General features: G+C 37.4%; 10 protein-coding genes and 1 pseudogene across 17 annotated transcripts; 6 read left to right on the top strand and 5 right to left on the bottom strand.

The window, feature by feature from the left end:
- Positions 1–12,725: 12,725 nt before the first annotated feature.
- On the bottom strand, positions 12,726–16,610 carry LOC137725791 (zinc finger protein GIS2-like). 4 transcript variants are annotated; one of them, XM_068464579.1, is made up of 4 exons: positions 16,482–16,610; positions 15,022–15,229; positions 14,292–14,384; positions 12,726–13,494 (listed from the first exon to the last, which is right to left on the bottom strand). In XM_068464579.1, the coding sequence occupies exons 2-4, from the start codon at positions 15,141–15,143 to the stop codon at positions 12,936–12,938; spliced, it is 774 nt and encodes a 257-aa protein (XP_068320680.1). In that variant the 5' UTR covers positions 15,144–15,229; positions 16,482–16,610; the 3' UTR covers positions 12,726–12,935. The 4 variants fall into 4 exon arrangements, with proteins under 4 accessions (XP_068320680.1, XP_068320681.1, XP_068320683.1 ...); XM_068464580.1 differs by having other exon boundaries at positions 16,499–16,610; XM_068464582.1 differs by having other exon boundaries at positions 16,505–16,608.
- An 8,206-nt stretch (positions 16,611–24,816) lies between these two features.
- Positions 24,817–26,893, top strand: LOC137726133 (uncharacterized). 4 transcript variants are annotated; one of them, XM_068465009.1, is made up of 3 exons: positions 24,817–24,973; positions 26,091–26,168; positions 26,262–26,893. In XM_068465009.1, exons 1-3 carry the CDS (start codon positions 24,865–24,867, stop codon positions 26,846–26,848), a joined length of 774 nt encoding a protein of 257 aa, XP_068321110.1. In that variant the 5' UTR covers positions 24,817–24,864; the 3' UTR covers positions 26,849–26,893. The 4 variants fall into 4 exon arrangements, with proteins under 4 accessions (XP_068321110.1, XP_068321109.1, XP_068321112.1 ...); XM_068465011.1 differs by having other exon boundaries at positions 24,858–25,051; XM_068465008.1 differs by having other exon boundaries at positions 26,091–26,893.
- Positions 26,894–27,485: 592 nt separating this feature from the next.
- Positions 27,486–29,758, top strand: LOC137726134 (fructose-bisphosphate aldolase 1, chloroplastic-like). Its single transcript, XM_068465012.1, has 6 exons — positions 27,486–27,760; positions 28,086–28,355; positions 28,477–28,586; positions 28,695–28,785; positions 28,933–29,202; positions 29,298–29,758. The coding sequence occupies exons 1-6, from the start codon at positions 27,587–27,589 to the stop codon at positions 29,574–29,576; spliced, it is 1,194 nt and encodes a 397-aa protein (XP_068321113.1). The 5' UTR covers positions 27,486–27,586; the 3' UTR covers positions 29,577–29,758.
- A 2,171-nt stretch (positions 29,759–31,929) lies between these two features.
- LOC137725010 (B-box zinc finger protein 19-like) lies at positions 31,930–36,561 on the bottom strand (annotated as a pseudogene).
- A 35,443-nt stretch (positions 36,562–72,004) lies between these two features.
- LOC137725986 (kinesin-like protein KIN-7E) lies at positions 72,005–78,438 on the top strand. Its single transcript, XM_068464834.1, has 15 exons — positions 72,005–72,176; positions 72,425–72,495; positions 73,191–73,494; positions 73,709–73,798; positions 73,888–73,988; positions 74,130–74,243; positions 74,333–74,414; positions 74,487–74,554; positions 74,650–74,715; positions 74,844–74,968; positions 75,146–75,482; positions 75,899–76,000; positions 76,089–76,940; positions 77,413–77,720; positions 77,874–78,438. The coding sequence occupies exons 3-15, from the start codon at positions 73,275–73,277 to the stop codon at positions 78,193–78,195; spliced, it is 2,787 nt and encodes a 928-aa protein (XP_068320935.1). The 5' UTR covers positions 72,005–72,176; positions 72,425–72,495; positions 73,191–73,274; the 3' UTR covers positions 78,196–78,438.
- Positions 78,439–79,071: 633 nt separating this feature from the next.
- LOC137725466 (NADH dehydrogenase [ubiquinone] 1 beta subcomplex subunit 9-like) lies at positions 79,072–82,314 on the top strand. Its single transcript, XM_068464155.1, has 6 exons — positions 79,072–79,269; positions 79,383–79,424; positions 79,653–79,734; positions 80,370–80,425; positions 81,149–81,222; positions 82,091–82,314. Exons 1-5 carry the CDS (start codon positions 79,138–79,140, stop codon positions 81,188–81,190), a joined length of 354 nt encoding a protein of 117 aa, XP_068320256.1. The 5' UTR covers positions 79,072–79,137; the 3' UTR covers positions 81,191–81,222; positions 82,091–82,314.
- Positions 82,315–83,140: 826 nt separating this feature from the next.
- On the top strand, positions 83,141–85,138 carry LOC137722177 (uncharacterized). Of its 2 annotated transcripts, none has more exons than XM_068461150.1 (2): positions 83,141–83,838; positions 84,103–85,138. In XM_068461150.1, the coding sequence occupies exons 1-2, from the start codon at positions 83,517–83,519 to the stop codon at positions 84,405–84,407; spliced, it is 627 nt and encodes a 208-aa protein (XP_068317251.1). In that variant the 5' UTR covers positions 83,141–83,516; the 3' UTR covers positions 84,408–85,138. The 2 variants fall into 2 exon arrangements, with proteins under 2 accessions (XP_068317251.1, XP_068317246.1); XM_068461145.1 differs by having other exon boundaries at positions 84,100–85,138.
- Positions 85,139–86,526: 1,388 nt separating this feature from the next.
- Positions 86,527–87,055, bottom strand: LOC137726725 (small ribosomal subunit protein bTHXm-like). Its single transcript, XM_068465681.1, has one exon. It carries the CDS (start codon positions 86,978–86,980, stop codon positions 86,681–86,683), a length of 300 nt encoding a protein of 99 aa, XP_068321782.1. The 5' UTR covers positions 86,981–87,055; the 3' UTR covers positions 86,527–86,680.
- A 4,582-nt stretch (positions 87,056–91,637) lies between these two features.
- Positions 91,638–97,430, top strand: LOC137726602 (epimerase family protein SDR39U1 homolog, chloroplastic-like). The gene is made up of 13 exons (XM_068465540.1): positions 91,638–91,791; positions 91,868–91,921; positions 92,390–92,465; positions 92,849–92,908; positions 93,743–93,861; positions 94,028–94,072; positions 94,202–94,280; positions 94,741–94,802; positions 95,617–95,719; positions 96,155–96,215; positions 96,507–96,577; positions 96,816–96,955; positions 97,022–97,430. The coding sequence occupies exons 1-13, from the start codon at positions 91,714–91,716 to the stop codon at positions 97,133–97,135; spliced, it is 1,062 nt and encodes a 353-aa protein (XP_068321641.1). The 5' UTR covers positions 91,638–91,713; the 3' UTR covers positions 97,136–97,430.
- A 383-nt stretch (positions 97,431–97,813) lies between these two features.
- On the bottom strand, positions 97,814–102,392 carry LOC137725465 (uncharacterized). The gene is made up of 10 exons (XM_068464154.1): positions 102,278–102,392; positions 101,891–101,942; positions 101,245–101,322; positions 100,930–100,954; positions 100,802–100,834; positions 100,569–100,690; positions 100,299–100,429; positions 99,264–99,487; positions 98,237–98,490; positions 97,814–98,117 (listed from the first exon to the last, which is right to left on the bottom strand). The coding sequence occupies exons 2-10, from the start codon at positions 101,891–101,893 to the stop codon at positions 98,019–98,021; spliced, it is 969 nt and encodes a 322-aa protein (XP_068320255.1). The 5' UTR covers positions 101,894–101,942; positions 102,278–102,392; the 3' UTR covers positions 97,814–98,018.
- Positions 102,393–126,554: 24,162 nt separating this feature from the next.
- On the bottom strand, positions 126,555–129,587 carry LOC137724462 (arginine decarboxylase-like). The gene has a single exon (XM_068463202.1). The coding sequence runs from the start codon at positions 129,011–129,013 to the stop codon at positions 126,827–126,829; it is 2,187 nt and encodes a 728-aa protein (XP_068319303.1). The 5' UTR covers positions 129,014–129,587; the 3' UTR covers positions 126,555–126,826.
- Positions 129,588–129,805: the final 218 nt, after the last annotated feature.

The raw sequence follows: 129,805 nt of genomic DNA, 5'->3' as shown, positions 1-129,805 counted from the left end.
ACATTCTTGCAATGCGTACTAATTTGCAACGCTATGGTGTTCGTTTGGAGACATTGTGTCCTCATTGTGAGGAAGATATGGAAACGCAAGTACATTTATTTTTCCATTGTCCATTTGCCCGTGTTTTTTGGTTTAGATCTCCAATCCAATTAGATTTGGTAATGGTGGAGGGTGGTGACTTCTTGGAGTGTTGGAAGTGGCTTTGTCGTAAATATGACGATACTGAAGATGTCGAAAAACTAATGTGTTGGATTGTATGTGGTCTTTGGCGAATATGGAAGCGTAGAAATAGTGTGATTTTTGACAAGCTTGATGTGGAGCCTCATGTTGCTTTGGAGCTCTTGCATCAACAATGGCGTGAGATTGAGGATGGTGGGGACAAAGTGAAGCAGCCATGCCGACAGGTTCAATGAGGTGGGGAGATCAGGGGCGGGTGGATTCAGCCTCTGTTTCGAACAATTAAATTAAATTGTGATGGGGCTTGGTGTAAACAAATTGGACAAGGTGGCTTTGGTTGGATTACCAGAGATTTTGCTAGTATATTCAAGCCCTCATAAGCCTTTTATACATTTGTTTGATTTTTTCTTGGTCCTCATCTTATGACCTTTTTTTCATGGCCTTTTTACCACCAATATTGCACAATTATTTGTTTGGTATATAAAAGTTTCAAAGGTCAATACTTCATACTTACTAGAAATTGTATACATGATATGCTTGTGCTTATTAATATTTTGAAACTAAAATTTACAAAGAAAGAAAATATAAGATAGTCGTTAAATCTTTTTGGTAACGACCTTGAAACGACTTTGAGTCGCTGAAGAGGTTGTTCATATCTTTAGCGATTGGCTTTGAATAACTAGTTCGTCGCTAAAAGTTTATTTTATATGGGAGAAAACGTGGAAGAGAAAATGGGGGCAACTAATATGGTCTTTTCTTTTCTTTTTTTAAATGACAAGAAAATATATTAAAGGGAAAACTTCCGACAAAAATCGTTCCCTACAAAATCAAATTGTAGAGCATAAAGAGCAAATAAAGGAATACAGTGATCCCAAAATATGACATCAGCAACAAGAAGGCTTTGGCAAGAGAAGGCATCCTCCACAGAGTTAGCTTTTCTAAAAATATGTTTCCAATCAATGCAAGCAAATTTGGTCATCGTCTACTTTATATCTTTAATAATAAGAACCAGACTCCAAGGCGTCACATCCTGGTCAAACACTGACTGAATGACCAACTTAGAGTCTCATTTTACCATAATCTTTGTATAGCCCTTCCTCCGAGCAAAAAGAAGGCCCTTTGAGAGCCCTAGCCTCCACTTTAGAAATAGTGACACTGTCAAGATTTAAAGCTCCACCGGCAATAAGGTGCCCATTAGGATTCCTTAAGACAAATCTCATTGCCGCCTTGTCCCCAACCACTAAGCCGTCAAAATTTAGCTTAATATAACTCTAATTTAGAGGGTGCCATTTAATAATCGTGGAAATATCATCAGTATTTCTTCTTAAACCTTTACAATTGGCTTTAAGATATTGCACACCCATAGATATAGCTAGTAACTTAGATCTCGCTAAAATGGGCATAACATTTAAGAACACCATGTTATTACGGTCATTTCAAATCTGCCAACAAAGGAGCAAACACAAGCTTAATTCACTATGAACTTCTTTATCAATGTGCTTTAAAGAATTAACCAGTTTATGACCGCAGCAAAGTTAGCATTAGTGAAATTGCTCGGTTTAATTGAGCAAAGGTCCTAAATCAATTTGATGACACCGCAATTAAAGAATAAATGCATTTGATCCTCCTCTTCGAAATTACGAGAAGGACACGTCTTATCATTATTAATCACAATATGACTTCATCTTTTTCTAGTCTAAAGTGTATTACGAATGAACAACCATGCAAACATCTTAACTTTAGGAGGAATATTAAGTTTTCACATCTTATTAATTAACTTAAGCTTTGTAGTTTGAGTCAATGTCCCATTTTGAATCCAAGTAGCCGATTTAATAGAGAACTTACCATTTGTATTTGAACCCCAAACTAGCACATCTTTGGAATCATACAAGGGAATTGTAATATTACAAATTTTCTCACAATTTCATTACTAACCACTTGCAAAAGCTTTCCCCCATCCCAACAATTATTATCAATAAAGTCACTAACTTTCAACTCCCAATTAATGTTTTGATTGTCAATCTTAAGTAAGAGATGGAACACATGGTAAGGAAAAACCCAATTGTGGGCCTAGAACAAAATGTCCTTACCATTACCCACTCTCTATCTCATACTCTTAAGAACAACATCCCTACTTTTCAAGATACATTTCCAAGCAAAAGAATGATTTAGTCTAATTTATTATCCAAACTATTTTCCTTTCTAAGATACTTACTCTTGACTAACTTCACCCACCAATTATCATCCTCAGTCAACACTTTCTAACCCAATTTAGCAAGACATGCGTTATTAAAATGATCCAATCTTCTAACTTTCAGACTGCCCACTTTCTTCAAAGCACAAATCAACAAATCTTGTTAGGACACTTAAAGTAAGACATAGCATGATGGGACATACCCATTAGATTAGAGTTAATTAAAGTAAGACTCCCCGCTTTCAAAAGAGTTCTCACTTTCCAACCAACTAATTTTTGCTTGACCCTCTTAAGTAACTCATTTCCATTAACTTGGTCTTTCTAGAAAACAATATTTTGGATACCAAGATACTTACTTATAGTAGTTTTATATTGAATTTGCAAGATATTAACAATATTAATTCTAATTTGAGAATTAGTATGGTTGTGAAGCTTGGAAAAAAAAAAAAAAACAGTAAAATTATTTTGTGTTTAATTTACTATATTACCCAAAACTTTTATTTTAGTCTTTTTACTTTAGTTTTGTTGACAAGGTTAATTTGGTATTTTCACCTTCTTTTGGTTGACAAAGAAGGTTTTATTAATAGGTAGTTTAAAAAAGAGAAATTTGTTAATAAGTAATTTAGGTGTCATTTTAGTGATGCATCTTTTTGCTCATTTACTTGTGGTCGAAATACGCTCAGGAGGGTCCCCGGCAAATTTTACAAAAAGTCAACAGAAAAGTCAATGGTCAATCTTAAAAGGTCAACTGAGTCGTCCCAGCGGTCAACTATATTAAAACTTTAAAATTTCACTAAATGGATGTTAAAAATGGACTCGTGGCGTTGAAATTAGCCTATGAGGGTTTCCGAGAACTTTTGAAAAAGTCAACTAATAGTCAACGGTTAACTTTAACAGAATATTCCATTCTTAGACGGAATATTCTATTAAAATTAACAGAATATTCCAAAAGAATATTCCCTCCAGATTTTGAAATGGCAATGGGCCGGATCTGGGTTAAGGGTTTATGGGCCTAAGGCTTGGATTTGGGCTTAAGGCCCTTTTTTTTTTTTCTTTTTATGTGCCAGATCGGGTTGACTCATTTTGACTTGCGGGTCGCTAGACCCAACGAAGAAGAACACCTATATTTTGGCCATGAAACTTCCACGGCTCTGAAATATGTACTTGAAGCTAGGAATGTAAGGGATTGGTTTATACCTAAGTCGAGACCTAGGAGTGCCGAAGCAGGCTGGAAAATGGCCTGGAACATCGCTACTTCACTTGCTGGAAAACTGGAAAACTGGAAAATGAAGGACAAACACGAACAAAGTTAAACCCTCGGTTTTCAACTAAAAAACACTCAGATATCTAGAAAAAAGTCATTAAAAACTGAGATAAAATCCTAATCAAGTCACGCTCACCTCGTCGTCGGGTTCCACGTTAACTCATTAGAGTGAATGGTGGTGGCTAGCCTCGGCCTAGCCGTTGTTGCAGGGAAAAAGACAGAAGGTCCAGAGTGTGGTCTCAACTTCTAGTGTTCACATAGAGGATAGTAGTCTGGTGATGTGAGGGTATGGAGTTCGCAGGGGATGGCGTGGTGGTGCAGCTGTGTATTGATGTACAGGGACAGAAATGACGATATATGGAGTTTGAGAGATGAGATGAGATTGAGTGGTAATAGCCGTAGGTGGCATGGTGGTGAAGCCCTGCATTTGTAGAGAAGAATGAAGCGTTTAAGTGAAATGAAGAAAAGAGAGAATTTAGGTAAGAGAAAGTGAGAGTGAAAGAGAGAGAGAGAAAGTGAGAGATAGTGACAAATGAGTGAAGGGTTGAGAAGATGAGAAACACGGAAGAGAGGGAGGAGTATGGGGTGTGGGCCCCACGTGGCTCACAAAACAAGCCACAAAATATCTCCCGTATGAAATTATCAAATTGCCCTTCACGTTCGTAAGTCCGTAAAATATCAATTGTAGCTCCAAATTCGATTCCACTTGCGCCTATGTGTTTGTAATGATGAGCACTACAAGGATACACTAAAAGAATGTTTCATATATCTCATAATACACTGGTCAACGAAAGTCAACATACTTGCCTCTTAGGGTATTTTCGTCAATTCACTCTTTTAAAATTAATAAAAGCGTAAAATTAGGGACGGGTTATCACAATCTACCCATCTTAAAAAAAATTTGTCCCCAAAATTTGAAATAAGTTGCTAACATAAAATACTCAAAGATAGATAGAAGATACATAAAGAAGAAATCAAGCTAGAGTGGTTGCATGAAAGAGAATGTCATTTCATCAGGATCGGATTGCAATGATTCCTCTTTCATGCCTCCAAACTCAAACTTTCCTTCTCCTTCAATACAATACTAAAGTATAAAACCTTTAGAAAAGCATAAGGTCAAAAATATATACATAATAACGTAACGTCAAAAATACATATGTGGTGAAGTAAAGTTAAAATAGTTGTACTGAAATCAAAACCGAACATAGAAAGATTTCGCATACGCACTCGTAGCGTAACGTACTCCGAGAATAAGTGTAGTATCTTTGAGTCTGACCCAAACAATAATTAAATGATATATTAAATAAATGAATACAAATACTAACGTAGACGGCCTATTTATTCACTTGCTTAACGAACCCAATGAATAAGTTATTGATACTATGGTCTGCATCCTGCAATACCAACAACTCATTATTGTCTCAATAAACAAATGATAAATTTCTGAGGGTGAAATATTATCATCATGCCCCTCATTGGGAAATACGCCTAAATCATTTGATTAACGCCTCGATTGCGCTCACGTACTACACTTACTGGCGACATCATCAATAGCACAATTTTTGCTACATCGTAATCTCGATCATTCAAATACCTATTTGCAATACTCACCTGCCAATTATGTATTATGTATAGAGTTTCTATACTACGTCTCAAATGGTGACATATCCAAAAACTGAAAGCGTAACTGTAGTTACACACAACTCTAACAAAGATAAGTATCTACTACAATCATGTTAAAACTATAGAACGGATAAACGCAACATGCCACGAAGGTCTGGATAGTTCGTTCAGACTAGCCGTTAGTCTGAGGGTGAAGTGTGGTATCAGACAACACCTTAGTACTCATAGCTTTCAAGAAGACTTCCTAAGGCTTAGAAGTGAGACATGTGTCACGGCGAAATACAGTAGTGACACACATTCCATATAGCTGAACAATACAGCTCACAACACCATAGTGAGCAAATTCATATTGAATTTCTCTCGAGTTTAGCGAAAAAAATTATGTCCAGAAGGCTAAAAAAACACTCAAGAAATTTTGAGGGTCAAAACAAGTCCATCAAATCTAGGATACAAGGTAAATGAAGTGAATGTATAACATCTCGCTAAAACGATAGCTTCCAGAAGATTTAATCACCAACAGTAAAATTTGTTCAGCAGAGTATTTGTTGGGTGATTGAAGCATTAATGCTCAAAACTAAAAATTAGATATCCGAGCGATTTTTCTTAACGATTTGTCTGCTTCAGAACAATACGAAGTTCAGTAGGGTAGACATGTATTCAAGTTGACTAGAATGCCTTCCATCACCAAGAGGTGAATATGGAATCACAATCAGAGTAGATGCTGATCAAAACGCTAGAAAATCCGATAAATTCAAGAATGAGCAATTTTACTAAGAGATCTAAAATGTTGTCCATCTGGACCAACGAAAAGTGAATTGACTTGTCAAGTCGGTCTATAATCATCGAAACATCATCATAATCTCCACGAGTACAAGATACCTCATACCGAGAGTTTATGATGATATTTCCCAACTCTATTCATATAGATGAATTGATTATAACCACTCGAACAATTTCTTGAGAATTTGAAAGTAACATCAAATCAATGCTTGTGGACTCTAACTGGAATGGGATAAGGAAGGCTGGAAGTGTTTGAGGGTAGACATGTCTTTTGTTGTGGTAAACAGTAATTACGTTTGCATAACCGGGCAATATACGATAATACAGAAATTTAGCTTATTTCAAATGAGGATGTATTTGAGAAGTCTAAGGTTGATAAAGATTTTGGATACGTTTCTCCACAAAGAAGTGTCATCCGGTTTTCAAGTAAAGATGGTAACTGTTGACTCTAAGTCATGAGTAAGATGGTTCATTTTGTACGATTCCAACGATTGGGAACATAAGCAATACTTGTAATGCTGCATCAGTACGCATCCAAATCACTCAAAAGAAACGTCATCATGGATTTCGTAATTATCAATGTCCTTGAAAGGTGTAAGAATAATGTTCGGGAAAGAAAACTCTTCAGTTGTCAGAAATTTTATTAACATTTAACGTCTAAAAATAAACTAACTTTCCTCGGTCAATTTGTGAAAAACAGAGCTATAGCTGAAAAATTGTTGATGAACTATCGATAGAAATCGACAAAACCTAGGGTATCTTGTATATCACAATAATTTGTAAAGAATATCGTTAGCCAAGATTACGTATCCCAAGAAAAGTACCAATCTAAACAAGGCTAACACTTGAGAAATTTGGTATAAGGCTGATTCTTTGTGTTTAGAGGATTTAATCTCATTGCTAGGATAGATGGGAAAGTCATTGGTAAAACTACTATGAATTCCTCAGGTTACGAAAGAAAACTCGGCTAAAAAAGGTTGGTCGAGTAGACCATCAATTCAAAGTTGGGGTTAATGATTTTAATCGTCACCCGATGGAGTTGCTAAAATCTAGATACGATCCTAAGGTTCAGTCTATTGTCTAAGTGAATAGGTTTAAGGTTCCCTAAGACAAAGTGTTTGGTTGGGTAAATTCCTAATCGGTAAGCTTTCGTAACTAAGTTTCCTCAATGTCAAAGGAGTCGTTCGAAAAGGAGTAAGGAAAATTGATGTAGTACAAGAAAATGGATCGATGGTGTACTCAACTTCCCGCTTCAGTGGTATCTCAGGTAAAATTTTGAGAAATGACGTCAGAGATATACGTCCTCAAAACCTACCATACTACTTCATTTCACTACACCACATGCTAATAGGTCTTCACAGCTTTCTCAATACTCTTACAGCGGGAATTCAACTCGTGCTTTAGTTATAATGTTTGTCTGTGGAAGTGATCAGAAAAGTGATTGGTTGAAGAGGTTTTGGTTACATAAATGGGTAATATGGTTAACACAACTGTAAGTTTACGGTCCTCCTACAAGGCTTGTTCCTAAGTTTCCACGATTTTACTTTCTTCAGCTCAGGTTGTCACTGTTAATCAGTCTATCAGTCGCGCCGCTAATTAACACATTTATGATATTTTTAATAGTTTTGATATTGTTAGTTACCCTGAAACTATGAACCGGCGTTCTGGCATGAAGGTATCACTCCCAGATACTAGTACCTGTGTCCGATATCAGAAATCATACCGCCTGAATACAAGTTGACAACTTCTGGATATCGGACAATATCATCAATTAGTAGCGCCACAATAGGCTGATTACATATTAGAGCCTGCTCAAATGGATAGTTTCGGATGATTGGTAAGGAACTGGTTTTGTGAGGTGGTTCTGTTGATTCTAAGGAAAATACTTGCTACACAGGGATTTCTACTAACTGTAGGTATAACAACTCATACTCACAAGCCTATACTCATCGAAATGATGAGTACAACATCGAAAGGAAATCTGGGAACTAGTATTGGTTGAAATGTCCTAAGGCTGGAAAAAGGAATTTGCAAATAATCCACTTTAGAACGGACTTAAACGGAAGTCAATCTTCCTCCTGAAGATCTAGAATGATCACTAGTGCATTTGAAAAGATTAGTGTTATCGTGGACAAAAAGTGGTTGTCCCCCAAATGTTTTTTCGTCGAGTGCTACCACTTTAGCACCAGGTTGTCACTCAAGAAATTTCTAGAATCTCAACAAAAGTAAACTTTGTAGGAATTCTGATAGATGGTATACTAAAAGATACTGCCAAGGAATCAAAACTATTAAATAGCCCTGCTTCAGGGCCACAAACTCGTCTCCGAATCAGGATTTTCCTTAGCAGTAAGGTTCTTTGTATAAAGTCTAGAGGTGGTTGTCGAAACGTTCTTCCAAGCGTCGATAAGTCATCTAAAATGCCCAAAACTTAGGAAAAAGCTAACACGTTTTTCATATTCGATGCGGTGGCAAGATTCGACACTTAGGTTCAAGAACCAAGAATACTTACATCACGAGTGTGATGAGCGCAATACTGCCCAAACTTATGCTCTAATACCAAACTGACACACCCCGACCCAGAATATCCACCTAAACTCCGAATCAAGCTGTACTGGGCGACACCAGAAATGTGACAAGGCCATAAAGTGTAGTGATCTGGAAAATGTGAATAAATTTAAACCTAAAAAGTGCCTAAATATAAGAGTGCGTTTGTGAGTAGGAATGAACTCATTTCACACTTAATGTCAGAGCATAAGTAAAGTACAGTAAAGTAGGATGAGAATTATATCATCAAAGGTAATCTCCAATACCAAGATTTGCTAAAAATCTTCGTCGACACAAAAGCTTAGCAACTAAAACCTGGAGGGGCGAAAAATAAGGGTGAGTGGGCATAAAAAATAAAGTTTTATAAAAATCATTTTGAAAACTTTATAAACCCTCGCAGTAAAACAAGTATATTTTCCAAAATATACATACTACGTATAGTATAAAAATACTTACCGTAGCCTGCAATATTTCAAGAATTCAGTACATCACAAAATGTGTAAATAGGCATATAACTACCAGTAATTACAATATTTCCCATGAATGAACATATAATATTGAGTGCTCATCGACATATGCTGACACATGAGTTCATGTAGAGGTATTATGACATGAACAAGATTGGGTGTAATAATGATTTACGCTTTAGTACTACAATCACATGAAGACTGGTTCTATGCGCATCACATACGAGTCCTAATTGCCTATAGCAATCTAGGACAAGACTGGCACCTACAATGGATCCAAAGTGAGCATATGGTACAATGTGAACATACACGTGAAAGACTGACTCTGGCCCGAGCAAGTACTAACACCAGTGCAGCAACGATGAGCAGATAACGTAAATAAAATTATATAGTGGTAAATTGATAATTCATGTCACCATAATACTATTCAAAGCCATAAATATAATTAAGGCATCAATAATAATATGCATACCTGTTCATCCCGTAAGACGTAGCATAACTTCATAATTTCTATCAATGCGTTAAATCTTATAAACGTCACGCTAATTTAGGCGTATTGTAGAAAGCTCTTTATGAAATGTATAAATGGAAACTAACAATTATTTATACACTATATAAGAGTAAAGACCCACTCATAGTTACTTGTGATGTCATATCTGTTCAAGCTAGGAAGCCGAAGTCTCCGATAGTAATTACACCTAAGCATAATATTGGGACCCATTAGTAAAACTCAACTAAAATGACTAAATTTGGGAAAATGTAGTGCAGATTTGGAATCAGAGCCTCGAAATACGCTCAGGAGGGTCCCCGACAAATTTTACAAAAAGTCAACGAAAAAGTCAATGGTCAATCTTAAAAGGTCAATAGAGTCGCCCTGGCGGTCAACTATATTAAAATTTTAAAATTTCACTAAATGGATGTTAAAAACGGACTTAGGGCGTCGAAATTAGCCTATGAAGGTTTCCGAGAACCTTTGAAAAAGTCAACTAATAGTCAATGGTTAACTTTAACAGAATATTCCATTCTCAGACCAAATATTCTGTTAAAGTTAACGAAATATTCCAAAAGAATATTCCCTTTAGATTTTGAAATGGGAATGGGCATGATCTGGGTTAAAGGGTTTATAGGCCGAAGGCTTGGATTAGGTTTTGGGCCGGGTTTGGGCTTAAGGCCCTTTTTTTTTTCTTTTTTTGTATCAGGTCGGGTTGACCCGTTTTGAATCTCGGGTCATCGAACCCAGCGAAGAAGAACACTAGTATTTTGACTGGGAAACTTCCACGGCTCCGATTAGCTTCAAATCTCAATTAATTTCAATGTTCTAAATATGTACTTGAAGCTAGGAATGTAAATGATTGGTTTATACCTAAGCCGAAACTCAGGAGTGGTGGAGAAGGCTAGAAAATGGGTTAGAACATCAGTACTTCACTCGCTGGAAAATTGGAAAACGCAGGATAGACACGAACAGGGTTAAAACCCTCAATTTTCAACTTAAAAACCACTCAGGTATCTAGAAAAAGTCATTAAAAACTGAGATAAAATCCTAATCAAGTCATGCTCACCTCATTGTCCGGTTCCACGTTAACTCACCAGAGAGAATGGTGGTGGCTAGCCTCGGCCTAACCGTTGTTGCGCAGAGAAGAAGACAGAAGGTCTAGAGTGTGGTCTTAACTTCTAGTGTTCTCACAGATGATGGTAGTCTGGTGATGTGAGGGTATGGAGTTCGCCGAGGACGGCGAGGTGGTGCAGTTGTGTATCGATGTACAGCGAGGGAAATGACGAGAGATGGAGTTTGAGAGATAAAATTTGAGGTGTATGTGAGAGAGATGAGATGAGACACATTGTAGGTGGCCTGAGAACTCGGCGGAGTGGCGATAGCCATAAGTGGCGTGGTGGTGAAGCCCTCGATTTGTAGAGAAGAAGAAAGAGTTTTAGAGTTTAAAGTGAAATGAAGAAGAGAGAGAGTTTAAGTGAGAGAAAGTGGAAGTGAAAGAAATAGAGAGAGAGAGAGAGAGAGAGAGATAGTGACAAATGAGTGAAGGTCCAGGAAGATGGGAGACACGGAAAAGAGGGAGGAGTATGGGGTGTGGGCCCCATGTGGCTCACAAAATAAGCCACAAAATATCTCCCACATGAAATTATCAAATCGCCCTTCACGTTCGTAAGTCCGTAAAATCTCTATCGTAGCTCCAAATTCTATTCTGTTTGCACCTACACTTTCATAGTGACAAGCACTACAAGAATACACTAAAAGAACGTTTCATACATCTCACAATACGCTGGTCAATGAAAGTCAACATCCTAGCCTTTAAGGGCATTTTTGTCAATTCACTCTTTTTAAATTAATAAAAACGTAAAATTAGGGACGGGTTATCATATAAAATATCATCACAAAAATTCCTGAACTCTCTCTTTTCTCTATGCTGCCGTACTCTCTTTCTCCCTTCAGTAAACTAGATCGCACATGTTATCAAGCAAGCTTATGATCTACGCTAAGGAACCGAAAGTTATTCTGCTACAAACTTGTTTACAAGATTCATCATCGCAATTCAAGTAACTTTTAAAACACGTTCTAATGTCAATATCTTTTCAGTCTTGATTGTATGAACATTCACCATTGATCGTGAATTCTAGTTTTTGTTTATAAAATTACAAATTCTACATAAATTATTGTTTGCAATTATATTATTATATTTATGTTAATTGTAGTGACTAGAATATGACGGCATGGGTTCGAATTATGTCAGTGGCTAATTTAACATTTAACTTACTAACACTATCATTTCTCTAAAAAAAAACAAAAAAAAAACAAAAAAAAAACAAAAAACAAAGAAAGAAAGAAAGAAAAAAGGGTTTTTCAAACCCTAAATCGCGTGTGAGCCGCAGCATGAAGCAGCCGAGCCGTGCCGTCGAGTCGAGCCATTAGTGTTGAAAAACCCTTCTTCATCGTTTTCTGGTGAACCGACCACCACAGAAGACCTGCAGTCGTCTTTCCTGGTGAAATCTAAGTCGTCCCAAATGACAATTTTGTCATTTTAATGGATGTTATACGATACGACTCATTAACATATTAAGTAGGTCAAGCAAACGACTGAACATGAAAGACACGACATGCCAGGTCTAGCCCCCCTTCTATCTCTCGCCTCACTCGATAGCTAAGCTCTGTTCTCTACCATTCCATGCCGCCGAAGCTCGAGGTCGTCCAAAAATGCTCATCATCGTGGTAAGATGTTTTTTCCTTTTTGGTGGTGTTCTCGTTTCTGTTTATGGATGAAATGGAATTTAGATTTTCCTTGTTTTTCTGCTACTTTCCATTTTATTTTTTGAGCTTATTTGCTTACAATTTCAGGAGTTTAATGTTAATAATATAATTTGGGGGCAAGGGTTTTGTAATCCTAGACCTGAAGTTCTGTTCGAACTCTGACAGCCTGGTATCACTGGTATAAAAAACATCATGGTTAAAACAGTAGTTGGCTAAAAAAAATAAAAATGGCTTCGCGGACCTGTAGAAACCGGCTCATTTCAAGCACGGGTTAGTCCGGTTATGTTGTTAAAAAATTAGAATTAACCCCACCCCGTTTCATTTTCCGACAAATCCAGTCCGGTCCCTCCAATTTGGGGGCTGGCACGGCACTTATTGACCAGAAAAAGAACAACAAATTACTGTACTAACGAGAGGAAAACAAAAATACGCAGGCATCACAACATAAAACGTAATTACATACAGTTATATTTGCAGTAATTGCCAAAAATTCAAAAATAATCTTCTAAAATAAAATCTCAATTCAACTCCTCATACTGTTTAAAGTTTCAACCTTCAATCTAAAACCTAAACAAGAAATGCTTGCTCGAGACGAAAGGTAAATGCCGGAGGGCACTCTGCCACCTCTCAGTACCTCCTGGGGTAGCGATCCATGAATCTTCCCGAAGGGCACTCGTATGCCAAGTGTCCTCGTCCCCCACAGTTGTGACAGATCATCAGGGGGCCCATGCAATCCCTGCTCATGTGGCCAAGTTGCTGGCAGTTCCTACATACAACGTCACGGTAACTGCCTCCGCGTCCCCCCATTCCACCACCTACACCTCCTCCACCTCCCCGCTCTCCCAAAACATTGGCTCTGGGGCACTGTCTCGCCACATGCCCCGATACATTGCATAAGTTGCAGATGGGTTCGTTTGGGCAATCACGTGCCAGGTGACCCGTCTTCCTACAGTTGTTACATGCCTTATCATTTGTGCAGTCAGCTGCAATATGACCCTGCTTGTAGCAGTTGTTGCACAACCTCAAGTCCCCAGGTGGCATTGGGGGAGCTGTGCAGTCTCGGGCGCGATGTCCAGTCTTACTACAAGTGTGGCAGATGCCTTCATTTGGGCAGTTACCGGCCATGTGACCAGGTTCCCGGCAGTTCCAACATAGTGACTTTGTTGTACACTCTGAAGCAATGTGCCTAGTAGAATATTCGAATCACATAATTAGAAATGAAACCCACTTTCCATTTTTGAAATAAACAGCAAACAAAAAAAATATCTGCAGGGCGCAGGTCCATGATTCCGTGAATAAGAAACTACGTAACCTTATAAAGTGGTCGCTCTGGTTATCTCAAAATGGTTATAACATCAGTTTAGTGACAGTTCTGAATGGTGGCAATAGTGGTTTAATCATTGAAGACTCAGAGGAGAAGATGCTGTTATTACTAAGAACACAAACTGTTTTTTATTACGAAGGTGAAAATAAAATTTTAACAGAAAAAGAGAGATAGAAACATCAGTTTTAAATTATTGGAGTAACTCTGATGGAAATGGACTGCTCGGTAGATGAAGCAGTAACATTTGTCTTGCTGCAAAGCAGTTCAGGCATAGACAGAAGAGGGATGCAGTTCAGGTAATAGACAGAAGAGGGATGCACTTCAGGTATAGACAGAAGAGGGATGCACTTCAGGTATAGACAGAAGAGGGATGTAGATGCGTTAAAAGAAAAATATACATACTCAGGACATGTATCCCTAGACTATAGTATTAACTAGCTAAATTCTAACGTCACATTGGATTTTAACTCTAGAAATTCTGGAACCTTAAAACCTTGAAACCCTCTCCCAAAAAGCAAAGGTCCAAAAACAAAAAAAAAAGACCGTATTTTGATAAACAGTTACCTTTAATAGTAAAATAGAAACACTGTAATGAACAATGGAGATAAAAAATAATCATGCAACATCATGACGTTATGAGGCAGAATAAGTTTCCGTACCCAGGAAGACCACAATTATGACAAATTGCAACATTGGGGCATTCTCTAGCAAAATGGCCTGGCCGTTTGCAGTTCTTGCACAGATTGTCTCGGCTGGCAAAAAATAATGATGCATTTAGTTCTCGGCAGAATATAACAGCATTCCAAATTTCAAAACATAACTAGTTAAATGAAAGTCGCTTATTAAATTAACTCCATGATTTTGACTTATCATCAAGAAGAATCAGAGCCACAACCACAGAAAGAAACATTCAAACCCAAAAAATTCAAAAACGAGAGTATGCACTCTGAAGGTTTCAAAATTTTCTAACAAATTGCAAAAAAAGTGAAGGAGTTGCCACATGTACTGAGCTAAATTTATCTGACAAAACAAAAAGTACAATGTATACAACCTTTGTGCACCACTGGCAGTCTGTCTACAAGCAAAATGACTTACACTAAAGTGTGTCATTAATCAATCAATATGATTTGGCACTTGTAATTGACAACTTACAAAGCTCCAAATAATGTACAACAAAGCAAAGAAAATTATTATCCAGAGGCAAAATTATCATATATCAACTTCATAAGGTCTTCACAGGCATATTCAAGTAGAGGTCTCACTCAACAAATATGGTTAATCGTAACATTCGAGACCATCTCCAATGAAGACATGTTGGAAGATTACTTTCTCCTTACCCCAAATATATAAAGACGGGAAGAAAAGAAAAATAGTCAAAGGCCATAAAACCTGAAACCCCGACGTCCTCCATCTCTCCTGTAAGGTGCATCACGGTAGGAAAAACGATCAGAACGGATCTTCCGATCTGAAGGGCTCCTGCTCCTGCTCCGGCTCCTGCTGTCTGAACTCATGTTAATTAATTCTTATTAAGACCTAGTTTCACTGATTGAATGATAAACACCACCACAACCAACACCAAACAGCCGTTGCCTCCTCCCTGTCCACATCACAACCACATCCACATTACAACCACACCCAAGATCTTATCCATGAGTCAAAACCAAACCAACTACTTTCCCTTCATAATAGAAAACACCAAATCCCAACAAAGTACAGAAAATTATTTACTGCAACACTCAGAACCCAGATACTAAATACCTGGTTCCTCAACCACATCCTTCAAAAGAAAGTCATGCATCCTTAGCTAATAATCAAGCAATCCCATCAAACATCAAACTACATCAACAGTCAGACATTCCCTAAACTCCAACTTCTTGAGACCATCTAAACAGAATGATCATCAACAGTCAGACATTCCCTAAACTTCAAGGCCTTTCGAAGAGAAGCACAAGGAAAATCAGCAAGCTGGCAACATATTTCCACTGAAAAAATCTGCAGCCATTACTATTCTAACCCTTTTCTAATCAGAAGCCATCATCTAGACTTTATTACAAGTAGAAATCAAGAGAGCTTAAAAGTTCTATGAAAAATTCCCCTTTCAAACAAAACAACATTTAGCATTGGGGGTTTAGAATCTCCCCGGAAGAACAAATTTTCTTTGTAAAACATAGATATGTACAAAAATAACGTTAGCATTACTTATCCGCATGATCCTAAATATACAATCAATATATGATAGTGCACACTTAAGCTATCTTTCTTTGCCTATCGGTATTCGAGAAGAAAAGTTCTGTGTTCAAACTACTTGTAAGTTGTAACTTCCTCTCTCATCCACCAGCCATAAAAGCCTTCATTTTTGAAAAAAATACCTTCTGCAAATTACAACCCAAGATACTGTTTGAATTTCTTCAACTCCATACTCCCACCCTTGTATCAAACTTACGGTGGCCCTCACTTAGAAACTTCTGAATAAATGAAACGACACAAACAAGTTCCCAATACTTGCTAAAATAATTTAGTTAGGGTCATTGTTCATAAAATTTTCCATAACCTAGCCCAGCTCTCGGCCAAATCATCTATTGTTTGGTTCCACCAATTCCCTCTTTCCGAGCATGCATATTCAATTGATACTCTCACACAATTACAATTACGTGTAACATCAACAAAATATCGTCTGAGCGATTCAAAACGAAAGAGAAAAATTACAGCAGAAGAAAATCCAACTCAAATTAAACATTTAACCAAAGTAATTTAAATTAATTCGATTCAACGAATACATACACAGCGAGATTAGCCCTAACCCTAGAAATGGTAAACAAGGGAAAGTGCAATGAAGGAGAAGAAGGAACCTGAGCCAAAGAGTTACACAGACGGTGGCGCTACTGTGACTTGTGTGGCAGCAACGAAGTGAAGATATTTGCGGAGAGCGATAGACAGAGAGAGCGCGATTCGTAGACGGAAAGCCGCAGAGCTTCGATTGTGATTTGGGATTGTTGGTTGGGGCTCGACTGGATTTTATGTGATTCTGCCTCCAAGCCCATTCTCAAGTGTTGGGCTAAAGTCACTCTCCTTGGGCCTTATTACCCATATATGTTTCGGCCTGGCCACTCTCTCACTTTGGGTTTCCTTTTTCTTTTTTTTTTTAATATTTATTTTTAATTCCTTTTTTCCTAGAATATTCTGGAAAATTTTGGAAAGAACATAAGTGCCAGTTTGGTAAATCAACTTAAATTTAATTTCTAAAATTCAAAACAAGTGTTGAGACCAAAATTTCATTTTCTTCAGTGCTTCTTAGCTTTGAAAGCTACGAGAATTGGACGGCCTAGATCACTTGTCGTCAGTCAAAGGATTGGCATAAATAATGATGTTGGAAACATCAGAAACCGGAATGACATGAAGCTGGGAGTGACCCAAAGAACAAAATAGGTGGTTCACTCCACGTGGTTTTCCACATGCTTACTAAAAAATGATGGATTAACTAGTCAATAAAACTAGTCAAATAGTATAGATTCGTCAGTTAAGCAAATACAAGTTCAACGAATAAACTTAGTTCATTATAAGTTAACATAGTCAATAACAATACAATTTTTATCTCATGATAATGGAGTACAAACTTGAGCACAAATATATATCAATTAATGGATCATATAACGCATGAAATATGATAATAAACTAGATATGTTGACAAGTTTAACTAGAAAGAATGCAAGAAGTTTTGACCAGAAAAAGTCACCTCTAGGTTCAAAAACCAAGGACTCCATAGAGTCCAATCCACTAGAGCAAATAAGATTCATACAAGGTACCACATCAAGCTCATTTCCTAAATCTAATCTACGAAACAACTTTACCGTTGTGCAACCTTATTTTGCATGAGATGGAGATATCTTCAGTCTTCACAAGAGGGCAGCTCCATTCCTTGAGCTCATCTTTTTGTGGCACCGAGACCAACACGTTCAATGTATTGTGGTGTGTAGATGATGATGATATGTAATGTGGATTTAAATGACAAGTCAGTTTCTCCAGTAAAAAGATTGAAGGAAGAAATTAACGAGAATACAAAAATTAGTTCTAAGTGAAGATTTGAAACTTAAAGTTAGACCATGAAAACAAAAAAAACCTATTTCTCAATGATTAGAAGTATAATGCATGAAATACGATTTGACGGCTAGGTTACATAAATAAGGAAGAAAGGAGCTCAAGAGCTTTGAATGCACTCTATTTCTCAACAATATAATTTGGACAAGCAAATGCAAAATGGAACCTAGTTGGGGTTTTAAACAAAAAGAAGTTGTTTGTTTTCAGCCAACAAGGACAAGGAGACTTGTCAAGCCAAAAAACGATATGAGCAAATCAAGGGCTAGAAGCTGGCTTTCTGCAAATCAAGAGTTGATCGAGATTTAGAAACTCAAACTCAGAAATTTCGATGAACATGTAGATTTGATATATGTGGTTCGATATATGAGATTTGGGATCTGAGCTTTACATTTGGTTATGGTTTGAGATTTAGAGATTGGAGATCTGATATATGTGATTGGTTGTGGTATGAGATTTACAATTGGAAAAGTTGTGAAAGTAGAGTGGCATACTACTTGCTAATGGCGAGAAAAGGGTGGGCTCAGTGATTGGTCGATTGGAGGTAACGACAAAGCTAAAATTACGGACTGCATGAGTTAAATTTTATCAGGTTATGAGAAAGTGTGTGGTTGGTTGGGAAACGCAATTGCAGACGAAAAATCGACATTATTTGTGAGTAAATATTTTGTGGGGATATATCTAATAATGTGATTGATTACCCCCTTTGTATTGTTAATTTATATTTTATTAAATTGATTGTAAAACTTATCTTCAAGCTTACCTTATTATGATCGTTCATAGGGCGGTTGTAGAGTCACTGAGTGAAGTTCTTCGTTTCTTTCGGAAGTGCTGACTTACAGTGAATCAGAGATGACTAAGTGACATATGGAATATGTCCACGACAACAATATATTGTAAGAATATTTTAGTATTCTAAAGTGGTCCACATGGTACAGTCCATGTAACATATATTTTTATTTCTAAACAATCTTGTGGGCCAAATTATGAGAAATTGTTCCCTATCGTATTACTGTGATGGATGATAATTGATTATGGGCTTCAAAGGAGATAGGTCCTCTCTTTGCCTCTCTATATATATTGCATAGACCCATCTAGGGATGGGCAATGATTATGGCGGCCGTGTAATCGCGATTATTTACCTATAATCGTTTATGCTCATACCCGCATAATCGTTTATTTGTTGGTAATTGCTTAAACAATTATACATATACCCATAACCGTTTGTAAATGGTTAACCATATCCCATGACCGTAGACCCATTTAATCGTAACCGTATACCCGTTTATCCATTTTTTAACGGGTTTTTATCACAAATGGTCATTGAGATTGATCAAACTCATCATTTTGGTCTCTCACTTTTAAAATCAATCAATGTCGTCCTTGACATTCACTACCCCACATCAATTTGGTCATTCCATTAAGATTTCATCAACTATTATGTTAGTTTGTATGTGGTACCCACTAATCCAATGAAATAGTGACACGTGGATCACAAAATAAGGGTTTTATTGCAAATGGTTTCTAACATCAATCCAACTCCTCATTTTAGTTCCTGAGTTTCAAAAGTTGATCAATTTGGTCATTGACTTTTACTACTGCAAATCAATTTAGTCATTCCGTTAAAATTTCATCGATATTTTTCGTTTATGTGTTGATGTGGTCCCACTAGTCCAATCATATTGCTTCATGTGGATGAATTATAAGAAACTTTTTTTTTTTAAAGTTAACCAACAGACGAGTATTCCGCTCTGACATTTTTCTCGCATCCCACAACCCCAATTGGAAAAAAAAATCAATCTAAATTGGATAAAATCAAATCCAAATTCAATTCAAATTTGATAGGATTACAATCAACCAGAGAGAATGAGGAATGAGTTCAAGAGGCCAAGTAGTTTAATGGTATCATGGTGCCTTCCTTTTATTTGTGAACATACCCTGACGAAGATGACAATGACTTTTTTTCCTTTTAGTTTTAGTTTTAAGTTTCTTATTTTACTTTTAATTAGTTTTAAATCTTAAAAAAAAAAAAAAAAAAAAAAAAAAAAAAAGAGTTTCTTATAGTTTATCCACGTGGTGCCATATGATTGGATTAGTGGGACAAAAAATATTGACAAAACTTTAACGGAAAGATTAAATTGATGTGCGACATTGAAATCAGGGACCAAATTTATCGATTTTTGAAACTCAGGGACCAAACTGAGAAGTTGGATCAATGTCAAGGACCATTTGCGATAAAAACCCTTATTTTTTGTAGTCCACTTGTCACCATTTTATTGCATTTGTGGGTTCCATATACAAACTAATAGAATAGTTGATGAAATCTTAACGGAAAGATCAAATTGATGTGCGGTAGTGAATGTCAGAGACGACATTGATTGATTTTGAAAGTGAGGGACCAAAATGATGAATTTAATCAATCTCAGGGGCCATTTGTCATAAAAACCCTTTTTTAACCCATTTACCCATTTTTTCTCCTATTTACATGTTTTTTGTTTTTTGAACCGTAACCTTATACAACTCCAATAATTGAAGTAATAATTTATGAACTATTGTAGGCCTATTTGATTGAACTAATCTAAGGGATTAGAGAGAGAGAGGGGGCCGGCAATAGCAAAAGGGAAGAGAGAGATTTAATTGTGAGGTGTGTGTTGTATCACCCTATTGTGCTTTTATTTATGGTATTATGATAGGTAAAAACCTTACCCTTTTAGGATTACAACTCTTAATAGGTAATCAACTCCTAATATGAATATAAGAGATATTCCTAGATCTACTAGGATTTACACAATTACATTCCTATTTAAAATATGATTGCAACACAAACAATATTTTTAATTGTTATCAATCAAGGTAATATAATATCTTTGCTAAGAATTGATTTGTTACTAATAAAATACCTCTCATTACTTGAGCAAGCATATTGGAAAGAAAATTAATGTATTTTCGACATATTTTTCTTCTATACCTAAGCAAGTCTTCAATTATAACATCCATATGAGTACAAAATAAAGCTTCTAAAAGCTTAAGGCACTCATTATCTTAGATTGAGGATATTATAATCAATATGCATCACTGGATGTTATAAGCACCTGGATGTCATAATTGAAATGGATGTTATAATCAATATGAAATTTCTATAGAAAGTGGGTGTTGTGATTTAGCTTAGGTTTTTTGTTTTGCTTTTTTGTTTTTTTAATTTTTTATGTATATTAAAATAAATGGGTACCCATTTATAACAACGGTTAATACGCATAGTCATCCATTTAAATTTCACGAGTAAAGGTTATACCCATAATCATTTAATTATCTAAACGGTTACCCATAACCGTAACTGTAAAATTTAAATAGACAGGTAACCGCGTTACAGGTAACCGCGTTACCCATAACCTATGAGTATTTGCCCATCCCTAAACCCATCTAATATGCACGTGCAAATAGAGGCAAGAGAGAGAACAACTATTTCCTTAGCTGTTGACTGAAACCAATTGGTATCTCATAGCGTTTGCCATCATGAATCCAAGTACACTTGCATTTAATGCATTATATAAAAATCATGAAGTTCGATGATCATGGCTTATTTAATTTATAGTTTACATGTGGTATTAGTGCCACGGTTAAGAACTTTCATGGTTTTCCTAATGTTATCAGTTTTGATGAATGATAATTGAAATCAGCTTGAATGGAGAATGGGGTTTTCGTTTTGAAATAAATTACGATCCACTTTGCGATTTTGAAATAACCTAATTGTATAATTCATGACTGAAACTTATGAACTGCCAATGTAACATCCCACATTATCCAGGGGAGTGATCCTTAAATGTATATTCCCATCCCTACCTAGCACGAGACCTTTTGGGAGCTCACTAGCTTCGGGTTTCGTAGGAACTCCGAAGTTAAGCGAGAAGGGGACTAGAGCAATCCCATGATGGGTGACCCACTGGGAAGTTGCTCGTGAGTTCCCAAAAACAAAAACCGTGAAGGAATGGTAAGCCCAAAGCGGCCAATATTGTGCTACGATGGTGGAGCGGGTCCGGGAAGTGATTCATCCCAGACGGGGATGTGACTGCCAATGACTTTTTTATATATTGTAAATTGCCTGATCAAGGATGTGGGATTTTATTATATTGAAGCCGAAATTTCTTCTGTTTCATAATCTTTGGTTTGCCTCTTTGTATGAATTAATATTGGCATTTTTAGCCACTGCAATTTGGAATCTTTATGATGGCTTTCAATTTTTTGTAGTTATTTATTTAAATAAGATCATTTAATTTGTAATTCGTATTATGAAATTGTTTGTTAGTTGCCAAAGTGGCCAAACTAGAAAGATCACATAGATTCGAATTAAATGATGATTATCAGTTACTCATGGTATGATGATGCATATGAACGAATAAAACCTTATTAGGGTTTGTACATGAGTAATATGATTTTCATTAGTCATAAGTTCTTAAGGGTCACCCAAAGGTGGACTAATTGCTCATAGGATTAATGATATGAATCTGGTGAGAATTTGTATATTTTTCGTTTTTTTGTATTTGTTTGGATATCCAAAGAAAAAGAAACTAGTCTAGTTAGAGATGTACAAATTATCAATAAGGTATTATCCATCGATGATTATTTGTATTTTTTTAGTATCTACCCTGCCCAAAGGAGAATACGATAATGCAGTTAATGTTTTTACACGTGCTTCTTAGTATGCAAAACACTAATATTTTGAGCACTTTTGGATTGCAGTGTCAGTGCTTGTTTCTCTTCATTCGCTTGCTTCATCTATTCCCTCACTCAATGGAACAAATTTCTCATATTGGAGTTAACAAGTTCAGTTTCACGTTGGTGTCCTGGACCTTGATTTAGCACTGCGAATTGATAAACCTGATGTTCTTACGGATACAAGCAACACTGAGGAAAAATCTCTCTATAATGCCTGGGAGAGATCGAATAGATTGTGCATGCTATTTCTGTGAATGACTATAGCGAGCAACATAAAGACTAACCTTTCTTAGGCTGAAACTGCTAACATGTCTCTTGCTGGAACATTCTTGGCTGAGCTTACCGCTAAGAAATTTGATGGTATATGAAGCATGCATGACCATCTTGAAATAACTAATACCTATTTCGTCACTGAAGAGACTGTTCATATCTTTAACGACTATTTCTAAATAACTATTTCGTCATTAAAGGTTTATTATGAGAAAAACTTGAAAGAGAAAACAAAAGCAGCTAATATGGCTACCTAGCTATGAGGCTTTGAAAAAGAAAAAAAAAATAGTAAAACTTTTTTGTGTTTAATTTACTACGTAGCTCGTAACTTTTATTTTAGTTAATTTTCTTTTAGTTTTAGTGACAGGGTTAATTTGGTTTTGCACCCTTTTTTCTTGACAATGGGGCATAAGCTCAAAAGAAAAGGAAGATTACATAAAAATATCACAGGCTGTGAGACCCAACTATATGTGCAACTGGTAATCGATGACAAGAAGGAAGAGCTTGCTTAAAAAATGCTAAACCCAAACTGCATGACAAACCTAAACTAGCCAAATCATCAGCAACAAAAAAAAATTCATGATAGATATGATGAATTTCATAAGACCAACTTTGATGCATAAATGCACAACAATTCAATACTAAATTTTCTAGAGGGTGATTATCTACTTTTGCATTTGAAATCAATTGAACCGCAAGAGTAGAATCCGATTCTACCATTATTTTTTAAATTCCATTATTCCATGCATGTTGCAATCCATTATAAACATCCCAAACTTCAACATATAGAATCTCACCTCGACCAAGATTAACACAAGAACCAGAAATCCTTGCACTCGACGAGTTTCTAGGAACACTGCCAGCATCAATGAAATTGGCCTCTCCCTTTTAATTGACAAAGAAAATTTTGTTAATAGGTAGTTTAGATATAAATTAAAAATACTATATCACGTACAATCGATAATCAAATATGCTATAATCTTGAATTAAACTAATTACGAGTCAAATTGATTTAATTTCCTCTACTTAATTTCCCAATCGCACAAAAAGGGAAACCCCGAGCTTGAACGAACAAACCCGATTTTCTTGATGAGGCTGGATCAGACGCCGAACCGCATCGACCTCTACAAAGATTTTTTCTTTGAACAAACATATTGAGTTTGTTTGAATATGTTTTTAAAATAATTGAAAGCGTTTTTGTTAAAAATATTTTTAGAACTAATTTTTAGTAAAAATTCAAGTAAATATTCAAAAAGCATTTAAAATGCTTCCTGAAAGAAGCACATAACTAGTAAAAATGTTTTCAATTATTTTAAAAGCACATCCAAACGAGCCAATTATCTTTACTAAGAGAAAGAGAGTGGGTGTGACCTCACAATGAACTACCAATAATGTGGTTCAATCACATTTAACGAGAATCAAACCTAAGAGCACTTAGTAAGGTCTCCTAGGCAATAGACAACCCAATAACTGCCTTCAGTGAACAATAACTGTCCAAATGCATCTCTACTCATAAATTGAATAGCCTAGGTAATTGTATTAAAATATTAATATTTTTTATTTTATAAAATAATAAAAGATAACTTTATTTTTAATTTTAGATAATAATAAAAGATTTATTAAAAGTATTTGAAAATATTGAAATGTAATATACAGTAAAAAAACATGGTTAGGTATTTATGGAAAAAAAATTATAATTTTTTATATCTTTTATTAGTTTGCTTTAATAATTTTTTTAATAGTTTAAATTTTGGTTGCCTCACGTAGATATGGCGCTGGGACAGGCAATTGTTGCCTGACTTTTGCATCCCTGGGCGCAATTGCCCCAGTGGATTGAAGTGTTTTGTGGGGTAGGGGGAAATGAAGTGAATTGGGTTGTCTATCCCCAAGGTAATAAGCAACGGAGGAGTTGCTCTAAGACTTCTCACTTGTAATACAAGTGAAGAAGAATACCACTATACTGTAATACGACATACATAAATATTTTTTTAATAAACGATATTATCTATCCCAAAGAAAAATGATGAGCTTAGTCTCATAATAAACTAGTAATAATGTAGTTCAAATTCATATTTGACAAAAAATAAATATTTTAAATTCAAATGACTTTTTGAAATTTCAGGGAATGAAACCGTAGCCGATAGACTCGTAAACCGTATGAATCATTATTCGTTTCTTGGGTCGTCTTCTTCCTTCCAAAGTCTTCGTCTTTTCTTCTCCCTAATCCATAACTGCTTCTCCAAATTAGGGTTCTCAATGGCACAAGGTACGCTCCTCAAGCCCTGAAGCTTACTCCATCGTCGTCGTTAATTCATCTTCCATTACTGCGAGTCCCCTTCCCAAGGTTTAGGGTTTCTTTATTTTTTTAATCTGATTAGGTTTAGGGTTTATGTTTATTTTTGCTATTTTATTTCATTTTAATAAAGTGCATAAATATTTGAAATTTACTTTTTAATGTGAAATGTAAAGCAGAAAATGATGTATAGCAAAATCCTCATGTGTATCAATTGTCTATTTGTGAGTGTTTTGCTTTGGTGCTTTGACAAGGGTGAGTGGTTTCGTTGATATGTTTGAAAAACCTTCATCTCGGTTTCTTCCGAAACAGAGCATTATAGGTGAAACTTATGAGATAAAAGGAAATTTTGGAACATTATGGAGTTTAATCACTTGGATAATTAATGTGTTTCACTGCTACAGTTAGACACTATTGCTATACATAGTAAATGATTAGTTGGAAAATGTTTACTCCAAGTTGAATTCTCAGGAATTTAGCTTCTAATGTTTGAAACTCCATTCCTCTCCCTGTTTGGCTTGTTATGTTGCATCATTACAACAACAAAAATGGATTCAGATAATAGAAACAGAACAGACGAAGTCACTGATGTGGTTAAAGAACCCGAGTTCGCTACCATTCTAATGTATTTGTTGTTAATTAGTTGTTTCCATAATCTGTTTCCTGTATTAGTATGAACTTCCATGTCTGTTATATTGCTTGTATTTTCTTTTGGTATTACATGAATATGTGAATATCATGAATGAAGCCATGTTAGGTTTGATGGGTATGTTTTGAAAAGGCTGTCTCCAATGATGTCTAACCAACTGACTTCATCTGAAATGATTGGAAGCTAGGTTTTTTTTTTTTTTTTTTTGGTCATTCAACTTTTTGTGCAAGAAGCGTTTACATTTTTTTTTTGGGATTTTTATTTTGCTCTAAGTTTTCATGTCAGAATGGAAAACGAACACGAAATTTGTATGTGAACATTTAACTGAACGTGTATACTGACAGAATTTAATCACAATCACATGTCAGCATAAATTGTTTTGTATTTGCAAAAAGCATGGCTTGTACTTGCTTCTACTTACTGTTTCCCTTAAATTTGTAGCCATGGATGTTGGAGATGAAGTGATGGAAGGCACTATTCAGTCTCTTATCATGGATTCCCTAGAGTCTATTAAAAATGGTGAGGTACTTTCTCCAGAGGATAATGCTTGGGTTGATTCGTTCCTGATTAACGAATTTGATGTTTTTGATGACAACTGGGACTCTCTGAAAGGTGCCTTACAAGAAATCCTTGGTTCTCAGCCGCCTGAATCACTCAGCTCTTCTTCACTTGTAACTGATGGTTTAACCGGGGGAACTGACATTGTGATACTTGCATCTCGTGAGCGGGCAGAAACAAAACAACTCCGAAGAAGAATCCGAAATGCTGTTCTTAGTATTGGTGAAGAAGCAGAAAGAAGTGATGAAGATGATGATGATAATGATGATGATGATGACATGCCAACCGATGAGGATTCGAATAATTTGCAGTCATCAACTTTTACGGGAAATCCATTTTTGCCAGGATACAAAGATGACCCAAGAATGACGGAAAACCTCGAGTTAGGAGTCGATATCAGCTCTTCATTATCTGAGATGGAGCCTTCAACTAGGGATATTTTCAGGGTTTGGGATTTGGATCTTCCTGTGGAGGAAGACGACCTGGTAAGGCAGTTGAACAAGGCCCTCGAAGAAAGTTTGCCTCAACCGGTCCCATCAACTTTTGATGATTCTGATGTATGGAAAAGTATGAAAGTAGATTCGGTTGATGATCTAGTTTCTGGGATTGCAGATCTATCTTTGGATCTCAACTCTAGTTAAACATCTTATATATTAGAATAATAGAATTCTGCTTTAATTTCATTATTTGTTGCGGTGTGAATAATCGACTTCCTGTTGTTTCACAATTTCGCATGTCTCATTTATTTGTTGAATTCTTCTTATGTTATGTTCAACATCGTACCGAAAGGTTTTCTGGAGGCAAGAGCATTGTATTCAACCATGAATCTGCTACTTAGTGAGAGCCATTAGATTGAACCAACCTATCGCCGTGGTTTATGTGGCGTGAAAAATCACCAGCACGGTCGTAGAAGCTGACCTGTGATGCTATGTACCGTCCACGTGGTTTTCCGTCTCGTCGAACCTTAACGTTGAACCATAGCCGTTGGTCAGTAAGAAAGGGGGAAACAAAGCAAGAGAGATCATAACAACCTCATATTTACTTCCCCATTTGGAGAGGAATATCTTGACACAAGTCTGTTTTGGACGTTTCACATTGTGAGCGTCATGCATTTGTCTTTTTCTTCCAAGGTGAGAAAAAACCCCCATGCCTGAACCACGTACGCAGCCAGCCAAGTCAGCAGGTTATCATCCACATGGTGCGGCGGGATTGGCCGGAGCACACCAGCCTCAAATTAGACATCTTTGTTGTACACAAGACAGTTATAAATATAGAGAGCGAGTGCATGTGTGGCAAAGGGCAAGAGAGCTTTACCGGAGGAGATAAGATTATTTTACACTTGTTCTCTCTCACAAGGCTGCTACTCTTTACAGCTAACGATGGCTTCTGCATCTTTCCTCAAGTCTTCTCCGGTTCTCGACAAGTCTGAGTGGGTGAAGGGCCAGACCCTCCGCCAGCCTTCCGCCTCCTCGGTCGTCAGATGCCTACCCACTGCCCCAACCGGTCTAACCATTCGTGCCGGTTCCTATGCTGATGAGCTTGTTAAGACTGCTGTAAGTTTTACAACGTTTTAGTTACCATATATGACTTGAACTATTTACTTATGCTCTCTCGAAAATATACGCTCTCGAAGTATATTTTTTACGCGAGAAACTCTGAAAATGTTACTTGAATTGCTATCTTGTTATAGTAATTGAACATGTTTCTTACTATGGACCATTAATCTGAACTACTGATAAGGTTGATTCTTGTTTGAACATGTGGAACAAGTTGACAGTTTGATAACATAACATCCTAAACCGTTTAGTTATCTTTAACTTGCACCTTTGCCTGTTGAGGTTTGAATTTGATGAGGTGTGGGTTTGGTTGTCGGTACAGAAAACTGTTGCATCCCCAGGCCGTGGAATCTTGGCCATGGATGAGTCCAATGCAACCTGTGGCAAGCGTCTTGCCTCAATCGGGCTAGAGAACACTGAGGCCAACCGCCAAGCCTACCGTACCCTCCTTGTGAGCGCCCCTGGCCTTGGCCAGTACGTTTCAGGTGCCATTCTCTTTGAGGAGACTCTCTACCAATCCACTGTTGATGGAAAGAAGATCGTTGATGTGCTCGTTGAGCAAGGCATCGTCCCCGGGATTAAAGTCGACAAGGTCAGCTGACTGAAATGCAAAAATTTACATACCAAAGCAAGCTGCAAGCATACTCTTCTGTAAGCATAGTATTTGTACATAAAATTATGGTAGCTGCATGTTCTGATTATGACAAAAACAGGGTTTGGTGCCCCTAACTGGTTCCAACGATGAGTCCTGGTGCCAAGGTCTTGATGGTCTTGCCTCTCGCACAGCTGCCTACTACCAGCAGGGAGCTCGTTTCGCCAAATGGTACGGATCAAATCTGAATTCCCCATGTTATTTTGGCAACTAATTCTAGCTCCATAAGCTAGATTGATGACAGTAAAATGTAACGTAATTACCAACTTGATGAACTAGGCGTACCGTTGTGAGCATCCCCAATGGCCCATCAGCTCTTGCAGTAAAGGAAGCAGCATGGGGTCTCGCTCGCTACGCTTCCATTGCACAAGTAAGAGAACTGATATGCTATGCAAGTTGATTTCATATTTGATTGACTAATTGCTATTAAGTTGCTACTTAGACCGCAGGGGTTTGTTTTGTCTCTAGTTAGGATGTGTTTTTTGATTGAGAAAGTGCTTGCTTCTTGATTCTTTAGGACAGTGGTTTGGTCCCAATTGTTGAGCCAGAGATCTTGCTTGACGGTGAACACACCATTGAAAGGACTTTCGAAGTCGCCTTGAAGGTGTGGGCCGAGGTTTTCTTCTACCTAGCCGAGAACAATGTCTTGTTCGAGGGTATCCTCCTCAAGCCAAGTATGGTTACTCCTGGTGCAGAGGCCAAGGAAAGAGCCACCCCTCAACAGGTTGCGGACTACACCCTCAAGCTCCTCCACAGGAGAATCCCCCCAGCTGTGCCCGGGATCATGGCAAGTGTTCGAAAAACTTGATACTAATTGTTTTTTTTCTTTTTTGTGACGAGAATATATCATGTACTGATGATGAAATTGTGTTTGTTGCGCAGTTTTTGTCTGGTGGACAATCTGAGGTCGAGGCAACCCTGAACTTGAACGCGATGAACCAATCGCCAAACCCATGGCACGTGTCGTTCTCCTACGCCAGAGCTCTCCAAAACACCTGTTTGAAGATATGGGGAGGCAGACCCGAGAACGTGAAGGCAGCTCAGGATGCTCTGCTCATCCGTGCCAAGGCCAACTCACTCGCACAGCTTGGCAAGTACACTGGAGAAGGAGAGTCCGAGGAGGCAAAGAAGGAATTGTTCGTCAAGGGCTATGTGTACTAAGTAATTTGAACCGACGCTGTAGATGATGAAGAACAAATAGCAGATGGTGATGTTGTTGATGTTAATGGAGGAAGGAGACATGGATCTCTTATGTGTGTAATGCCTTATAACCATGAAAGACTATTTTTGTTGATGAACATTTTATGTACTTTTCAGCAACTTAATAAGCTTCTTGATGATGAGTTAGTTGGCCGGTAGTTATTCAATCAGATATTTTCATGCTTGAAGTTTGCATCTTCGGTTCATAAGTTAACCTGAACCCCGAAAATTTTGCTACTTTCAGGCATAAATTTTTCGGAAATCCGTCAGCTTGATCCTTCGAAGCATATAGCTATTTGTCTGGAAAAAACTTGGAAATGTTTCAGCGATTTCTCTCAATCTGATAACATGGTTCGAATCATTAGACTACATCAAAATCTATCAAGATGACCCGAGTTCGAATCAGTAGACTACATTAATACATCCCCACCATGTGTTTCTCAGGGATGTCTTCAACTACTGTTTCTTGAAAATGTTGTACGAAACGGGTGTTCCACATTCATGGTTATATGAGTAGCACCTGATGTAGAGAACATTAGACCCCCATTTCATGCAACGGGTATAGGAAAAGTTTTCTCCCTCCTTGGATCGCCTTTATGCATACACATAAACTATATAAGTAATCCTGATTAAGTTCTCATTTAAAAGCCAAATCACATGAGTTTTTGGGGAAGCATAAAAATTCAATTGAAACCAGTTCACATTTCCTTTCTAATATTTGATAAAAATGTCATCGAAGTGCAAGTAAGACGAATGTCAACAGCGGCATTGTATTTCGGTAACTTAACTTTGAACAAACTGTACAAATGACTCTTACTTTTCTCTCCTTCAAGCTAAACACATTGCTTGTGATAATACACAGTTAAAGAGTTTCATCTAATCTACTGTGCACGAGGAACGTGACAGACTGATGCTGATCCAAAGAAAGCGGAAGAAAGGTACAAATAAGAATACAAGTGCATAAGTCGTCAACCAAGATTCTGCAACGGTAGTTTGTCTAGAACATCTGCAGCCACAATGTAGAGGAAGAGAAGGGTTTGTAAATTTATTGGACAACGATGACAAAGAACAAAGATAATCTCATTAGATCAAAAACATGATCAGACAGAAAACAGAAATACAAATAGTTGGGGATCTTAAACAAGTTGTTTATGTCTACACTCGACCCATTTCAAAACAAGAACCGAAAAATATCAGCATATATGTGTTATTTGATAAACAGAGTTATTAACTTTCTCCCAACTATCTTTTCTTCGATTGAGTACACAGTATAATGGGAAGCCAATACAATCTCCACCTCTTTATTTCTAGAAAACCTTTAATGTAATGCTAAAATGCAAAGTGGAGGGAGAAGATGACCGCTCATATTCAGTTTCGGTTCGAAGATAGGCCATGAGCTCACATCACAGTTGAAATGAAGAAAAGAAATCCACGCAAAAAGGGTAATTCGATGAGAGATAGAGACATATGATTCAGCCATAAAGCCTATGTGTTACAGAAAATTTCTCCTATATCACACCAGACTACTAGCAGTCAGATATATATAAAGTCCTTTCCCCTCTAATTTATTTTATTTTTCTTCTTTCTCCTTGGGTTCCCTTATTAAGTTGACTTTTTTACAGCAAACATATGATCTATGTATATGTTACGTCATCATGAATAGCATAATTCATATCTTGTCATGTGAATCTTCCCGGTGAAGTATACAGCTGCACACGGGTTAAGGCTCACCACTCAAATAATACACCAACTTATGTGACCTTGCTTTGAAAACTATAGAAAGTTTGTAACTTTTTTTATGTCATTTGACTAAATGGAACCCTGCCCTTCCCACAAATGTACAACAGGTGCAATTTCCTTATAATGTCAACCATCTCTCAGTTCAAACTTATCATCCAAGTTCTTGGGGAAAAAAATACATTACCAAGAAGAAATTGCGGCTTTGCAAGTCTTAATTGTATCGTTTTCTGCTAGCAATTAAAGTTGCTGAAAACCAAATACGTTCTTTGGGACTGGTATCCAAATATCCCTCCTTGTTAGTGACCCAATATGAGAAAAGTTTCACTCATTTTCTAGCATTCTGAAAGCAAAAATCCAATGCAAATACCCATGTATTTTACATAAGCACGTGCTTGCAAACCATTGATTTGAACAATCCTTTTCATTTCTGAATTTAAACACATCAAAATCAATGCTAGAGAATTTTCCTGAGCTATAAGCAGCAATTTAACTTCATACAAGAAGATCTTGAAAACGTAAAACAAATGGATGAGGATAATATGATACGCAAATTGTACCTTTCTCCCTTTTCAGGCTATTTTTTGAAGGATCAAACTGGAACGACACTTACAGATTCGTCATTCACGCCATTTAGAACACCCACACCCTGTTCCTAAATATGAAGGCAAGATAAATGTTGTTTTGATTAGTCAAAATGCTTATAATTGCAAATAATTAAAGGAACAGAACTAGAGTTCACAACATTCAAACTGCATGTTTAGAAGACAAAGAATGCCTTGTTAATAAGAAGACAAGAATGCCTTATTAAAGAACCCAACCGGATAGTAAAATCAACATGGGGAAATATATTTTTACCTGGTTACTTGAAGCTTGCCCGCGTATTCTTTGGGGCCTGGTATTAAGATCAATCAATGTATTGTCTATCTTGTAGTCACCGTCAATATTGTTGTCTAGGACTGCAATTGGAGAGATATTGTGATTATGTTCACCCTCTTTTGGTTTTACATCGGGCAGCTGATTTTCGTCCCTTCGTACCTTCTTTTGGTCAAGTGGTTGAAGTCCTCGGCCAAGCTTATTCCCTGAAAACTATGGAGAAACGCCCCAAGAGAGAAAAGAAATTAATCCCTGGAGGCCTATATATATAACCTTAACCCGAACTTCCAGTAGAAAGACACAAACCTCAACTCTCTGCCTGAAGAGGAGATACCTCCCATGGGTTCTTTTCCCACCGACATGTACAATCATATCGCACTGCAGGCAAAGAGAACTACCATCTACCTCACAGTAAAAGAACGCTACATGTATGTTTTCCAAGGGAAAATAAGTCTTGAAATTTCTTCTACTTAAGTTTAACATAGCTCACAAAAACTAAAAGTTTAAAGCAGTGAAGTCTAGCATACCAGGTGCATTTTCGCAAATATCACAGCAAGGAACATCACTGGGTGTGGCTAGCCCAACCCGTACATGTCTATTGGCAAGTTTATTACACAGATGGACCTGCAATTCCAACACAGACGAACAAAATCATGCTTCTACTACAATTTGACAGGAGAGCTATGCAAAGCAAAGAAAAGACTAAGAATTCAAACATCTTCGGTAGTCATGATTTCCATACACATAAATGGCAGAAAGACTTCAAAATTAAGAAGCAAACGTCAGACTTGTGTATAACACATGATTTTCGAACCACACTACATTCAGATAGCAACCCATCGCCAATCACTTCTCTAACCAAACATCTCAAAATTCATCACTAATGTGAACTGTTGATTAAATTTACCAATCTCACTTTCACAATTCCAAATTGTATAGTATGACTTCCACATCATCTGGGTACTCATAGTTTGATACAAAACCTCGTATACTCGTCAGACAAGTTCAAGCAGTAAGCAATCATTCTTATGATTTGTCCGGCACCAATATAGCAGAAGTGGTGGATTGCCCTAGTGGTTAGGCCTTCCTCTTCAACCCACTACGTCCGGGGTTAAACCTCCCCCCTCCTTAATGTAGAGTATTGTTTGTACTAAAAAAAAACAACCACCTGTGACTTAGCTTGCAATAATCAAAATCAAGATTAACAATCAGAAAACAGACCCACAAAATTCAATTTCCCAAAAACTTGCAAATGTTAGTGCTAAAATCATTGGAAGGATCATATAACTAAAAGTCAATGTTTGCATAAATAAAAGCAAAGGGAAACAAGAAATGAAGAACCTTCTCGTCACAGGAACGGCAAAGGGCGGCCTCGTCGGCGGCACAGAAAAGGATGGCAGCGGCGCTCTCGCACACATCACAAAGCGTTCGTATACTGTATGCCCACTTCTTCTCATATACTCATCCGTCCTTCCTCCTGCAGAAAGCCATTGTTTTTCTGGTTTCCTCGGAGACAGGCAAAAGACAAAGGGGGTGAGGGAGGGAGGGAGGAGAAAATCGAGTCATTGTATATAGGTAGTGGGCCGGTGGTACTCTGTACACGTTACGTTGATGTGTATGACAGTTTGGTTTTTGTGTTTTCTTTTTCTTTGATTTCATTACTATTTATGGAAAATGATTCTTGTGGTGGCGACCCTTCAATTTTCACTTCAAATTAAATTCTTCCGCTACCAATTAATGAAAGTAGACATGTGGTTTTCATGTTTATTTATTTATTTTTCATGATTTAGAGCCAATCATTGAAATTAAATTTTATATTTGTTGTAAAAACAGTGTGAATGCCCTATATAAAAGCAGTACCCACTTGAAAATCAACTTTTATATTTAATATTATTGAAATTAAATTGTTTTATTCATGAATGGTAGGTTCATCACCTAACTTTTATACTTAATATTATTGACTAGTGGAAATGTGAGGTGGAATGAAGAAAAGATGGTTGGCTATCTGCTTATAAAACCAAGAGGAGAAGAAGCAGTAGATGTGGAGCCTAAAATAATTCCCAAAATTCTAGAGGCGGCGCGTGGATTTTTGCTCAAGAAAGACAAGACTGTCCTCATTAAATGGGCAAACTCCTCAGATACTCCCACGCGCAGCTCACACCTCTGAAGGTCCATGCAGCTGAATACGACTGCCCATAACTCACCTGCCCTTGGTAAGGAAAAGTCAAAGCATTAAAGATAGGTATTAATTACCCAAATCCTATCTTTAATACATTCTCAACTGAAGATTAACTTCATTTAAGTAAGTAATTCCTAATGTCCAATCAAACTGTTGAAGGAAGAACCTAACGAGAATTCTATTTTGAAGATTTGAAACTAGGAACATTTGACCACAAATTTAATGCAAAACCACAAAAATAATGCAACCCTATTCTTCAATGATTGGGTGTTTAATGCATGAAATAAGGTTTTGCAATTAAGGTTTCATAAATGAGGAGGAAAAAGAAAGTGGAAGCATAAATGCTTTCTCTCTCTAACTTTTCTCTCTAAACAATATATTATGAAAACCCCAAGGAAGAAGTGAAAACCTAGCCAAAATTATATGCAAAATGGACGTTTCATTTCAGCTAGCAAGGACAAGGAACACGTGTCACACCACAAAGCAATCTGGGCAAATCCATGGCTAAAAGCTAGTAACCGGCAAAAAGTTGTCAGTTAGTTCATGTGAGCATGTCCCAATTTGCATGCCCAACTTGCTAGAAATCTGCGTGCAAGCTTGACTAAACAACTAAGCTAGTCAAAATGAAGCATGAATGAAGACGTGAAATGCACATGCATGAACAAACCTTTTGAACATAAATGCGCCACATCCTTGAACATTTCTTCCCAGTGAACACAACCCATAAATAGAGAAAAGCCTAAAGCTAGATTGAGCATGAGATACAATTACAATGTTGACAAGGAAAGTCAAACCGAAAAGTCTAGACTTCACACCATACGATCATTATGTGTCAACATAACATGAATTAACATACTAGTTAGGTAATAGTGTAATACCGAATGATCATTACTCATTGACATAATGTACAAAGACATATCAAATAATTGTTACATTTCAAACGCACACTATATAATGTTTCATCAAATGAGTACGTTTCAAAATAAAAACTTTACGTACCAAATGTGTGTTAAATTCTAAATTAAAATTACTACATGAACTAAACAACCATTATGCGTCAATATAATATTAATTAACGTACCAAACTCATGGTACACTCTAAATTTGCAAACCTCAAGTATTTATATAGTAACTTATCAACTGGCAGTACAAAATGCTCATCACTTGTAAATACATAGTATTAGTCATGCACAAAACTCTAGTTGCTAAGGCAATGTTTTGTGAAGTTCTTGAATACCTATAACGACCAAATTAAAAAAAAAAAAAGTAACCAGGTATATTTCACTACATATACAAAGATTTATCTTGATGAACTACCATTTAATATCCATTTTTACGGTAGCCTTTTTCTTTACATTTCTCTAGCATTTTTTCCTCATTTGAGTAAATACTAGCCTCTTGTCACAACTCAGCGTGGCTTAGATTCTCTATCGATAATAGAAATAAAATAGCATAAATTCGACGTATATTCTTAACAGAGCAATCTTACAAATACATTTTAATCAAACTCTCTACTTACCAACAAAGCCGAAACACAACCTGTTACTAAATGTGGTTTATTAATGTGTACCAGCGATTTGTTCAAACACTCAGTCATCGCCATTGCCCAATTATATGTTTGAATTTGAATCAAGTTCTCACATATACCCACTATTTTCCACGAAATTTGGGTAGAACTTTTGCACAACAAGAGCGTGTTATAGAAATAAAGACACACCAAACTTTCAAAGTCTGCACGCTCTTCATTTGATCTTTGTGCAACTGCAGTTTTATGGATGCCTCAATTCTAGTCTTAGTAACACGGTCAACCACATATGAGAAATAGCTAGACATGAATGTTGTTTTCTTCGTTCTCTCTTTTGGTGGTACGTATTCCAAATATTTCCTCTCATTAGGATTGCCACATATACCAGCAATCAACACCTTTTTGATGTCACCAAATACAAAGCACCTTTGATCTTTTTCATATTGTTCAATTATCATCTTGCTATCACTGTCCAAAGTGCTACAGTGCTCGGTTGTTAACATATTCTTCAAAATGGTTGCCTTCATATGAAAATTGTGTCCGACTTTAACATATTCTTCAATTGCACTATACAAACCAACAAAGTGTAGAAGCTTTGATAGGTAGTTCATGGTCCCATTCTTAGTCATTGGTAGCGGCATCATGTACCTTGAACATTTTTAATTGGTAGTCAACATCTAGTATTTATGTTGATATGCTACAATAGAATAAAAGTAAGTATACAAACTAACAACTAACTGACTGGATCACCAAATTATTATTAGACCCGCACCTTTTCCGCCTTGGCTGCCACTCTTTACACCCGCCCCCAAATTATTATTAGATACCGTGCCACTCATCATATGACCGGTCCATCTTCAAATTTTTCGGCTTCTCAACCTTACAATGGTTTAACCAATGTTTACTTGGGTAATGGTAAGACGATGAATATTATTCATACTGGTTTCGTTTCTCTCACTCTTGGTCCTACTAAATTTCATTTTTGTAATGTCTTTCTTATTTCTGAAATTCGAAAAAATCTTGTATGTGTTGCTCGCTTTAATCAAGAAAATATTGTCTTTTTTGTTTTAGCTCCTAATTTTTATCAAATTTATGACTTAGATATTAGTTTCTTGCTCTTTCAAGGCCCAAGTAAGGATGGGCTTTATCCTCTATCCTTGTCGCTTACTGTCTCTGATGTCCCCCAAGCCCTTGCCACCATTTCATCATTCACTTGGCACCAAAGACTTGATCATCTTTCGTCACCAGTTATGTCCCGTTTATGTTCTCGTTTACCGTTCTATTGTCAAAATCAATAAATCTTTTTGTATGGGTTATGCCCTTAGCAAGTCAGAGCAACTTCCTTTTTATTCTAATAATAATAATAATAATAATAATAATTATTATTGTGCTTACTCTTTATTTTATATCATTCATTCTGATTTTATATCATTCATTCTGATGTGATATTTATTGGATCAATAAATCTTTCTGCTTCTCTTGGATCTATCTGATGAAGTGAAATTCAGAAGTCTTCGATCACTTTAAAATATGTGTGGCTATGGCTCGCAATATTTTTCATGCTACTGTTCAGGTTCTCCAAAGTAATAATGGTCCAAATTATGCTAATCAATCATTTTCTACTTTTTTTTTTCATAAGTTGGGCATTGAATAATAGTACTCTTGCTTTCATACGCCTCAACAAAATGGGATTGCCGAAGGTAAGCATTGCCATACAGTCACCTTAATACGGGCCTTACGCCACACTATGGGGCCATTATTGGTTGAAGCTGCCATTACAGACATCCGTCTTATCAATCTTCTTCCTACTCTATGTGTTGTACTTTTATGCGCAAATGGAAGCGAATTCTAACAAAATACCAATATCAATGTCGTAGGTGAAAGCTAAAACAAACAATCTCAAACTAACACAAGAGATTATGTGGATCGGCGTAAAATCTACATCCATGAGCGAAGCACGATGAGGAATTTCATTAAACAAACAGAGAATACAAAAGAGTGTTTAAACTCTCACAACCCAAATCCCACAAATTAACCCTAAACCAAACGAGTAGAGAACCCAAAACTAATGGAGAAGATTCTCCCAAGGTGCTCTCTAATTCACAAACTCATAAATTGACTCTCGCCAAATTGCCACACGAATGAGTCACACAAAATACACTAACCCTAAGGTTCTATTTATAGTGCATAGAACTTAGGTTACAACAAGAATCCTAATAGGAAGTAAATACAAATCCTAATCAAATAGGTAACTAACAAAATCTCTCCATCAAGGAAACCAACTAAGAAGTCAAAATCCAAACCCAAATAGGACACCAAAACCAAATGGGTAACACAAACCTAATTTTTTACATCATCCTAATTTTGAGCTGTAAAACCCAACATTATGCTTAATTGGAATTATCCTTATTTTGTTCTTTTTGGTTTTCCTCCCATTCTTACCTTCGTGTCTTCGGGTGTTTGTGTTTTCCTCATCTTAAACCTTTATGTCTTCGACAAATTAGAGAGTCGATCTAAGCCCTACGTCTTTATAGGTTATATAGGTGTCTTGTTCCCCAAACAGATCGTGTCTATGCACTGCGTCATGTTATTTTTAATCAAGTTCCCTTCTATATCATGAGTTGCAACTTGCATGTAAACGCTCTCCGGAGCATAGTGAGTTTCCTATCCAACCTTTCTGTTGCTCTTGTTAGCCCAGCATAGTTAGCTCTCATGGGCACTGTTCCACAAGATTCCCCAGCTCCCGCGTCTCAACCTTTGGCTCACGTGCACCCCTTGTAGAGGATCCCAACGATCCACTTTAGCATTCCACGACCACATGCTATAATTTTCTGATACAAACATGATGACTCGTCTCCGCGACGACATCTCCAAACCCGCGACTTGCACTGACGACATTGTCTGCTATCCTTTTCCTCACACTCTTATCGTCTATTAGTTCCGGTAAACTCACTTGTTTTTCTAGGGTTTCTAAGCAACCGAAATGGCGCAATGCCATGAATGAGGAAATTAACTCAATGCTTCGCACATGGTCATTTTGATTGCTCGATGTTTTCTTCTTTTACTTTTATTGCATGTAAAATAACCTAATTTCTGTCTTATATCATACAAGGACGTCCAGAAATATATTCCGATGACAATTGTCTATTTTTGACAAGATTTCCTGTCACTAAATAATAAATATAGTCACAAAAACCATATTTTCGACCAAGCATTCGTTGATGATAATATCTTACAATTCTTATCTATTTACAACAACTTTGCAACGACCGATCATGTTCAGACATATATATTTTTGGCAAAGTTTTCTATCACCAATATGTATTACCAACAAACCTCCAACATCAAAAGTATATATTTTTTTACGACACTTGATCATTGCAAATATATTATTGTGTGTATTTCTAACAAGTCATTATGTATTTTCAGCCACTTTTTATTATCGATATTGATGCTTTCAATGACTGTGCACTCTCGTAAATAAGATTTTTTTTGTTGTTGGAAAAAGTTTATCGAACACAATTTTTTTTATCAGGTCAAACACAATGTTTTGGTAGAAAAAATAATCGCAAAAAACATATGTCGTCATTCGGAATAAATTTTCGACAACGATATTAGTAATTATGACTATATCGACATGTCGAATATGAAATAAGTTTGCTAGTATGAAAATTTAATTTTGATGGAAGGATAATTAGTACTTAGAAATGAAGTATTTATAATGGTTGGTCTGGAAAAATAAGTTTTTCCAATGCAGAGTTTTCGAAAACCACCGAGTGCCTTTTCTCATCGGATATAAAGCTTTTTCAACAGCAATATGCCATTTTTAACAGCATTTGACCCTCGCTAACGACGATTTGTTTTGTAGAGAAGTATCCCCAAAGCCCTCAGTTTCCTTGCTAATCATTTAAGTTTAATTGGGATTAAAATTTTGATTCCATGGCCTATAATTATTTTTAATTGGTGTCAAACTCGTCATCTATAAGAGTCGAACCTAAGACCTTTTACTTACAAATAAAGTAGAGCCTTCATACTACGGTAGTGTATTCTATTGGGATTTTGAGGATTTTAATGGATTTATAAATTCCATAAATTTTGATGGATGCGCCTGGAGTGTTATAAACTTCTTTAAATCTTAATTGAATATTTCTAGATTTTTAAGGATTTTAATAAACTATCTTACAATTCTGATTAAAAATATTTTGAATTTTAGAAAATCACTTAAAATTTTGATTGAATACTCCTAAATTTATTATAAAAAAAAAATTAAAATCCCTTAAAATCCTAAATACACCCCTTCAAAATCTCAGTCAAATCGAAACCCAATTCAGAACCTGACCCAGCTCCCAACTCCCAACTCCCAACCTTTTCGCTGCCACCTATATCCCAGGACAGAGATGGAGAGAAGCAGAGATAGAGGTGGAGTTGTTTTGTAACAGCGGAAACAGAGACGGAGTGAACCCAAGATAGAGGTGGAAGGGAGAAGGAGATAAGGGTACTTTGGGTACCAAAATTTGATTCCGGATGGAGATTTCTCTCGGAATCTAAATACTACCTATTGTTTGGTAGTTTGATTCCAGAAAAATCAGAAGTCACTCTCACATATATTTTCAATCCCCAGTCGTTAGAAAACACTTGAATCACTTATGAGCAATTCCTATTGACTTGTAGACCCATACAATAATAGGTACGCGTGCAAAAGCAAAACTCTCATGTCAAATAGAAGCCTTGTCCTTGTCCTTGTCCTCGACTCAATTCTTCTACTTCTTTTTTCCCCTATGTCAGCATTTGCAATGCCTCAAATCATGCCACCAAGTGTGGAGGGGCGCAGGACTACAAATAGTTTCAGCTTTAGCAATTTTAGATTGATACACCAAAAAGTTAAAGTATAAAATGATATATTTGTTATTTATAAAATTCGAATTTAAGATCTCTTACTTATAAGTAAAGAGAAATATCATTAGTCATCTAAGTGGCTCCCAAATGGTACGATTAGAATTAATAAGTTTTCTTCATATTTAATCCATTACAAATTATTCACCTCCACTTTTAAATTTTTAATATCTCTTTAGTTTATGAGTTATTTAATCAATTTCAATCTTAATTAACAAACCAATATATATTTTTTATTAAACAAAAAGGGCTACTTTAACAACCCAAAATATTGGACTGAGCAACACATTACCATTAGAAAACTATTATTACTCTCTTCAGTACGCAAAAGAAAGAGATATATATAATTCTATTTTATTAATCAACAAACCTTTTTTTTTCTTTTGAGTTGAAATTGACAAACCTTTTTTATTACACATACAAAAGCACACGTTCTTTTCTCGATGGATGATCTTGAACTTCCTTAACGACCCAACTTTGCGAGGAAATTATAATAATGATTTCTCAATTTTAAGTTAATTGGAGTATGGTCTTTCAACTAAAAATCTGTGATCATTGGTTTTTTAACTCATCAAAAAGTACAACTATGATCATTTTCGTCAACTCTGTTAGAACATCCATCAATGAGTCATGTGCCATGCACGTGAGGCTGAATCAAAAAGAAAATATGAAAAACCAAATGAGAAAAAATTGTAGCAAGTCCCTCAACTTTAATCCAATTGGATCAATGATCATTCTAACATGACTCGTTTTGATGGAATGCTGACAAAGTTGACAAAACGACTATAGTTGCATGTTTTAATGAGTTAAGAAACCAATAATCATGAATTTTTAGTTAAGAGACCATTACTACAATTTTCTCCAACTTTGCCAATAGTAACAACGGTTGAAGTCATCTACCAAATAAACTATTTTTTATGCTCTGAGTAATAAATTAATAATTTGAAACTAAATAGGTGAATGTGCACTCTCCCACTCCGAGTCCCACTCCTAATCTTTCATTATTATTGGTAGTTTTTTTTTTTTTTTTTGGAAAACCATTATTATTGGTAGTTGGACAACCGATAAACCGGCTCAAAGCACTCAATGTCAAGGCTCATCTTTCTATCTTAATCAACTCCAATACTCGTCTTCTTCACTGTTAGATTAGATTAGTCGACAGCCAAAAAGTTGGTGATCCGTGATCCATGCTCTTAGACTTAGATCCCTCTACCATATTTCAACACATTCAAATATATTTTACAAAGAAAATATGTTGGACGGAGATATAAACCAAACATTTCAAACTGTGACGTAAGTAATATGACATGAGAAAAAGTATTCAATATGGTAGAGAACTTGCGCCATATTTTGGCAAAATCAAACATATACCAATATATTGATTTTTTATATTGGCAAAACCATCTCAACCATTTTGCTTCTTCGGTGAAAATGCGATCAAAAATTTGTTGTGACAAGTGCCAAATATCTTGATTAACTGATTCAATATGGTAGAGAACTTGCGTTTTATGTCGAAATACGTCAATTGAAATTTTGGAATTGTCGATGCAAATTTCTGCCATCTCTAGCTTAGACGAAAATACACCTGCAAAACAATCAACACCTTTGATCAAGGACCTAAGCCTCACGCTCCCACGAGGTACTAGGGGGGGGGGGTTAGGCCAATGGATCTCCAATGCCTAAGTTAGTTTCTCTGAGAAGAGTAAGTGTTTAGGAATTTTTAGGGTTGTCAAAGCTTACCGAAATTTGGTAGAATATGAGGTATATATAGGGGAGTGGCCAGCCATGGTGTTAGGGTTTTACCCTACACATGGCAGCATCTATTGGCCAAGGTTTTATGGAGAAATAGTCTCAAGATAATAAATAGGAAATAATATCTTGAGATAATAGAGCAATTATCCCTAATTGATTTAAATAGGGATTACTTACTTGAATAGAGTCAATCTTCAATTAGGAATGTATTAAAGATAGGATTTGGGTAATTAATCCTTATCTTTAATGCTTTGACTTTTCCTTGCCAATGACAGGTGAGTTGTGGGTAGTCGTATTCAGCTGCAGGGACCTTCAGGGGTGTGAGCTGCGCGTGGGAGTATTGGAGAAGCCTACCCATTTAATAAGGGTAATCTTGTCTTTCTTGGGCAAAAGTCCACGTCGCCTCCAGAATTTTAGACTCCACAAATGCCCTCACACCTACTAGGCTGCTTGTAGAAAAAGGCCAGTAGGTCTAGAAATTCTAAGCTGCATGGGCTTGTAGAGTTGTTTCCCAATTTAAACTAGATCTCCTTTCTTGATTTGGAGATAGACTTCTTCTAGGAAAATGAAACCAATTTCCCCCAATACCTATTTAATTCTGCCTTAAGTAGTGGATTAAATAAATTTGGAGAACAATCATAATTCTAACAAGGAAGAGAGAAGCCAGATGACATTTGTTCCTCCTCCCCTGGCTTTCTTCTTATCTTGCTCTTGTAAAGAGTCGTCTCTCGTTGTTGTTCTTTTTCTCCGTGCTGTAGTAAGAAAAAATTGAATTTTTCCTTCTTCTTGAATTTTTGGGAGTCTTGGGACTTGAAAAATTGGCTTGGCAAGGCCAAGGTGGCATGAGGGACATGGCAAGGGTGCCACGAGGCTGTTATGGACAGGTGGTGCGACGACAGAGCTCGACTGAAGTGGGTCAGGTGCTCGGCTCGACTCGGGCCTAGGTGACAAGTGCGCTGGGTGAGCCGTGAGGCTCTAGCCCTTCTGGGTTCAAGCTTGGCGCAAGCCAAGCATGGAGGAGCAGGCTCGAGCTTGTTATGGAAGGCGAAAGGGAGAGAGATACCGGTATGGACCTGGTCTTTCCTGCTGGCAGATTAAGCCGAGAGGCCTTGGGCTTTGTTAGGCCCGCTGAGTGTGAGAGAGAGGTGGCAGGGGTCCGGGCTGTGGGGCCTGGCATGCTACTGGGCTCCAGCGGTTTGGGCCCACGCTAGAAGAGAGAAAGAATAAGGGTTGGGCCTTTTATGGACTGGCTGTAGGGTTGAGCTGGGCCATAGGGTCTGGCGTTGGGCTCTGCAGTCTTATATATATATATATATATATATATATATATTTTTTTTTTTTTGTTTCTCTTCTCGTGAGCTTCGTTCTAAATATTTTTCTTTATACCTTTTTGCAGAAATTTTGAGATGTCTTCCTCCGATTGCAAAAGTGATGAATATCCTCCACCTTTGCACCATCAAGGTGTTTCTTCCGGCAAGGTGGGCTACTTTAAGTTTGCGCATGTCAAGATCAATTTCGATGAGCTATTTCAAGATTTTCTTAAGATGTATAAGCATGCGATTCCATAAGGGGTTCGCGTCAAGCGGGTAAAGGTTGATAGCAGCTATGAACCATGCGGCAAGGGTGCCATTGCTAGGAAGAGGGCTATCAAATTCCATCTGTATTACTTATTTATTAGGATTTACTTTTCCCATGGCACATCTCTTTCAAGACGTGATCTGCTCCATGAAATGTGCGCTTCTCCTGGAATGCAGTTTGTGCGATGGTGGGGTTCATAAACTTGGGCAGGTTCTTTGATCTTGGCTTAACCATAAATAAGTTATGGTAATTCTTTGAAATTAGCCATAAGGAAGGTGCGATGCAGCTGAAGTCTCACCAATAGCTGCTTGATGCTTTTTGCAAAGGTGATCATGAGTGGGTAAGAGATACCTTGGAGGTAACTAGAGAGTGAGAGTTTGACTCTTCTCCTAAGCTGCTTGTTCCGACTGTCTTTATCAGTGGTAAGTGAATTGCTTCATTCCTGGCCTGCTTGAATTTTTGTTTGAGCGGCTCCATGACTTCAGTTTATTGATCGTCCTTCTTACTTTGTGCATATTCAAAATTTGGCTCAACTTCAAGAACTTCGAAGGATATGAAGTAAGTGCAGATCGCCTTAGGCATTTCTAATGAGTACTGTGAGTGGCGTTGGCTGCTCAGTCCTATTCGTTGGGAAAAAAACGGGCTGCATCCGAATAAAGAGATAAATCAGATAAATGATGAGGCGTTTGCTTGTCCGATCGCTGTTGTAGAGCCTGCTGCCAATGAGGGTGGAAAGAAGAGACCTTCCTTACTTTCTTGTGAGCTTTCGGCCAAGAAGAAGCCAATGACTTATTCTGTTGCTCGAGGGGGCTCATGCTGAGAAGTTTGTCATCGATTTGATTACTCCCAATGGGATGAAAAAGACCGTTGAGTCTAACCTTGTGAAACCTGCTGCTCCAAATGTATCCACGACCATTGCTAAGATGATTGCTTAACGAAAAGGTTCAGTGGTGCCCCTGGTGTCTAGGTTTATGTCGAAGCGTGCATCGAGAGCTAAGTTCAGTTCGACTTCTAAGAGGCTCACCGCTATAAGGAGCGGGAAAGTGGATTTTGTTGCTAAGGTGACACTTGGGCTTAATCCTCATTTCATTATGACTTATTCGTCTGCTGAGAAAGGGAAGTCTGCTTACATGGGCAATTGTGAAATATCCATTGAGTCTGAAGCTGGGAGTTTCCCAAGTTTTGTGCGCTACTGAAGGCTGACCTACTTGAGGACATTGATGCATGCACCAAGTTTAATGATAGTGTTGGGAAAGTTGTCGTTCACTCAGACTCTTTTACGAAGCATCCTGCCTACTCGAGGAGGTCCTCCCTGATTGCTATATTGCATAAGCCTTTGATTCTGGCAGCTAAGTCTATACGCATCGATTAGAATACTGTCGAATGTGCTAAGGAGACCGAAGTGGTGTTGACAGCTCAACTTCGCTTGGCTGCTAAAAAGATCGAGAAGCTCGAATCTGAATTCACCATTTTGAAGGGGTCTAATGTTTCTACTCCCACTTCTATGCGGATGTAGACTGTTCATCAGGAAGTCATCCATTTTAAGGCCAAGCTTAGTGCGACTCAGGCGATGTTGGAAGCTGCAGAGAAGGAAATCAGTTGTGTTGCACCAGTGGTCAAAGACTTTGTGAGTGTCAATTTAGAGCTACGATCTGCTTGTTTCGCCAAGGACGAGGAATTTGTCTTCATGCATGATGAAGTGTCTCGTGTTAAGGATGTTGTCAGTAAGCTTGAGTCCAAGAAAATGGATCTGTAAGGTGCGCTGTCTGCTAGCGAGAACCTGAAGAAGGAACTGGGTAAGTTGCATGATGCTTACATTGGGCTTGTTGAGGAGAATGTGCAATCGAAGAATGAGAAGGTCGGTTATGATGTGGCGCTTGTTTCTTGTTAGGCCGATTTCTACAAGCTTGGCTATGTAGACCATCTTCTAGGTAGGACGTCAGATTATGAGTATTTTGAGAAAGACTTTGAGACTTTCTTCATTGCTCCAGTTGATTTGCTTGACTTCTCGTTTGAGGCTGCCTTTGGTAGAGCAGTTGAGGGTCAGGCAGTCTAGGTAAGGACGACTGAGGATGACCTGATGAAAAATTTGGCTGCTAAGAGTAGTGTGGCTGCTAAAGGCGTAGCAGTAAAAAAACTAGTGATTGTGCAAGCTGCCGATGAGTAGTTTTTTTGCTTAGACTTAGGAATTTTCTTCTTTTCCTTTTTGTTCTGCTTTATTTGAACATTGTTGGCCTTCGAGCCGGTTTATCAATTTGCTAGAAATTTAACAAACAATTTTCCTTGCTTTGCTTCATCCTTTTATTTCGCCATGTCTTTTGCAAAACTTTACCGTAGGATGAGCGGCTAGGTAAGCTGTTTAAATGAAGCAGTCGATCCCACATCGTTACTTAGGTTTTAGTTTCGACTTTGATACTCAATGAGCTTTACCTAGACGAGAAAAAAAATGCAAGATTTCTAACTTATAGAGCCGGCGGTCGAACTCGTAGCCTCCGTAGGAAGTAGGTAAGTTTGCATAGCTACTATAGTCGTGAATTTCAACTTTAGCAGCTTTACGAGCCTTGGTCCTCCTGGGGCATGTTGGGAAATTTTCAACTTATAGAGCCGGCTGTCGGTCATGTGCTTCTCGTAGAAAGCAGAGAAGTTTACGTAGCTGCTATAGTCGTGAATCTCGGCCTGAGTGGCTGCACGAGCCTTAGCATTCCCGGGCATGTTGCGAAATTTTTAACTTATAGAGTCAACGGTCTGACACATGTTTCTCGTAGAAAGCAAAGGAGTCCACATAGCTGCTATAGTAATACATTTCAGCTTCAGCGGTTGCACGAGCCATGGCCCTCCTAAAGCATGTTGCAAAAATTTTAACTTATAGAGCTGGCGGCCGAACACATATTTTTCTTAGAAAGCAAAAGAGTCTGCGTAACTGCTATAGTCGTAAATTTTAGCTTTAGCTCATGCAGGATTAAACCGTAAACCATCGACTGGAGGTGCTGTTTTAAATAAACAGACGGGTCCACGTAGTTATAATAAGTATAAGTCTCGGCTTCCAGATTACCTAGGGCCGCCAACCGTTGGGTCGTCGGTCGGGCGTCTCACTTACAGAAGCAGACAACCCACGTGACCATATTAGGCGTTGGTTCTGGCTCTTGGAGGTGTTTTAGGCTTAAGTTGTAGGCGAAATCGTGACTCAGAGGCCATATCCTTCTGAGCTGCTGGTCATTTGATCTTTTAAGTTGCATGCAGCTTGATGCGGATCTCTTGGGCAGCAAATGTAACTTGATTTCGTAGGTCGCTTAACTAGTATTGCAACATTTTAGAGTCGAGTCATGTTCATGAAGACTTGCACGTTAAGCATGTACCATCTAGTCACGTGAATTTTCTTATAGGCAGAGATCTTGCAGTTAGCGTCTCTTCCGATTAGAGACCCAGGCTCTGGCGGAATTGAATCCTTTGGTTGGCTAAGTCTTTTTAGGAAAAAAAAAAAAAATCTATTGTGGCTAATTCAAGGAGTAGTCTGACGTTGGTAGCGATGCATTTAGAGGAAACTGAGCAGTCGTAAAACCCATCCACATCTGGATATCCCGGATCAGTTTACCCTATCCTGATAGGAGAGCACATGCCATATCTGCAAGGGCAGAGGCGTCTTCTACTTTAGCAGGGGTGGTCAGCTTATTTATGCATTGAAAAATAAAGAAATGTATTAACTTTGCTTGTAGGCAGTAATATCATAACAACTGATGGTCCTCGGTATGCGAGGTCTTGTTCGTCGAGCTGTTTGAGTCTTCGAACGTTATTTATCTTGAACAGGGTCCAAGGAATGGTGGGAGGACACACGTAGTACTTTCTCAAGTTGTAGACATTCCACTAGTTTTCGATCTTTTTATCGCTCATAGTGGTGAGGGTGTAGCTGCCATTCTCGCCTACTTGGCTGATTCTGTACTGACTTTCCCAGATGGAAGCCATATTTTTGGAACCTTCTCGGTGCACGGTTATGAAGGCTTTTCTGAGGACTAAAATCTCTTGGCTGGAACTACCAGATCTTCGCCCTCTTGTTGTAGCTGGAGAGAATCTGCTACTGATAAATCGCAATGCGGGTGATTCCTCATCTATGCTCGGCTTCTCCAAGTACTCGACTAGGATGAAGCACTTGTGCTGATGGTCTAAGGTAGAGCCTAAGCCTGTTAATGCGTTTGTGTGGGCATTTTCTGCTTGTGGAACCTAAGTGAGTGTGTACGCTCAGAACATCGATAGCTGCTCTCATACTTTCTCAAGGTATCAGGCCATTCTTGGATGCTTTGCTGCGTATTCTCATGAGGTTTGGTTAGTGATCAACTGGGAATCAGAATAGATCGCGAGCTTCTTCACTAATAGGTATTTCGCCAATCGGAGACCTGCTAGTAGGGCTTTGAACTTTCCTTCGTTGTTTGATGCTTTGAAGCTTAGAGTGATCTCCTGCTCGAGCATATAACCGTTTGGGGCAGTGAGAACTAGGCCTTCTCTTGATCCCTGGAAGTTAGATGATCTGTTGGCGTGCAAGCAGCATAAATCTCCTCCAAGTAGGGCTTGTGTGGCTACGGTGTGCTTGGTTGCCTCCGGGGCATTTTTGGGCTAAGTTGCTGCGTATTTTAAGCTGAGGGTGAATTCTGCTACGAAGTCTGCCAATGTTTAGGCCTTTATTGCCGTGCAGGGTTGGTATGCTAATCCGTATTGGCCAAGTTCTAATGCCCACTTTATCACTCGTTGAGAAGCATCTGGACTATGCAAAACTTATCACAGTGGGTACTAGGTCGCAACGATAACCGGATGTCCCTAAAAGTAAGGTTTGAGCTTCCAAGCTACAATAACTAACGCCAAAATTAGCTTTTCAATCTTTGAGTATTTGGTTTCTGCATCGATGTGAATAAATTTAAACCTAAAAGTGCCTAATCAAAAGAGTGCGTGGGTGAGCAGGATTGAACCTTTTTCAAATGTGATGTCAGAGCATAAGACATTATAGTAAATAGGATGAGGGTTATACCACTGAAGATAACCATCTCCTGAGATTTTTTAGAATCCTCGTTTACACGTAATCACAGCTACTAAACCTAGAAAGGCGAAAAACAAAGTGAGTGGGTCAGAAAATAACGTTTTATAAAAACCTTTTCAAAAACATTATAACCCCTCACCATAAAACCAACTATAGTTTCCAAAAATATACATACTACGTATAATAAGAAAATACTTACTGTAACCTGCAAAGTCTCAAGAAAATCAATAAAGTACAACTATCAAGGTAAGCACAAGGTGACCACAATCACATAATCTTGAAATAGTAAACACATTATAAGGAATGCTCATCAACCTATGCTGACACACGAGTTCGTACATATAATTTCTTAAACAAACATGACTGGGTGTAATCAATGTGCTCTAGTACTACGATCACGTGAAGGCTAGTGCCGAAGCGCGGTCACATACGAGTTGGAATTGCCTAATGCAATATGTACAACATGACTGACACCTAACTTGGATCCAAGACGAGTGAATGGTGCAGATGTGAACATACACATGAAGGACTGGCCCTAGCCCTGGGGCGTGTACTAACATCGGGGTGCAGCAATGATAAGCAGAACATAAATATAACCATGCCACAATAATTCAATAATTCTAGCCAACAAAATAACTTACTTGCGCATCCCATGGGATTATTTTTGCATTTCACAACAGCACAACAGTTCTTGCAATACTAATTAATCATAGCTGTAAAATATAATCATGGTATCTCACATATACCTGTGAACCTATAGGGTTTAGAATAATTTCCTAAATTCCGTCATTTCGCTACTTCATGTAATTTTAGTCTAAGCAAGGCATACGTAGTAAATTCTCTTCAAGGTATAACTGGAAACTAGCAAGCATGCATATACTTATAAAAAGAAATGACCCACTCACAGTTACATAGTTGAAACGAAGCCTCTGAGCCTTGCTTTGCCTTATACGTCCTCAGGATACAATTCCCCTATATGTGAAATTACCAATTTAATTAGTTTAACAACACATATACGGAAGCTTAAATAAAACCTCCGTAGATTGCTCAAACATAGGGTTTGAATATACAAAATCGATATACTTAACATCATGGACCCACATATGTCGACCACACACTGGCCGGAGGTCGGATGCTCCGCCACAAATAGCTGCACTGGCAGCCACGCACCACACGCGCCGTGAGTACAACCATACTCGCCTTCCTTGTGAAAACATGCAATGTTTGCAGGTTTCTGGTCCAACTTCTAGAGCTCCTAACGAGCTCAATTCTCAACCAAAATCAATTCTACAAGGACCAATTTGAAGCTAGGAAAATAATGAATCGATCTATATTTACTAAAAGTTCAAAGGTGGTTCGTGTTGTCCAGGAATTAGGTCTAAAAGTGGTGAAATGGCCACGGCCAAACTTCTCTAGAAATTTGGGAATTTCTTCCCAACTTTTAGAGTTGATTTCTAACTCGATAGTTAACCAAACTCAGTGATTCAAAAGCCATTTTGAAGTATGAATATAAAGAACATGTCTATACCTATTAGGAGTCCAGTCGTGGTCGAGGTTGGCCGGAAAAATGAGCTGAAAGTGACCAAATGGTCATGGTTCCTTTGTTGGAAAACTGAGTAGTATCCCCCTCTTGAGTTTTCTGCACTAAAATGTTCAATCAAGACATGTACATGAGATCAAAATCAACCTAAAGGAATGAAATGAAGGTTTTTAGGATTTCCCGAGGCTTATCTAAGCTGTGAATGGTGAGAACTTGTCGGAATAACTCAAGAACAATGGTGGTTCCAAGGTGCAGGAAAGGAGAAAGGAGGAGAGACCTCTGCTAGGTCTGGTTTCGAGATGGAGGGGTCTTGAGGGTGGTGAGGCCACCGAAGAATGAACCATGGTGGTGGAGTTCACGATGATGGTGGTTCAGTGTGCATGTGTATGTGTGTATGTTACAGAGAATGAGATAAAGCTTTCGGGGAGATAGAGAGAAGAGAGAGAAGAGAGAAAGAGAGAAAGAGTCTTCTGAGTGCTTTGATTGGGTGATGGGTCTGTGGAGGGTGTTCACTGATTGGTGCTAGTTTTGAGGATGGCACTTGATTGGTGAATAGGAAAACAAGGGAAATGAATGGAGATAAGGAAATGGTGGAAATGTTGAAATTGATTGGTGGATGGAATGGGGGGCACAAATCCACCAATTAGGGAAGGGAAATGATTTTTCAGATTTTGTACAATTTCAAATGTACAAAATCTGTATCCTTAACAATGTTTCCGACACTGATATTTTGTACGCGCGTGTACAAAAATACCCATAATTAATGTACTGTAACGGAGCGTAACTTTTTTGTTAGGAATTCGTTTCGGGTTTAACACATGCTCATGCATTCGTAACAATGAGTGCTAATTAAGTATGGAACCAGGAAAAAGAAATAACTGTTGAAAGACCACGTCCACGTCAGATCCCACTTTTGTCCAAAAAGGGTAAAATCGTCAACTTACACCAATGGAAAAGAAATTACAGTGAAAAGTAGGGATGGTCGTCACAATCTACCCCCTGAAAATTTGGTTGGAAAGTTACAAGGCTGGAAGAGGAACTTGCTAATAATCTACTTTGGAACGAACTTACTCAGAAGTCGATCTTCCTCTTGATCCAGAACGGTCACTAGTACGTTTGAAGATATCACTTTAGCACCAAGTGATCTTCCGTCGAGTGCTACCACTTTAGCACCAGGTTGTCGCTCAAGACATTTCTAGAATCTTGACGAAGTAAACTTCGTAGGAATTATAAGAGATGGTAAACTAATAGGTGCTACCAAAGAAACAAAACCATTTATGGTTTCCTAACTCGAAGGGTTGGTAAAAACGGTGGAAGAAAAGTGATAGGATTTATCGGTAAATCCTTGGTGATACTCAACCAATGATGCATTAGTGATGCGAGAATTATACGCACACAAATTAAACCCTCTTTTTGACAATTGTAGTAAGTATGTAAGTAGGGATCGTTCTGGACCGGGGATTAGGAGGGATTGTTAATCACTTGGATTTGACTCAAAAACGCTAAAAACACAATCTAAAACACTATACTAGACTCAAAGAATGCAAAACTAAACTTTAAAACACTAAGACAAACCAAAGACTCAAAATGCTTTAAAGCATAAACTAAATTGATTTCTAACTAAATTGAACAATAAGGTAAAGGGGGATTTAGGTTTTGATTAAACTAAATGACAGATTGTAAATTAAAGCATAAGGAAATGAAGTAAATACAAAATGAATGAATCAACAGCTAATAAAAAGAGATAGCACAAATGGAGATGAAGCTAGAGATTCGATTTCACCATTGCTAAGCCAAGTCCATGCTTGTTAAGTCAGATTATACTCATCCCTCTACTTATTTCTTGGGTTTGTTTCACTTAGATATGATCAGCCATATGATGTGTGGATTTGATCAAATGTCTCTAATCATGAGCCTAATTGTGATGTGCAACTTTGGTTCCTAATCAAGACTATGTAGTGCACAAGAAACTTTCACAAAACCAAAGGGAACACTCGGCAGGATGTTTGCAAAACATTCCCTTCATTCATTCACATATCTACCAAGATTATGCATGATGTGTGCTTTAATCTTGGCTAAACAACCTGTGGTTAATTCAAATGATGATCAAGCATTAAAATCAACACACTAAGTCACAATTAAATCGGAGAATGAAACAAGAAATAGATAGATTAAATGAGAATTCCGAATTAACTACATGGCAATCTTGCAAGGCTACATCGAATCCCTAGAGAGAGATTAGTTACACTTCATGTTTACAAAAGGTTTGACATAAAAATATATAACATGAGTGAACATAGGATTAAGAAGAAAGAACCCTTGAAGCAAAACTGATGTCGAAATCCTTTAAGAAATGGGAGAGTGTATCTAATGGAATGAAGCCGAGAGGAAGTTCCTCATGGTACAAAACAAAGAGAATCAAAGAAACACCTAAACATTCCAACAACTCAAACTTGAATTGTATGAACGTTTAGGCCCTCTTATCTTCCTCTTCGTCGTAGCACAAGGTCTAAGGGATGTTGTTGGTGTGTTGAATGGATTGGGGAATTATGGAAATGGATGAGGAGTGGTGTTTGGATTATAAGGGAATGGTAGCTCAAGGCAATGAGGGAAGATTGGATGTGTTTGTGATGTGTTGTGTATGAAAATGAGATGTGATTTTTGTGTATGAATGCATGGGTTTTTATAGGGGGAATGGGAGAATATGTGGGTGATTGTTTAAGAGTGAATGTGGTTGTTATGATTGAGAGTGCATGTGGATGAAATGATGAAGTAGGAAGGTGGAAATGCATGTGTTGAATTGGTGGTGCAATGATGAAAGAGTAAGTGCATGTGTGTGTGAATGGTGTTTCTTGATGGTTTTGGGGTTGTGATGCATGTGAATGCATGTGGCTAAGGGTTGTTGATTGGGCTAGAGGTTTTGCATGGCTCAAAGGATTGTTTGATTGGGCTAGGCCCTTTGTTTTATGTCCAAAGTGCATACAAGGCTTTCAAATTCGTCCAACACTTTGGCTCCAAGCATATGCTATCCATTCCAAGCCCAATTTTGCTCCAAAATGCTCCAAAATGCATCTTTTTGCTTCCTTAGCCATATGAACCTAAAAACACACGAAAATGGCTTAAACTACTAAAACAATTATGAATTAACAACATAGATGCACGAAAACAAGCTAAGTAAGTCGCCTAAATATGCTCCTATCAAATTCCCCCACACTTAGCTTTTGCTAGTCCTCGAGCAAAACAAAATAATAACAAATAAACAAAACGACACTAAACAAGTAAAACACAACCTAAACCTTCCAACAACCGTCTTAGGGATTTCCAATGCACATGACAAGTTAAAAATCATTATTCTCACAGATTTTAGCCATCTTTACACTTAAGTACATTCTTAATCATAGTCACCACATACTAGTTCACAATTAAGCAATTAAAACACATTTCAAATGTAGTAACATGCTTTAGAGAATTTACTCAATTCCTTACTAGAATGCACTCTATTTTCACACAGATTTTCTGACTACACACCCTACACTAGTTATATGTGAGAGATTGATGTAAACATGAAAGACTAGTATCTCACATATGTTATAACAAAGAAAGCATTTTCTGGATTTACGATAATGACATGAATATGATCTCATGAATGGAATGCTACTACTTAGAATGAGAACCAGTGATTCCATAAGCTCATATCAAATCCAAACTCCACATTATTGAACACATAACGATCAAGATAGAAGTCAAAGGGGTGTAACGGGGCTAGGGTACTGGTTAACAATGAAAGGTGAAGGATAAACAAACATTCTTAAAGCAATAGTGAGCAAAGTATTGAATTAGGTACTTAGAATTCCCTTTAGAGCGCGGAAAATAACTTTTAGACTAATAGGGGAAATTCAAACAACTCTTATTTTTCTTTTTCTTTTTTTTCAAATTTTTTTTTTTTCTTCTTTTTTTTTTTTTTTTTTAGCCGTGCCTATGGCACAACAATTCTCATCAATAATCCTTCCCCCACACTTATTTTCTGCAACATATTAATCAAAAAGGAATTCATTTTCCGTCATGCTTACTATGCTTTAAGAACAAAGGCATGGATGGTCCTATTCTAGGCTAGGTAAGGATAACATGGGTTAACAAAGAACATAGGCTAAACAAGGCTCAAAGGGGTTAAAACTTACAACAAATACGAAATATGGGAAGTAAGGCTATTTGGCTATGGTGGCAACTACACAACTTTATCTTGATATATGTTATGCAATTCAATGTCATGCTTTGAATGAAATGGATATAAGTTCTAGCATTTAGTTCTATCATGATACAATTGCATTCTAAGTAGCAACCAAGCAAGGAATAATGAGATCATGCAACAACTTTAGAAAACAAAGAATCACAGAAAATAACTCTCCAAAGAAGGTAATGGCTCGAGTCTCACAGGGTTGTAGCATTTGTTTGAGTTCCTTCCTTCAAGCATGTCACAAAAACGAATTTTTCTTTTATGATTGCATGTGAAGTCATACATTATAACCATAACCAAGCATATACCAAGAGTAAATCAAATTTTTCTCTATGTTTATAACTCTTTTTAACCGTCATGCAATTACAAACCAAATCCATGTCATTGTGTTGGAAGCTACCCTAAGACATAAACACACAAAAACGACTCAAAACACTCTTTTTAGGCTTTTTAAAACATGTTTTTCAAATTTTTATGTGATTTTCGGAGTTATAAAAACAAAACATACTAAAACACTCTAAAACAACTTAAAAACACCTTAAAACAGCAAGGAACAACATTTGAAGTTATGGGTGATAAAATCCCACGAATTTGCATCAAATATACTTAGTTACCCCCCCCCCCCCCCCCCACACTTAAATCAAACATTGTCCTCAATGTTTTAAGCATAGATTCACACAAAACATAAGTAAACACACAAACAACAACTAAACATACTAAACATGGCAGAATGTAATTAACAAAGAGAAGAGTTTAGGGACGCAAATCTGGTTATAGAGTGTAAATTCCATCTTCTCCTTGGTAATTGCATTGAGGCATTGATCATGGTGATTCCACAGGCTTACTCTTGAACTGGGCTGGAGGATTCTTTTGGTCTCCTCCAACTCGTTGATTTTCCTTTGTGCTACATAATCTTGAACTGGGCAGCAGGATTCTTTTGGTCTTCCCCGAATGTCTGAGCTTACCCCTTTTATCTGTTTCTTTGTTCAATCTTTGCAGGAGTGGTCCCTTCTCTGGAAGTGTATCAACCGTTGAAGATGACTACTCGAGAGCAATGCTAGGTAAGCAATCAGGAATAGATTCCAGGCAGTTGGCTCCAGAACAGAAGACTGACTCCAAGTGCTGGCTGATTGCTTCTTTCACTTTGCCATGCGAGTAAGAACAAGGACAAAGAAAAAGACAGGGAAAGAGCATGATATGAGATACTTTTGCTTTTGACCTTGATGATATGAGATACCTTTGCTTTTGAAGAAGCGGTGAATGAATCAGCACACTTCAATCCGCCGTTTCCTCCTGGGTCATCTGTACTCCAGGCATCTGGTATCATCTTTGGGGAAGAAGAAAGAATTGAGTATTTCGAAAGGCTTTGCTGGGAGTGCGCCCTCAGAGGTGAGGGAGAGTTGGGCATTTTCTTCAGGTTTTCCTTGCCATAAAAGATGAAGGTCGACATATATAGAGATAATAACAAGTGGTGGTACCATTCTTTTACCCTTGTCGACAGACGTTTTGATCCCGTAAATCCGGCTTTTTGAAATATTGGCGCCTCTTCGATCTTTGAAGACGCCTCTTCGATTTCTGAGCAGGCGCCCCTTCGATTTCTGAACGACGCCCCTTCGCTTTCTGAATGACACGTGGTAGTGCAGATTCGGCTCCTTTTGACAAAGCTGCACGCGTCTTCTGAAAAGCAGAGAAAGCGTCGCCGAACTTTGCGCTTGTCGGCTAAAGATGTGTAGTTGTGATGATGGCCTCCACGTGTTTTCAGCTTTGTCAGAAATCTTTTGACAAAGTTGAACGCGTTTTCTGAAAAGCTGAGGGAGCGTCGCCTAACTTACGCCGGAAAATCAGGCTCTTTGAATCGGTGGACGCGTCGCCTTGGCTTTTTATAGAGCTATCGATCACCGCCAACATACACACTCTGAAGATTTCCCATTCTTGAAAATCGTCTCCGGCCCTTCGAAATTTAACTCCATCCACCCCTTCTCATTGAACACTTTTGAAAAATGACTAACTCATCGAACCTTAGCTTAGATTTGAGTCTCAGCAGCGATCCGGTTGCGCCCCGTCAAGGTAATGTATGGCGCCCATCTTTTTTATCTTCTAATGGTCCTCTTTCAGGTGAAGACTCCATGATGACCGATGCAACAACAGCTACGATAGTAGCTAGGAACCTCCTTACTCCTAAGGACAGTAGGCTGCTTTCAGGACGGTCCGATGAGTTGGCCGTTCAAGAGTCTCTCGCTCTCAGCGTTCAATGTGCAGGCTCTGTGTCCAACATGCGCCAACGCCTGCTTGCTCGGTCCCGCCAAGTGGAATCGTTGATGGCAGAGGTGGAAAGTCTTAAGCAGGAGATCAAACAGCTTAAGTACGAGAATAGAAGTTTGCATGTGCTTGCAAATAACTATTCGTCGGGCATGAAGAGGAAGCTTGATGAACTGCAAGAATCTGAGGGTCGAATTCACAGTGACCGTCAAAGGCTTGCGGCTTATCTCCAGAGGCACCTTTTTCCTGGGTCATCCAGCGTTTGGCCAAGTATTGAGGCCTGGAATGCTCCTGCTCCGATGCCTTCTGCTCCGACGCCTTCTGCTCCGACGGCTCGTAGTGGGGCTTCACGTAAACATCCTTTGTGAAGGCTCCATCTTTTTGCCATGTTTATTTTTATTCTATATATATATATTTTTTTTTTTAATTTTTTTTTTTTATTATGAACATGCTTTGCTTTATTCAGTGCATTGGGTTGCCTCCCAAGTAGCGCTTTCTTTTACGTCTTGCAGCCGGACGAAGAACCCAATCACTCCAGGATATGTTCACGAATCGGATGAAAACTCCGAGTCATAAACTAGTACCTAAAACAAGAAACAAAACAAGATTAAGAACCTGGAATAAAAAAATAAAAAGATCAAATGAAAATAAAACAATCCAAGGGATTAGCAAATTTTCTAATCCCCGACAACGGCGCCAAAATTTGATGCGAGAATTATACGCACACAAATTAAACCCTCTTTTTGACAATTGTAGTAAGTATGTAAGTAGGGATCGTTCTGGACCGGGGATTAGGAGGGATTGTTAATCACTTGGATTTGACTCAAAAACGCTAAAAACACAATCTAAAACACTATACTAGACTCAAAGAATGCAAAACTAAACTTTAAAACACTAAGACAAACCAAAGACTCAAAATGCTTTAAAGCATAAACTAAATTGATTTCTAACTAAATTGAACAATAAGGTAAAGGGGGATTTAGGTTTTGATTAAACTAAATGACAGATTGTAAATTAAAGCATAAGGAAATGAAGTAAATACAAAATGAATGAATCAACAGCTAATAAAAAGAGATAGCACAAATGGAGATGAAGCTAGAGATTCGATTTCACCATTGCTAAGCCAAGTCCATGCTTGTTAAGTCAGATTATACTCATCCCTCTACTTATTTCTTGGGTTTGTTTCACTTAGATATGATCAGCCATATGATGTGTGGATTTGATCAAATGTCTCTAATCATGAGCCTAATTGTGATGTGCAACTTTGGTTCCTAATCAAGACTATGTAGTGCACAAGAAACTTTCACAAAACCAAAGGGAACACTCGGCAGGATGTTTGCAAAACATTCCCTTCATTCATTCACATATCTACCAAGATTATGCATGATGTGTGCTTTAATCTTGGCTAAACAACCTGTGGTTAATTCAAATGATGATCAAGCATTAAAATCAACACACTAAGTCACAATTAAATCGAAGAATGAAACAAGAAATAGATAGATTAAATGAGAATTCCGAATTAACTACATGGCAATCTTGCAAGGCTACATCGAATCCCTAGAGAGAGATTAGTTACACTTCATGTTTACAAAAGGTTTGACATAAAAATATATAACATGAGTGAACATAGGATTAAGAAGAAAGAACCCTTGAAGCAAAACTGATGTCGAAATCCTTTAAGAAATGGGAGAGTGTATCTAATGGAATGAAGCCGAGAGGAAGTTCCTCATGGTACAAAACAAAGAGAATCAAAGAAACACCTAAACATTCCAACAACTCAAACTTGAATTGTATGAACGTTTAGGCCCTCTTATCTTCCTCTTCGTCGTAGCACAAGGTCTAAGGGATGTTGTTGGTGTGTTGAATGGATTGGGGAATTATGGAAATGGATGAGGAGTGGTGTTTGGATTATAAGGGAATGGTAGCTCAAGGCAATGAGGGAAGATTGGATGTGTTTGTGATGTGTTGTGTATGAAAATGAGATGTGATTTTTGTGTATGAATGCATGGGTTTTTATAGGGGGAATGGGAGAATATGTGGGTGATTGTTTAAGAGTGAATGTGATTGTTATGATTGAGAGTGCATGTGGATGAAATGATGAAGTAGGAAGGTGGAAATGCATGTGTTGAATTGGTGGTGCAATGATGAAAGAGTAAGTGCATGTGTGTGTGAATGGTGTTTCTTGATGGTTTTGGGGTTGTGATGCATGTGAATGCATGTGGCTAAGGGTTGTTGATTGGGCTAGAGGTTTTGCATGGCTCAAAGGATTGTTTGATTGGGCTAGGCCCTTTGTTTTATGTCCAAAGTGCATACAAGGCTTTCAAATTCGTCCAACACTTTGGCTCCAAGCATATGCTATCCATTCCAAACCCAATTTTGCTCCAAAATGCTCCAAAATGCATCTTTTTGCTTCCTTAGCCATATGAACCTAAAAACACACGAAAATGGCTTAAACTACTAAAACAATTATGAATTAACAACATAGATGCACGAAAACAAGCTAAGTAAGTCGCCTAAATATGCTTCTAGGAATACCTAAATTTCGCATAAATCTCACGTAAGGACTGGTAGAGATGCCAGAATTTGACGGTAAATGGCACAGTTTTAATGAACCACGGGTCAAAAGAGTATTCGACTGATGGCTTACAAGGATCCATAATTTTCAAAGGCGCGTTCATCTATTACTAACAATTTACCTGGTGAAGAATTTTTTTTCTCCAATTTTGCACAATTTTTCAATATATATACTTCTCCTTTGAACTCAAATCACATTGAAATCGAATTAGGGTCTTAATTTGACTAGAGATTTTTATATGATTTTGGAATGGTGCAATTTTCGTGATGGTTCCATACTTTATGTTGTCTTCAATGCACTGTCAAATCTTATTTTGAGGTTGTTGTCGTTTGAATATTGATTCATTAAGACGTGCGATCATCAACAATTTGTGTCTCTTTATGTCAAAATGATCCATGCATGTCCTGCATTACGGTTTCAAAACTGGCAGTAATGCGCAGACAATTTTTTTAGTACTACCTATTGTTTGGTAGTTTGATTCTGGAAAAATCAACAATCGGATTCAAAATTTTAGATGGGTCCCACATATATTTTCACTCCCCCAAAGGTTGGTAAACACTTGAATCACTTAAAATGCGTGTAATTCCCATTTCTCCCATTCTATTCTACCTACGTAAAAACGCCATACATCTTTCTTTTTTTCTTTTTTTTCTCTCTTCTTCTTCTTATTGACTTGACTAAGAACATCTTTGTAATTATTTGGTGTACAAGGAATCATTCGGCTTGTAGACCCATGTACTATAATAGGCACGCGTGCAAACGCTAACGATCAAACAGAAGCCTTGTCCTTGAACGCGATTCAATTCTTCTATTTCTTTTTCCCCCTTTGTCAGCGTTTGCAATGCCTCAAATCATGCCACCAAGTGTCGAGGGGCACATGAATTGTTGAATGTTTCCATGTAATTTCAGCTTGGAATCCACTACTTCAAATAGTTTCAACTTTAGCAATTTTAGACTTGCAGTAGTTTGCATGGTATGTATTGCAGCCCTTTATGCTAAGAAATCCTCATTTTTAAAAAAAATGAAAATTAGGTATGGAGTACACTCCACATCGAACTTTAACAATCCGAACCGTCTATTTTGTAAATATCAATTCATAGATCATCCTTACAAAAACTCAATTCAATCCAAACCTATTTACCTATTTAATTATCAAGATAAAATTTCATTGTTTCTTATATAACAAAGTATTCGTTAATTTCTTTGAACTCAATTAGATGTCTTAAACATTTCCGATTTGGCTAATATTTTGCAAGGATGATCTATGAGGTGCAACTTGAAAAATATATGGTTCGTATCGTTAAAGTTCGATGTAGTGTGGACCCTACAACTAATCCCAATTTTTATAAAAAAAAAAATGAGGATCCCTTCCTTTAAAGGTTTCCGTATACTGATATATTTCCACCAAAGAGTAAAAGTACAAATTGGTTTCAAATTTGTCATTTATAAAATTTGAATTTAAGACCGTTCACTTATAAGTAAAGAAGAATACCACTAACGTCAAAATGCTCTTAAATAATACGATTAGGATAATAAGTTTTTTTTTTTTCATGTTTAAAAAATCATTTGGCTAGGCTTTCATTTAGGAGTTTAGTCAATTTCAATCTTAGCCAACAAGCCAATATATTCTTTATTTAACAAGAGAGCTACTTTAACAACCCAAAATGTTGGACTGAACAACACATTACCATTAGAGAAGTCTTATTACTCTCCTTTTTTCTTTTTTTCTGTTTTTCTTTTTTTTTTCCATATAAAAGGGAACAACTGATGGTAAGCTACAATTATCCACCATTTTTGGGTCTGGATAGGTTATGGGAAATTTTACCTTACTCGTGACCACAATCTAGTAGAATCACCAACTCTGAGTATGTATTATTACTCTCCTCAGTATGTAAAAGAAAGGGAAAAAACCTATTATAAAATAACTCTATTTATTAATTAACAAACCTCTTTTTTAGTTGACATTAACAAACCGTTTCTTATTGCACGTACACAAAAAAAGGAACGCGTTTTGTAGTTGAAATTGAACCCCCTTTCTTGTCGGATGATGTTGAACTTCCTTAACGACCCAACAACTTTTGCCAAAGGGTAACATCGTTTGAACTTTGAAGTCATCAACCAAATAAATTATTTTTAAAGAAAAGTAATGAAAATGATTTGAAAATTTTGAGTTTTAACGATAAAGATAAAATAAAGAGTAAAGTGAATAGTACTATGATCGATTTTTCAGTGTAAAAATATGATTTTTCGTTAAAATGAATATTACCAGAAGTTTTTTTGTTAAAGTTCCCTTATTTTTAAGCATAAAAGCTCTATGAGCAATAAATAAATGAGCTTTTATCACAAAGGATTCTTCAAATTGATACATCTTATCAAGATAGACTTTGGAATTGAAAATCAAGTAATGTAGTACTTGAAAATGGATATAACAAATCAATGTGGTCATTCCGTTACAATTTTGTCAAAAATTCTGTTATGTGTTAATGTGACACAAAATTGAGTCCCATAAACCTAATTAAATATTGCCATTTAGATTAAAAATCTAATGGTTTTGTTTATTAATTTTTATTTTAGGTTTAAATTATTTCTTTATTTTGAATAATTTATTCACGTAGTAATCTCTGATAATTAATAAAAACACTCATTGTCAACCAAAACTCTATGAAATTACCAGTTTAACCCTCTAATTAAAACAGAATATGAATAAGAAATATGGGGCATAAATGTAATTTCACATAACCAAATTTTGCTTTTTTTTTCTTTCAAAGTCTTACCTACATGTAATCATAACATATCTCTAATTAAAAATAAATAAATAAATAAATAACTTCCCACTCCTACATTCTCTCTCACTCTCTTCCTCTCTCCTTCTATTTCAAAAAAATAAAAATAAAAATAAAATTCTCCCACACTTTGTGTGTGCCCATATGCTAGTATTTATTAAACTTGTCGGACTCAGATATGTGTCACATTAGCATATAACATAATTTTTTGACAAAATTGTGACGTATGCACCATATTAATGTATGACACTCATTTTCACAGATTACATTGATCGATATCCAATTTCAGAGACCATCTTAATGGAGCGAGTCAATTTCAAGACCATTTGTTATAAAAATCCTAAATAAATAATAGGAAAGATTGCACAAGAATTTAAATGCTAATAATTTGGAACTATAGATATACATAGGAGGACTTTAAGGGAAGAGAGCCATTTTTAAAAGAAAATATGGATTAGTTGTGGGGTCCACACCACATTGAATTTTAACGATCTGAACATCGATTTTTTAAGTTGCACCTCATAGATCATCCTTACAAAATATTTGTCAAATAAAAAATATTTGAGACATCTACTTGAGTTGAAAGAAATTGACGAATACCTTGTTCTATAAGAAACAATAAAAGTTCATGGTGATAATTAAATAGGTAAATAGTTTCAGATTGAATTAAATTTTTGCAGAATGATTTATGAATCAAGACTTATAAAATAAACAGTTCGAATGGTTGAAATTCGATGTAGAAGGTTCCATAACTAATCCTCATTTTTTAGAAAGAATTAGAATCCTTTTTCTTGAAAGGCCCGTATATGCATACATGTGAATGTGCACTCCCGCTCCGAGTCCCGCTCCTGATCTTTCATTATTGTTGGTGTTAGTCAACAGACAAATCGGCTCAAAGCACTCAAGTCTCAAAGGCAAGCACATCCTTCCTTTTAAATTTACTCCAGTACTCATCTTCTTCACTGTTAAATCAGTTGACAGCCAAAAAGTTGGTGATCCGTGATCCATGCTCCTAGTCTTAGACCCCTCCACTATATGTTAATACATTAAAATATATTATTATTTAAAAAATGTTGGATGGAAAAATAGGACTTGGATCCTCTCCTGAGCTAATAGAGAGGATTCTCCTCATCAATCATCCTTGGCCGTTGGATTTTTATCCAACGGCTACACACAGGGGGGTCCTTTAAAGTTATAATGATTGTAACCGTTGGATAAAAATCCAACGGCTAAGGATAATTGATGAGGAGGATCCTCTTCATTAGCTCAGGAGAGGATCCAAATCCGAGTAAACCAAACATACCAAACAGCAATGTAACATTATGTTTGAATAAAGAAAATAAAATTGAAATTGTGACAAAGTTAAAATTTATAATTTGACATCCCTTGTTTGGTTTATAAACACAGAAATTTAAAAATTTTTTGAAAAAAATAACTTGGAATTTATGACCTCTAATTCTCAAGTTTAAATTCCATGTAAATATGTATTATTTCTAAATTTCTATGAGTGAGTCTAAAAATAACAAATTTTGTATTCAAATTCCATTGTTTTTTTAGTCAACCAAACAAGAAAATTAAGAATTTTTAGAAAATGAAATTCTGTCATTTCACTTTGCGTCATTTTAAAATTCCAAAGCAATCTTAAATTTCTTTATCCAAACAGAGTGTGAGATATATGACATGAGAAAAAGTATTCAACCATACCAAAGAATGGTCATATTGATTTCTTAAATCGGCAAAACCATCTCAATCATATTTGCTTCTTCGTAAGTATGGTGAAAATGAGATTGAAAATTTGTCATGACAAGAGCCAAATATCTTGATTTACTAATTCAATATGGTAGAGAACTTGAGTTTTATGTTTAAATACGTCAACTGAAACTTTGGAATCATCTCCAAAAAAATAATTATCGCCGAACTAGACTAGTGTTGTTTTCTTTTTTTTCATTCTTGATTGTTAAATGTGATTCCAAAAATTTCCACTTTATCTTAAATATGATTGTAAGATTGTTAATATTTAGTTAAGCGAAGAGCAAAACTCAAGCGGATTTTAGCAGAGAAAATCCTAACAAAGGATCCGAATCCAACACTAAAAAAAATAGATCTAAAATAATTAAAAACAAACTTTAAATTAAGAGTCTGTTTGGTATCCTATATGAAATTTCTTATCATTTCTCAAAACATTTCTTAAGAATATTTCTTGAAAATAATTTTCTTTAAGATTCAAAAACTTGATTGGTTTGCAATTTAAAAATTTTAACTTTTACGACTTAAAATAGACAAAGAAATCTAAAAAGAGAAAGTTGCAGAAGAGAGAGAGAGAGAGGCAAGAGGAGGAAACAAAGTAAGAGATAATTGAAGGATATAGAAAGAAGAGAGAGGATCGGACGAGATAGAGAGGAAGATGAGTGAGATAAATAATTGAGGAAATGAAGAAAGTAGATTGGAGGAGAGACGAAAAAAATAAATAAATAAATAAATAAGAGAAGAGAAAAAAGAAAAGAGAGAGAGATTTGGATGAGAGAGAAGGAGGGAGAGAAAAGAAATAAGTGTCTTTAAATTTAAAAACTAAAAAAACTCACTTTTTATGTTTTTAGATAATAGATTATATTTTTGAGTTAGTCTTGAGTTTAGTTGTTGAAAATAGTCCTACCAAACAAGTTTTTAAAGCCTAAAACTTGAAAATTGTTTTTTAATTTAAAAAGTTGGATTCAAGTAGAGTACCAAACAATTTTTAAAAGTATTTGGTTAGAGGAAAATAATAGCTATTTTCTTAGGGAGGTTTAACAAAACACTCCCGGTACTGTTCACTTTTAACGAAAAACCACATTTATACATTTCCCTAGTACTATTCACTATACCTTTAAAAAGGGCTTTTCATTAAAAATGAAGTTTTTTTGGATTTTTCGTTAGTTTTCCTATTTTCTTATGCATTCGATATGGAATTATATCTTCTGTTGGATCAAGATTGGCAGATTGGACACGTGCAATGGTAAAGCCTAGTGCCTAGAGACAACAACACCGTAAACCTTACCGTTGTGACTAACGGTAACCATTGCTGATTCACATACTAAAACTAGAAGGGTGGACAATTGTCACATCCCGGCCCTGGGTCCACCACATCCCGGGCATGCTCTACCATCGTAGCATGATATTGTCCACTTTGGGCCCCGACCACGCCCTTACGGTTTATTTCTGGGAACTCACACGAGAACTTCTCAGTGGGTCACCCATCTCGCTACTCGCTTAACTTCGGAGTATCGATGAACTCCGAAGCTAATGAGCTACCAAAAAGCCTCGTGCTAGGTAGGGATGGGAGTATACATATAAGGATCACTCCTCTAGGCGATGTGGGATTTAACAATCCACCCCCTTAGGGGCCCGACGTCCTCGTCAGCACACCATGGCCAGGATTAGGCTCTAATACCATTAAATTCATCACGTGTCGATCCTGGACGTATGTCGGGATCGGGGCATGACAAATTGTCACATCCCAGCCCGGGCCCACCACATTTTGGGCCCGCTCCACCACCGTAGCACGATATTATTTGCTTTGGGCCCCAACCATGCCCTCACGGTCTTATTTCTGGGAACTTACATGAGAACTTCCTAGTGGGTCACCCATTATGGAAATGCTCTCGCGCCCGACTCGCTTAACTTCGGAGTTCCGATGAACTCCGAAGCCAGTGAGCTCCCAAAAGGCTTCATGCTAGGTAGGGATGAGAATATACATATAATGATCACTCCCCTGGGCGATGTGGGATCTAACAACAATCGTGGTGAAATCATTGCCACTAGTTGTCCCCTTTTTCAAAAAAAAATTCACATGCCTAGTATGTATATTGGACGCTTTTCATTGGAGAGATTATCATTGATGAAAATCATCCACACATATATTCGTATATAATTGGTTGTGCTTATGATTTTCTATCATATTAAAATGACTCCAACTAAAGGAAGTATCTCAACTATTATGATGCTAAGAAATCAAAGTTAAGTTATCCAACATTGGATTTCACCTCATGCAAGGATGACAAATGGGAGCGTTTGAAATTTGGTTAAATCACAACTTTTGCTTTTTGTGTTTTGATGTGCGAGAGCATGACTCTACGATTCCATGCCTAAGAGCAGTTCCACCCCATGCTCTTAGGCTAACACCTGGCTTGAAAAATGGACTGATCTCTCTATTTTTTGCTCCACCAGGCTGGCACTCAGCCCAAGCCAGCCAGAGGCAGGCCCATAATTGACAAACCTATGGGACGGCCCATTTGACGCCATGCTGATGTCAGCGTAACGTTAGAAGGCATTTGAATTTTTTTTTTTTTGCGCTAGGTGAGTGGGAAGCACGCGCAACTGGGCGCGCGTCGTCGACAAGAATTCAGAGCTGAGGCTTGCATGTATAGGCGCACTCAGCGAATAGATGGGGAGGCCACGTGGCTCGTCCTGAGCTGTTTGATTTCCAACGGCTAGTTTTTTGGACCGTTGGATTTCCAACGATAAATTTTTTTTGAATTTGACATCCAACGGTTAGTGATGTGGCTTGATCTAGATAGTCCGATCAATAGATCAACGGTCCACGTTTTTCCCCCAAAAATTAAAAAAAAAAAAAGGCATAACGGTCAAAATTATGACCGTTCGCCACATGTCAACGCATAGGTTCTTTGATTTGAAACTTTCAAATCCAACAGTCCATATTAATTAAATAAATTAAATTTTATTAAAAATTAATTAAAAATTATGAAAAATTGTTAAAAAATACAAAAAAAATGAAAAAATAAAAAATTCTATAAATACCTAACCCTCATCTTCCACCTTACACCACATTTCAATATTTTCAACACTTTCTACCAAAGCTTTCATATAATTTTTTAGAGAAAAAATTGACTACGTGAATGCTGGGTTCACACTACTCATGACTTGATTACAGGTAATGAGATGGATAAACGAGAAATGTGGAGTAAATTTGCAAAACCGTTTTGCGATATACATGGAAAAGACGCCAGAAGTAGTCAATGTCTTCAAGGTTGTTGGAAAAAACTCAACGCATCCTTTACTTTTTGGAAAAACGCCATCTCTCATGCTTCCGGTAATCTACATAACGGGACAAGTTTAGCAGATCAGGTGACAATATTTTTATTTATTTATATGTGTTCCACCCCATCAATATTTTAATTTATTTATTTGTGTTACACCCACATTTTATAATATTGTCTTATACCCCATTTATAGACACTACAAGCACAAGCATTCTACAATGCAAAGAACCACAACAAATCATTCAGCAAATGGGAATGTTGGCAAATTGTCAAAGATTGCCCCAAATATAGAATTGTGGCAACTGGTCCAACAGTTGTCATGCACGGCATAGGTCTATACAGTTCGCTAGAAGCAGATACGGCCAAACAAGAAGGCGACACATTTGAAGAGACGGAAGGGACACCTGAAGAAGTGCCGGAGACCCAACCGACTCGTCAGTCCCTCAGGCCTCAAGGTAAAAAGGCATCAAAGAAAAAAAGCAGTTCTTCCAAAAATGACTACACTAAATATATGGACGAACTTGCTCGCCAAGGTGAATTTAACATGGTGAGAGAAGCGGCTAGAGATGAGGAAAAAGCTATTGCTATGGCAGCAATATTAGCAGCTGTTGAGAGACGTGATGTGGCGGCTGAGAGACAAGGAGAAATACTTAATCGAGAAAACGAGATGATTAGAGAAGCACTTAATCGAGAAAATGAGATGCTTAGAGAATAAAGGATGGCTCAAGCAGATGGTGACATTATGAACAAGTCTCTAGTAGGACTGCCTCTGAATTCAAATATTTTTAGACATTGGAAAAAAGAGACGTGGTGCGAATGAGAAGAGATGTGGAAAGAAGTCGAGGGGGTTCTAGCTACACAGATCCTAGCACCATATATCCTAGCTCCACAAACTTTGTATAGTTTTGTATGTATTTTTAGTACTTTATGTAATTTCGTCTTCATTTTTAGTACTTTATGAAACCACCGCTTCCAAAATGACTTTTGGCTCCTTTTCTGTCGCCATAAGCTCCTTGCCATGCACTTGGGCAGTTTTTACAAGTTCAGTGCATGCAGTCGATACTTCCAATCATGCTAGAGAAGCCTCGCATCTCACCCTTCCTCAGAAGCCTTCGCATGTCCCTTGGCGTGGGTTTTCGGAGATACTTATTAATTGCAGAGCAAAACCGCATTAGGGACTCCAAAACAATTGTTTTTCCCATCCTCCCGATCTCATTCACTTGATCTACAGATGTTCCATATGTAAGCATTCACAAGGTAGCCGTAACTTTTTGCTTAGGAAAAAGACCTAGAACATGAAAAACATCATCTTTTTGCATAAAGTATGGATCATTGTTGCAAATAGCACTCATGATTTTGTCGAACAAACTTTATTGCATTATAAAACAACATCTAAAAATATGATAAGGGAATACACTGTTAGGAATAAAATAATCTTCCAAGAGATCTTTACCTCGTATTTCCCTTTTTCTATCAAAGTTTGCGGCACATCTGGGTTTAGCTATCTAACCCACAGCTTCCATGACATGGCGGGAATGTGAGGCCCTCTGCCTTCTATGGTCATCATCCTCATCCTCCTCCATTGCGAAAGCCTCATCTCCACCTCCACCTTCCTCGAGATTGCCCAATTCTTCCTATTGTGCCTACAATCTTTTATGTTGCTCCTCAACCTGTTTATACACTCTCCTTGAAGAAGATATTGTAAGAACTCAAGATTTGAAAACGATGAAGAAGGAATCTGAGCTAAAAAGAAGGATTGAGTTTGGTGTGAGGATGAATGTAGGGATGTAGGATTTATATGAACAAAAAAAGAAAAGAAAGGATGAGGTTCTGGACAATGCCATGCCGCATTACGTGATTGGTTGAAATCTTATCGAAATCTTGGCTAAATTATTGTAAACAGATAGTGACACATGACGCGTCGGGATTGGTTGAAAATCTAATTGGAAATCTATCCACAAAATAGTATGTTCGGATAATGACACGTGGCGTGTCAAGATTGGTTGAAAATCTTATCGAAATGTTGGCTAAATTATTGTAAATAGATAGTGACACGTGACACGTCAAGATTGGTTGAAAATCTTAGTGGAATCTTTTCACAAAAATAGTACATTCGGATAATGACACATGACATGATAAGATTGGTTAAAAATCCTATCCAAAATTAAAACAATTTTTTTATTTTTTATTTTATAAAAAATTTAATAATATTTTAAATAGGCTAGGTGCCAGTGCATTTTTTAGACTTTGTGTCAATGCATTTTTTTAGGGGTGGAGATGCATTTGGCCTATTACTGTTCATTGGGGTATATCATTGTTCACTGAGTGGATTAAATGAGCTGGGTGCTGACACATTTTTTTAGGGGTGGATTTGCCCTAAAGGATTGTCTACAAACAATATCGGGCTAGTTTGGAAGCAATTTTAAAATAATTGAAAGCGTTTCTGGTGAAAATATTTTTAGAACTAATCCTTTGTAAAAATGCACCTAAATCCTAAAAAACCACTTAAAGTGCTTCTTGAAAAAAAGCACATAACTAGTGTTTTTTGCATAAAACACTTCAAGTACTTTTGGAACCCTAAAATATTTTCTCTAAAAAGCACTTTTAGTCATTTCAAAAGCAATTCCAAACAAGCCCATAAATGCTCTCATGCTTCTAGGCATGACAGTCTTGAACTCATCCCACTGCTTTGGTTGAGAAGTTACTAACTCGTATCAAAGATGAAAATACTTTTGCTCATCATTCTTAACCAATGGTGGTACTCATCATCCTATTTATTACTATTGAATGAGTTTGAATTTTGAGATATATATATATATATATATATATATATATATATATATATATATATATATATATAGTTGATAGACACAAATCTCTAAATTTAAACTCATCCAATAGTATTAAGTAAGGTAGTGAGCATACCACCACTTGAGGGTGATGAGCAAAAATGCACCCTATCAAAGAGTATTCGACCAACAACTTACAAGGATCACTTACAAGGGTGGTGCTATTTACACATTATTTTTATCTCTCATACATCCCTCTCAATTTTCAATATTGAATCGATGAATTCAAAAAAATAATGAAAAAAATTAATAAAAATGTGTAAAAAATAAAAAGAAATATGAGAATAGCGATACACTGCTAACCATTTACTCGGTGAAGATTTTTTCTCTAATTTTGCACAATATTTAAGACACGTTCAAGTAGGCTAGAGGCTTCCTTGTTTTATGGTTGAATAATATTTAACCCAAAGTGAGTTGTCACTGAATGTTGATAGTACATACGTCCACGTGTTTTTTGCGTATGAAAATAAATGCATTGGCATATGTATTATCTACATGCATTTGCACGCGCACACACACACTTCTCAAATCTTATTCAGTTTGCTAATGTTTTTCTTGTTGATATGAGTTCCCCTTTGAACTCAAATCTCATTGAAATGAATTAGGGTCTTAATTGGACAAGAGATTTACATATGATTTTAAGGCTTTGATGTATTTCTTTTAGGTGAAACAATATCAATTTTATTCGAAAAATTACAAAAAATCAAAGAGAGCGTACTGAATTTTGATTAAATTAAGAGGTTCCTCAAACTAACAAGAACTAAAATTAGAAAATGGACCAATCTATACGCCACCGTGTTGGCCGAAAAGTCATGTTGAATTTAGATTTTATGGTGCATTTAGAGTTGATCATACTTTTTAATCTATGATTTCCTTTCTAATAAGCACCCATGTTAATGTATGATTATTTTAGTAAAGTCACATTGATCTATCATCATTAAGGCATCTTATTTTAATCTTCTTACGCCATCATTCCTTTCCTCCCTTTTTCACTTTCAACTTTCGCCTCAAAAAGAACTTCAACTACACGTAATCTCTTTCTTCCCATTTTACCAACCGCAATCCACCGTCCAATCCCGACCGTCGACCACAACCACCCAAAACCGAAAAATCCAACGGCCTGTTATTCCCCATCCAACAGTTACAAGAATCCAGACCACCTCACCAATCAAACCTCCTCACGTGTCGCCCATCCGAGGGCCCCCCAAATTCATCTATCCCTAAAGCCGGATAAAGACACTTTGTGTTTAATTTTAAATAAAAAATTTAAAATAATTTTTAACTATGTATGATGCACGGATAAAATGCAAAGATCTTTCAAATCCTTATTAAGAGGATCTAAATCCCCAAAAGCTCCCCAGCATTTCCATTTTTCCCGTGCCTACCCCAGCCAGAGAAAACCAAGAGTCAGGGGCAAAACCGTGTTTTCAATTTCCAACAGTACAGTGAAAGCTGGAGTTCTAGAACCAAAGCAAGCAACCGAACTGTCTCGTTTTTATTTTGTTAGGAGAAAAGAAGCTTTCACTAGATAGCGGAACTGTGACAATACTATCCCCCATTTTACTGTTACATCAAAACCTCCAGTACGCTGCCGTTTCGTTCCGCTCCTCCGCATTCGCTTTTTCTGCTCTTTTTTTCCCTTTGCCTTCTGCTCCTCCTTTTGATCGCCTCCTCAGAAGGAGCTCCAAATACTAAGCATTGAGTTTTTCGAGCTCGAAAAGGGTAATTAAAACGGATTCGGAGGGGCATTTTTTTGACCAAAATAAAAAATAGAGCGATTTTGTCACACTTGTTCTGGGGTTTTTTATTTTTTAATTTAATTAATTTTTTATTGTTGAAGTAAATAACGGTTAGAATTGGGATTCAGTGCCACCGTCTCTGTCGCATTGATATCTTAGTTTTTAATTTTTAATATTATTAAAAACTGCTTCTTGATATTATTAAGTTTTTGTATTTTTTTGGTGTTGCAGAGCACAAATCAGAGGAGCAGAAGCTTCACAGTGCAGACTGGCACGACAAGTCGTCGGGAAAGTTTTCCAAGGTAAGATCTCATCTGGGTTAATCTCTGGTTGTTAAAGTTTGAAGCTTTGGGGGACCCTTTCTCTCTGAAATGTTGAACGTTTCGGTCGTCGGTTGACGAAATTTTAAACGGGTATCCGGTTGCTTGCTGTTGAAGCATATAGTGGGTCGCCACTTTCGAATTGACATTCATGTTGGTCGCTGTTGGATGATGTATAAAAGATAATACAGATGACATTGTATATTTCTTTTTTATAATGTGGTGGAAATGAAGCTTAGAATCGACGAATGAGCGTGACGAAGGAAATTAAAAACCCCTTAATCTTAATAAACTTTTAGTTATAATTAACTTTCTTTGTGGCTGTTGTCTTCCAGGGGTGGTTGGATTTAGCCACGAATGGCTTGTGGTTGCAGATTTAGGACGTGATTGGCGTTTGGGGGTGTTTGTATTTTTAATTATGGTTGTTTTAGCTTGTTGTTGCTGATGTGACCCGTAGTTAGTTAGCATTTCTTTATGTTTCTTTTTCTTTTTCTGAGGTGGTTGGGGTAATGTCCATGGTTTAACTTCTTTTTGCAAACAATGTGGTAACGACGGGCATAATTTATGTTTTGGCAAGTGCAACAACCCTGTGTTTAACATTTAAATCATCTTGCATTTTGGGAAATAAGTGTGGCTTGGAGTACTTTAACACCGAGCTTGTTTTTTTCCACTTTCAGAAATTCGATGGGATTTTTCTGTTTGTTAAGCTTTGATTAATTGGCGGTTGGGTTGACAAGAGCATCGGGTGGAAAAGTGAGATAATGGGGGCAATTGGTGGGGAAGATCTAGTGAAGTGGGAGAAGATGCAAGGAGCAACTGCTCGTGAAGAGAAGATTCTGGTTTTGGTGAGGTTGAGGCCTCTGAGTGAGAAGGAGGTTGCAGCAAGTGAAGTAGCAGATTGGGAATGCATCAATGACACAACCATCTTATACCGAAACACGCTGCGGGAAGGGTCTACATTTCCAACTGCCTATACATTTGGTAAGAATATATTCATCTGTATACAGTGTACTCACTGTAATTTCGTATAGGTGTTTGAGTCTGAGTTTACAATGGTACATCTGCTTACCGTTAATGTCCAGCACTGGCCTTTGCTTGAATTTTTGGGAATGCATGGTTTTGTCATAGTTCATTGGTTTATGGGATACATCTTAACTATTTTATCTATTTATCTTTGTTCATATTTTTATGGTAGACAAAGTATTTCGGGGTGATTGCTCTACAAGGCAGGTTTATGATGAAGGAGCCCAACAAATTGCTCTTTCAGTTGTCAATGGTATCAACTGTAAGTATATAGATCTGTGTGTTGACGTCCTTCTGATACCTTTCTTTATGCAACTAGTGAAAAGTTTACACCAAAATTTTCTTTCTCAGCAAGTATTTTTGCATATGGTCAAACAAGCAGTGGGAAAACGTACACTATGAATGGTATAACAGAGTTCACAGTAGCAGAAATATTTGATTATATACATGCGGTAAGAATGATTACTAATAAGTTTGATGCTTTGCTTCTTTTCAATTTTATTACTTGACTACTGTTTATTTGCAGACGTTAATAATATAAAGACAGTTTCTAATGCAAACCACACTAATATAAAGATTGCTATTTCATTCAGCATGAGGAACGAGCTTTTGTTGTTAAGTTTTCAGCTATTGAGATATACAATGAAGCTGTTAGAGACCTCCTAAGCACAGATAATACTCCGCTTAGGCTGCTAGATGATCCTGAGGTTGGTGCCTTCTGCTACTTTTATTTTCTTGAGATAGTTATTTTCATGTGTATATGAGTTTTGCTTTAACACTTGCATATTCTCATCAGCGGGGAACCGTAATAGAGAAAATCACAGAGGAAACTCTGAGGGACTGGAACCATTTAAAGGAGCTCCTTTCTATTTGTGAAGGTAAATCATTTGAGAAAATACTGCATTTACCACAAAGTATTATATCTTAATTATTTGAGTGTATTATTTCAGCTCAAAGACAGATAGGGGAGACTGCATTAAACGAAAAAAGCTCTAGATCACATCAAATTATTAAACTGGTATGCCCCTCCCCCTGGATTTTCTTTGATAAGGGTATATTCATTTCATATGCAGTGCCTTAGACTACTTTGCTTAATCCAACTTTAACTTGTAGGCAATTGAAAGTTCTGCTCGTGAGTTCCTAGGCAAAGGCAATTCAACCACCCTTGCAGCTAGCGTGGTATATATTAATTATTTCTAGATTGGATACTTGGTAGAATATATAAAATGTTCTGTTAATTTAATTTCATTGTTTCCATTTGCAATATTAAGTAGATATTAAATCCAGAAGTCATGGGTTTGTTGCAGAATTTTGTGGACTTGGCAGGAAGCGAGCGTGCAGCCCAGGCATTATCTGCTGGGATGAGATTAAAAGAAGGCTGCCACATTAATCGCAGTTTACTAACTCTTAGCACTGTTATTCGCAAGCTAAGGTTTGTATAATCCGTCCTTCCTTTATGTCATATACTTTACCAAGTTCATTTGACAGGCAAAGGTCTAGTAAATTATTATTTATTCTGGACATTTTCTTTTTAATTATGTTTATCTACATGCATGTGTACTAACCTGTTTTGAACCTTTGATTTCAAATCTGATATTTTTGTACGCAGTAAAGGAAGGAATGGCCACATCAATTACAGAGATTCTAAGCTAACACGCATACTGCAGCCGGCCTTGGGTGGTAATGCTAGAACTGCCATCATTTGCACTTTGAGCCCCACACGAAGCCATGTTGAACAAACAAGAAACACTCTTTTGTTTGCTTGTTGTGCAAAAGAAGTGACTACAAAAGCACAGGTCAATGTAGTCATGTCAGATAAGGCCCTTGTTAAACATTTACAGAAAGAGCTGGCTAGATTGGAGAGTGAGTTGAGGATTCCTGGCCCCCCTTCCTCAACTTGTGATTACCCAGCGTTGCTTAGAAAGAAAGATCTTCAGATTGAAAAGGTAATGATTCTCTTTCTTCGAAAGTTTACAATTAGGGAATAATACCTGTCAATGGGAATTAAATATAAGCACAGTTATGGAGACATTTCTGAAGACCCGTGGCAGATGGCAATTGAAAGAATTTCATTTCAGAAGATAGGTCTGGAAGACGGTAGTTTAGACGTATTGAATAATTTGAATTTGCTTCTAGGAAATCTCCATGTACCTAGTATCTACACAATTTCATTATTTATTCTGTGCTTCTTATAAGATCATAAAACGGGCTGCTTTGACTCATGTACTCAGCTTAGGTGTAAGTGTGCTGTAGGCTTCGAATTCATCCATGCCCATTTTTGGAATCTGTAACCACGTTTTGATACAAGTGGGTGTCTAATTGAATGCATTTAAACCAAGACATGACTTGTGACCTTTTTCAGATGGACAAGGAAATTAGAGAGCTGAAAAAGCAATGTGATCTTGCTGAATCACGGGTGGTGGATTTACTGCGGATGGTTGGAAAGGATAACGATTCCAGACAAGTACATATTCTTGCTTATTTACTATGGAGTTTTATTACATGTTATATACCTTTGTTCTTCTAATTCTTGCTTGTTTCTTCTCTTTCAGCCTTCAGATAATCTCAATCCTAAATGGAACGCTGGGGATGTGTCAGATGATGAAGGCTCAGTATCATCAGGTGTGGCTGATCCTTATTATATGAATGGCGTCAGAAAGTTCAGCAATCCTCATTTTGATGACAGAGACGGTGAGAGCAGTCCTGAGGAGGTATACGGACAGATTCTTGAGAAATTTAGATCTGATTCATGCCAGAGTGTAGAGGATCCCACAGGTGGGACTGCAGAAGATACTGATGACTACTGCAAAGAAGTCCGCTGTATTGAGATGGAAGAGTCAAGCAGGGACAAGAATTCTGGATCCCTTGCTTTATCTACTGTTGAAAATGAAGTAACATCTGGGGATGCAAGTTTAGCAGGTCAAGAAATGATATCAACCCCAGTGAATGCAGATAGAGAAGGGAGTCAGATGCAAAATGGTTTTACATATGGCACATTCGAACAGAGACTACGTGATGTACAAATGACGATTGATTCTCTTGGTAGTCCTTACCCTGAAGAACAATCTAGAAGCCTAAAGTTAACTAGGAGCTGGAGTTGTAGAGAAAATTTCACGGGTGGCTCATCTTCACCGGATAAATCGGAGAGAACCCCACCTAATTGGTTTGAGAAAAGCTTTCCTGGGAGACCAGAAGGTTTTAGCGGGAGGAAGGTTCCATTATTACATTATGATTCCAGCGCAAGGTTGTCAAGAAATGATTCTCAATCTTCCCTTGGGAGTGCCGTGGATGAGTTAGAAGGACGGACTGCAGATGAGGATATTGCCAGTGTTCATACTTTTGTCACGGGACTAAAGAAAATGGCCAAAAAGCTTGAGAATGACAGACAACTTGTCAACGGTCAGGTGAGAATGTGCCTTAATTTTGAGTTTGTCCACTAGAAAAAACCCCATCATTTTTTGTGTCTGTCTTTGCTTGTTATAATAATTAGATAATATCCTTGAAGGTGATAAGTTCATGAGAACTTATGCATGAGAATGTGAAACATTATGCATTAGTCTTACTCTCTCAAGATTCCCACTTTTTAAGTTCATAATTTTTATATCAACAAAGTTGGGGTGAGATTGCAACATTTGCTTTTCCATGTTGGAGATAATCGATAAACTTAAAGACGTTTAAACGTTTCAACAGGTTAATGTGGCTTGCGTGGATGTGGAATTTTACAAATTCATAAATTATCTTAAGTTGCATGCCCTCACAACTTATTTACAAATAGTTATACTGTAATTTGCATTTATTTATTGTAAGGCATTTGGGCTAGTCAGCTTCTCACAAATCTATTGCTTTGTTTGACATGTATCTGTATGTGCGTGCTAGGACCAAGAGACGGGGGAAAAGTTTGCAAAGAATGTGAAAGATGTAGGAGTAGACCCAATGCTGGAATTATCAGAAACTGCTGATTGGCCTCTGGAATTTGAGAGAAAGCAGAGGGCCGTATTTGAACTTTGGCAAACTTGCTATATATCAGTGGTCCATCGAACCTACTTTTTCTTGCTCTTCAAAGGTGATCCAACGGATTCCATTTACATGGAGGTTGAACTTAGGAGATTATCTTTCCTCAAGGAAACTTTTTCCCGTGGAGATCAAGCTGTCGAAAATGGTCAGGCACTCACACTGGCTTCAAGGTTCACTCTCGTGTCTGTTTTTTCTTTCTTTTTACTCAATGTCGTTCTTATTTTTTGAATAATGTCTTGTTTCTGTGCTAACATCTATTTCGTGCACAAGTTGACTAAAATACTGTTCTGGTTTATGGCTGCAACGTGTTTATTTCGACACAGCATGAAAGCTATCGGTCGGGAGAGAGTAAAGCTAAGCAAGCTGATGCAGAAAAGGTTTTCGGCAGAAGAGAGAAAGAGACTCTTCCAGAAGTGGGGTATTGCACTGCATTCAAAGCGCAGGAGGCTGCAGCTGGCCAACTGCTTGTGGAGTAACACAAAGGATATGAACCACATTACAGATAGCGCCGCCATTGTTGCAAAGCTGGTGATGTTCGCAGAGCAGGGTCAGGCGCTCAAGGGAATGTTCGGGCTTAGTTTCACACCGCCGAAAGCAAGGCGTAGATCCTTTGGATGGAAAAATAGCATGGTATCTCTTATATAACATGCTGCTCTCATATAATATACCACTATACCACTATAGATAGGCGGTTTCTCAAATCATATAGGCCACATAGCGTTGTTTTCGTCATCAAAACTTGAAACAGATTGCCTACGATTATTTATAGGAATTGTATAAATCTTAGGCGGCATGCTCAGCTTAGAAAGCTATGTTGTGATTTTGGTAATATGGTTTCCTGGTTTTGTTCCAGCTTTCCTGAAATGTAGTTTTTTTTTTTAATCTTTGTGACTGTTGTGTGTAAAAATTATCAATAAATGGTTTGTTGTCTTTCCCTTAGCCTCTGTCTCATACGCTATCAGGTTTTCAAAAACATGTATTATACGTAATGTATGCTCGTGGTAATTATAATTTATGAATATTAGAATCACCAAAACAAGATGAGAAGTGTAGGAAGTGCACACTAAAAGTAAAAATACCTATCCAAATTTGCAAGGAAGAACAATTTTTGCCGTGTTGTTTCGTTGGTAATTGTCCACTACAAATGTATGTAATAAACGAGTCGGTCTGGGGCCTGTATTACTAAAGTTTTGACCCGTCTTGCCTCATACATATCCAAGCCCCGCCCGTCCTACCCCGTTTCTTCTCTACTAAATTCGAGCTCATCCGTTGCCCGCCGCGGTGATCCTAGACCTGTTTGCACACCCCTAAAACTATCCAAAACTGGTCTCAGAATCAGTTTATTAGATAACTCGTTGGGTTCATATCGAAAACCGAGAAAATACTGAATAAAACCGAACCGACCGGTTCGAACCTGGTTGAGTTTCGGTTCCTGCCCAGCCCTACCCAATTACGTTAACATCGTTCGGCCCAGAAAGGAAACGACGCCGTGTTGACAGCCAGTCATTTCGTCATCAAATTTCATCTGTAGAAAGACGTGAAACAAGGAAGACTGCAGAGAGAGGGAGAGAGAGGGAGGAGAGAGAGATGAGCGGAGTGTCAACAGCAGCGTACGTAGCTCGTCGAGCAGCTCAGAAGGAGAAGGTTCGGATCCTCTACAGGCGAGCGCTCAGAGACACTCTCAACTGGGCCGTTCACCGCCACCTCTTCTACCCAGATGTACTCGAGCTCTCGGGCCCCTTTTACAATCTTCATTATTCAATCACAACCATCCATCAACCATTGCATGCATTCGATTTCAATCGCTTTCTGATTATTTTTTGTTTTTTCAGGCTGATGCCCTCCGCGAGAGGTTCGAAACCAACAAGCATGTGGTTGGTCTCTTCCCTTTTATTCAATTTCCCAATTTTTGTTGTTATTGTTTTTGTTTCGATTTCGATTCGTTTACTTTTGAATTTTTCACATTCAGTTTCAAATTTTGATTTGTTTGGCTTGTCTGCATTTTCTGTATTGAATAAATGTACCCTTTTGATTGCTTTGCTAATGAATTAAGGTACCCTTTTGATTGATGGTTTGATTGTTTGATTGGTGTGGATTTACAGGAAGATCCTGACACCGTTGATAGACTCATAGCGAATGCCGAAGCCACTTACAATAAGTGGCGCCACCCCGATCCTTACATTGGTACAATCCCTTTCATAAATTGCCGATTTTACTTACAAAAATTCATTGCTTTTGCCCTCAATTGGAAAGCAAGGGAACAGCTTATATAAAATTCCAGGCATATAGGTTCTGTGTTTCTTGTTTGATGTTCTGGACCTCATTTTTTGCTGTAAGCTCTAATGTCTTTTAAGCTTTTAATATGGGTAGTAGTTTAGGGAGAGAGGATTTTGGAACTGGCATTCATTCTAGATTTGATGGGGTTTCAACCTCACCTCAAATTTTCTTAGTGCGTTTAAGCTACCTTATGCTCGAGAAATTATCTTGGATGATCAACAAACTCATCAGTGCTTAGAAAGTTATATGCGTATCTCTATGGTGGTCTATGTCTGTCTCTGGTTAGCTTGGTGCTCATATTAATTATTTATTTATTTTTGGAATCAATATTGTGGTGCCCTATTAAAATATCCCTAAAGCCATGTCTTTGTTCTCATTTGTATATTGATAAAAACTAGAATTGAGAGCTTGCTTTTGTAAATTCTAATAGGTTTGGTCTATCTTTATTTTACTTAATTAATCCATGTGTTTCCCAGATTATGATTTTACTAATGGTTTTATATATGGTCTCATCTTCTCCTCTCTCCATTTTGTCTGTGCAGTTCCTTGGGCCCCCGGTGGTTCAAAGTTTCACCGGAATCCTACTCCACCGGCTGGGGTAATTTTATTACAACTCATTCTTCGGTTTATCATTGTGCTTTTGAGTATTACTTCTTCACATCTATTTTGAGGACATCTACATTTTTTTCAATCATTTTCTTACTTGCTTTTGATTCACTTGTTGTGTTGTGTCTTATGTTTACTTTGTGTCTAGTAAACTAGTCACGCATTCGTTTTCTAACCAGAGGGCACAAGTGGAATTGGACAAGTATTCTCTTATGTTACAGTCGTATAATAGCTGGCATAATTATCATTTCTAGATGAGTACTCAAAACTAAGAGTTTAATTTGTTGACTTTTTGCTTTTATTTTTTACGTTCTATCGTCATCCTTTATTTCATTCAGGAAGATAAGAGTACTGTTATTGCCCAGTCTTAAAAAATGGATCCTTGAGAGTTTTCTTAGTTACCTACTAGTTTGTTTTAACTGACGTTCTACCATCATTCTTTATTTCATTCAGGAAGATAGAATACTGTTATTGGTCAAGTTTAACAGGATCCTTTAGAGCACTAATTTGCTTTCATAATTACGATTTTTTTGGTTTAATATTACCGTTGTCAGTCTCCAACAAAATGGTGGCTTCCTATTGCAAGTAGAAAGTTATTTACTTTTTAAAAAATTTCTTGGCATTGCATTGTTCCTGTTTATCATGCTATTCCCTCCTGGAACAATGCTGCACCTGGAATGGGTTTAACCATGGTGGTATTTGTTGTTTAATGCAGATTGAGATAGTATACGACTACGGAAAAGAGGATAATGACTAAAATTCAAATGTTTTTCTTCACAATAAATAAAGGTGAGCAATTTAATTATATACTTGATATGTGTTATTCGTTGTGGTTTCTTTAACACTTTTCAGTGTGGATACTCAGTTCATTGGCTTTCTTGAGTTTTCACCCTTTCTTCCGAGACTGAGAATCACACTTCTGAGAATCACACTTCCCTTCTTTCTAATTTTTACATGACGAGTGCCACATTAACAGATTAGTGACATCTTCACTAGACTGAGATTTTCCTCTTTCCTACTTCCAATAAATAAATAAATAGCTAAAGTGATTTGTGTAGTAAAAGCACAGCTTGTAGCCTCATTGTATTTTTAACAGGAAATCACAAATCTTGTGCTACCAAAACAGTCTTGTTCTTCTACCATCCACTAATTCAAAATCTTATTTTTCCACCTCTTTTAGTTCAATATGAACCAATCTTCGCATCGATTTTATAGTCTTACACTGAAAATTTTGTTTTCTTTGTTACTCATCTTGCATCAACTCCTGCTTAATCTTGAAAAATTGAAGGAAACAAATTTGTACACAGAAAGTGAAGAGGGAGTGAAAATAGAACAAGGAAGAAAGAAAAAAAATGATATGAACCCAAATAGAGTTAAAGCAACAGAAACAAAGAGAAGGAATAACGGGAGGGAAATGATTGAGAAAGGAGACGGAGGGAGATGGAGGCAGAAAACAAAGGACTAGAGGAGGAAGGAGGGAGAGAGTAAAGTACTTGTTTGGGTTATGTTGTTGAGTTATTTTGTGTAGCAATGTGTTTCCCATTTTAACACACATGAAGCATTCCCCCGTCATGCAATGCTTTTCTTCTTATTCTTTCTAATAAAAAAATAATAATATGATGTTAAATGTTGATGTCTCTTATTTTTAACGATGCAGGTCAAGATGGAGAGTGACGATGATGATGAAGATAATTATTGAGGCCAGCATCTGTGACATGTTGCTTAAGCAAATGACGGATTTAAGCTTTGAATACTTTTAAATGCTTAGTATCTCCCCTTCAAGGTGTGTTTGGTGTTTTTGTACAATGCGGCATATGCTGCAGGATCAGGATAGGATTAAGCGTGACGCTTGATATGAACAATTTTCTCCTGTTCATGTAATTTGGATTCCCTTAACTGAGTTATCACCGGTGTGAAAGTACTAGACCTGCGGTTGGAGTCATGTAGTGTGGGTGCACGAGTGCATATACGTGTTCTATGTCCACACACATGCACTCGCGCACACACACGCACATTTGTTTGATAGGGTTGGGTTCTAGGCATGCATTTCCAGTAGTGAATTTAGTGGTTTTGGTCCGTATGAACTTCCGGATCTGGAATTCGCCTTTAGAAAAATGCAAAATAAAATGCCGAGGCAGCGGTCAGTCATTTCGAAATCGGTCTCTTTGTTAGAAAAATCTCGTTGCACATAGGCGCGTAGAGGTACGACTTACGACCTCATTTGGTATGTGTCTCTTCGATTGAACGAGTCCAGTCTCATCATTGTTAAGTTCATCGACCCTGGGTTAAGACACTTGTTCATTTTAAACGAGTTTTCCGGTCGTCGTCCGCCCACCCGAAACGCCCACGAGACTGAGGAGAGTGTTGCTGCTGGTCATAAACTTGTACTCGACTTCCACTAATTATGACTAATCAGCATCATTACACTATTGAATTTGAAGGGTGACTAGGACATGATGTTATAATTAATATTTGACATTACCTTCAGTTTTAATTAATATTGAAATAACTTTGAAATTGGCATGGAAAACAATAACTCAAAATTTGAAGATGAGACGTCTCAATTTCAATTTCAAAGTGCTATCATTGTGGAAAACGTAATTAAATTGTTAAGTCTCCTAATACAGTCTCTTTCCTTTAATGGTGAAATTTGGCACATAATCCTAATATGTTATTTTCTTTCTTTTCATTATTAATGACTCGTGTTTACTGACAACCATCAATAGCAAGTGGTGGATCATTGTGACAGATAGAGTATACCCGTATTCTTCTTCAACTCATTGTGTCTCCGTTCTAACTCTCCCATGATATCAGCCAATCAAAACAAAGCCAAGAGGGAACAGGGTATTTAACTCATAATAATTGGGTGATAATTCATGGTTAATTACCACCATCTCTTTCATGTTTGTTTAATTTTGAATTAAGTGATGACCCAACTAACTTAAAACAGATAATTTCCCCCCACTTATCTCGGCTGACCCATAAACAAAAAACCCACAACAGTTTCTCAGTGCCAAAACCATTTCTTCAGTTTCTTCTCTGTTTTTCTTCTCCTCTCTTCCAACTCCGCCCCGCGGCTGAAGATGGAGGAAGAAGGCATAAGAGCCTTCCGGTGGAAGTTCAGAGGAGATGCCAAGACCCGATGTGCAAGATTGTTTTCTGTGTTGACGTCTCTTGTCATGGTAGTTCTGTTCCTGTGGACCATTTGGTCCGAATCTGGAGTTGCAGACACGCCGGGGATAAAGCGGGAGTCGAACAATTGGGCATTCTGCGTCGGAGTTCTAACTATAGTTCTCGGTTTCTTGTTTTTGGCTGCTGGTCTTCCTTTACTTGCAAACTTGGTTATGAAACTCTCAGAACAATTGCAGAAGAAGCAGGAGGAGATCAGGAAGCCTCAAGTTCAAGGTAATGCAACCAACACCGAAAACGAGAATTTAATACAAAGCAGCAGGTGTTAGTTTCAGGCTAGGAGGAAACTTACACAACGGTTTCACACACCCACTCTCCTTCACTCTCTCTCATCATATGATGCGAGAGATGATGAGAGAGAGCCTAGAGGAGGGGCGGGGGTGTATGAAACCGAGAGTTAAATTAACGCCTTTTAAACCAATTAATGAAATTTCATTCATCTGAACTTCTCATCTTACTTGATTCCTAATGATGCAGCAGGGAAGCTGAAGACGATATGCATCGTCAGCCGCATGGTTGTGAGTATCGTCGCAATGATCATGCTGGCATGGGCAATCAACACTGGATTTAGGCTTGCAACTGAACCTAGAAGAGAAGGCAAATATTATCCTCTAGCATCCCCAGTTGGTGTCGTGACTATCATGTTTGGCTTCACTTATTCTATCATCGGACTCTGCATAATTGCAGAGCTAGCAGTGGAGTTGACAAGGCAGTTGCAAACGACAGAGAAAAATGAAAATGTTAATCAACAAGTACGCAAAATAAACGTCAAGTCTTCTGTTTGACACTGCTTTAATACACCACACCATGTGTAAATAACATTATATTTTCTGATTTAAGCTGCGATTATGGCTCCAAGGCATCAACTAGAAAGATGGAAAGGATTTTTTTTTTTTTTTTTTTTTTTTTTGAGAAGAAACTATAACATTTTATTAAAATAGAAAAGTGGAATTACACAGAAGTGGATAAGAAATCCACCAAGAACAAAACAAGAAAATCTCTCAAGAGGATATGATTACAAGTAGCAAAAACTCAACCAAAATCACTTTACAACTGTTAACATATCCCATAGTATGTGAGAAAGAGAGTAATTCTTAAAATCATTTGAAACTGAAGCCTAGAGGACTGCCCAATATCTTACTCTTCCCCATAGATCTGCTACCCCCACACCAGAATAATCCTCAAAAATTCTTTTGTTACGCTCCAACCAAATGTTCCAAAAAATTGCCGACACCAGACAACCCCACAAAGCTTTAGCCTTCCTCCCAATTCCTAGAGCCTCAAAATTGGTACTTAGAAGCTCGAAACAACCCTTTGGAATGACCTAACTAACTCTAACCTCCTGAAACAATTTCCACCACAGTTGAATCGTGTAAGAACAATGGAGAAAAATGTGGTTAACACTCTCCTCCTTAGCTTTACACAAACTGCACCAATGGGGAGAGAAACAAATAAAAGGGCTTCTCCTTTGAATTTGATCACAAGTGTTGAGTTTCCCATTAGCCACTAGCCACACAAGAACTTTGACCTTAGGAGGAACTTTTGATTTCCAAATCTGAGAAGATGGTGGAAAATGTTGCGCAATCCCATTGTTGCTCAAGAAAGAGCGATAGGATTTGCAAGTGAACAATCCTGATAAGTCCAGTTTCCACCTTCTGTTATTCGCTCTTGATTGAGACAAGCGAACATTTTCCACATTTTGTAATAATCTAGCACTTCTATCTCCACCTCATTCAGATTTCTCCTAAAATCAAAATTCCAGCTCACAGAATTGCTAGAAAGATCCACAAAACTTGAGATGTTCTGGTTGTGCACAAAACTTGAGATGGAAAGGATTTTGGTACCAGATGCTCTATCAATCATGTCCTATTATTTAGTTCCCTACCAATTTATGAACCATCCGGCAATCTACAATCGGCACTCCAAAAACCTAAGTTACCTATAAGGTTTGCCCTCCATGTCTAGCAAGAGTCAAAATGATTTGGGGATAGGCATGAAGTCACTAGCTTTCAATCAAAGTTAGCATTATACATCACTTAGCAACATTTATCTAGCTAATTGACTCAACGATTAGGAATAATACCGAGGCAACTAAGCTCTACCATAACCACTATTGTCCGTACACAATCATACCAATGTTTGGAATAATACCAAAGGCAAGCAGCTAGTGTCACAAACTGAACCGCAATGTGTTTCCACCCCGCGCACAAACTGAATATCATAACTCATGACGCCTATTCCTATGCATAAAGCATTTTGAAGTAAATAGTTGGTGTCCATCTTATAAAATGCACAAACCATCCTTGTATGCTACGCTCACATTGCACCCACCAGAACTCTAATGTACCTACCTAGTTCAATATTTCCGTTTCGTATTGCTCTCATCTCTTTTTGTCAGTTCCACTCCAACAAAATTGCTTCGATATATTTCTAAATGTCTTCAAAGTTACTCAAGCAATTAAGTGAAACAGTCTTAGAAGATTATATGCTGAAAATACACGCCGTGTTATGTGAACATGTATAAACTAGAATAGATTTACAAGTTCAGCAAAGAACCCGAAGTTAGAACCCTGCTAAATGCTCCAGAGAAAAGGAAGTACTTCACTGTATGCAGATCAAATCCCTACTACATCAGCAATCACCATTTTCATTCTTAACCCCAATAAGAATGAATAGCACAGTTAAACACCATAAGTCCCGACATTTCCATTCTAAGTAGGTCGAGCGACACCTAATCCAATCTAAACTACGGGAAGGGGGATACGAGCACACACGCCCATGTCTATCAATTGTTATTAGCTCTCAATCAAAATTTCAAATCTTACCATGCATTTTGTGGTTTTAGACAACAAAATTACAAGACCAAGAGACCCATCAAACAATCAAATCAACAATCGAAACATATATACCAGAAATATGCATTGCCTTAAAATAAAAATGTCTCCATTTGATAACAAGGTATGACATAAACACTTAAAACCCTAAAAATTAGGGAGTTCCACATTACATGCATGGAGCTAAAACCCCTTAGAGAAAAGAGAGTGAAAAATTGAAAAATTCAGATGAGCTTGAAAGGGAGAGGCCAAGGGGTGGACCTGGGGACCTCAACCTTGTCCTTAATGCGCTCGATCCTCTTCTCCTTCTTCGGCCGAGCGTTTCCGAACGACCCTTTGAATCGCTTCCCCTTCTTCGTCTTCTTGTCTCCTCGCCCGCACAGCATCGGCGCCCCAAGCACATTTGCTTTTGCAATTGCTGCTGCTGCCGGGGAGGAAGAAGAGGAGGTTGTGAAGATGGCGCGCTGCTCCGCCATCAGCACCCGCCTCGCCGCTGCGCCGCACCACTGCATCATCATCGCCATTTCTTCCACTTCATTCACCACTATTCTCTCTCACTATTCACAGCTGCTGTTATCAAATATTTTAGTTTTTCAGTAGGCTTCCGTTGTTCGGTTGTTTTGTGCCCGGATTGGATATAAAGCCCAAATCCATTATGTTCTAATAATCCTACTAAGGGTTAATCTCAATTTACTATCATGAAGTTTATTGGTTTTCAACATTTGATACATGAAATTTTTTTTCATCCCAGAAAGGTACCTAAAGTCATAATTTTGGAACAGTCTCATACATCCGTTAAGTTTCACCTCTGTAAGTTTCACCTCTGTTAACTGATGACGTGGCACCCACATGAACAATGAACGAATGTCACGTGTCAGCATGGGTCCACGTGAATATTAAAAAATTAAAAACTAAAACAATTTTAAATTTTGAATTTTAAAAACTAAAAAACTAATTTGAGTTCATCTCTCTGTTTCTTCTTCCCCACCCAACACAGAAAATCACGATCCTTCCTCTTCCTCCGCCTCCCCCTCCCCCTCCTCCTTCGTCGGCACCGCTCCCCTCCCAGCTTTCTTTTCTCCCTCCCATCCAATCCAGTGACCAACCCCTCTTTTTTGTTCTCCCTCTAAGCTCTCGCTTTCAATTCTTCTTCTCTACACGAAGACACCCAAAAGCAGGTACTCTCCCAGTCCTCCTCAATCTCTCTCTCTCTATCTCTGTGATTTTTAATTTTTTTTCCTTCCATTTTTTGTGAATTTGAAGGAAGTTCAGAATCAAATCTCTACCAACAACAATTGGATTTGCAAGATGTCAGGGTCTCCAGGCTAGATGTGGGTAGGGGTCCAATTCAGGAGCATCCAACGGTACAAATTTTGGGTCGAATTTGGGAAGATCCACGTTGGCATCGGATTTCAAGCGAAGGTTTGGAGGCCTTGACCGGATCCGGAGGAGGAGGGTAGAGATATGCGGCCTTGGGCTAGGTGTGTTGGAGGATTGGGCTCTGTGAATAAATTCATGCGACGACGTCTCTTGGCTAAGGTTGGGTTTTGGGGTGTGGAGGATGGGGTTAGGTTTTGGGATGAGGAGGATGAGGGTTTGGAGCAGGAGGTTGCTAGGGATTTGCAATGGTGAAGACGAAGATGGGGCTGCTGGGGATTTGCAACGTGGTTCGAAATGGGGATGGGAAAAACCCTTAGTTTTTATTTTTTATTTTTTTTTAGTTTTTATTTATTTTTTTAATGTCCAAGTGGGGCTAGCTTGAATTTTTAATTTCCATGTGGACTTCTTAATGACACGTGGTGCCTAGTCATTGTCCACATGGGCACCACGTCAGTTAACGGAAGACTTAACGGTCCGACCAACAGATGTATGAGACTATCCTAAAATTAACACTTTAGGTATGACTCTGGAACGAAAAAAACTTCATATACCAAATATTGAAAACCACGAAACTTAAGAATAGTAAACTTAGATTTACCCTATTACTAATTACTATAAAGAAAATAAAAATAAAAAATAAAAAAAGAAGAAGAAGAGAGAATATTACTAGAAAAATGGGTGATGCAAACTACATTAGAGAATTATCTCCCTTTTTTCTTTCTCTTTTTGAAATTTGAAATAGTATAACAAAAAATCTATGCCAAATTCTTTAAACAACCTGTAAACTTTTAAGGCTATCTTTAATAGGCTGAATAATTTAGAGTCAAAAGTTATATTTGACTCTAAAATTGACACAATTGTTCGGTTAAAAGTAAGATCCTCATTGAATTACACAAAATATAATTATCATTTCAAAAAGTGATGACCAACTTTGTTGATGCACAAAATCGGGTTGATCTTGGACTAATTAAATCCGATCGTAAATCACACATACGTACAAGAACACAACGACATATAGTGGTTCACTTGAAGTGGGGGCTACGGCCACACGGGTGTCGATCCAGTTTCACTATATAAAATGAGAGTTACATTGTATATGGAGGCTTGTTGCTAGAGAGGCTAGGTTTGTCATCCTCCTAAAGTGAGGGTGAATGATTCCTTTTATAGACTAAGAGTTTCCCTCCTCTCATACATACATCATGGGCTATGTAATGAGGCCCAAATATTGAGACCCCATATACGGTACAACAAGAGTCCCCCAAGTCTTCACTCAAGAGAGTTTTTTGGCTAAAGACTTCAAATCCAATCCATGTGCAGGCCGAACTCAACATGAGGCGGTGCTCAACGTGAAGCAATACTCGGCAAAAAGTAGAACACATTGCAAGGCTGCTCGATTAGAGGTAGTGCTTGCGGTGAGGCTGTTGCGAGGATGGAGGCTATGCTCATTACTAGACAACTCAGTTGGTGGCGTTCTTCGTTGCGAGTATACACTTGCATCATTGTGCACTCACAATGAGTTGATTCTTGACATAAGCCAGATCCGCTTGTCGAGTTCACATATTGGTTCTATGTGTGGGTCCACAAGTCAGGTCCACATGGTCAAGTCTATAAGTCGGGGCCATACCTATGGTCTTTGAGTTGGGTCCACAAGTTAGGTTCGTGAGTCAAGGTCCAAGCTTAAGGGTGTCTGAGCTTGTGGGTGTTTAATCTCGTAAGTGCTCAAACAAATGGGTGTCCGAACTTGTGAGTGTCCGAGCACATAGGTGTCCAAATGAGCAAGTGTTCAAGAAAGCGGGTGTCTAGTGAAACAAGAGATCACCTTCAGACCAACCTACAAATAGTTGTTGTCATCATTCAATGGTATACAATAGAATTCTTGCTTAATGACTATTTTATTTCAAATAGTTGCTGTCATTTTTATTTCGAAAGATTTGCACCTAACATGTATTCAACGGCCATAATCTATATCTTGACGAAAAGTAGTGACGACTAGTTCTAAAATCTCCTACAAATGCATACCTTTACTTTCTTTTAATTCGAAGTACATTTAATCCATTTAGCCTCGTTACAATATGGAAAACACTCGTAGTCGAGCTAGGAAATCAAAAGAGCAAGAGGTCCATCAGTTTCTCATGAAGAAGATATTGCTGTTTGTAAGACTTGCTTTGTATCACTCAAGATGCTTCTATTGTGGAATCAACAAGGAGAACCTCGATGATGGTTTTTTATATCATGGATAAATGTACATATGATACGGTGGTTTACGATTCAAAATTAAATAAAAAATTAGCTTTAAGTTTAACTATTTTCAATGCACAAGAGTTAAAAATCAGAATGCACATTGGAGATGATATAACTTTTGAAGTCAAATTTGAAGTCAAGTATGAATTTATAACTTCAACCTTTATGCCTAAACATTGAAAATAGCCGAAGATAAGAATACAAGAGTGAAATAAATTATTAAATTAGATACAAATATGTAATACTGAAGCACAACTATCAAGTGTTTGATACAACACGATCTATAAGTTGAAGTTGAAAGTTGTTAAACATCACTTGTCAACGATAATGATTTATATTTTTTTAACACATTATCAATAAATTAAGATTTTTTAGCACATGACAAAACTTAACTTGTTGGATTGGTAGATCCTTTTGGTTTTTTTTTTTTTTTTTTTGGTTTTTTCATACAAGGAACATTATGCGTTAAATTTATCTAAAATGTGTGGAGGGTGATTTGAACTTCAAGAGAATAAATCTGTTCAAATCAATGTGGCTATTCACACGTCTAAGTATTAAAAGATTCCTCAATCAGGATAATCAAAGTGCCATTCACTACCAATCATCATTCAATAATATGTTTTTTTTGTTGAACCATCATTCAATAGTTTAAAACTTTTAATTTTTTTTATTGTCAAACACGAGATCGACCAGCCCTCCTCTAAAAATGCGTCACTAAAATCCATGGAATTTCTCATTGCCTGTGAGTCTTTCGAACTTGGGATTTTCGGGTGGCACCGACCCTAGCTTCGGCCGGGTTCGGTTGCTGTGTCTTTTACTTTAGGGTGGCACCGACCCTAGCTTTGGCCTGGGTCGGTTGCTGTGTCTTTTACTTTATCTTTTCCTTCTTCTCTCCCTGCCTCTACTGCTACCTCTTCCAAATTTTCACTATGGTCTCCCCATTTCCTTTACTCCTTAAAGGTAAACCTCTTCCCTGCGCATCCTTGATCCGATCTTCAGCCATGTTTCTTGAGAAGATTGTGTGTAGAGTTTCGATGTTAACACCGGCTCGAGTGTTATAAACACCAGCACTTTCTCCTTGTTGTTTGTCGCTTCCGACAGTGTCGTTCGTGGATATCCACGAACTTCATACTGATAATCAGCTTCGTTCACTTGGTTGCCGATTATCCCTTGTTTATGGTTGTGGTCTAATAGCAAATTTGGGTTGGAGGTGGCATCTGTGGAGGTGTTACTGGACAGAGGATGGGAATCGGCCGAAGGACCTGTTTCAAAAGGTGGAGGTGGCTATAGAAGCTTCTGGTGGAAGCTGTTTGGTTTCTGGGCCTTATTGTTGCTGGGCCTTTTTTCTGTTTTACTTTTGTCTTAGGCCTTGTTTGGTTGTATTTAAAATGTGTGTTGAGCCTATGTTATAAGGTGTGTTTTTTTGTAATAAAAATCTCCTTTGACCCTAAAAAAGAAATGGGCGGTTGTTTTAGTTTGGGTCATTGGGTGTGGTTCGGAATCAAACACATTTCCATTTGTGAGTGACTTGGACTCGGTGGATTAGCATTAGCCGTTCCTTTCACCGCCATCTCACAAAACAGAAATAAAACATCTTGTTTTAGCAGAAAGAGAGAGCTTGCAAGCTGCTGCAGCAATGGAGGTCTGTGGAGCCACTGCTCTCTCATGGACCCACACTGTCTCCACCTCTCTTCACGTTTCTCTGCCCCTCTCTGTGAGTAACTCACTACCCACTTCTCCAATTTCTCCTTTGTTTTGTTTTTAATCTTTTTTGTTTTCTGGGTTCTTAGAAGTGTGGGACTAGGAGGCTCAGTGTTTGGTGTGCCTCTGACCAACCCCAGAAGGTAATGCTCTTCAAACTATGAATCCTTCCAAACACGCACACGTACATTTCTGTTCATATTTATACAAATTTACTTGGTCGATTCAGTATTTACTAGAATTTAATACTTTGTCACTGACACAAGCGATATTCTAAACTATTCTAATTTTCCGGGAGGGGGATTCGAACTTGGGTGTAAGGAGGGCGCACATTGCCCTCACCAACTGGACTTACCACATAACTACCTTAACGTTTACCACCTCTTTGCATTGCAGTTTGGTCCAGAACTTGTAGGGATTGGGCTTCACAAAGTTACTTATCATCAGCCCTTTTTATATAACATAGTGGGTGATGATGAGTGATAAATCAGATGATTAGGATGATTGCATTTATGTGTGTGGTTACAAAGTTGGAAAGTCACATGAATGTATTTGAGCATTTATAGGTTGCATTTGCCTGTTGGAGATTGACTCCTTGTAGGTTGTCTTAGGCAAATCAGTTGACTGTATCAATAACTGGAGCTACGGGTTTTATCGGGAGAAGATTGGTGCAAAGGCTGCATGCAGGTTATGCTCATTCTCTTCTCCATTATTATAGAAATCTTGCGGACTTATACGCAGTGTTTCCATTCTGTTGTGTTTATATTTTATTTTCGTGCATCCACCTCAGATTAATGCTTGTTTATGTTATTTGATTATTTCCCAATGAATATTGATTTGGTCCTTATTTTTTACTGGAGCTAGCAAGAAGGGACACGCATATCTTTCAGTATTTATGCATAACAAGGTGCATTTACAACCAAATCAAATGATTTCAAGGTTGTGGTGCTGCTTGGTTGCATTAACTAAGACTATGTTGCCTAATACTTATTGTCTATGAAGCCGAAACTCATACTACATGTGCATAGTTTCACTAGCTAAATGTTCTTTCGATCCAATTTGTAATGCAGATAATCATAGTGTGCATGTCTTGACACGGTCCAGATCGAAGTCTGAGTTAATTTTTCCGGGTAAGAAGGTAATTTACACTTGTTGGCTATTTTCTCAAATCTTTTGAAATCTAGGAATAGTAAGTTTGTGCACATGATTCTATGAATCCTAGTTAAATTTGACTCAGTTAGATTTTCTGAGGACCAAGAAAATCAAATTCATGTGAATCATTTGAAAGTGGAGCTGCTCTATTGTTCCACCAGTCACTTCCTCATTACATCAAAAGCAATGATATATAAGCAGCTAGTGTTTACTTTTCCAACACTTGGAAGGATAATCAACTTCTAGAAAAAAAAAATCTGCTTTTTAGAATGGGTTAAACAGTTGGATATCTGTCCAACAGCCCCTCCTTCATCCCAAAGAATAAACTCAAAAACTAAAGGAAGAATTATTTTATGTATACTTTAAACAAATTGTTAGTGCGTGTTGTTGTTTGATGCTTGATGGGGTTTGGAGAGAGGTTGTTCCTCAAGCCATTGGTTCTAGTATTGATACCCCTGTTTTCTGTTAATTTCTACTGTGCTCCTGTAAGGCCTCATTTGGTTCAGTTGTTGTGTGAACGTCATGTGAGAAAGAGTGTTAGTGTTTCATGTTAAATTATTCTTGATATACGTTGTTGGGCTTGGTTCCTAATAGTTAAGCTTTTGGGGACATGGTAACTTAACAAAAAAATGATTCTATTTGTTTATTATGAAATATAAAAAAATTGCCGAATATAAGTTGTTACACTCGTATACAGATTGAAATAACCCCAATGCTTGAATCATTGTTAACTGCTGGTTTATCGTCCAGGGTAATATTGAGATAGTCTTCTCTATTGGGTTAACACTTGAAATTTTTCCTGCCATCTGTAGTCAAGGACTTTCCAGGAATTGTGATTGCAGAGGAGCCACAGTGGAAAGACAGCATTCAAGGTTCAACTGGTGTCGTAAATTTGGCTGGACTGCCCATTAGCACAAGATGGTCTCCTGAGGTTGGTACCAGTGGTGAATATTTAAACTTTATAGCAGTAAAACTGCCATGAATTGACGGAACATTGCTGGCTAAGGTCATACAGTATGTGATTCATGGGGTTTCAATATCAGAAGTGAACATATGTATGTATGCCTAGAAGTTACTAACTTCTAATTGGACTGTAGATAAGGAAAGAGATCAAGACTAGCAGGATTAGAGTCACATCGAAGGTTAGTAGTGTTTCTTACACTGATTATTTCATGCGGCTGTCAAAATACAAATCACTTTTTGTTCCTTTTCTTAATAAAGAGAGTATTATTTAACCAAAAACTGATTCGGCCTTTCAACTGGTTGTGAAGGTCATAGATTTAATAAACAATTTACCAGATGCAGTTCGACCTACAGTCTTGGTTAGCGCAACAGCTGTCGGTTACTATGGTCCGTTCAGTCTCATGCTTTTTATCTATTAAGTAACTGCATCATCCTATTGCTTGGTTTGCATGAACTTTCAGTTATTTTTCTTGCTGTGCTAGTATTCATCTGTAAAACATTGTAGGCATTTATGCGGAATTTATTCTTCTGGATCATTAGATTCTGACTAAGCATTTCAATACCCCATGGAATTGGAGCGTCCTTGGATCTGCTAGTTAATCGATAAAGTTCTTAGATAATTGATAAATATCTTAAGTGATACATTCTGATGTCGGAGTGAGTTAGAAGACCATTTAGTAACTATTATATAGTCATTGTGCTGAGGCAATACTCATTATCTCCCTATAGCTGGCATATGATTTTCTGTTACTCGAGACTCATAATCCAAATTTAAGGAGCCTCTTTAAAGTTACTAAGCTCATTTTCCTTTTTGGATCTTGTTTAATTTTTTATTCATCATGGTCAGGTACTAGTGAGACACAAATATTTGATGAGCAAAGTCCGTCAGGGAACGATTACTTAGCTGAGGTAAGCAATGGAATTATTTTATTATGTATGTTTTATGCATAATCAGTTTTAAAAAGAATATATGAAAGCCTAATTGACGTGGTAAAAGATGCTTAAAACTTCTAAGATTTCCATTATCCAGTATGTTTTGAGACTATTTAATTATCTGACTAATGACTGTCATACTAAATAGATGTTGAATGCATAGTCAGATTGATCAACAACATAGCCAATGTAGTTGGATCAAACTGATTGCCACCCTGAAACCCTTTTGGGGATGCTACCTCAACCTCCTTTAGGCTTTGTGGTTACGGATGACTAATTTTCTGAATAAGGTTTGAATTTCCAGGAAATTGAAATAATAGCTTCTTGCCATGTCCTTTGGTTGTGATAGAGTAACTTTTTATTTTTATTTTAAAAAAAAATGACATGATGGAAATAATTAAATGCAAAATTGAACTTTCTAATTTCAATGGTGCTGTACGACCTGAATAGGTAGAAGCATTCCTGATTACTTTGATCATATTTAATCTCGGTTTTAGAGTTTTAGGATCACTGGCCAAGGGCTATTGCAGCTCAGATGAATTATGTTTATGTTTTCTTTTTAGAACTCATAGACGTGGTGCCTAGTGTTATTATGAGTTGTAGAATGGACTTTTGGACATATTGTCAGTCCGGCTAAATATACACTCTATCACCAACACAGAGCTTCCAGTCCATGACAGAATATCACATCATCACTATCGCAACTTCTCGTTTGTGCAAAAGATTATCCTCATCTTTAACTCGCATCTAAGCCTTTCAGGATCTTCAACTAACATGTAAGTCTTTTCAGGTTTGTAGAGAATGGGAAGGAACTGCCCTCAAAGTGAATAAGGATGTTAGGCTAGCGCTCGTTCGCATTGGTGTTGTTCTTGGTAATGATGGTGGAGCTTTAGGTATGCTCTATACTGTGAAACCTTAGTTGCAATGTTTGCTCACTAACTAGACTTGCTAAAATTGACTTCGGTTTGCAATTTTTCTGCTTTATGTTTGATTATACATTGACCAATCTGGTTGCACTGAGGTTTGCATGACCTCGTAATTGTATCAGGCTGTTCTATGCATAATTATCTCTAACTTTCAATTTCTGATGTCATGTTACAAAAATATACAACAACAAAGCCTTTTCCCGCTAAGTGGGGTCAGCCGTATGAATCCTAGAATGCCATTGCGCTCGGTTGTGTGCCATGTCTTCCGTTAGATATTGGCAAAAAAACATTTAAAATGTCACTCGATTTTGTTACAAATTATACATATCTATAACTGTGGTTCGTATGACACTAATAATCTCAGTCTGCCTCACGCATGCTTACACCTTTGAGCATTTGCAGCTAAAATGATCCCTCTCTTTATGGTGTTTGCTGGAGGACCCTTGGGCTCTGGAAAGCAATGGTATTGTCCTCAATTCTGTCTGACGGGTATCAGTCAATGTTTTACTACTAACACTTTCCAATTGCCACTTTGAAAGCAAAGATTGCTCTGGTTTAGCTAATCAGACAATATGACATCGTCAGTTAAGTTTCATTTTAGATATTTATGATCAACCGAGGATGTCGGGTTTTTAATAAAGAAGAAACTAAAGTTACTAAAGGTTTCACACGTACTGATTGGATGGCATTTATTAGTTTATTTTGTCCTTCCTGTCAACATCTTGGATAATTGATCCTTTTCAATATCGTGTAGGTTTTCCTGGATTCATCTGGATGACATAGTGAACCTGATATATGAAGCCCTATCCAATCCATCTTATAACGGTAAAGATTCATTGCTTATTACTGATTTGAAGTGAAACAAAGAACCAAAGGATTGATATTGGTTTCATCTAAAGTTTGCTGGCACGTGGAGATAACTACACTTATAAATAGTTCGAATACTCTTTTAAGAATTTCAATAAACGAATTAATGATGATATGTGTTCACTCAACAATCTCGTGTGACACTGGTTCTCGAAACTTTTCAACATATTGAACACAGTTTTTACCTAAATCTCAGGAGTTATCAATGGAACTGCACCAAACCCTGTTCGATTTGCCGAAATGTGTGAGCATTTGGGAAATGTCTTGGGCAGGCCCTCATGGCTGCCTGTACCGGACTTTGCCCTGAAAGCAGTCCTTGGAGAAGGTGCTTCTGTGGTAAGAATTTCTTTATTTTCTTTTCAACCCTTTCCTGATTTCATATGCATAACAAGGTCGTTGCAGGTTCTGGATGGGCAGAGGGTGCTTCCAGTTAGAGCCAAGGAGTTGGGTTTCTCGTTCAAATACTCGTATGTGAGAGATGCATTAAGATCCATTATTTCACAAAAGGCAGCCTAATTTGGCGGAGGAAATATCTGTAGTTTTTCATTCTTTTAGGCAGTGGGTATCACAATCTCCAAAACCTACATGAAAGATGCATCCCGATCAGTTATCGTAAAGAAAATGTTGTAACAAGTTGCAGAGGAAACATCTTTGTTTTTCATTCCTTTAGCTACAAGGTATCCCAGATTATAAGAATCTCAGATTTAAGGAATCAGGTGAAATTTTGGTCCTTGTGGATGCTGTGGATCTCTTGTTTAAGTGGTTAATGTATTATCTGAACACATTTTCAAAGTGTCATATATAAATTACTCCTAGTTCTTATTTGAGATACGCCAATTGAGTAGGCATCAAGCCACGTCAACCTTTTTAGTATTGTTTTGCCTGCTTCGATTGCCTATACCATTGGAGATGCTTGTGAAAAATAAACGGATCTAATCCGTGAAATTTCATGTGAAGTGTATTGTTTGTAAAATGCTACCAAACAGGCCCTTATAGTTTATGACTTGAGTTTTAAAGTTGATACCAAACAAACCCCTTCTGTAATCATCAGTACATGTATACCGAATTAACGAAAGGTTCTTTTTTCTTTTTTTTTTTTTTTTTTTTTTGTTTTTTTGTGGGTCAAACGATAAATTTTGTTAGATTAACCATAGACCGTTTTTGTTGCAATGCAGGTGGATTGCAAGGGGAAAATAAAAAATAAAAAATCCAAATGCTGCACAAACTAAAACTGTATTTCTATCCTCAGTTTTGACAAAACCTACTGTTTTATCCAACGGTACAACATCTAAGACCAGTACATAATTTTGTTATATTCACCCAATCCGACGCAGATAAGGTCAGATGTTGTGGGACAACATAAGTTAAAACCAACACATGGTTTGATAATCCGATCCAATCAACCCCTCAGCGAGTACTTTTTCCCGGTAAACGGCTGGAACTTAGGCTCTTCTTTCGCTTCCGGCTGCTGCTCTTTCTTAGTCTCTTTTGCAGCTTCCTGCAGAATTGAATAAATCAAGAGTGATTTATGATCAGCATCACAACAAACTGGCAACGTCGGTAATATAATTCCAAAGTTAGTTGATGGACGTCATGAAACAAGAGAACCAAGAGTACCTTCTGTGTTTCCTTTGGAGAGCGACTGGCATTTGCTCCAAAAACAAGTTTTCCCTGAGCCTGACGACTGGTAGCTTGTGAACTAGATCCCATAGACGGTTGTGCATTTCCATTGGTGACTGCAGGTTTCTTGTCTTTGGACTCTGAGGAAGAAGCTGGTGCTGGCTCATATTTCAAAGGTTTCCCATCCAAGCGTCTTCCAGATCCGGTAAAAGGGTTAAATTTAGGTTCAGCATCAGCAGGATCCTCTTCAACTGCAAGAAAAACAGAAACTCATCTAATTTCTTTCTGTTTTCTTTTTGGACAACGGAATACTATTATGTTGAAATACATGCAGTGTTCAAAATTAACAGGACTAAAACTACGTAATTTCTGTGACTTGAAGAAAACCCTAGTCACCATATGCAAGAATGTTTATATTTTCCATTCCAGCCGTCAAGCAGAAAATGTAAACATTTTTTCAGTAATTGAAAATTTACTGGTTTTCGTTGGTGAAAGTTTTCTACCAATTTCTCGAGTGTCAAAAAGTTGAATAGTATGAGGATTCTGTCAAAATGCTCAATCCATAAGGTTTAATCAACAATTTGTTTGTCAACTGTAGCAAACAATGCGGAAGATCTTAAAAATTAATGGGGATGGCCAAGTGGCAGTGAACTTGGTAAAATCTCAGGCATTCACCAAGTCTACCTTCTTCCTAAATGAATCCCATAGCAGGATATTTCAATCTGTATCTGTGTAGCCTCTAGAAGTATGTTCATCAATGAAAATGTATAATACCTACGTCTAACTACACTAGAACAATATGCTCCAACACAAAGCTGACATACATGAGACGAACCAGATAAGCCAACTCAACCTCAGAAAAGAGCAAGGACAGAAAATAAATAGCTTTGAGAAAGAAAAGGGAACAATAAGGAAACAATAGGGGAATCCAATCAACCACAAACCAAGAACTTTAATAAACAAATAGAAAAGCCGGAAAAATTATGCCAGCCATGCTTATGGCCATGAGGAAAGAAATCTGTACCTTGAGCAGTTGCCTTATTTAGAGGGCCAGATGCGGCTGGCTTTTCAGGTTCCTTATAGTCAAGTGGAGGTGCAAAGTCTACCTCACAGTCTGTCTCAATAATAGTTATTGCGTGAGAAGGCTTCGCATCTATAATATCTATATAGTACTTCTTGTTGTTGTATGCTACCATAATACTGTCCCCAGTGGTTAAGCAAGAAAAATTCCTCAGCGTCGTCTCCAAGCTGCATTGCAAATAAGATAATCAACTTCTTTTGCATCAGAACTTTATTTATTTATTTTTTTTGAACAAACAAATGTTATCTACACTAAGGGGGAGGGGGTGGGCCTAGCCTCACAATGGGTTAGCAATAATATGGTTCAAAATCGCCTTTGGCAAGAATCGAACCTAAGACCTCTCACTTAAAAGTGAAGAGGAATACCACTAGACTGTAGTACAAAGTGGCCTTTTGCATTAGAACTTTAACAGAAAACTTATGAAACAAAATCAAGAAATGATCCTCACAATAAATAAACAGTTTCAGAGAATGAACATGGAAGAGGTAGTCAGCATAAAATAGACAGGCCACTCACACCACATATTACAAAGAAACGCAATAATTCAACAAGACACGTTAACAAGTCAAATATGCATTATCGACTCGTTTGTTGTCCTCAAACTAACAGATCATATCAATTCATTTCTACGTTATAACAGTGATTCTATTTACTCTTATAATACTGATCTCGCGTCCTCCTTTACAAGAAAACTTTCCCTCCTTTAAGCACACAAATCAAAGAAACAATGGATTAATATCTTAATGAAAAATAAGGATATATTGGAAAAACAAAAATATTCCTAAATCCGATGGCTAGGTTTCCCCTAAATAATTGAATTAACACAAGTACAACAATCGCAGAGACATGTTGGAATAAAATACCACACACAAAATTGATAAGAGGAAAATAATGAATATCGAATAACACCTTTAAAAATCTTCTTTTCCAAGTGAAAGAAATAATGAATATGGAATAACATATGAATCATTTACTTACATAGCTTTTGGATTTGAGATATCTAGAAAGTCCTTTGTATGGGGTTGTAATTTAACATATGTTCCCTTCGGCAGAGTTGCATTTTTCACTCGCACAATATCACCTTCTTGCAAGAGCATATTCTCCATCATCTAAGAAATAAAAACACCAAAAGGAAACAGCTCAAGTTAAAGATCAGAAAGCATTTTTGGCTGCAAAATCAACTGCAAAGTAACTTTAACAAGTAAAGCCGTGCATATATTAGAAGTTTAGAACACGCTGAATTCTTACCCAATATGGCATATAGATCATGCCTTCTTCTGCAATGAACTCCAGCACCCCACAATGAGAGACCCGTTCAACAGATTCATTTCGAAGCTCAAACAACATTGGATAATCAATGTGTAAAGATGCTGTATTATGATCAATATTAGCATTAATATATCATAGTTGGCAAGTAATACGAAATAAATTCATCTGACAAAGAAATCTTCATAATAAAGGACTAAAGTAAAACAACTCACCAAGACGGTCAAGGGCTGAGGGAGGCATTATAACTGAAAAATAAGCAAGATAAAAAAATAAAAAAAAAATTACAAATACACAATAAAGGGAAAACCTAACAAAACTAAGCTACAAGTTGGAGGCTTACTTTTGTCACCACTTTCAATTTGTGGCTGAAAATAAAAGGAAAAATTTGATATCAGAATAAAGGAATTGAACGAGTGAGAACAAAGTACTGACAATCACGGGGGAGGGGGGGTTCATCCAGTAGAAAACAAAAGCCCAGTAACCAAGTGTCATAAATTCAACCACAACTACAAAATAATGGACCCAGAACTACATAGAAAAATGAAACTTCTTCCAAACAGGGGAGAGAAAGAAAAATGGAAAGGATGCCTTTAACTAAGGACAATAATCTATCCTTTAACAGTGCTGAGATATATACATATTTGAAAATTCCAACCTTTTCAATGAAAGATGCAGGATAACATCGATATGTCTGCTCAAACGATGTCCCATGATACCCGTATCCATAAAAATCCTGCAACAAGATGGACAAATTTTAACAAAAATTCAGGGTTAATCAAGAACACCAGGTTATAAGACTTTCAAGAAATTTGAATGGAGAACAATGCATGAGCACAATCTCTTCAAGTCCCAAAAACCAACCAAAATAAACGGTAGCAGTTAACATACTTTTATTCGCAAAAAAGAGAAGTTAAAAAAAAAGAAGAAGAGATAATAATATCTAAATTGGTCTGCAATAAGTTAATAGCAGATGACTAGCATCAGTCTTAAAGAAAAAGAACCCGTAACTAGTAACTTCTCAAATCACATGACAATGCAAAGTAGACGGTAAGCTATGGGTTAAACTCAAAACTACTCAAACAATTAGTATCTCAAAAGCTGAAATCAGCATTAGTCATACTGAACCAGGGGTAAAGACTTTAGTCACCTAACGTAATACACATAATCGATGGTTGTAAGTTAAAAATGAACTAATATAGTCAATAATATACTCATCAACCCAGAAAACCATCAGCTGCCCGTTGGCACTGAGTTTCTATTCTTTTATATAAATAATGAGATATAGTAAACTAAACCCATACCATATTGAGTGAGTACAGATTTGAACACTGGTTATCAACCTCCGAAAGCTCCCTATCAAAACAAAACAAAAACAATGCTCAATGTACTTACACGAAACCAAATAATCAACTACTGATAACTAATCAATGAAATACTGGAATTGCAGATAACCACTACTCAAAACTCAACCTAATATTTAGTTTAATTCAAAAAAAAGAAGCAAAATTTGATGTTTTTATTCAAAAGAAAACGACATGGTCAAAACAGAAAGAGAAATTTGAGGGTCTTTTGTCAGGCAGGAAAAAATTGGATGGATCTACAAGTAGTGAAATTAGATTGTGAATTGGAAAACTAAAGGCGAAACAAAACGGTAAATAATTTGAAATTTAGGGTTGAGAATTTGATACCGTCAAACGTAGAGTGGAGGAGGAGCAGATGAAGAAGCCACAGTGTCCGTCTGTCTGGTTGCGTTTTGATCTCTGTCGGGAAGAGAGGTAGGACGATTGAGCATGAAAAGAAAAGGCTAACATGCGCCCCTGTGCGTTTGTGCACGCTATAATTATTGGGTGGCAGCCCAAGTCCAAATGTCCTTTGGGCCATGCAACTTTAGCTCATCTGCCACCAACTCAATGCTTCTGTTCTTTTGTTCCCGCCTTGTGTTGGTTTCTAGTTATTGGACCACAACTCATGCCCAATTCAAATTTGGATATCATTGGGCTATGTGACATGGGCCCTTTTCCCCTCCAGTCTTCCCTCGTATCTGAGTGGAGAGTTGTTAGGCCATCTCCAATCGAATGGGCTAAACATAGTTCTGTCCAGAATTATTTTAAATGAATTATGGCAAGCCATATTTATATATCATCTCCAATTGAAGGGGTAAAAAACATAGCCCATCAGTAATTTATGTTATAAATAGGCAAAAGTTAGAGAGATAACCTTTGCTAGTGACAGGAGCGAAGCAAGTGTAAAATATCACATTGTAACTATAACACAAGAGGATGACAGATAAAAGAGGGAGGGAGAGATGCTGATGTTATTGATCTTTTCTTTTCGCATTGTCATTTGATAGCACACGGAGCGCTCTATTTATAGAGCAACTCCAAATAAATGTAATAATTACATCTTGAAAAACACAACACACTTTTTGAAAGTATCACACAAATACAATCATCATTCTTTTCCCAAGTCCATATTGCTGTGCGGGCATTCATTCATTCACCAATATTTACAACTCTCCCCTTTGGATGCCCACATATTAACATCAGTTGCCTCGTTAAAACCTTGCTTGGAAAAACCCAGTGGGAAAAAACCATAGCGAAGGAAAAAGAGTACAACTTTACCTGGATTGTTGATATAGTGTTAAGTATGTTTACGTTGACTCGTTAAAACCTTGATAGGAAAAACCCAGTGGGAAAAATCCTAACTGAAGGAAAAAGAGTACAACATGCATGTATCATGGATGCTCCCCTTGATATGTGTCTCTCCCTGATTCCACATTCTTTAAATTTAGTTGATTGGTAAGTCGACGTAATCCGATACTCTGCACTAACTTCCGAAATGTGCACTTTGGTAGAGATTTGGTGAATAAGTCTGCTAGATTTTCATTGGAACGAATTTATCTGATTTCAACAACTTTAGCCTTCTGAAGCTCATGTACACTGAAAATTTTTGGAGATATGTGTTTAGTCTTATCGCTCTTGATGAATCATTCCTTCATTTGGGCAACACATATTGCATTATCTTCATGGATGATAGTTAGATTGTCTGTCTTCGAAAGTAGACCACATGAATTCCTGATATGATGGATCATTGATCTTAACCAAGAACATTCACGACTTGCTTCATGTAAAGCAAGTATTTCTAAATGATTTGAAGATGTAGCAACTAATGTTTGCTTTGTTGAGCACCATGAGATTGCAGTATCTCCATTAATGAACACATATCCAGTTTGTGAGCGGGCTTTATGCGGATCAGAGAGAAAACCAACATCTGCATATCCAACAAGGATCTGCTCATTTGTGCATTTCTCTAAGTAGAAGAGACCCATATTTGTTGTCTCACGAATGTATCGCAAAACATCTTTGACTCATTTCCAATGACAAATTGTTGGAGCAGAGCTATACCTTGCTAACAAGTTAACTGAAAAAGCTATATCTGGTCTAGTACATTGTGCTAAATACAATAAAGCACCTATTGCACTTAGATATGGTACTTCTTGACCAAAGACCATTTCATCATCTTCTTTTGGACGAAATGAATCTTTCTTAATGTCCAAAGAATGAACGACCATTGGCGTGCTGAGTGGATGAGCCTTGTCCATGCCAAATCGCTTCAGGATTTTTTCAATGTAAGTTGATTAGTGGACCAAAATTCCATTAACACAATGCTCGATCTGCAGGCCGAGACAATATTTTGTTTTTCCAAGGTCTTTTATTTCAATTCGATTTTTAGATATTCAACAGTTTTATTGAGCTCTTCAGGGGTTCCAACTAGGTTCATGTCATCGACATATACTACCACTATAGCAAATCCAAAATTGGATTTCTTAATGAACACACAAGGGTAAATGATATTGTTGGTATACCCTTCTTTGATCAAATACTCATTGAGACGACTATACCACATTCGTTCAGATTGTTTTAGCCTATACAATGATCGCCTTAATTTGATTAAGAACATACCTCGTGGTTTGTTAGTTGTTTCAGGCAACTTAAGTCATTCTAGGACTTTCATATATATGTCAATATCTAATTCTCCATATAGATACACGGTGATGATATCCAGAAGTTGCATGTCAATTTTTTCTGAAACCACTAAACTTATTAAGTAATGGAACTTAATTGTGTCCATTACAGGAGAGTATGTCTCCTCATAATTAATTCCAGGTCTTTGTGAAAAGGCTTGTGCAACGAGTAGTGCTTTATATCTTGCAATCTCGTTTTTCTCATTATGCTTTCTTGTAAATACCCATTTGTAATCCACGGGGTTTACATCAGGCGGAGTTTGGACTACTGATCCAAAAATATTTTGCCTTTTCGAGGAATTTAATTCTTCTTAGATTGCATCTTTCCACTTAAGCCAATCATGTCTCTGTTTACATTCATCAACAGAGTGGGGCTCAATGTCATCGCTTAATATGATTTCAGTGGTTACTGCGAATGCGAACATGTCGTCGATGATAATTTCATTCTGATCCCACAATTCATTAATACAAGCATAATTTATTGAGATTTCTTTGCTTTCATGTACCTCTGTCTCTTCAGGGACATGTGTCTCATCAAGGACATTTTCTTTTTCTGGAAATACAGAATCATGAATTGTGAATTTGTCATTCATTTTCTCTTCCTAAATGATTTCATTTGGATTTAGTTGTGCCTTCGTCTTTCTCTTTCAATGGGCTGAATCTTTTGAACCTGGGGGTCTACCACACTTCAGGCATGCACCAGATGAATCATTCGCTGCCACTTTATTTTGTCTAACAGGGACATCAATTCTTGCAGGTGCATTTGCAGATGGTATATGTGATTTTGTCACTTTCATAGCATCATTAAATGCATCTGGCATTTGATTAGCAATACTTTGAAGATGAACGATCATTTTCACTTCATTTTCACATTGAGTGCTACGTGGATCAAAATGAAACAAGGTGGGTACAACCCATGTTAACTCCTGCCGTTCTTCTGGAATGGTCTTTTCTCCCCTAATGACGGGAAGACTGTCTCATCAAAGTGACAATCAGCAAAACGAGCTGTAAATATATCACTTGTCAAAGGTTCCAAATATCTAATGATAGATGATGAATCAAAACCCACATAAATTCTCAGTCTGCGTTATGGGTGCAATATGCAAATAAACAACACAACCAAAGCCTCGTAAATGTGAAATGTTTAGCTGATGCCCAAACACAAGTTGTATTGATGAGTATTGGTGGTTGGCTATAGGTCTCAATCGAATCAATGATGCAGCATGCAAGAAGGCATGTCCCTATGCAAAAACTGGCAATTTTGTTTTTAAAAGCAGAGTGCGAGCTATTAATTGAAGTTGTTTGATAAATGCTTCTGCTAGATCATTTTGAGTATGGACATGAGGAATAAGGTGTTCAACATCAATGCCCAATGTCATGCAGTAATCATCAAAGGTTTGAGACGTAAATTCACCAGCGTTATCAAGTCTAATTGACTTAATGGGGTAATTTGGGAACTGTGCTCACAACTTAATTATCTGAGCAAGAAGTCTTGCAAAAACTACATTTCGAGTAGACAAGTGACAAACATGTGACCTGTTATGTCTCGACCCGCGAATAAAGACTATTCACGAGTTAGGGTGTGAACGATCTTAGCTATAGAAATAAATTCTACAACCAAGATATGGTGAAAAATAAAATAAAATTATAACAATTACACCATACATCAACAAAATCTTACATACAAAATTTTAAAATACACAGCGGAATAACTATAGTGCACAGATTAATTCATAACAAAAGTACCAACTAAAATAATAATTGAAATGAGTAGCTCTTGCAAATACATAAAATGTATGCCATGAGATGCATGGAACATAGGCAAATAAACTGGATGAATGCACTCACTCCCTTCTAATCCCGTCAACACATATCTAAGGCACCCGAGCCTGCACGTCTCATACCATGCTTATACCACTTAGCTATGGATACGTTAGAATATGAGTTAACTCCCGTTCATCCCTTAAACCCAATTTCTGTAGTTAAACTCTCAGTTTCCACTTTATTAAACATACACTTCCTCCGACGCCCAATTGTATATTCAAGCTCTGCACCTGACGCCTAACATATACAAGATTTCATTATTTTTATAATCAACCAATTTGTGCACTCAAGCCCTACACCCTACGCTTGACAGATACACGGTTCATTATTATTCAAGGAAAACTTCAGCCCTTGAATATCCTCACAACTCAAACACCTTATAAACTCAACACAACTCTTTTTCTTGCTTTGCAATGCATATGTATATGTCATGTTCACATAGATATCAATACTCACACTTTATCTTACAAGTCTGCAAGCTTCAACATAAATCAAATTGATTAGTAATAAGAATATAATCATAAAATCAAATTGATTAGTAACAAGAATAATATAATCATAAAATTAATAACAAAGTAATAATTTATAATCCATCATATAAAATGTTGCTCGTAGACCACTCCGTATATGTTTTTCCAACGTCTCGTCCATCATGGTCAGGCAACCTATTTTCATTAGAAAAGAATAGACATCCATGTAGAGAAATAATTTTTAGAGTGAAATATATGTCTCAAAGGCCACAAGGCATGGAATCATGTTTCTAGCTTTTCCCTTTCCAAACATCATCTTTTATTTTTATTTTAGCCCACCACTCCTACTTCTTCTTCTTTAATATAGCTGAAACTATCAGCTGTTCGAACTGGGATATAAGTCAGCACATAGATTAGATTGATCTAGTTTTTGGATATGTTATAGAGGAGATGATAAGGAACAACTTTTATGAAGGAAGTGTTTTAATTGGAGCTACGAAAAATGGGGTTTTGGTACTCGTAACATGGCCGTCCAGTTTTCTGCGGGATTAGAGACTGAGTTGGTAATTTAAACATATTATAAGATCGCACCGTTGGATTTTCCTGAAATTTTGATATATCATGTTAGAGATAAAGCCGAACAACTCTCATGAAGAAAGTATTATGATTTAATCTATGGATGATGGTGTTTTGATCTGTTAAATAGTCTGGACGAATTTCTAGTTTTTGAATATCTTTCTTTTGATAGATGAAAATGATAGTAGTTTGATGGAAATATTTGTTGGGTAAAGTCTCATGTATTTTTCTGGGATTTGTCTCACACTCTTGTACATTCTTGTACATCATTCTCAAGTGAAAATAAATGGAGATTTTTTATAGTTTGGTGGAAGTGCTTCTCACGAAAATGATCTCAAATGTAAACGCATAAACACACAAGATTTAAGTGGTTCACCAAATCGACTACATCCACTGGGTTTTGCTTTCATTGTATTTTACTATATATGAGGGCCTTATAAATACAATGAAAGATGGCTTTAAGCCCTAAGAACATGTAAAAGAAAAATAGGAAGGTAATATGAAAGGGAGAATGATTTTTTGTTGGAGTTGTTCTTTTTCTTTCTTTCTTCTTCTTCTTCCTCTCTCTTTTCTTCTTCTTCTTTTCCTCTATGTCCTTCCGTTGTTTCTTTTATCCTTGCTTTATGTAGATTTCATGACATCTTATTCTCCAAAGAATCTCCGCAAGTGTGGCAATGGAAAGAAAGCAAGTGTTGTGCTAATCGTTACCATGAAATGTGTTCCAATCACAAAGCAACAATTGTTGTCCTAATCAATAGCAATGAAATGTGTTCCAATGGAAAAATAACAAGTGTTAGATTAATCATGAATTAATGAATATCATGCAAGGTATTCCTTGCATCCAAAGGCCACGTCCAAACAATTTGGAGAATGAATCCTCACCAATTATCAACCATGATATGTGGTCCAATAGAAAAACAACAAATGTTAAGCTAATCATTAGCCCTATTATGTGTTCCAATAGCAAATTACCAAATGTAGTTCCATGATATATGTTCCAATACCAAGTCACCAAGTGTTGTTCTCATAATTAACAATGAAATGTGGTCCAATAGACAAACAACAATTGTTAAGCAAAACCTTAGCTCTAGTATGTGTTCAAATGGCAAGGAGACATGTGTGAAGTTAATCAATATTATGCAAGGTGGATACAAGCATCCAGGGCCATGTTCATCTCTAAGGAATATGCATCTCACCCGTTCTCACCTCATTGGAAAATTTGGAATGATAGATTGAAGCATTGAAGAGAGAATATAGACAATTAATTGAAATTCCCCTAGGCTAGTGAGTAAGCACTCTAAAACAACAACATATTGCCACATGCATGCCAACACATACACATACCTAGCTATGGCTCTATATAGACTCACACCTCTCCAAGGTTTAGAGGTGAGTAATCTCTCTAAATTAACTCAACTTGCCAACTCACTCCTACTTGGTAAAAATATCAAACCAAACTCAACGCCTAGCCACACGTATAAGCCAAAGGCTTCGCACCTCTACACCCTAATTATTAGCTTCTATTAATTACCAACTTCCACCTTAACCTATCTAGAGTAGTGACTAACTCCTCCTCTTTATTCTCTAATGATTGCCAAACACCACTTAGCCTTTGTGAGAAAAATCTAGCCAAACTCATCATAATCCCCTTCTCCAACTCAAACTAAAAATATCTCTAATTACATATGAGCATGAAGTACTACTAGCTAGTTTTTGAAATAATTTGTAGCAAAAAAGGATTTTACATTGAAAGTATTTCACATATCGAAAGTACGCACAAAAATAAATCAAATAAAATCATTACGTAGAAATAATCACCCCCCCCCCCACACACACACACACATATATATATATATATATTTAATATGGGGTATTACATGACCATCGGGTAGATGCATCAACCAAAATCATAAAATATTGAAATGGTCCACAAGATGGTTGAATAGGCTACAAATATCCCTTTGAATTCTTTGCAGAAATGATGGAGATTCAACATCAACCTTTAGTTGTGATGGTCTAATTACCAACTTTCCTTGAGAACAAGCCTTGCAAGGGTTATCATTTGAGATAGTAATGTGTCTGCTCAATAATGGATGTCTATTATAGTTGGTAATGATCCTACACATCATGGTGGATCTTGGGTGACCCAGACAGTCATGCCAAAGCATGTAAACTTTTATATCAATGAACTTCTGGTTCATGACAGTATGTGATTCAATTGTCTTTATGTATGTATAATACAATCCACTCGACAAACCACACAACTTCTCCAATATACGCTTCTGGGTGTCATTGGAGGTAATGCATAAATACTCCACTTTTTATGCACTTTTAGTTGTAATGTGGTATCTATTTAAACGTATGTCTTTAAAACTCAACAAATTTCGAGTAAATTGAGTAACGTACAACGCATTCTGTGTGGACAATATTGTTCCATTTGGTAACATGATTTGGGCTTTCCCTGAGCCTTCAATTACGTCTGATTGGCCTGATATTGTTATTACCTTTACTTTTGTAAGCATCAAGCTTAAGAAATACTTTCGATCTCGAAGTATTGTATACGTGGTTGCGCTATCTACATTACAAATATCTCCGCCATTTCTCTTGTTTTGAGAATGACCATAGTTTTTATCCATGCTTTCTGAGTAAGGAAATCAAAGTTAATTTATTTATAATAAAAGGAAATTGACATGCCACCTTTATTGATTTTGAAATGCAAGCATTTAGACTACTCAAAATGAGAAGAGTACATTAAATAGAAATGATTCAATCGAACCAATACACTTCATTCCCTCTTTCCATAATGAAGTCTGAGACATCTAGGTGGGTTGTGTTCAGCTGCCCTGATAAGTCACACACTGGATCAGGTATATCCATTGGTCTAGCTTGGTCGAGAAAATTGGTCTTGACACCCTTCTCTTTGAGAAAGGCTTGATATAGATCCACCAAATGTTTTGGGGTACAACAGGTACACACCCATTGCCCATTGCCACCACATCTATGGTAGGCCCCTTTAGTGTTTCTAGGAGCATTGTTCATATGAGCTTTGCCTTGGTGGCGATTTACATTTTTGAAGCTTGGGCCTGAATTATGCCTTGGAATCACGTTGTGAAATTGAACACCATGATTCTTGCCTTTCCTGTTTCACCGACCTCGCCTGTGGCCTCGTCCTCGTTTGTAATAATTGCCACGAAAGGATGTGGTGTTCATTTCGAGGGAAGCAACATTCACTTCTGGGAATGATGCAGATCCAGTAGGTCAGGACTGATGATTCTTCATTAGAAGCTCATTCTTTTATTCAGCTACCAGGAGCATAGATATCATCTATTTGTATTCAGTGCAGCCTCATTCTCTATACTGCTGGAGCACATTGGAGGCATGAAAGGTGTTGAAAGTCTTTTCTAGCATATCTTCCTCAGTAATGTTTTCCCCACAAAGTTTCATCTTGGAGCTAATTCTGAACATCACAGAATTGTACTTAGCCACCGTCTTGAAATCCTGGATCCTCAGGTGAGTCTACTCATAACGAGCCCTTAGAAGAATCACCGTTTTCTAGTGATTATATCTATTTCTCAATGCCTTCCAGAGGGTTAATGGATATTCAACCGTTAGGTATTCGCTCTTTAGTCCTTTATCAAGGGGGCGACGGATAAAGATCATGACCTTCGCCCGATCTTGAGAAGATGCATTATTCTCCTCCTTGATTATTTCTCCAAGATTCCCTGCCTCCAGATGGATCTTAGAATCCACTACCCAGGTAAGGTTGTTTTTCCCAGTAATGTCTAGGGCAACAAAATCAAGTTTTGCCAAGTTTGCCATTTTCTTTTCTGAAAGAAAAATGAGATATGTAAGAACTTGCAATAATATGTATTCTGGAGGGATGTAGTGTTATAACTTCTGGTTCTTAGAAATTTTTCATTTTGATCTTCAGGCCAAAATGATAAGCACTGAAAACTTCAGGCTCGAGATTTACATGATTAATGAGGAGGGCCATTGTATCGCGCCATTCTCATTAAAGCAAGCATAGGATGAGCGATTATTCTGCACCACTCAAACAGTAGGAAAATTTAAATATGCAGAGCAGGGTGGGCGATTATACCGACCACCTAAAATTGCAATAAAATTAAATTTGCAACTCAAGATAGGTGATGATACCGCACCATCTTGGATTGCAGTAAGATTAAATTTGTAGTTCAAGATGGGCGATTGTACCGCACCATCTTTGATTGCATTAAAATTAACATAAATACACATTGGGTTAGTAATAAGGAACTACACCAAACAAGAAATCAAAAGATATAAGTAATTGTTAAATTGAGAATGAGAAACAGGCATGGTGCTAGCAGTTCATTGCGAGAGTACATCATGCAGGTGAGGCAGAGGAAGAAGAAGAACAATAAAATCCTTGAAGAAAGTATTTTTCGGTGAAGGGAGATGAGAACTGGTTAGAGAAACGTGTTATAGATAGGCAAAAGTTAGAGAGATAACCTTTTGCTAGTGACAGAAGCGAAGGGTGTAAAATACCGCATTGTAACTATAACACAAGAGGATGACAAATAAAAGAGGGGGAGAGATGCTGATGTTATTGATCTTTTCTTTTCGCAGTGTCATTTGATAACACAATGAGCGCTTTATTTATAGAGTAACTCCAAACAAATGTAATAATTACATCTTGAAAAGCACAACACACACTTTTTGAAAGTATCACACAAATACAATCATCATTCTTTTCCCAAGTCCACATTACTCTGTTGGTATTCATTCATCCACCAATATTTACAACAATTTATTATTTTTAAGTTTGTTCTTAAACTTTATTGGTTAATTGAATTATATTAGAATAAGGTTATCCAGACATACCTTAAGTGCCATTTGTCTCTAAATGAATAAGTCTCCAGATTTCTTATTTTTATATAATCTCAATAATTTTAATGGATAGAATTTTCAAGTGACGCATGTTGCCAGTGTTCTAAAAATGGGCCTAGGCGCTGGACAAAGACCGACCGCTGTGATTAACTTGTTATCAATCGCAAAATTGAAAAATGTATTAGGGGAATGCTGGGTAGGTTTAGGTGGGTTTAGGCAGAGTTATGAAGGTCTAGGCGAGGCTGGGCGGAGGCTAGCAGGCCTAGGCAGGCATATGTTAAGTCGCAGGAGTCTAGAAAAATTTGTGAATTTGGAAAATTATGTTGCAGGGTGCAAGGAAGAAGAAGATGGACAAGTGGGGACCACCATCTTCTTGTTCAATTTCAATGGACAGGATGAGTTCTTTTGGTCCCACCATCCCTATTTTGGTTACATGCAATGCACGGTTTCCTAATCTCATTATTTTATATTCTTTTCTTTTCTTTTTTCTCACCTAAATCAATCATCATTTTTTTATCTATTTTTTTGGTATTATTTTATACTCTTTTACCTTTTTAAGACCACTTATATTAGAGTGAGGTTCCTCCTTGAATCCTCTTTGTGAGGATTCCGAAGATCCTCAAATCACATATGTTCATCGTATATCGTGCAGTCATAAATCATTGTAAATTTTTTTTTATTTAAAATTGAATGTAAACAGTACTTGACAAAAACTGGCCACAGAATGCACGATGAATGAATGTGATTGGAGGATCCGACAAGGATCCTCTCTCCTTATATTCAAGGCCGGTCCAGGCCCAGTGCAGGCAGGGTGACCGTCTGGGGCCCAAAATTATTAGTGTGACATATTTATATACATTTTCATAAAAGTATAAATATATAAAATTTGGTTTAATGACAAAGAAATTTAACTAGAACCAGTGATTTTGTTGTTTGCAATTAATGAGGATGTCTTAGGTTCAAAACACTATGTGTGCTTATTTAAATTTCAATTTTTACAAATTTCTTTTCATAACAGTATAAATTTATAAAATTTGGCTAAATGATTAGAAGTTTAATTAGAAGCAATGGTTTTTGTATTTAAAATTAACGAGAGGTCCTAAGTTTGAAATGCTACGTGCATGTTTATTTTTTTCAATTTTTACGAATTTTTGTTTGGTTGTTAATTTATTTTTAATTACTAGCTAGTAACTGTGTGGGTTGCTATTTTTAAACATTCATTCCAATTCAAGTCTAATCTTCAACAAAGGGTAATGCGTAGACTAAATTTTTAGACCAAATTTGCAAATCATATGACTTGTCATCAAAAGGTTTAATTTGGTGCCCATTCATTACTTGTACATCCTTAAAAACTCGAAAATATCATTATATTTTTAATCTTATATTGACGAGGTTAATAAATAAGAAAAAACACCTCACAATTTATACAAAAACATTTTAAAAGTTCAGATGGAAGACAAAACTCATAATCTATCTACTTGTAAGCCTGAAGTTTTTTAGTTTCCTTCTCTCGATACAAAATACATTAGTTTTTCCATTTTTCTAAATTACTGAGTTTGAAGTGATTTTCTAAATATAATTTATCAATATCTTATGTGCAAAAACAAATAATTTTTTATATGAAGTGAGGGCACATTTTTTTACGTCGCTCCGAGCCTCAAAAATCTCTGGACCGGCTCTGCTTATATTAAATACCCTCCTCACATGATATGTACACTATTTTAAAAGAAAAACATATCATTATATATTATAAAGAAATTTATTTAAATCCTCCTAGTCCACATAGGCGCTAGGCCCCGCCTCGTCGCCCAACTACCACCTAGTTTTTTTTTAGAACCTTGTGTGTTACTAAATGAGTAACTCTCCATATTTCTTATCTTTATGTAATCTTAATAATTTTTTTGATAGGATTTTCGAGCGACACCTGTCAAGGTGTAATTGATTATGTAAATTTCAAATAGGTTTCTTATCTTCACCTTCCAATGTTAATAATTTGGATTACACCAAAAGGTTTGTCAGTTTTATGTATTTAATTCTATAAATTATGTTGCAAAATAATGAGTATGCGCAACAAACGTGTTAACATTTTTTCTCTTCTATCTAAAGAACAAGAAAAGATATAAGAAAGAAAAATTTAACACAAAAGAAGAAAAAGGTTGAACAAGAAGGCGGAAACATAAAAAGCTAGCATCTAAAGAAATAAATAAATGGGAAATAGACAAAAATGACCTTTTTTTTTAATCTTGGGACAAAAATAGGACTTTTCGAATATGTAAACAGCACACATCATGCACAACAATAGGACATAAATAGGTTTTTCCTACACCTTAAATGACTTAATTGCCCTCGTACATAAATAGGTTATTTCCTTCCATTTTTTTTTATTTCTCTCTCTCTACTCTATCTCCCCGTCCCCCTCTCTCTCCCCGTCCCCCTCTCTCTCTAAAATTGATATTGATTGGCTGTTCTTAGATTAGTGAAAGATAATGGAAAATCCAGTTGGAAGATTTGATTTTGATTATATATGATTTGGCTGGAAGTGATAATTTTGCAATAGAACTTTGTTGAAACTTGAAAAGAAAAAAAAAAAAAAAAAAAAAAGGGTCCCCTTAATGATTTATTTGTAGAATGTTTGTGTTTGCTGATTGGCCATTTTGGGAAATGAACATATTCATGTGCTTGCAGTTGCAAATTGCAAATTGAGGATTTTCATCCTCAAATCATCATTTTCTTTCCCAAATTCGAAGTCTCATTCAAAACCCATCTGGGTCAAAACCAATCTGCAATAAAAAACTTTCATATGTCGAAAAAAATCCATTATAAAAAACTAAAGACACCATTTTTTCTGCTACAATCTCTCTGTCCTACCGTCAACAAACGCCTTCTCCCTCTAAGTTTGAAGAAAATCCCAAATTTGTTATCTGTATCAATATGTGCAACGACGTCGGTTTTGTTGTGGATGTGCATCGTGCAATTAACAGCGTTGGTGGATATGTGGGGGACTAGATTCTAGAAATCTCTTAAAGAAATGTAGTTTACAAATCTTTCACCTTAACCTAGATTTTGAAAATCCCATAAAAAATCATCTATTCCCAGTGACATGCACATAACATGCTAACGATATGCACAGGATATATTCACAGATCTGAGTCAACCCAAAAACCCAAAGCTCAAAGCTCTCTCTCTGAAATTAGAAAAATGACGTCATCACCTATGATGTCACCACTATATACACCACATGCACATCATATGTACAGTACATGCACAGAATTGGAGATCGAGTAACAAGCTACCTTTTGCATTAATAAGAAACTTTAACGACAACCTATTGGTATTGTGGATACAATTAAACATAATTGTTACGTATATAAGGTTACAATGGCAATTTAAAAAGTCTTGTTACATATATCAACCAGCGCTTAATCGTGCACGTAGAAAACATGATATTCATTGTTGTTATTTCGTGAACACGCATGACCCTTAACTACCTCTAAGCTTTTTCTTAATTTTGTTTTTTGCCAAGGCCAACTAGTTGTGGTCATACTCGCTAAATTCCGAGGCACAACATACGTGCATCATAACTAGTGAACATCCCCACTTCTCATATTAAAATGTAGCCATGCACACCATATGCACATACACATTACGGAAAAAATTTCACAAATTTTTGCAATTGAACACTTGAATTAGAAATGTTCCATCCCAGCTTTGTAGCACGTCAAAAAGTAAAGTTTATTCCACAACTCATAGGCCCCAACATGAAACACAAACCCTAATTTAACTTCTAAGTATTAATTCATCTTACAAACAACCCATTTATTCCATAAATCAATGATGTAGAAACTTGGAACTAAACACCCAACCTTACTATGCATGTCGAAGAGTTGCTATAAAAAATGGAACTTTCCGGCTAAAATAGAAAATATGGTATAAACGTCCTATCTTTAAGGATGGAAGAATTTGTTATGTTTGGTTATGGAAGAATAACACACATAGCTCACAAATCTAAGTTCAAACCCAAAAACCCCCAACCTCACTCTTTTCACCTCTCTCGCGCATCCCTTTGTTCGAAATCAGAGGTATGAAGTCAAGCCAAAACCCAGCTCATTCTTCTCACCTCTTTTTGAACTTCCCTCTCTTTGAAATATGAGCTCAACCCAGAAACACAGAGCTCATAGAGCTCTCTCAACATGCATCTCTTCCAAATGAGAAAAGTGATGCAATGAGGTGAGGGTTTTTAGTATTTATATGTGGGTATTTTAGTAATTTTGGTAATTTCAGTTTTGTGCATGGTGTGCATGGCTTGTGCATAGCCAGTTTGACCTATTTCTATCCCAAGATTAAAAAAATAGGTCATTTTTTTGTCTATTTCCCTAAATAAATAAGCAATCAAAGAAAAAAGGTTTCCATTTGTTCTTAAATTCTCCAACATACTTTGGGGCATTCCTTATTCTTTTTGGCCTTTCTTTGGGACGACACTTTGGTGCTTAGTAAATTGATGTTGTTGCATCAATTTGTCTCTCTTTAGTTTCGATTGCCTCTTTTCTCACATAATACCACCTCTAAAAGTAAAATCCTTATGTAATTATTTGATAAGAAAAATAGATTGAGGCATATCTATACATCTATGTCTATAAAATCAAATGAGATAGATGAGAAAGAATTCAATTAGAGATAATTGGCACCGTACCTACAACGATCTCGAACCTGAACGAAAGTGAGAAACATCACAGTGGATAAAGAATGAACGATAAAGCTAAAACTTGAGTGAAGAAGACCAATAATGAAATTTTTTTACTTTGTAATTAAATTAAGACAGAGGTTGGAAAGTTATTTATGGCCGAAGGGAATTTTGCTATATTAATTGAACTTATGGGGCAATCGGAAGTGGGAAAAGGATAAGTTTGTAGAACGTGGAGATTTTTCTTTTAGGTTTGAACCCCATGTTGGCGGTTATCTATTTTATCCCGCAAAACTTCTTCCGTTTGTCGCATATATTCTCATTACGCGGCTTTTTTTTGTCTTCATTATTTTAATTTATTCATTTTTAATTGCCTAAACATATTGGTGATAGCTATGTCATTATCATGATGATATAAAAATTGTCAAGCTAAAAAATATTCTTGAAAAATCTGAAATTGATATCACGTGTTATTCAGGACATTAAAAGTGTTATTTCGTTTGAAACATTAATGTAATCACTAGTAGTATTTCTTATTCATTATTTGCCATTCTTATTAATGAATCACGAGACAAGTCTTCTAATAAGCAAGTAGCTCTTGTACTATGCTATGTGGATATGGGTCATGTAAGAGCACTTTGCATGTATTAAGCATGTTGTAGATACTAAATCTTGCTCACTCAAGTTAGCCATTGATGATTTCTTTTCTAGACATAGATTAAGCATATCCAAATTGTGAGGGCAAGATTGTGATGGGGCAAGTAATATGAAGGGTGAGATCAATCAATGACCTTAAACACACTAACTTTAGATGAGAATGAGTTTGCTTTTCATGTTCGTTGTGTTGCTCATCAACATCAATTAGCTCTATGGTGGTTGCAAAGAATCATTCAGAAATTGGAGATCTTTATACTATTATTTCTTATGCGGTGCATGTTGTGGCAACATCTTTTAAGCTCATGATATTCTTTAACAGAAACATGCTATTACTATTCCAAAAGAATAACAACGAGCTCTCAAGTGGACAAAATTTGAATCAACAAACTATTCTTAAGTAGGCTACTGATACACAATGAAACTCTCACTATAGTTGTTTAATCACTTTGGTTAAAATGTAATCATCAACGATAGAACTACTTGAAATTGTAATAATAGATGGATTAGGTTCTGAAAAAAAAAAAAAAAAAAAAAAAAGTTAAAGCAAGGATTCAATTGACTTTATTAATTGTTCAACTTTTAGGAATCACTAATGATTCATCACATGCATTACAAAAGAAGTATCAAGATATTGTGATGCAATAGACTTAGTCAATATATGCAAATGATGAGGGTGAGGGGCTAAGAATCTTTACTTCATGAAGTTTCTTCATTTTGTGACAAACATCATATTAAAATTCTAATGTGAATGATATTTTTTTCGAGTGGAGGGAGACCAAATCTAAAAGCTCATCTTATCACAAACTTGCATCATTATCGTGTTTTTATTCACTGATGTCATTGATTCATAGATAAGCAACTTATTGAGTTAAATGATCGGTTTACTAAGAATATTACCGAGTTACTTCTTTGCATGGCATGTTAAAGACCAAGTAATATAGTATACGCTTTTGACATAGAAAAGTTAATGAAACTTGTCCAATTCTATTTCCAATTAATTTTTCATATTACTATCCTGAGTTACTCAAAGAACAATATAGATCAAACTTTCTCGTAATGTACTTGCTTTGACACTAGCATTTATCCTACTAGTTGCAACCACAAGTACAAAACGAGTTTTTCTGCAACGAATAATGTGCAAAACAACTTACGAAATCAAATGAGTGATTTATGGATGAACAATTGTTTTGTCGGTTATACTGAGAAAGATATTTGGATGAAGAGACATTATGCAATCGTTTCAAAATAAGAAATTATGTTGGGGAAAATTACAATTATTGTGAATAGCTAATATTATCAATGCATATGTTTTGTTTTATTAATTTTTTTATTACTTTGAATATAATATATTATGATGTTCTGGTTATTACTTTTGTAAATACTATCGGTTTATTATTTATTTATGGAAACTCTTATTGATACTCCAAAAATATATTTGTGCACTCCTCATCAGAATATACTGCTTTCTAAATACGTTGGTTCAGGAAAAGGGCTTACACAACATGTGTACACTGCCACCGTAACTTCGTCTGCCAATATTTCAAAGACATAAATTTTTGTTCACATAGCTTTATATCATTGAGATAACACGTCTTAGTGTCGTAAACTAGCTAGTATGATATAAGTTGCTTTCTAGCTCCACACACCATCAAAAGTTGGGCAATGTTTGCCAAAACATTGTAAGATATCATGACTCAGTTTCACAATGGTAAATCTCTAATCCTATATAAGATGTAAGGCCATATGTTTGGGCCCAAAATAATATTATTGGGCCGAGTGTAGGTTTATGTTCGGCCCAAAGCTGTTTCAAATATACTATGGGCTGCATAGTGGTCCTGGGCCATTCAGCAAGGATGGTTGAGTCCTATCGCAAGAAGGAGTAGTTCGGATGAGCAAAAAGGTCGAAGAAGTCCTAGTGCAATTTGGATTCTCGACCAACAATGAATATGGCCTCAAAAAGGGGGTGAGTTCAAAGTCCTAATAGGGGTAGGATTGGTCGAAGTGGAGTTGGAACAGAACAAGAAGTCCCAATCTAAATATGATTTTGACTCGATCTCAAGGAGGATTTGGTGCTATAAATACAAGACATCATGCAACAATCGGAGGACCTCCAATTCAGCACACAACTGCCCTGCACAAAACCTCTCAAACATCTTGAGATTTTTTTTTTTCTTTTTTCTGCCGACACATCTTCAGTTTAGATAAATAGCACTGTGAAAGTAACCAGCCAACACCTTCAGTTTGGATAAACAGCACTGTTGCCGTAGAATCAGCCGATCGAGGAGCACCTTCAGTTTGGATAAACAGCATTGCGTCGAGGTCGACTGGTTACCTATCCAAGTCTCGGTCGAGAAGGGTTTTCGAATCCTTATTGGCAAAGGTCATCTTATTAGCCTTCTCGGCGAAGTAAGGTGTTACGAGTTACGCCATTCGGCGCATTGAACGCCGAGTGATTTTATGATTGGATAGTCACAAATGAGTTTCAGAGTTCGGCATTCTGACGGTCGAACCACATTCACCATCAAGACATACATCACCTTTGAATACTTGTGTCCGTACAGTCTAGTGTCGATTCGACGTGCTTATACTCTCACGAATATAATCACTGTGACCGAATCCGGCACCGACGATTTGTGAACTTCGCAGAACTAGCAACCTTGTCTTCAGGCTCGAGAATCCAAAGGCCGAGATTTGTTCCTTCCTCGGCCGTAGTCGCAAGATAAAGAAGTCAGCAACGCACTCAACGCAACATCAACAAATTTTACTCCTCGGCCGAGCTCAGCCGATAAGTTGGCACGCCCCGCATTCAATCGAAGGACGTAATTAGCTTATTAGTTACTCGGCATGCGCGTCACGTAGGTTTTGTAATTTTTAGAACCAACACCATCAAAGCACCAATCTGAATGCTTCAATTTCCAAGGAGGTGTGAGCTAACTATGAATCGTGAGCTTTGAATCAAATAGGGTGAGAAACATGAGAAACGCCAAGGAAACTTGGACATAGTGTCTTGTGATCCTAAGTAAACAGTCCAGATAACATTGCCACTTGAACATGGCTTGCGTACAATATATATCTCATGCCAATATCTTAGTAAGCAGATTGGGTTGCTAAAGAGGATGTGGTGTCTCCCTTAGCTCTCCACATTCCCCATCGTCTTTGATTCTTTTACCAACTCCAAGATTGGTCTTTGAGGACCACCTTATTTCTTCTTTTTCTGGTTCTCATCTTAATTGGTAGCTTTTTATTTCCTTTTATTTTTCCCTACTCTTTCTACTAATTCATGTAATGTCTTGTAACACTCAAAGTCATTCAATTCATCATTCTCCATCAAAAGTTAAACGAGAGGCCATTATAGAATTAACCAACACAACAATCTCGATCAGAAAGGAAAATATTTGGTTTCTTTCGTTGAAGGAATCTCTTACAAATAAATCACAGTTCACACGTGTAAAAAACTTTTCCCTTTATGATTGTTTTAAGTCAGTTTAGTATGTGTGTTAGTTTGTGAGATTTGCAGTTCAAGAGAGAGCCCGAGCTTTGTTGTTTTAAAAAAGTAAAATGTTCCCTACACTTGTATTATACATATCAATGAATGTTCCAATCGACACCAGCAGATTCAATACAGGTTTTAAGAAATAAAGTAATACTAAAAGTAGAATCCACCCAGAAGAGAGAACAAAAGCCACTTTATCACCAAGTGCTTGAGCTGACCCTGCAGTTTGAGGCCATTTAAATAAGGTGTTGATCAGATCATGCATGAGAGTTGACAAGCAAAGCATCCATGTCCACAGCAGCAGAAAGCCTTAATTATATTCCGTCTTGTGACAAGTATGGTCCAGCGCTCCCTGTGAATCTTCTCCACAGTTGAATATGCTCATTCGCCACTGTCCGTTCTTTCTGTTCAGATTCCTTTCCATTCAAAAACAAAAATTATCTTGGTGCGATTCTTGACAATTTCAATTTCAACAAGATCGATATAGAGGGAATCAACTGACATATAATCTGTACATGTTCGCGTTAGTTACGTGCTCCATTGTGAATTGGAGCGGCCGGTACAAACTATATATCGTGAAGGATCTTCGTCACTTTGTTCAATTATAGTCCACCTGAAAAGTGCAAACCACCATGAGCAGAATATCGAATCTCCACTACAAAGTATGAACGCATGCATCAGTTGTTTTAGCAGATGTCACTTATTGTTATACCAGCATCGACAATCCTTCGTCCAACTTTCAGAAAAGAAAGCATAAATATATGAACTCTAAGAAGTTATCTGCGTGTTTTGTTTCCTATGACATATGTTCTGAAGTCTAGTAATCGGGCGAGTTAATTCTTGTACCTCATCATAGCAGATAAGAGACATCCAAGTCAGAAAGTTTAGCCAAAACTTTATATCATGACACTGTTTCACTGTGGAAGTAGTAATCCTATTCAAGGTGTAAGGCTACCAAAGCACTGGTACCATAAATAATTGTATACCCAAGTTGCGAAACACCATGAGAGCAAGACTCGATGCCTAATGATCCGAAATAACAATCAAATTAACAAAAAGGCAATTGCATCTACTGCACCATTTCTTTCTTGAACATGTACCTTGCTAATCTCACAGTTTTATATTCTCTCCGCGGATGGTCTTCCAGGTCCACCTTAGTATAATGCTTGCTTGCGCTTTAGTCTTTCTATCCCAATCTGTTGTGTTATCTTGTGTTCCGTCTCCATGGCATAAAAAACAGCAAGGGAAATCGAATCTGCAGTAAATTATTTGAGTTCATACTCCTCCAGCAAACGAATCAGCAAATGCAACTACATAACATAAATAGCAATCTTTACTCAGGAAACTATTCCAATCTCATTGATCAAATCACGTATGAATTGACAAGAGAATTCGAAATAAGTGAAAGCGGTTCATGCCTACAACGGTAAAAGACTAATATTCTCTGCGAAAATAGATTCAGCGTAGTTCGCTCCAGCTCAAGAATCTATATTTGGATCTTCTTCATAGCTGATATGCTCTTTCTATCTTAAGCGTCTGTATGTGATGTGAGCCTTTGTTGTATCTTGTTTGTTTAGATTCCTTTCCATTCAAAACTAAAACGATATTAATCTGATGGGAAACTGTTTCTTAATTTAAAAAGGTTTTCTTAGTCAACATGGTCCTAAGATTGACATAACTCCTCACTTTAATTTTTGATATTAAAAATCGATAAAAGTGGGTTATGAGTTTATCCACTATCAATCATTTTGGTCATTCCATAAAATATCTTTGTTAATGGAAAAGCAAGTGGAGGGGTTTACTGAACAAAAATACCCTCAATTTAAAGAAGATTGTTTTACGTAATAATCAAAATGATTGACTGTGAACAAATTCAATGACAATTTATATCAATTTTCAATCTCAATAACCAAAATATATAGTTATATCAATCTGATGGCCCACTTTAGCCAAAAAGATAAAGGCATGTATTCTTCTTTCCAATGTGGTTGGTAAAATTCTACTCCTCAATTACCAAAATTTGCGGAAAATCGCCACAAGCAAACCTGCAGGGATCACTAGATCGACAAAAAAATAAAAATAACAAATAAAAAAAAAAAAAAATTTAACGAGATCATAATTGAGGGAACCGATAGACAAAGAGATCTGTAGAAGATCGCTTAGAGGGCACAAAATATCATCAAGGATCTTCTGCACTTGTCCAACAAAGCTGCATTTTGCATATTCCATCCCATACATCCCACCCCAAACCACCATCAACGGAATGACGATGCATCTCGGCTTCTAAACTTTTGTCCAATTGTTTTCTTCCCAAACACGTACAAGGAATTCATTTTTGTTAAGGTGTTGAGTTTCTACTAATGTATATCGGCTTCTAAACTCTTGTAAATTAATGTAATGGTTTTGAACTCTTCTTCATTCTTTTAATAACAACTAACATTTACTTATACACTTTGTGTGTATAAACACATTTTTTTGGAAAATGAGAAGGAGAGAGGGAGAGAGAGAGAGAGAAAGTGTGGGGGGGGGAGTGGGTATTTTAACATCATTTGTAGGTGAAGCTTCAATAAAAAACAGTAAATTTTGGATATGTAAAATTATATTATTGCCCATCATTTTTTTTTATGTGATAGAAAACTAAGTAATATTTTCATCATCTTTTGGTTGACAAAGAAACTTTAATTAATTAATAGTGACTAGTCTTCCATTGTACAGTTGCTGAGTTTCCCAAGTTTCCAACTTGCATCTTTAATTTTCGTGCCTCGCAAGTCACAAGACTCACAACCACCAGCTTTTGAATAAAACATGTGTCACAGCCAATCTTGACCACAGCATGCCTCGAGACTCGATGCTACAAGCCTACACCATAAGCCCACAAAATTGCGGTCATGGTCAAGCGAGTACAATTTCTATAGAATGTGTGCATTAAATTCGAGTTAAAAAACCATTTTTATTTCATTTTTTGAAATAAAATTGTCATTTGATGCATGAGGTCTTTCATGAAATAGATTTATCATCATGACACGTTCTAGTTTGAAACGGATTCATCACGATGAAGCGTTTCAGACTAGTAATGTAATAGTACTTGGAAAAAACCTTAAACAGTATTATTCGATGAGAATAGTAGAAGGGAAATTTTTTTTTATTGTGATCGAAACACACATTATCTGTTATTAGATAAGTGGTGGAAAATTTAATTTTTTAATATACATATCTCATCATTTATATAATAACATGTGGTGTACCTTTTGTGTTTCGATCATATTAAAAAATCTCAAAAGGCAGACGCAAGCAAAATGATTGGGGGGCAGAAAACTATTGAACCAAAAAATAAGAAATTTTAGTTGTGACGGGAACACGGATGGTACACTAAGTGTTTTTATGTAAGTGGTGAAAAATTTTAATTTTTAAGTTATTAACTTTGTAACACACATATCCCACCATTTATATAGGAACACGTGATGTACTGTCTCGTGTGACGATCACACTGAAAAATGCAGAATATAAAGACACAGCTGGCCCCATAAGCCATGCTCTCAGAATCTCCTTATCCAACCCTTTTGTAAACACACTGACCCCATTCCATTTCTTTTTTCTTTATCAAACACTTCAACACTACCAAACCCAACCGCCACAAAACGCCATACCAAATAATTCCAAATTGTTTTATCGTAAAGAACAGTGTAGAATATAATTTATTTATTTGATTGATAACGCAAGGTACAAATATATACAAGTGAAGTCCCTTGGTGGACAAGTAAATTTATACTCACATGAGGACCGAAGGTCAAGGAATTCCAACAAGGGAGGAGAATTAATTACAGCAGTCACAAACATGGAGTAGTCAGGACTGAGGACTTTGAGAACAGAACTTACCCAATCAGTATTAGAGATAGGTCCATTGATAGCAGCCAGAGAGTCAGCGATAAACTCAACCTGTTAAAGATAGTTTGAGATGGACGAGCCCTTCGTAAGTGCCAAAAGATGAAGTCGGATATTGGTGGCATTGGCAAGAGAAGCCTGAGAAAAGTGTGCATGAAGACACTCCCAAATCGCTTGAGAAGAGGTTTTGCCGATAGTGGTTGGAATAATAAGTTTAGAAAGAATGGAAATCAAATAGCTGACTACCAGCTGGTCAGTATGAAATCACAAAGCGAAATCTGAATTAGGCTTGACGGGCTCTTTGTCAACATCAGGAAAAGTAGTGGCAAGGGCCTGAATTGTGCCGTCCACATAATCAAATAAATTGTGACAAAAAAGAACGGCTTCATCTGACAAAGCCAACTGAGGTATTTGAAATCGGTAAGTTTGAGGAAGTGAGCAACGCTAGGATTGGAGTGGCCATGGGTGAGAATAGGCACGGCAAAAAGAAGTTTAAGGAAGAAGAAGTTTAAGAAAAGTGTTTGAAGAGGGGGATGGTTAAGGGAGAATAAGGCTAGGGTTTTTGCCAGGAAAGAGAAATCTAGAATTATAACTGTAATTGATTTAATTGATAACACAATGCGCAAATATATACAAGTTAAGTGACTTGGTGTAGCAGGTGGCCCTCTACCACAATAATGAAGAGAAGAGAAGTATTGCCCTTGCATCACAGCGTAAGTTCGAACCCCATCGGTTTACTAATCTAACATTTAATCTGACAAATGTACCATTTGACAAAAAAAAAAAAAAAAAAACAAGTGAAGGTATACAAGTAGCTAGCCACAGGATTTTAGATAACCTAGCCCAATAAAATCATAACCGGATTCTCCTACACTAACACATAGCATTACCCAAACCAAACTGCCCACAAATTTCTTTTTTAAACAAGACATAATTGTGAACAATGGAGTAGGATTCCTTCCCCTCCTATTCCTATCACATTCCCTCCCCTCCTCTCACACTTTATTTTTTGTTTTATTGTTTTTATTAAAAAATCAATATAAGATGTTGACGTGATTTAATCGTAACCGTTCAACTAGGAGAGGAGGGAATGGGAGAAAGATCAAGAAGGAAGAGAATCCTCCTCTATGAACAATTCTAAACTACAGCAAGCAAAGAGAATTCGAACTTGAATACAAAAAGTTCAAAAACAAGACTTTAATCAACTGACCTAACATGCAAAGAAAGAAGGGAATTTTAACGAAACACTACCGGTATTGTTCACTTTTAACGAAAATGACATTTTTATTTAAAAAAGTCATTCTTGGTACTATTCACTTACAACATCTTTTTATCATTTTGATTAAAACTCAAAGTTTTCAAGCACTTTTCATTAGTTTTCCTTGCTAAAGCAATCAAGAACATCATGAGTAGCACCGGTAAGAAAACACAGTAACATGCAAAGGGAAAACAAAAGGCAAAAAAAAAAGATTTGGTTCCAAGACAATTAATATCTGAAAAAGCCAAACACATTTTAAGTCTACTAAGAAACATAGGAACAGGGGAAAAAGGCCCCAAATTTACAAAAGGGCGGATTCGGCTCCCATTCCCCCTACTTTTTTGCCACAAATTACAAAGGACTCTCTCTCTCTCTATCACGTCCCTTGCTCTTCATTAAACATTAAACCAAAAAAAAAAAGATAAAAATAAAAATAAAAATAAAAATTTAAACAGACGACCCCCAGCAGACACACCAACATCAACCTAAAGGGATGTTTGAGACTCTTAAGCACAGCAATAAGACCACTGTTCTTCCTCGCTAACGGGAGCAGCAGCCCCCGCCGAATCAGCAACAATGTCGCCGTAATCATCCTCGCTGCAATAGTAGAACCCATGGTTATTCATTGCAGTCAGGCTACAAGAAGAAGCTGACACCAGGTACGGCATGTTGTGGAAGGACCGGGCCAGGCTGGTGGCCACAGCCGCACTGGCCATTCCCCCATCGTCACCCTGCCCGCACTCCTCCGCGCGGTGCTTCAGCGTCTCAAACATGAGCTGGGGCTCATGCTGCATCACCCGCAGGACGTCCCCACATGACGGCCCTGACACAGCTCGCGTCACCGCGAAGCTGTGGGGACCGTCGCTCTGCAAAACCCGAACAATGCTCGGGCCACCGAAGAGGTTGTGGACTCCTCCAAGCGCCTCCTGATAAGCCCCGCCCAGGAACATCCCCAAATAGTACTTTTGCCCACCGCCATTATTCCCACCATTGCCTTCCAACTCATGCAGCGGCAAGCTAGACCCGCCGCCAATGAACTTGTCGATTTTCCCGTCACTGTCACAGGTCAAGTCTGACAATACTCCCCTCACCGCCGGCCGCTGATCGAGGCGGTGAATCGGGACTATGGGGAACATCTGCCCAATACCCCAGAAGTCTGGAATTGAAGTGAATACCGAGAGATTCACATGGTATGTACGGACAGCGTCAGATGCCCCGATTGCTTTCGAAAACGTATCACAGAACCCATCGACGGTGGCTAATTGCTCAATACCGACAGACCCTTCTTTGAATTGTTCAACACTCCGTTGTTTCAACAGATCAGCATACGTCAAACAAGCCTCGTACTCACCTCTGATTGCCGCAGCGGAGAGGTTCAGGTAATCGGCACGAGCTTCATCCGTCAGACCCTCAATGAAGTACTGATGCTCAAAGGCGGACATGGAAGGAGCATCATCACAAGCACTGGAAGAAATAGCCTCAAATATGAGAACCGAGTGGTGGGAAACCAAGGCTCGGCCGCTTTCACTGCAAATCACCGGGTGCTTCACGGACCTCCGTTCACATACGTTCCGAACCGTTCGGACAACGGCGGAGGCATACTCTTCAAGGCCATAGCTGACCGAAATCTCCGAGTCACTAGATTTGGATCCATCGTAATCAATACCCAGACCGCCTCCAATGTCTATGACCTTCATGTGGGCACCGAGACGGACCAATTCGCAATATATCTGCGACGCCTCGGATACGCTATCAGCGAGCAGGGCCGTCGAAGGGATCTGAGACCCGATATGAAAATGCAACAACTGAAAGCAATCAAGCATACCCAGCTTATCAAGCTTCTTCACAACGCGTAAAATCTGAGTGGTGGTGAGTCCGAACTTTCCCTTCTCGCCGGAAGTCGAACCGAAATGGCCCGAATGCTTGGTCTTGAGCTTGGCCCGGACGCCAATCACGGGTCGTACGCCGAGCTTTTGGCTCAAATCAACAACCAAATCGAGCTCCTCCTCTTGCTCAAGAACAATAACAGTGTTCAAGGCGAGCTTGCGGGCGAACAGAGCCAGAGAGATGTACTCAAGGTCTTTGAATCCATTGCAGATGAGAAGGGCGTCGGGATTACCTTTGCACAAGCAGCTCATGGCCAAGAGGAGCTCCGGCTTCGACCCGGCTTCCAGTCCGAACCGGAACGGGGACCCGAACTTGACAATGTCCTCCACGACGAACCGGTCCTGGTTGCATTTCACCGGGTACACGCCCTGGTAGTGGGAGCCGTAGTCGTGGGACCGGATCGCCAGTTCGAAGGCGCCCTGGAGGGACTCGAGCCGGTCCTTGAGCACATCAGGGAGGCGAACAATGAGCGGCAGCTGCAACCCAAGTCCGCACTCCGGTTTTGAATCCGAAACCTTCTTCACGATCTTCAGCAGATCGATCTCCTGGTGCGGCAGAGTCGCCATCCCGTGAGGACGGACGGCGACGTTGCCGGAGGAGTTGACGGTGAAGTAGGGCCCACCCCAGGCATCGATTCGGTAGAGGTCGGACGATAGGGAAGGGGACCAATGGGAATTGTCGGCGGCGGTGGTGATGGTCGCCGGAGGTAAGCCTGAGAACGGCGACGCGGGAAGAGAGCTATCCCCGGCGAAAGCGTGGCCGGGAGGCGCCACAGCAGCATCCACGCAACTAGCCAGGGCCGGCATCTCTTCTTCCGCGACGATTAGTCAATCAAAAAATGAGATTAAGATAAAAAAAAAAATTAGAGAAACTTAGGGGTTATGGTTTAAATCGTTGAATTGTGAGTTTGTAATGAATGGGGGCTTTAAAACCCGCCGAGGCCGGAGCCCCGGCTACCCCCACAAACGGAGCAGTAAAGGGGCCTACGGAAACCTGTCAGGAACCCGGAAACCCTTCAGTCAGATCTGAAATCCCCACGCCGAAACCTCAGGGGAGAGAGAGAGAAACGTTTCGGAATGAAGTGGATGAAATTGTGCGGCCCAGAAAACAGGTTTTTAAGCACCGAAATCGGACCCAAACATGCAGTGCATGTCACAGGATAAGGACGAGGGAATGGCTTTTGTGGGTTGTTTGGCACCTGAGAAAATTGGAAAATGGAAAATAGGCACCTAAATTTGGGAAATTTTATTTTCCGGGAAAGGCCGAGAAAAGTGCTGGTAAAATTAGAAAAAATAAATTGATTCTTGAGTTGGAGACGTTTCTTTTTTCTTACACACAGGTTTTCAAGAAGCCTGAATTGTTAAGGGGCGAGATTTGCATGAGAGCCCAGGGGCGTTTATATAGGGGGGAATCAAAGGGATTAGGGTTATTTGGCCCTCCACCAATAAGTATCTTTATTTTAGGGTTTTTTCGTTACTACCCTACCTAATATTGAATGCACTACACGTTAAATTTAATAATTAATGAGCTATATAACTTAATATGTAATAATTTTGAACCATTAAAAAAATTCTAAATCCATTCCAAGTTACTTTTAT

This window comes from Pyrus communis, chromosome 2 (assembly GCF_963583255.1).
Source record: "Pyrus communis chromosome 2, drPyrComm1.1, whole genome shotgun sequence".
Lineage (NCBI taxonomy): Eukaryota > Viridiplantae > Streptophyta > Magnoliopsida > Rosales > Rosaceae > Pyrus > Pyrus communis.
Note: the sequence above shows the minus strand (reverse complement) of the source record. Positions and strands in the feature narration are given on the sequence as shown.

What these genes read in the sequence shown, in the direction of transcription:
- LOC137725986 (XM_068464834.1), top strand. Translation starts at nt 73,275, where the DNA reads ATGGGGGCAATTGGTGGGGAAGATCTAGTGAAGTGGGAGAAGATGCAA. An exon ending in TATTTGATTATATACATGCG is followed by an intron (nt 73,989 to 74,129) that starts GTAAGAATGATT and finishes TATTTCATTCAG; the next exon opens with CATGAGGAACGAGCTTTTGT. An exon ending in ACTGTTATTCGCAAGCTAAG is followed by an intron (nt 74,969 to 75,145) that starts GTTTGTATAATC and finishes TTTTGTACGCAG; the next exon opens with TAAAGGAAGGAATGGCCACA.
- LOC137722177 (XM_068461145.1), top strand. Translation starts at nt 83,517, where the DNA reads ATGGAGGAAGAAGGCATAAGAGCCTTCCGGTGGAAGTTCAGAGGAGAT. An exon ending in CAGGAAGCCTCAAGTTCAAG is followed by an intron (nt 83,839 to 84,099) that starts GTAATGCAACCA and finishes CTAATGATGCAG; the next exon opens with CAGGGAAGCTGAAGACGATA.
- LOC137726134 (XM_068465012.1), top strand. Translation starts at nt 27,587, where the DNA reads ATGGCTTCTGCATCTTTCCTCAAGTCTTCTCCGGTTCTCGACAAGTCT. An exon ending in ATGAGCTTGTTAAGACTGCT is followed by an intron (nt 27,761 to 28,085) that starts GTAAGTTTTACA and finishes TTGTCGGTACAG; the next exon opens with AAAACTGTTGCATCCCCAGG. An exon ending in GGAGCTCGTTTCGCCAAATG is followed by an intron (nt 28,587 to 28,694) that starts GTACGGATCAAA and finishes TTGATGAACTAG; the next exon opens with GCGTACCGTTGTGAGCATCC.
- LOC137726725 (XM_068465681.1), bottom strand. Translation starts at nt 86,980, where the DNA reads ATGGCGATGATGATGCAGTGGTGCGGCGCAGCGGCGAGGCGGGTGCTG.
- LOC137725466 (XM_068464155.1), top strand. Translation starts at nt 79,138, where the DNA reads ATGAGCGGAGTGTCAACAGCAGCGTACGTAGCTCGTCGAGCAGCTCAG. An exon ending in GCCACCTCTTCTACCCAGAT is followed by an intron (nt 79,270 to 79,382) that starts GTACTCGAGCTC and finishes TTGTTTTTTCAG; the next exon opens with GCTGATGCCCTCCGCGAGAG. An exon ending in CCACCCCGATCCTTACATTG is followed by an intron (nt 79,735 to 80,369) that starts GTACAATCCCTT and finishes TTGTCTGTGCAG; the next exon opens with TTCCTTGGGCCCCCGGTGGT.
- LOC137724462 (XM_068463202.1), bottom strand. Translation starts at nt 129,013, where the DNA reads ATGCCGGCCCTGGCTAGTTGCGTGGATGCTGCTGTGGCGCCTCCCGGC.
- LOC137726133 (XM_068465008.1), top strand. Translation starts at nt 24,865, where the DNA reads ATGAATCATTATTCGTTTCTTGGGTCGTCTTCTTCCTTCCAAAGTCTT. An exon ending in AGGGTTCTCAATGGCACAAG is followed by an intron (nt 24,974 to 26,090) that starts GTACGCTCCTCA and finishes TTAAATTTGTAG; the next exon opens with CCATGGATGTTGGAGATGAA.
- LOC137726602 (XM_068465540.1), top strand. Translation starts at nt 91,714, where the DNA reads ATGGAGGTCTGTGGAGCCACTGCTCTCTCATGGACCCACACTGTCTCC. An exon ending in GTCTGAGTTAATTTTTCCGG is followed by an intron (nt 92,909 to 93,742) that starts GTAAGAAGGTAA and finishes TGCCATCTGTAG; the next exon opens with TCAAGGACTTTCCAGGAATT. An exon ending in ATCCAATCCATCTTATAACG is followed by an intron (nt 96,578 to 96,815) that starts GTAAAGATTCAT and finishes CCTAAATCTCAG; the next exon opens with GAGTTATCAATGGAACTGCA.
- LOC137725465 (XM_068464154.1), bottom strand. An exon ending in CTCAGCCCTTGACCGTCTTG is followed by an intron (nt 100,691 to 100,801) that starts GTGAGTTGTTTT and finishes ATCATAATACAG; the next exon opens with CATCTTTACACATTGATTAT. An exon ending in ATCTCAAATCCAAAAGCTAT is followed by an intron (nt 99,488 to 100,298) that starts GTAAGTAAATGA and finishes TTTGCAATGCAG; the next exon opens with CTTGGAGACGACGCTGAGGA.
- LOC137725791 (XM_068464579.1), bottom strand. Translation starts at nt 15,143, where the DNA reads ATGAGTTCAGACAGCAGGAGCCGGAGCAGGAGCAGGAGCCCTTCAGAT. An exon ending in GGAGGACGTCGGGGTTTCAG is followed by an intron (nt 14,385 to 15,021) that starts GTTTTATGGCCT and finishes ATTTTTTGCCAG; the next exon opens with CCGAGACAATCTGTGCAAGA. An exon ending in CATAATTGTGGTCTTCCTGG is followed by an intron (nt 13,495 to 14,291) that starts GTACGGAAACTT and finishes ATATTCTACTAG; the next exon opens with GCACATTGCTTCAGAGTGTA.